Genomic DNA, 144,179 nt, shown 5'->3' on the forward strand with positions numbered 1-144,179 from the left:
CACGGTTGATTTACATGTAACATAACATAAAAATGTCCACGGCTGATAAATGTTGGGTTGGGCTGTTGGTATCCCACGATGGGTCTTATAAGACATGGTAGAATCAGCCGAAGCTTCTTCAATAAGCACTTACATTATGCAATTATGTAGATACAGTCAAACCTGCAAACATAGGTCATACAAGGGAGAGACGAGATTCGTTTACACCACAACTATACATAGATGTATTTCAACATTGTCTCTCTGACCATGCTATGCACGGCATGGAGCTGTAGCAGATGGTTATTTACATCATATTAAGGTGTTTTGGAGCTCACATGTGACTGTATATACATAATTAACTTAGGGTCTAATAGCTGTTGAATTTTTAATCAGATACCTGGCTTTTAATTGGAAAAAAAAACATGTTGAAATATTAGCTATGTAATAATAGTTCTGAACTTAAAATAGACATGTGGAATATGTACAATTAGAGATTTATAATGGTTAACCTGCAGGATGCCTGTGAGATGTAGCATCGGTTAACTGTTGTACTAACAACAAATTTAAAAACATCAACAAAACACATTTAAAAGAAAAAGAAAATAATCATCATGTAATATTGCAGTACCCCATAAAACAAAATATACCTGATATTCCATAGCTTGAGATAATTAAAGATGCTTGTATGTAAAGATTTCTTGTAAGTAAGATGTATGTGGACAGTTGGCTCCGCATTGAAGTTGAAAAGTTTTTATTTTATAAGTTGGTAGTCTGGTAGTCTTTGTTTTAAGGTGGTCTTTATAACAGGGTTACTGTTGACTTAATATTAAACAGTGCTACAGTGAGATGTCTGTTATTGCAGGTCTAAGGGTAAAATACTTATTACTACATTCTAGTGTACACTGTTCAGATTTTCAGAGAATTTTAAGAAAATTTAAATGCACCAAAATCCAATTACATTCAACCTTGAATGTTAATATATGCCCATCTAAAATCCTCTTAAAATGTAAACCATTATGCAAAACTTTAATTATAGAGGTAAAGAGATTATAGAAGGTAATATATGTGAACTGACAGTATTACTTGAAAATATTCAGTCGCAGGGGAAATAACCTGTCAGGTTGTGTTAATTTATGGAAGCTTAACCTGGAATAAAAAAAAAGAATTCTGAGCCAGCTCAGCAGAATTTTCAAATGCATTTTATAATGATCAATATAATACCATCCAATGATCTGTAAAATACAAAACTTACTTGAAGCCAAGATGTAACAGTGCTGTTACAGTGGTATTTTTCTGAGAAATTCTCTAAAATTTACAAGAACACATGTTGTTTGATATAATGCTTGTAGAACTGCCATTTTATGTGTTTTATATGTTCTCTAGATCGGAATTAAATATTGAAAAAGGATTTCTTAAAAACATTGTCCCATAACTTGACAATAAGATATATTGATGAGATTTCTCATAAAGTTTTTTCAACATATCAAATGGAAGTTTGAGACAGCTTTTATAATATATGTCTGGCTCTTGTCCTATAATAATGGGTCAGTATGTCATAAATTTAGCCGTGTCACAACAAAACCAACATAATGGGTTTGCGACCAGCATGGATCCAGACCAGCCCGCGCATCCGCGCAGTCTGATCAGGATCCATGCTGTTCGCTTACAGACCCTAAAACAAGTAGAGAAACTGATAGCGAACAGCATGGATCCTGATCAGACTGTGCGGATGCACAGGCTGGTCTGGATCCATGCTGGTCGCAAACCCACTATGTTGGTTTTGTCATGACACGGCTCAATTGGTTTTTAACATATTATAAGAGTTTGTTAGAGAGAGAAAATGTTTCAAGAAGATTTTACTAATCATTTTAGATTCAATTTTATATCTTTAAAGTATTACAAATTTTAATGCTCCCTGAATGTCTTTATTGCACAATATTCGCATACATCTGTCCTTGGCCTTCTTCTATTATACTTATTTTCCTTTGCTTATAGCAAGAGTGAGTCTGACCAGCCTCTTATTTTCAATTTTCATCTTAACATCTCCAAAATAGAAGCCAGATATAAAAATCTGGATAAAGTGTGATCCCTGGAAAGCATAAATCACAACAAAATTACATGAAAATTGCAGGGTTGGTTTTAAAGTCTTTATATTATCTTGGGTACAATTTGTTTGTTAGGACTTAATTTTGTGGTTGACCTGATCCATAAAATCAGCAAGAATTAATCCCTCATGAATAATTATGATTTCAAAGTATTGCCTTTTGAGCAAATGTTGCATGCATAAATTTATTGCAAACATCAAAAACCTTAAAACAAAAGCATAAAATTTTGTTCCTGGAAAATTTTATATTTGTTTATGCACAGATTTTAAGTGTGTTAAATAAGGAAAACTATGTTACAACTCTTCTGAGAATCGACCAAGATTATGGAAACAACATGTTACCATTTTTAGCCAGGTTGCACATGTGCTGGGTTATAGTATGGTGAATGATGGGCGGCGTGCAGGTGGTTGGCGCGGGGCGGGTGGGCGGGGGAAAAACTTTTTCGTAACAGTTTTCTCAGCAACTACTTATCACAGCCTCTTTATATTTAGCATACAACATTGTCACAATGTTAAACCATTTGAAATTTAAATCTTGTAAACAGTAGGCAGCAGAAATATAGTTTAATAAACTTCAACAGTAAAAACTTGGCAAGCATATTGCGTTAACATAAGATAACGTTGTAAACAAATATTATGACTGATAAATTATTTGTTTACAAAATATTGAACAATTTAATAGGAATATGCTTTTCCTTTTTAGGGCAAATTTCTAAAATGATGAACGCATTTTTGGCAAATTTACATTAGGGATGTAATTCCAGTATGGAATCCATTAAGGGAAAATCATTTTCAGTCATAAAATGCAAAGAAGCGAGCTGTGAGTCAGTTTTCATGCAGACTTTTATTGTGATCAATAGTAATGTTATGAAATGCAGGGAAAGAAACTATAAAAGAAGATAATATTAGCTGACTTTTGGGACAGTAAAATTGATTTCCATTTGTTCATTTGGTAATATAGGAGTGGGAAGCACAAAAGATCAGACAGGAAAATACATCCTGGTGAAGGTTTTGCAGCTTGACATACATAGGGTACTGATAATGAAAGTGTGGAATGGAAAGGGGCTCTGTAGCAAAGAAAAAATGGGTTAACAGTCCAAGATACATTTTATAAGGATTGCTCAGCAGTACAGGTTGGCAAGACTTGGGCTGGCTCTTAAAGAGATACTTGGTCAAATGAATGACAAAAATATTAAATTGATCTTGATGATTTACTCAAAGACTTGCTAAAATGAAATTTTAAAAGTCTTGGCATGAATTTTTGTATAAATACAGTATACTATATATTTTGGGCTGGAATAGGAAGGCTATAATACAAATGTAGGTTGAGGATAATAGGGCAATTTTGGTGTCAAACTCACAGTGAAGATATAGGGTCCATGATAGGAAGTGCAGTGTATTTTTAGAGAATGTAAGGTCCATGATAGTAAGGGTCTTTGATTATTATAGTATGATAGAAAGATATTTTTACATGTATTTAGATATTACTGACACTTAATCAGATATTCAGTAAGGATAGCCAAAAAAGGTCACAAGCAAGATTATTGAAGGTTAGCAAGTTTTAGCATGCTAAGTTTTATAACTTTATATTGCATTTTGACAAAATTTTGCCCCATTCTAAGTATCTAAAGTTACATTTATCATAATATCTCTGAAACAAGATCCATTGCTTTGAAACTTAAAAGGAGTATGGAGGTCAGAAGGCAAAGTTCTACAACTCTTTATTAAGTTTTGACAAAACTTATACCCCTTTAAACTTGTTTAAATTGTTATGGAAATTAAGATTGGTACTTGAATATCTGAAACCACAACAGATTTTTACTTGGAAATTAAGATATACTACCAGAGTTAGAAATAAGTTTATTAGAACTGTTTAATTGCTTTTTGAAATTGGTTTTTTATATGCCCAAACATACAGTAATAATTATTGATCTGTCTGTCTTGTCTGTCCTCACAACGCAATAGGGATAAGAGGGGCCTATCTGACATAGACTTAAATGGCATAGAACATTTCACCAAAGTATGTCTCAGATCAGTGCAATCATTGTTAAACTTTCCCTTGAGGTTGATTCATAAAAAGCAGACACAAAAAATGGGTGAATAATTTAGTGTTGAGCACTTTGTAAAATTATCAGTTTTTTGTTTTAATTTCATGTGCAAAACATAATCAGTTGATGTATATTATTTTCTGCCATAAGGAACATCTGTCTATTGAATAATTTGTATCAGATATTCCAGTGGGAAATTACTGAAAAGCCACTGTCTTAATTATGGAATCTTTCATTTAAATTATTGTGTTTTTGAGTAAAGAACTTCTAATTGGATCAGGCAATTAGTTGTTTAATTCCTTTTAAAGTACTCTAGTGCTTTTGGCACTAGACTTCCACCAGTCGTGCTCTAGAGGCAACATAGCACACCTGTGTAGTCACACCTTGTGATATATTATCTCCTTAATTTCAGCATTGTGATCTCTAAATTTGAGCAGCTGTGCATTGCCATATTTTCTGTCACAATATCTATCATATCTTTTTTTCAAAAAATGCAAACTATTGAAATTCATTTCACCATTATGAATGAACTTGTAAATCTATACACTAAGTAGTAAGGGATGGAATGGGATTAATTTCCATGAAAACTATTTTATTAGGTAAACCATGGAAAATATGGTAGAATATGCAAGAAAAAATGTATGGCATGTGTTGCAGTTCTGAACAGCATACACATGGCAGAAATTATCATTCAACACTTATAACACTAGTATTTGTTTTATTTTTCAGGTGGAAAGAATGTAGGAATAAATCCAAAGATTAACAACATGGTAATTGGGTATGAGGCTGCTAAATATGATCTGATAATGATCTCAGATAGTGGAATCAAAAGTAAGAACTATTCTCCAAAAAACTACTTTCGATACTTTCTATAGTAAGAAATGTTATTTCATCACCTAAGTGCAGTAACTGGTTAACTCCTTACTTGATTTAATAGAAGTTAACCTGTTACTGCTCTTAGGTGAGGATTTATATCATTATATCACATTTAACAATACTATATTAAATCATATGAAATTATTATGTTTCTGAAAAACAGCTTATCTGTCATTCTGAAGTGTCATTTCCCAATTAATTTTCAGTCCTGTAATACATTAGTATGACCTCCAGGGATGTAATGGATTAATGTGTACTTTACTGATAATTTTATATCTTCATTTGTTAATGTCGGCTTACTTTTTCTTTTCCATTAATTCTTGTCATAACTTTAAGTTTGTTTTTTTTTCTGAAAGAATGACTATTTTTTTCTGATAGCTTCCGTGGCGAAGTGGTTAAGGTCGTTGACTTCAAACTACTTGCCCTTCACAGCTAGGGGTTTAAATCCTGACAAGGAAGCTACACAGCTAAATTATGGAACGTCAGTGGTTCTACTCGCCATATGACCTGTACTGTGTCATGTGATGTAAAACCCAATCAAACAAACAAACAAATTTTCTGATATCATTTTGTTTGTAAATCGTTTATTTTATGATACAGTGACATATCTTTCAGCACACATAACACCATGTGAAATATTATTAATGAATCCTGAATTTGCTAGAAAATTCAAATAACTATCAGTCTCTTTCAGAAAGTTAATGAATCATATGTTGTGTTACTCTAATAACCTGTTGTAGAAATTATACTCTTGTAGTTGTAAGTTGATAATTATAATTAAACCTCATACTTCTTACATTAGATGCAGTGTAACATTATTCTTTGTTGCATTTTTTAGAACAGTTCAACATTTACAATATAGAGTGGAAATATAAAATAAATTCTGTTTAAAGCAGCAGAATAGTAATCTCTTAACTGTTGATGACATTTCAAGACCATTATAATTAACAAAGTGACATTTTCAGTAATTGTGAGATACAAGGTTTGTTTCTTATTTTTGTATACTGTATAAGTAATAAAGATAGCGATGAGGAAATATTGGCGAATTTCACAAATTGACAAAAATGGCTAAACTTTCCTTTAGCATAAAATTATCAACCAGCCTGTTTTCAGTTTTCACGCTACTCTGAAATCGGCGATTTGCTAATATTTCCGCATGCGAAATGTCAGGAATTTTATGAATTCACTAATTTTTCGACACGCATAAATATTCATTTATACAGTAGCATACATACAAATAATGCAAACTTTCTCAATGTTGATCTTCATAAGGACATTTTATATTATGAACAGCTCTTGAACATTTTTGTAACAATTATCACTATTTAAATTGAGGAATATTATAATTTATCAAGCACTTTAAATCACCTGCCTGTAATTTTGAAAGAATTTTCTGAATTATCTTACCAAAAAAACAAAATAGAAATTATCAGTCACAATTTTATGAAGCCTCTAAGACCTAGTATACCAGATTATTTATAATTAGATAAACATGCTTATTCTGTGAAGACTTATTTCGTTACATCATTATTATTATAGTCCCCATTTATTTGGCAAACTTCATCTTAAGTACTTACCAAATGGGTATAGTAGACAATTAAACAATTCAGACTAGATTTCGAATGGTTATTAGATGCAAACACAAATTAACCAGAAGAACGAAGGGGAAAAATGCTAGACCATTTTACCATTCTTGCCATTTAGATTTGCAGGAAAAGCCCTGATGTCTGGTTTTATAAATAGAAAAATCAATGACATAATATTCCTGCATGAAGAAGTTTAAGACAGAAATCCCCCATTATTTTGTTCTATCATAGTGCACAGATGTCTCTACAGACAGCAGAACAAATGAGGAATACAAAGCTTGCTTTAAAAAAATCCTGCCTGGTGACATTCCTTTTGAAATCGAAGTCGAGGAAAATGACAAGTCTTTGAATAATTGGTGAAGAAGATTTTGTTCTTCACAAGAAAGGCAGTGAAAATAAACAAGAGCCTTGTAAATGATCACACAGAATTTTGAAAAGTCCTTTCAAATCTCAAGAAGTAGAAGGCTTTCAAATTCTTGAAAGAGTGTAATGATTGTTTGATTGAAGTAGTTAGTTCACATATTTGTTAGAAAAAAAAAAGAATTTTGAAAATGAATATTTCAAAAAGAGGTTTAAAAGGTAAAAATGAATTGAAATAATTGTGTGAAGTTGCTATTTTTACACGACTGACTTAAAGTGGTGTGTGCAGATTCTTGTCGTGGTTTTGGTACTAAAGTAGACTTGAGAAATCTTGTTTAATTACTACTGGCTTGTACTAACCGCTCTATTTAAACAGTCTTATATAAGTAATTCAGTGATCCCAAATACTCCAGAATACTAGAGGGAACACTTTTATATATACTAGTGGGAACAACCTGAAATATACCATATCTTTACATGTCAATTTGTCAAACCACTTATGTAGTTTAGAATTTCTTTTTTCTTCTGTGCAATGTGTTCTCATGTGAATATTTAAAGGTCTATACTATAGTTACATGGCAGAATGAAAACTGTATATAATAGAATTTCTTCAAACTTTGCACATAAAAAAAAACATTTAATCTATGCATGATTTTTAAACATGATAAAGAAACATTTTATCAAATGAAGAAAAGCAATTTGGTATTTGAGTTATCTTCCCTAGAATTTTTAGATTTATTTTTGTTCTTTAGGTCATTTCAATGGCAGATAAGTTTGTCAAATCTTATTTTGATTATTGTTTGATGTTTTGCAAATAATCTTCTTTGTTTGTAATGAGTAATTGGTGTTTTTAAAGTAACGAGTCTGAACATACTTTAGAAATTGGCATACAAGTTTGAAAAATCACTCTCAAGTAATCTGCAGGAATGCTGTAACAAAGGTCACATTAAATCATAAATCATAAAATATTTGTACGTTTATTTTAGTTAACATACATGACATTAAAAATAAAGGAATTTTCAATAGATTAGTCATCTGTGAAAGGTACAGAAGTAAAGAAATAAAACCATAAGAAATTATGCAAAAGCATGATATATTTTAGACTTTTAGCCAATTTTGAAGCTATGTTTAGATTACAAAATATGTTAATAAAATGTCAATGAAGATATTTATAGTTTTATACAGTGTTGATGTGAGGCTGATTCATACTTGTAATTTCACCAGATTCTAGTAACATAAACACACACAATATGTCAGTAATCTGAATCTAGCTACTTCACTCAAGTGTGCATGTTTATGTGTGAAATACATTGTATATTCACTAAATGAATGTGAGGTAAAACTGTACCAGTATCTATAGTAATATGATAAAAAATTCAACCAAAAAATGATAAAATTAACATTATAAGATATTTTTTATTTTTTTATTTTACAGTGAGAGAAGACACATTGATAGACATGGCAATGCACATGACAAGTAAAGTGGGACTGGTTCATCAAATGCCATATATTTGCAACAGGAAGGGCTTTGCATCTAATTTAGAAAAGGTTTGTTTGTTTCTAATTTACAATCTGACCTTGTTAGGTGGTACTGACAAGGTTACATCAGCAGTTCACGTCAGGGCAGTTGTTTCTCCCATACACAACCAGGTCTTCCATACAAAGACAATTCGTCCGTGGGGTGGTTAGGGTCATTTACTTCAAACCACTTGCTCTGCACTGCTGTGGGTTCGTATACCAACAGGGACTTTGGATTCTTTCACATGAGTTAGCTATCCAGCTAGCTTTCGTAATGTCTGTGTTTCGACTCGGGTGTCCGGTCGTGCTTGAAAAAATGCAGGGAAGGCTGCCTGAGGTCTTCCTTAACCAGTAAAACTCTAAAGTCACCGTATGATCTATACTGTGTTGGTGCAAAATAAAACCTAACCAAAAAAACCTGCAAGAATGTGCAGGTTAGCCTGACTGTATACTGGTGGATTAGGTCTGTTACTATGGCAGAAGGTTAAAATAAGATATATTTAGTTAGTAATGGCCCTTCAGCATCTCATGGTTCCTGATTGTTTTACGTTTTAGATCTAAAATCTGTAAATAAAGGACAAGGTCATTTTTAAATTTCCTATAGCAATGTTTCCTTACAATGTGCAGCTGCACTAGAAATATAATGCTTTCAAATACATATGCACTGTCTGTGGTTGAAATAATCTATTTTCAACACAGCTGTTACCACAGTTAAACTGTTAAAGTATTCTAAATTTGTAACCAGTCTTGAATTATTTGCCTCGTCTAAGGAATGGCCTGGTTTCTTGGCAATCAGTTTGAGAATTTACATTAAATCTTGATTATGCACATAAACGATTATTTTTAGTCTACAGAAAGTCTAGAAATGCTTGTGGGATAAATATTCAAATAGTTATTCAGACATAGTTATTCAGACATTTGTATTCTAATGCTATTCTTTACAAGTCTTGAAAAAACTTTATTTCTTTTCATTTGTATGACAAGTTGAAATGGCCTGTGTCCTAAGTATGAAAATAATTAAAATGAACTTTGACATAGTTAAAAGAAATCATCTATGAATTATGACTTTCAAATTCTTTTAGGACTGATTCTTAATCTTAGACAGTGATGTGTTTATTTTATCCTCTTATTTTGTGAAAGATAGTTAAATCTTGTCTTAATAAAGAAAGTCATATCTTAAATTTTTTACTAAATTCATCAATAGTATATCACTTAATGAATCTTAGATGGGGTTAAATGAAATTATAATTGGGCATATAATGTGTAATCCAAATAAAGATCACTAACAATAATGTAAAATAAAATAGCATCAAAAATAACTAATGGAACTAATTTTCTTTTTTGCTTATGGAAATGATATTAGTTTATTTGTATTTAATGAGATATGGAAAATGTCATCGCCTTTCTTTAATATACCTGATTATCTCCATTAGGGAGAAATAGGTTTATTAAGGACCTCAGACTTGTAAGTCATTGACACAGCACATGTTTTTACAAATGACCTTTTGGCTGTTAGCAATATAGATAATGACATTAGCATTTCATGATTTTCTCAAATGATTTAAGTTGTTTCATGATTTTCTCAATGATTTAAGTTAGTATTTGTGTAGAATCAAGGCTCAGACAATACAATGTGAGTGTCTGTATATGGCTACAAGAGTACAAAACAATGCCAAACTTTGCTGTATATTTAAGGCAATGACAGAATTGCACCTCTTTATTATAAGCTGATTTGATCATTTGTTTGTAATTAGTGATTTAGACTTGTATATTCCAAATGAATAGGATCATAACATAAAGTAACTTATTGTATATTTCAGGTTTATTTTGGAACTCAACATGCCAAGATTTATTTCCTTGCTGATATATTACAAATAAACTGTGCTACAGGGATGTCTGTTTTAATGCGTAAATCCGTCCTAGAAGAGGCTGGTGGCCTGAGGGAATTTGGTCAATATTTGGCTGAGGATTTTTTCATGGCACAAGCTTTTCTTGACAGGTATAAAGATAAAAAAAGCACATAACTACATCAGCATGAGACTATTTTAAATGAAATTTAACTTGTGATGACTTTCCATAATGCCACCGGTATAAAGTTGATCCAGCCTGCACATCCCGGCACATATATCATACTACATACTGGTTGCTTCTTACTTTTAGAATTTTACCACTTAGCTTGCTATCACATTTGATTCTACCCATGTGCTGTCTGATCATGGTCTGCATTATTTGGTATTCAGTCAGTACATATTTTGAAATTTTCTTTAAAGATGTTGAATAATTTTGTCCAGATTGAAAGATAAGGATAGGGTTAGGAATTTATAAATGGGTACAATAGGTTGGGTGAATTATGCTTTCAGTCTTTCTATTGTGAAAATTTAAGGTTATTTATAATCCTTTGTAAAATGCTGTCAGAAATTTATATAAGTTTTCAAGTTATAATTTTATACTGTATGAAAAGCCATGATGCAGCCATTCAGTCAAATACCTTTCCATATATAGAACATCTATGTAATGTAATTAAGGTGTCTAAAATCAAATATTGGATGCAGCTTACAGTGTAAACATGCCTTTTAATTAATTATAAAACTCCCATAAGTATATTGATGAATGTATTGAAGTAATAATTTATATATCTCATAGGAGAGAAACTATGTCAGGGAATTGTTTTCATTCTCTCTTGTATTTACCTAATTATATCAGCTTTTTGATGTTTCTCAACTTTCTGTTATATAAACTATGATTAACAGAAAATTTGAAGTTGTGATAGTTTTGCCTTACATCTGACTTGGTCATGCGAGCAATTGAAATGCATTTCCATTTAATAAATTTATTTCTAAATAAAAACAGACAAAAATATCTTATTAAAAGATTTTAGTTAATTGTCATTTTGTACAATTTTCCAGCTATATGTATTTTTTTGTGAGATAAAATGTACTTTCATAAAAAATTTAAATACTTGTACATTATATGTAATGTATAATACATGTATAGTTCACATGACTATATCAATCTTTATTAAACATTTTGAATGCCAGAAATGTTAGTTACTTGCCTATACTACCAGTGTAGAGGTCAAGTCAGTGTGTTCTACTCAAAGTTTCTACAGTCTGACAACAGCCTGTAATGTTGTCTCCTTCACAACCAGGCAAGGAAAAAAACGACCCAAGACTGTCTCCGTATCTATATAGTTTGACCCGATTCTCCACTTCTAACTGCTCTTGAAATATTTTCTTCTCTAAATTTTAAGAATTGCATAGTGTTAGATAAGTATTTGGTTAATAAGTTATGTTTTTATTTTGTTGTAGGGGTTGGCGTGTTAAGTGTTGCTCACAGTTGGCCCTGCAAAATTCAGGCACTTACTCCATCTCTCATCATACCAGGCGCATGTGCAGGTAACTGCTTTAAAATGTCAATGTCAAATACTGTATAAAACATATCATTAAGTTACATATTAGTTTATAGCAATAGGAAAATGTTAATTATGAATACACAAATTTGTCAGTGTAATTTTAAATGGAACTGAAAATTACTTAGTTATACATACATGTATTACATTGAGGTTGTTTTTTTTATAATAACAAAAAAGCCATTTATATACCTTTCATATTTTGCATGAAAGGACTTAAATTTTCACTCTCTGATCTGTTATGTATATATTTACCAATGTTATAAAACAAACTATTGCAGTGCCTGTCTTATACCCTTTCATGTTATTCGGAATTGGATATTTTACAATTACTGGATAATATATTGGTTGTGCTGATGTTTTATTTTTGACATTACAGTGAGTCGTGTTATTTCAGACATAAGGAATCCCATGTCCTGAAATAGGATTCATTACTTCTGTCTGTCTCTCTATATTTATGGCTTCCTATGGGATTTAACTTTTCCATTTATATGTTCATAATAAGAGACTGAAAAATTATGTGAAACTTTTTTCTTAATTTGAGATAAATTTTGGTATTTTCTAGTATTCACATATGATAAATAAAGCAAGAACAAAAAAAACAGCAACAGGGATTGTGTCATATTGTTCTTTCAGTCCAGACATTAGATTTTGGATATGATTTTACTAAATGTTCTGAAATTAATTCATTTTTGTTCTAGATATTCTGAAGACCAACAGGAATCTCTTTCTATGCACAGAAAATGAAAATATGCAAATTGTTTGTTGATCATAATTTAACTCTCTCTTTAATTTGAACCACATTTTTGATATTATCACTCTGACATTCCAGATGGATGAAATTGAGGAATGCGATGGTACCAACAACAGTTTTGTTTGAACCTCTCTCACTGTGTTTTGTGGTAGGCTTGCTTGCCTCCTGGGGCGCCACCTATATCTTTGATGTCAGTCCTCTCACATTCATGCTTGTACATACATTATTCTGGTTTTTATTAGATTACACCAGGTTAAAACAGCTAGAAGTAAGTATAGCTTTATTGTAAATTTATTCCTTATTGAATGCTCCTGTAGATTTGGTCGAAATAACAATTTGATACTCCTTTTAGAATTATCATCAATTTCAGAAAAATATAAAAGGGGAGAAAACTGCTTCATACTATTTTTATTCCAACATACAAAATTTGTATCCCCTTAATGCCACTTGACTTATGTAACTACATTTTATGATATATTTTGTTTACACAATTGAAATATGATCAAAATGTAATTGTTCTTTTTTCAGAACGCAAGTGTGCCATTCCCGAAGTTTGACTTTGTAGTGTGTTGGTTTATGAATGAGATAGGATATATGCTCCTTTTAATACAATCCCACCTAGAACCAACTATCACCTGGAGGGGACGGAAATTCAAGCTCAAATGGGGCGGTGTCGTTGAAGAAATCTACACCAAACAAACAGTGTGATCATCTTGTAATCATTGAAACTTTAGACATATACCACAGCATTCCAAGAGGAATCATTCATCAAATGTCATCATTTCTTATCATATAACAGTACCCTGTATGACTCTAGTTCAGCTCGGACAGATATATCATTAAGTTGAATACTATTTCAGAGACTTTTAACTATACATTAAGTTTCTGTTTGTGTCATAAAGTTTCAGCATGTTCCTTGTGATGCAAACTTAAACTTATTTTCCTTGAATGTGTATGGATATAGATAAACTTTATAGCAAAATTACTAGGATAAAGACACTTGGAAGGAAAATATTATTTTTAATAACAATATTATATTATTTTCAAGGTATCTTCTCTGTGTTTTAGAACATTACATTGAAAAAATAATTTTTGGTTTTAGCTACATATATACATATATTTGTTTTATATTATTTCTCAGAATCTCATTTCTTGGCCAGTTGATTTTTATTGTAATATATATATGACCTTGTGAGTAGGTCCATGTTATTTATACATATATCTAGGGTCATACAGGGTTGTTAGTCATCTTACAGATGTGACCAGTATTTGGTTGTTTTATTCTGTGATTATTTGAAGATTTGTTCATCTTATTATGTAAATATTAGAATGCTAACAGAACACTTTTAGTCAGTATTTTACAAATGCCCCACTATAGAACATTTTAATGTAGCTTTTTATCTAAAAGATCATTGTTTTAATATAAACAGATACAATTTTATTTTATATATATCTAGAAATATTTCTAAGTTAGCTTGTCCTTATTTTTGCCAAACAATAAAAAAAATCTGCACTTAGTAACATTTTTAGCTGCACTTTTCAAAGATAAAGCATTGTTATGATCCACTTGATGACATTAGTAAACCTGTCTTGTTAACTCTTTTGGTACTTAACCTTTATAGTAAAGTTTTCTTGTATAGTCATCAATGCTGCAAGCCTCCAGATGAGACAAAATATTTCAAGAAAATCAGACTTGAGAAAAATGTATTATAACTTTAGTAAAAGTAAAAAAGATTCAAGATTAAAGTAATATTTTACATGTTATTTGTTATTAAAGGGACTCCACTGAGGTTTAAAAGCCTAAAAACATAACATTTGAATTTCTTACATAAATGAGCTGTGGCACTTTAAACAAAAATATATGCAAAGATAATTCAGAAATATACTTTAAAATAAAATGAAAATCGTATTTTGATGCTTTTCCTAGCCCGATTTGAGTGAAAAGCGTTAAAACGCTTTTTATTTTGAGTCTTTTTTTCACAATTTGAATAATTATTTTGGAAAAACTAAGTGTGCGAATAATCTGAAATTTTGTGCAAAGATTAGTTGTCTTAACCTACATCAAATAGTACATTTGTCTTAACCTACATCAAATAGTACATTTATCTGGAAAAAATATTGTCAGTCCTATCATGTCAAAAAACCTCAGTGGAGTCCCTTTAATGAACGATTTTGAAGTATTTATCACCATATTTCTACTGCATGACTAAAGCAGAGGGTGCTGCTCCTCAGAGATATTAGGAAGCAATTTTAATGTGTTCTTGTTTTTATTATTTTCATCATGTTGCATTTTCTCATATTTCTACTCAAGTTCAAATATACTCCAGATTATTGATGAAAATTTCACATGTTAAACCTAGTCTGATACTAGTGTAGGAAAAAAGATATTTGTTTTATGTATATATACAAGATATTGTAATCTAGTCTATTATGTGCAAAAAGTAGTTTGATATTTGATAAACAGTATTCTTATTGACAACTATTTGTTAATGTTTGTTTGAAATTTGTCTCAATAGAATCAAAGTATTTATATCATAATTATGTTTATCACTGACAGGCAGAAATGTTGTTATGTAACATGTCTACTGTTAGGAGGAAAATATTTTCAATGTTCTCTCCTTTTTTTAGACTTCAAAAAAAAACAAACAACAACAAAAACCATGAATATTATTAATGAATATTAATATTTAGAAAATTTATTAGTCAAAAAACAAAGAAACTTGGGGGAAAATTCAACATATATTTGTAATGTTCCTATCCTACCTATATCTTATTTTATTTTTGGTTGTTTGACATTTCTGTAAATGGAAATTTATATAGATTTAACTCACTACAGTGTTGGAGTACTGTCTCCAGACGTTTGCAGAAATCATGATCACAGTGTAGAAAAAATATTGCTTTTCGCGCAGATTTTTACGTTTTTCATTCATTGTCGTATATAAATCAGTGTGAACAGATGAAAACTGAGAGATTTTAATATTTAGTCATTCAAGCACCTTGTCCAGTATATACAGGAATACGGCATTAAGTGTGGTGTTCCAACACTTCTTTTAAGTCTCACTCTATTTATATTGCTTATTTGAACAATATTTCACGATACTTCTTTAGTAGAACATATTTTTCTGATGATTTTATTAACATTTATTCTCTTCTGTTCTTAATAAGTATTTTAATGGCTTCATTTTGCCGTGCTTTGAAATTTTGTGTCTCTTGTAATCAAAATCATTTCTTGTTATAAGCTTCTTTTGCCAGTTTGTTGTCTTTAAAACACTGATGTTTGGGACAAAGAAGCAAACCAAAAGTTCATTGTAAGATATATGGTGTATTTCTGTTACCTGGACAAGGGAAGTTTTTTTTGACAATGAGCTTGGTAAAATCTGGACAATTTTCTATGACAATCATTAATAAAAAAAGTTTGGCAAATCTATCAAATGACAACTTTTGAATGATGATAATTCAGCACGAAAATCTGAAAATTTCCTGTCTGTTCATATTTCAAAGCAGAAATTATTTGGAAAATTCTTCTGCTGTCGTCCAAAGTTCAAAGACAAAAGGTCAATATCTTGAAATGATGGAGGACAGAAGTGATCAATTCTTCATATAATCATAGAATTAGCACCTTATAATCACCACCATGATAAAATGTCTCTAAACTTGAGATTTCCATCTTCCATTAAATTAGAAAAAAAATCAGAGCTAGGTTGGATTTGCTTTGACCTTGACCTGCCCCCACAGCTGTGCATGACTAACCTATTGCATAGGTTACGATTTCAGCTGAAGGTTTAGAGGACAAATGCTTATTGCCTCTTTGATTTTTTTGGTCATATTTCTTTTCATCATTTTATTATACACATGCTTGATAACAATGCAAATTGAACTTGTTTTATATTGTTGTTTACTGAAAGTGGAGTATATAAAGCTATGGAGACTATTTATGAAGCAATAAGAGGTTGAAGTATAAGAGAACAATCTGTCACCATGATAAATAAATGAATTAAAGTAAATTATTAAATATTGATGGTAATAGGTCTGGCCAGTATCTGCAGTAATGTGTTTATAAAAGTCCCTTGTATTTGATGTTGTTGTTGTTGTTCAGAGAAAGTTTGTTTCATGTTCATTGAATTAAAACAGTGTTGAATAAAAATCAAATGTAAAGACATCGTATCGGCAATATTTATGATAACCTTTGTTATACTATATAACTCTGTTATGTCATATTGATGTAGTTACTGTAAGAGTTGTTATTCTTGCCATAAAACTATTTATACATACTCAAAAGTAATATTTAAATTTTTAGATCCCATTTGTTTATGTAAACCACGATTAAAAGCATAGAGATTATTATTCATCTTTTAGATAACACACTGTTGTATTGTTTAAATGAGTTAAAAGTGTTTGGTTAAATGTATTATTATTATTATACAGTGTATATATGTTGTGTCTACTTAGTTATTATTTGAATTACTCATGACTGTAAATTGTTTTCCATATTCTTAAAAGACAAACAACATCTGAATTCAAAATTTATAACAGGAAGTTTATTTACTTCAGACATTATTTATACTTACTTAAGCTTTGAGTTTTTTTCATCTGACATTTCTCTATAATTGAGGATAAATTTTTCCAATTAACCTCATTTCCTTCTAATAAAAGGAAGAAAAATTAATTTATTTTCTTTAGAGCATATGATATGGTGACAGGTTAAGAGTTCACTCACATGTTGATGATTGATGTACCATTAGGTAGATAATATGAAGAAGTTGATTTTTCTTGTTTAAATTTTATACAGCATTTTTTATTTTGCTTAAAGAATCTCACTTAGCATAGCATTGGGTCAATTTTAATGTCTTTATTGTTATGTATCAATTATTTCTTCTGATAATATTTTATACCGATGCCTTGTGCAATGTAGATTTTTTTTTAAGAATAGTGCAAAAAGTATAGTTTTTAGCTATGTTTTATTATTATTATTGTTTTTTTTGGAAGGTGCTATTTACTTTTTGCCTGAATTTTATTATGTTAATTAGCATGCCAGGTATGTTTTCAACAGAGGAAGTTGCAACAAGAATTAAAAACAGTGCCATGAATGAATTTTATGATTACTTACTTTATGATGTTTAATCTTAATCAAATTGTAGCTCACTCGTAATTTTGATCATTTCTGTAAGATTTTATATTTTAATGTTTCACAATATTTCTTGAAATATATCAAGGATTATGAAATATGATAAAAATGTTCATCAAGTTTAGATGTAAGTAAGTGATACAGTTTATAAATGATGATTTGATATTCAGATTTTCTTGGTACGTATCTAGGCAACATTATGTTTAATGTACAAATATACAATATAGAAGGCACATTTATTTGAAAATCATAGTTACTTCCCCTGTATATTGTTCACACCTTTATATAATGTATTTAGGACAGTCAGACTTGTAGTTTTAATTGCATTGATTTAAAAGCATGGAATGGTCAAGGGTAGATTGCCGAGTTATGACGCTTTTTTTGCCGTCCTTTTTTTAAATCTATGGTTATTTTTCAGCATTTATTTTGTCACTGTTTGCATGTAAAGTTCTGCGACTCTTTAGACCTTACTTGCATGTTGTAAGCTTTATGAAAAAAAAATCATGTTTAAAGGTTTAAAAATAAATTATACACATTTCATTAAAATGAAGACTGGTGAAGTTATGATATTATTAATGTTATCAAAGTTAAAGCAAAACATGTTTCTCTTATTTATTTATTTTTTCCACCCTTTTTATTGAAAAATTGATATTTTTTCACGCAAGAAATCCATAAAAATCTACTACCATAGAACAGTAAAGGAATTGTAAAATTATAAAGCTGAACCAGTAACCTTTGACCTTGTGTGTATGTCACCCAGCATACACTGCATGATATGCATTTTGATTATTTGTAATGCAGGCCAAGTAAAGTTATATTTGTTTTCTCTGAGCAAGGAATAGAAAGATTTTTAATAGAACCATGACATGTACATGTAGCAACAAATGCAAAATGAATTAGATACTTTATGTTAACTATTTTGTCAAGAAAAAAATAAGATAATTAATAATTATGATCAATTTGGTTACATTGTGTAACTTTTGTGTGTTTGTGGTTTTTTGTTTGTTTTGTTTTTAATCATTCTATTTTTGCAAAAGGAAACACTGCATGTTTTTATTTGGCCTGGAAATACAGTGTTGTTTTTTTCTGATAAGTTTCATGACTGTATTTTGTCTTATTTCTCTTTTTTTATTATTTCATTATGTTTTATTATAGAAAATGTATTACATACATACATTTAGTGAAACTTCCTCCTGCCTTACTTTCACAATTTTCTACTTTTTAAAAAGATTATTTCTTGTATTCATATTACTTTTATCGCATTTTGATTACCCATAGATCAAACATTATATTTAATTAACAGCATTTTATTTGGCCTTTTTTTTCAAGTAATTTTCCATGTACATTTTTTTTTGTATTTGCTATTTCATGTAATAATGTTTAACCATCTTAAGATATAAGTGCATGCATAATTTGATTAGTAAACACACATTTTTGCTTTTGATTTTAAAGAATTGTATATCATAAGTTTTGTAAAGTGCAAGATAAATGATGTCACAGAAGTTTTAATTATTTGTATAGACTATAATAATTTCAACATAATAAATGTTAAGGTCAGAATTGAAAAAAAAAGAGTTTTAATTGCTTATTGTGCACAAAAATTAAATGGAAAAATAAAATGCTTTATATAAACAACAAGTGTGTGGTGAATTATTAATGAAGTTGTTGCTGAAAATGAAATAACAGTAGCAAATTATGTATATGTATAGCGATCCACTGGCTTAGCTCTAAAGGGACATGAATTTGTAATCAAGGGGTTGGTAGTTAGATCCTCGGGTGAGGCGAAATTTCTCTGACCGTCTCAGACATTGAATCTGATTGTCATTCAATTTTTAATAAAAAACTGGTAAGTTATCAAGGAATACCAATATGGTGGACCAACCACTGAGATATGACCAAAAGATGTGTTAAATAACAAGACATGTTTACCAGTGTCGTTAACGTTTTAACTTTTACTCTGTCTAAGTAAAGGAATGGACTGGTCATGCTTTAATTTTTATGCCCCTGGGCATGTAGTAATATAACCGTTTGTTAGTACAAGGTAAACATAAAACAGCAATTTGGATTTTTCTTAGTTCTACATGTACCAATCGCTTCATAATTTACATCCTTACTAATCAATACAAAGTACATGATCTGGGCAAGTAACATTACTATGGCTTCCGTTTTTTTCTTCAAGTTATTGCCTTTTTCAGCACTTAGAAATGGATATGGCTAACCTAAACTGGAAAGATGGATATATCTTAAGTTCAATCTATTCTAATGGCTTCATAATTTCCACACTTACCTATCAATACAAAGTACATGATATTGCCAAGTTATATAACTGTGCCATCCATTATTCCCTGTTATTTTCCTTTTTATCACTATGAAAATAGGATGCCTTGTGTGGTTAACCTATTTCGGCACGTTTGATTTATCCTAAATTTCTCCTAATTACTTTATTTATTTGATGATATCTTCCATATTTGGTAGTGGATACCTCTTACCTCTAATGATCCTCTTACTTTTTGTTGAGTAAAGGTTTAAGGTCAAGGTCATTGATTAAACATTTTTGCTCATACAACATATATTTTTAAATTGATATCTTTCATGTATAATACGGCCATGCCTTGGGAGGTCCTCCCCCTTTGGGTTCACCAAGGGTCATTTGGATCAAGGTCACCAATGTCAAAAATAGATTTTTATACTTTTACAGGTGTAACTTTATTCTTTTGACTGATGTCTTATAATTTGGCAGGAACATAGAATTGAGAAATCTCCTTCCTTTGGATTGAGTTAGGAGTCACTTGGGTCAAGGTCGCCAGTGCTAACAATAATTTTACACTTTTGCCCAGAAAGCTTTTATTTATGGACAGATGTCTTTCATATTTAGCAGGGAGATAGCTTGCATTGTCTTCTTCCTTTTGATTGAGGATAAAGATCAGGGATGCTAAAAGTAGATTTCTCACATTTGATTATACAGCCTTTATTTAGAATGATGTTTTTCATATTTGGAAGGAACATACCTTGGATGGTTCAATGTTGGGAATCACAAGGTCAATGTCACTTGTGCTGACAATAGATTCTTTCACACTTTTTGTGCCACCACTATTTAGATTTTTATGCCCTTGCCTGTCCGTCCGTTCATTCTCATGTTTTGTCACATGTAGCTCAGCTACAAAATTTACAGGAATGTTGTTCAGCACATGGGGTTTCATTTGTGGATTAATTCAGTTTTGTCATTTAAATGCCTTTGATTCATGAAACTTCACAGGAAAACTGGTCACCATGTGGCGTTGTGCACCTGGGGGGTTGCTTGAGAATTTTTTCAGTATTTGTAGACTTATTGCCCTTGACTTGGTAAACATTTGCAGTTTTCAACTTTTGTCACGCATAGCCAAATAAGGATTTGATAGTAAGTCGGAAATCTTTACAGAAATGTTTGTTAGCATACTCGTATATGGTTGTGCACCAGGGTGTTTGCTTGTATATTGATTCAGAATTTGTAAATTGACTTCGTAAAAAGCATTCAAAAATGTTGTGTCATGTGTACTTCAATGAAAAAAATATGAGCATAGTGTACCTCAAATGTAGCAATGTCTTCATTATTTGCGCACAAGCTAGAAAGACCTGAGTAAAACAAGTACAACGATAACTTGTTATTAATTTGCAAGCATTTATTCAAAAGATATAGGAAAACTAGTGATACATAACATACATGTACAATGCTATAGATATGCTGTTGTTAAAAAACTGAGTTTGTGAACTGGACAAAAGAAATGTACATTTAAGTAGACATTAATCATTTGAAAATAACAGAAACAATGATTTCTATTTTTTATTTGTTTGGGTCGTCAGACCAAACAAATAATGGTAGCGAAATTTCAGACTCTAATGCTGTTAATTTCAAATGCCGAAAGTAGTCCGCTTTTTTGAAGCGGTTACTTCCCTTTATATGTAACACTTAGGCCGAAACATTTAGGGGAGATCACTACGATATGGCCACATGACAGGCGGATTAATTTTCAAGCAAAATAATTCCCGAATGGTCGAAGATTTCTAATATTGTTTTATTCTTTATAGATATACATGCTTATAGTAAGCGCTATGATTATTTACACAAGTGTTAAACAATAGTTAGCGTCGTTACAAACCCTAACTTAGAATAATATGGTTTTCTTCAGGCCATTAACAATAAATTCACCGTGGCCGAGGGGTTAGCGCGCTCGCTTACGAAGCGAGAGGGCTGGAGTTCAAATCTCAGTTCAGGCAACTCATTTTTTTCTCAAATTGTTTAAGTCAAATAAACATTGGATTGAATATCAGTGTTGCAACAAGTCTTATAGCCAATCTACTACAATTAAAACGCTGGAAAGCATTGGTGGCACTATACAAAAACAAATTGTGTTATAATCTCACAACCTTCACCTTTCTGACATTCTGAGACCCAAACAAATTCAGCGCCTTCTGTGCTTTGATTAAAGTTGTATGAGAAATCAGCCCAATGAAAATAAAACAAGGTCACAAATGACACATTAGTTCTTCAACAATTGATGATTCAAGTTATTCGTGCCCTTTCATGTACAACTCTTTTATAATAGTGCTGATTAGATTTGTGTGGTTAGAGAAATTGTAATCCACATTGCTTTGGGTATCTGCTTCGGTGATGACAATCTGTCAAGATCAATATCAGGTAGGAGACAACCGTGTCCAAATATCTTAATAAACTCATCATTTATATATCATTTCTTATTTTTCTTTATAAACCCATACTGTCATAATATTTTTATAGATCCCGTGTTCCAATATTATATGAAGAAAAATATATAGAATCATTATATACTCACAGCCCCTAAAAAACCCTGATTTTTCCTTTGTTGGAGTTGATACAAATAAACTATCAAATAAAGACAAGGAATGTGTGAAGAGATTTTAAGTGAACATAAATGTTAAGTTGCCTGCACTTCCCGGTAATATATCATAATAAATAACAAATCACCTGACTCTGGTGATCTAATAACATGTTTTTTTTTAAACATTTATTGGAACAACATAACATGTCTTCGATATATCTACAGATAAAGCAAACTATCAGTATATCTATTAAGGAACCTTGCTTAGGAAAAGCTATGATGGTCATTTTGTCAGCAAATAACAGCGTAATTAACATAATGAAAACAACATCATCAAATGACAACCAGCAAAATCCTCTACAAAGAGAAGAATAAAATTAGAGAAATAATCTTCTACTTGGGTAATATTTCAGTGTAATGAAAAGAATGAGACTAATTTACTTTAACAAAACTCACACTGCTAGATCGGATATATTTACAACATAAACTTAACTTGAAAACCGACAATGACAATGTATTTCAGATTTCTAACTTTTAGTATATTTTATTCCATAATTTTTTACAACATTTATTTTCGGTTGAGAAAAGAAACTTTGTTCGTCGTCATTTCTTGAATTCACAGAGAGTCACACCTGATATCATGGCACTCCTAATCAATCCAGATTGCCAAAAAACAAACAAAAAGGAAAACAACAAGAAAACAACTGCGATCTTCATGTCTTTAAAGAACATATAATGACGGATAAGAACTTACAAACAATAAAAATAATGTAGAATAGACCTATCCATCATTTTTACATAGTTAGAAATTGTTGAGTAGACATTTCCTATCATGCATAACACATTCATATATTGTATTTGCATTATGTATTTGACTCCATCTACATCTGATTATAATGCCAATCTAAATAATGATGTTAATCTCTCTCATACCATTGTAACCTGTATAATCAAAAAGTGGCAGATATTCCTGGTGTCGTCCTGGTGTTAAAAAACTGTTTTCGATTTTTTCAATTAAGTAATAATTAACACAGATAGACAATTGAAATTAATAAAATGGCTTCTTGAAGCGATTTTAAACCACCATCTGATTTAAATTTCTCAGGGAACAATAATTAACCAGGCGAATTTAAAAGGTGGCAACAAAAGTTTCATTACTATCTTGTTGCAAGTGATGACTGTAGCATGTATATTAAACTACATGTCGTTAGATCAAAACGTGTTGTTTTGTTAAGTTCACAGACATCACGGGATTCGTACATAACCGTATTAACGAAATCATATCTTGAATTTACAAAGAGTTCCTAATGGGTGAGCACATCCAAAATCGTGCCACATCTTATTAAAAATTGCCAAGCAATTTTCAGTACCACCATTCGGTTGGTCCGGTCCCCAGCTGTTAGTCCAGTTACCAACTTGTGTACCATCCAGCCAACGCCAATCCCCTTCATTATCTAAATCATTCCCTCCTATCCACATCCCTGTCAAAATAAAGTTGGAAATGAAACAATATGTACATTAATGACCAAAAATTTTCGTGTTATAATCATACAAAAAATAATAGGAAGCAAATCAAGATATTTAAGGACAGAATTGTTTCATCATGATTCTTATGGTATTGCACTTATTTGATTATCTTGTTTCAATTACCAGGCAGTCATCTACACGTTGTTGCTGTTGCTAATTTTCTAAATCGTATAGGTCATATTGTTTCTTATCGATTACTCCGGCAGTTCTTTTATTTGGAAAATGAGGGGACGAGAATCTTGGCGTTCAGTAGGTACACACTAAAAGAGGCTAAAACATTATAATTATGTAAGACTACAGTTAGTTGTTGATGTTCTTGTTTTATTCTAGTGCGGCGTATAAAAGATCGTGCTTGCACTTTTTATTCCATCTTTTTTTAAATATCATCATTTTTGTCGAAGATACACTGAAATGCTTTGAATCATAATGTACATGTATATGCATTGATGCCTTTATCGAATTTTATCTTTTTAAAAGTTTGCTATGCTAATATGTTTATATAATTTTCACTCATCATTTAAAATTTGACATTGTTCTTAAATACAAACAAATCAAATTATTAGTTTTTAAATGATTACGCATCATATGAAATAGATTTAAGTTCCTAACAAATGTTGTCCAACTCAATCTTAAAATTATTTAGAATACAATTCACTAGTAAATCTATGAAGTAAAACACTTTTCTTGCGGAAAATTCTCCTCTTTTGTTCTGGATGGAGAGTAGTATGTATTGCTCAAAATGATAAGCTTTTGAACATACATGTAGTGGTATCGTTGTTTATACCTAAAAATATCTTTACTCTTTAGGTTAACTGGATACTTACAGTAGACATTAAGAACATTTTTTGCAATGAACAAATGTTCTTCCTGCGTTTTAATATCTGCCAGAAACGCTCCATTTTCAACACAGTATCTCTACATGTAAAAGAAAGGTGTATTATTGATACTTCAATCAACATTTTAACAAATGAAACATTCTATAAAAGTTAAACCCGATCAAGACAAATTACTAAAACGAAAGATATTGAACGATTGTGTATACACATGATCATTTAAATGCCTACATTGGAAATCATATCTATTAACTAACACATAATAATCAAATTTATATGTTATTTATTTATGCAAACAAATCACATATAAATTTCCTTTTGTCAAAAAGAACCTGTTTGTAATCAACGATAAATTAAATAACAAATGAATAACATGAATTACAAAATGCAAATTAACAACAACTTTAACCCTTTAAGAAATACAAAAACTTTATTTTTTATGCTAAAATGCTCTTTTTTCATTTTGTGAAGATGAAAAGTGGTCTCTGTTTAACTTGAGGCAATATGTTTTTTAAAACATCATTCAAAGTCAAAACATGTACTGAATCATGACATGGCAACCATCTTAATATTACCAATAAATCGTTTAGATAAAAGGTTATATAAAATAATACTAGCGTAAAATAATTCCATTCTTTAGTCCTAAAATAAAAAAAAAACAACAAAAGTTTATTGCATGTCAGTCAGTGTCTGAACAGAAAGGTGAACATAATCAATTGATATAACACCACCTTTCCATCATCCCAATTCCGCTGAGTTTGGTCCACAAAATAACACGAGTTTCCATGGCAAATCCATTCATCTGTAATATGAAGTTATAGCAAATTTCTATATTATGTGCTTGATCTTCATACGTGTCAAACTTTCATGAAAAAATCTAAGTAATCAAGGAGAGGATGAAGAACAACACGTCAGGAACACCAGAGTGGGTTTCATGAAAAATGATAAATGATTTCATAGAGAAAGTTTTAATGCAAACCAATAGACATTCTATTGTAAAATAGTTTGAGACTTTTTACAAAATTTACCACGCCCTGGTTATCTATTTGTTTTTTGTTATTGTACAGGAGATATTCGAATTATAGATATAATATAGATTATTTATATGAAAATAATTTCCTTTATTTAGCTTGAGAAATAAATTGTTTCCTTCCGTTACATTGTAACGTTCGCTTATTTTAAATCAGGTCCCCCGTTATAAGTTAGGCGCAGTATAATAGTATAATTTCATAGATGGTGGTTTAACGCGTTGCACGAAAATTCCCGTTGCAACATTTCCCAGTACAAACATTCTCAGTTAGGCTAGCTATTAGTCGACACGACATTATCTAAAACGTGAGAGATTTAAATTGACAGCTAAAATAGATTTAAGATATCCAGCAATGCACGAGTAGAGGCGTAAGGAGAGCTATGGTTCGTAGAGGAGCGCCGAGTCAGGGCAGAGTTGTGAATCAGGGGGTCCTACAAATGAAGACCTGTTACAAGGGGGCGCAAACGAAATCGCAGATGAATAGCGGAATGGCGCAGTAATGTCGGAACACTGGAAGCACGTGGCTTGAGCAGACCAGAGTCTGTGAAACGTCGAGATGGCAGCAGATTCTTGCCAAGATAATGCTGTTAGTCAGTTCGAATTTGGCCTTGCCAGAAGCAATTATAGACGTGCCCAGTACCCGTCTTTTTCTTTGGAATCTTCGATCAAAGAGGCGGGCAACTTTCTTTCAAATGGGATCACAACTAATAACCTCCTTAACCTATCAAACACGCCATACAGGTCGGTCTCGAAAAGTTTAGACACCTGTATAATCTTAACGTCAAATGTCAATCCCAAATCAGCAGTAATATATATACGACTTATTGCTTTGAAAAAGGGAATGTGCGCCCAAAACAATTACGGACTTATATAGCGGGGCCCGCTGAATTTATTTTCATTAACTAAGCGCGGCTATTTAATGACATTTTCAAATAATATCTTCATAAACTTTAGTAGGGTTGCCATAGAACCGCTTACATTTTGATGCAGGGCTCCACTTACACTGCCTAACTTATGCTTGTATTGTGAGAGGCCTGTCATCAAGTATTTGCGTTTAATAGTTATGAATCTAAATTTTACTTTCATTTGTTTACATTGGACCACTACTTCGGTCCTATTAGGGTTAGCGAGCCTTAGTCGCTTCATATAAACAGGTCAAGAATACTGTACCACTCAGAAATTGCGGACGCCGTTATATTCATCCAATTCAGTATGTTATTGCATCTCTCTTAGATAATTTAAATACATCAATCAAAGAGGCGAAAGTTTTACATTACGTTAAAAAATACAAAGGAAACTTTGGTGCGATTTGCCAAGTGCGTTGCATTATTGACTATGATTACATAAGCCTCAAATCATAAAGTTTTTCTTTTTGCCATCCGGACGGTGCTGCCTTGTAATCAAAAACACAATTTTGCGTCATTTTTTAAAAAATGTGTTCCAGGGCGTGCCAAACTATCAAATACGTTTCAAATCACATAGCTTTTAGGACTTGGCAGAGCTTCGGACTTAGCAGCCAAGGCTATTCGGGCAGAGGTGATAATAAATTAGGTTAGATGGACCTTCTGTTATAAATTTGTATATCCGGCATAGTTTGTTTTCGCATAACAAGTCAGTCTGTAACATAATAGATGTTTTGTACATGCCTGTTCACTATATCATTCATTTTCATATTTTGTAGACGTCGGTGGCCCGGTGACTAATACCTATTGGCAGGAGTCCGTAGCCGTGACAGCAGCAAAGCCCAACCTAAGAATTACAGGCAATGACTATGCATGGTGGGGTGTAAAGGTCTAAAATGGCAGATTTTAGGCATTCAATACAAACACAAGTCCTACTTTCATTTCACCACTTCGATCATCACTCATACATTTAGGTGGTAATGAATTTAACATCTATTTCTCTAATCAAACTAAAAAAAGGTTATTGAATCAGACATTACTTACCTCCGTGATGCTTTTCCACAGTACGACACTTATTTGGCATGTTGACATATTACCAAGGAGGGTCTGGAGAGGGCTCTTACTTTGAAACCAATTGAATCAAAGCGGAAAAGGGTTAATCGGTCAGGGCAGACAAATTGTTAAACTGTCCGGGGAAAAGTGATACTATCTCCCCTGACATTGACACGGAAAACAAATTTTTTCCGTGATGACGGGGTTACATTTAAATGCCGTTGGCTTGGAATGTTTTACCTTTTTCCATTTAAAGGAATCAATTATTAAAAACACTGTAATACTCGCTATAATTTGGGGATAAATTAAAATTTATTGTGGCGTAAAATTATATCGATTGAAGGATGATCAGGCGTACAGTTCTTTAAATAGCAGTTGTTGAGGTTATTTTGGCACAGTAATTAGTACCTCTTTCGCACATTCACAAAGTCTAACTGCGTGTTCATAGTTTTTCTTCTCTTCACGTTGGTAGTGGTTTCCATTACGTTACCGTGGGGAGCTGAGATCTATGATCATGTAGTTGGATAGACTCTAGAGGTAATGCGTTGGTGTGTAGCTATTTGCTGGCTTGAGTTGCTCAAAGCCATTGCGTTGCATTAGTTTTATTTAGCTTGGGTTTGCTTCAAATCTTTTGCATTGCATTTTTGTGTTTATAAAGTTTTGGTATTGCAACTTGCTGATAACGCCTGATCACCTTCGATTGATATAACTTCTTGTGGTAGGAGCATCTAAGCTCTTAACCTACCCATAAGTGAGCGGCCAATACACGCCAGCCTTATATAAATACTTAATGATCAATTATTTGATATATCATGTCATGTGAATTTTATATAAGCAGATGCGTCGTAAAATAAAAACTGAGAATGTTGTATGTTCTTTATTATTTTATTTTGAATAGTCTTAAATAATTACACTCTAAAAATATGAACATGATTTGTAATATTAATAGTTGTCCTATTGTATCTATAATTTTAGAGTTGTTCATTAAAACGTAGATATAAAATGTCTTTTAAAAGTAATTCTAAGCCTTAAAATTTCAAAAAGTTCTACTAAAGTTCTGTTACATACCTTTAAGACACTTGAAATCGGTGATACTCCATGTTCCTGAGCTTTGACATGTCACTATACCTGTGTTGTTAAACATGTTTTTGTAGCCTTCTTGACATTTGTATTCAGCCTTGTCCCCGATAAAGAACATGTTTCCGTGTATAGTTGCAAACTCCTTTTCCCTAGGCGGACCACATCCTATTGTAAAGTAATAAAAGAGCTGCAACCTTATCTAAAGTATAAAGACACTCGTTACCGCCGTAAGATCCTTATATTCGTATACTTAAAATAAAAATTCAAACACTACATGCATTTAACTTAAAAATCACAATGAAGAAAGCAATCATGGCAGATCTGTATCTTGCATAATACTGTAAGAAAAAAGTTCCCAATGCTGATGTCAATAATATGGCAACAGTAATGACGACATATGAAACAATATCTGTTCCAGAAATTTTATATTGTGTTACATTAACCAAATTAATTAGATTCTACTACGGAAGCCCATAAGTGCCATTTTGTCTTAGAACTTTTGTCTTATGACTAATGACTTATGTATTATGACTTTTGTCTTATGTATTATGACTTGACAAAAAAGGCGGCAAAAAGGCTCGTAGTTTCATCACATGCGCCCATTTGGCTGACGGAGGTAAATCTGATAGTGAAACAGAAGAACAATTTGGTAAGTGTTGAAATGTAAACAGTTATAGGCTTCCTTATACAAGCTTATTTCTCAATGTATTATTGTTTGTTTATAGCGAACACTATTTATGCTATTTATTTATAGCACATACTTGCTCCGATTCATGTATCAGCTAAAACTACAAAGATTTCATCAATAGTACAAAATTTAGACATATTTAACAGGCTTAAACGTATTCCTGCTGTTAGTGCAAAGCACTCCTCACAGTGTTATCTCACACATATCTGTTCATTAACCTGTGCAATCACTTGAACAATATGTTTTGACTTTCTTTGAGTTGAAATAGTAAGGAAAATAAATGAAAAATATCCAAGATTAATCAATAAGTGATTTTACTGCTTTGAGGTTTGCAAACATCATGATTTACTATGGCCACCTGTTTTTTTATGTTAGCACGCATAATGCTTGTCATAAGAATCAATTTCAAAGATAGATAAACTTCATTCATGAGTGTAAAAGCGGAATAAGGTTCATTTCCCTAAAAAAGCATGGATTATGATACACTTGACGGCTTAATAAAGGACTGGTCCCACTTGGCAGAAACAGCGTCATTAAAGCCAGTTAGCATATTATAACACGTTAAATGTGTGGTAAGGTGATGTGTATTTTTGAGAAACAGCAATAACATTAAAGAATATTTATAGGTGCTGATCATATTTTACTCAATGATTTTTTACAGCACATAAAATTTCAAAAATATCTATAATTCATCATTTAAATTTCGTAGAGTTTTTTTATCTTTAATTCAGTTTGGTATATTTTGTTCTGTACTATGGTCTGTATAGAAACTATGCGAACAACAGGGAAAAAATAAATCACCTTTTATCTACATCTTTTCAAGTTGCTGGCTAATTTAACGTTGTAAGGTGAGATATAAATGATGCAATGTTGACCCGGTATGAACTGATAAGTCACAAACACTCGGAATAAATCTAGTCATGTGTAACATAGTTTATTCAGGAGACCACTTAAATGATTCAAGGAATTATTACTGATAATTTATCAGAATAAAATAACAATATCTATTTCAAAATCATATCGAAGTAAAACATCTTTTCTGTGTCATTAGGCTTAATAAGCACATATTGATAACACAACGATTTATATTGAGACATGTATAAATGTTATAATGTAGACTTATAGATAATGCTACACTTTAATTTAAAACTTTGCCTTTATGAGTGTTTTTTTAAAGCACGTTACAATAACAAAATTCAATTAAAAAAAAACTGACCAGGAGGGTTTATTTGTTCTCTAGAACTGAATTGGATAACAAAAAGCGAGGAATGTTCAGTTTTTGATTTTGAGAAAGAAACATAACATTTTGAAGTAGATTTATGGAAGATATAACATAAAGTACCTTTGTAAATATTTACAAAAAGGAAAGGTTTGGGAGAAAGAAAAGTGTATTGGAAACCCTTGCATTTCCCGCCACTGTGAGATAATCTTCACTATGACACTCAGTGACTCTAGTGAAACGGCTATTAAATCACCGTGGCTATCTCACTTACTGGAGAATTTGAATTTTGCTAGCCAAACAACAAAGCGATGATATATGTGTGAAAATGTTATTCCATAAAGATATATAAAAATATCTATGTCCAATTTCAAAATATTGTTTTGTTAATAAAAGGAATTCAACTTCCAAAGCTCTTCACTGGCATGTGTATCACTGAAAAAGAAAAAATGGAAACAAAGTGATCCCCGTGAAGCATTATCACAACAAAATTACGCGAAAATTGCAGACTCATCTTGATTTGAATCTGTACATGTCAGGGATAATGTAATAAGTGCAACATCCCTCACGCCCCCTTGCACCGTCTTGAGCGGGCTACTCAATTATCCACACTTAATACTGCTGGCATCAATGATCACGAAGGGCCAGAAAGTATACCAACACTGACTACATTTTAGAACCAGTCTGCTCTATTTATAGTTTTACTTTTCACCTCGATTCTAATTGCAAAGTTTGTCTCATATATCAGGTTCTTTTTTTTTAGAACACATTCCGTCAAACAGTGACTTAGTAAGGTTTTATGAATGTGTCCATCCACATTAATACAACTGATGGTTACTCTTGCCTCTGTTGAACATGGTCAGGATGTTGTCCCAAATATTTCTCGGACGAGTCCTAAATATTTTTGGACCATTTTCATTTCGTCGAGAAAAAGTAGTTTACAGTGCTCTAAATTCTTAACTCTCTAGATAATTTTACGTTTTCACCCGCAAATTTTTGAAGATTTGCCAGGAAATTGTTTTGATTGTTTTCTAGTTTATTCCACTTAATTGGTCATTCTTTCTGATTTATGAATGAATATTATTTGTTAGATTAAGTAACAAGATTCTATGCAAGACAGACACATTTTGATACATTTGTGAAACTTTGATTCTGCAATATTTCTGTATAAAATATACATATATTTCTCCCTACAGGAAAATGTGAGAAAGAAGAACGAATTAAGGCAGCTATGTTAAAAAATATGTGAGAAGGGCAAAAATAAGAAGAAGAAAACGCTTATGATGGAAAATGCCAATAAGGTAAAAGATACATTCAGTCTGTTACGTTACTCTTTTACAATTGGAATAATACAATACTTTTAGAAATGATGTTTTATGATTTATAAGTTACAATCCCTAGATACTGAATAATGGAGTGTTACCAAATAAATTTGGGTTTGTAGTTGCTGCGGCTTCTCCTAAGAAGTGTTGAAGACTATGTTCCAATACTTAACTTGTAACAATAATATCATTTATTATAGAAAAACAGTCTTCATTATGTACATCTATATCTGAGTTCATGTATTTATATATAATATTAAGGATTTGAAAACTCTTTAACTTTGTAAAGCAGGCATACTTCAAACATTTCATAAAAGTCTCATTAAATATTATGAAAAGAAAAATATTTGTTATGAACAATAGTAATAGATCTACTTACAGATCCGTCGGTAAATAAGCAAAGGTTGGTTAAATTGCAAATATAGCCCTTTCGTTTACGCGTTAGGAGGAATCCTATATGTGATTGCATACTGCGTCAATACTCAGTGATTTATCCCAACATTGTAAATTATACTTAATTCTTGAATCTTCTTTACTTTTCTTTAAAATCTTAGCATATTTATCTTAAGATTTGAGTGTGTTTTTTTAAAAATATTTCGACTCATCTGGAGGCATGCATCTTTAATGCTTAAAGTCATCTACTATGATTACTTTTGCTGCATGTACAACTTTGTTCTTTGTCAGTTTACGTGCCATATAATCCTTATTAATATAAAAATCAAGTTAAGTGATAATGTGATTTGATTCAATTGCAAAATTAATTCAGCATAAACTTATTCAAATAATAAATAAATAAGAAGTTTCACACCTATTGTCTTTTTTTGCGTTTATTGACGCTGCCTTAACTTGTTGATTTTGTTTATCATATTTTGTGGAGGAAAATGAAATATGAGAGTACCTGAATCAGTTGTATTTTGATATCACTATATTATACATGCAATGATATGTAATTAATATGAAAAATAAGACAGCTTGTAGTATGTAATCATTCAAAATATTTACTTTTTTCCTCTCCAAATTTGAATGTTTTATGCAATGAAACTTTACTATAAATGTACATTAATATGTGAAAATACAAAGAGTACAATAAATGCATAATTAATAATCTGATATGAGGAATCTATGGTGAAAACAAGGATTTTTTTTATTAATTTAAAATTTATGACATTTTGAAGCAAATTCTTTGTTGTTTTTTTTCTTTAACGATGATCAATAGGTGGAAATGTAAAATCACTTAAAGAATGCTCTGATACATGAAAATGGTTCTACCAAATCGATAAAATTTCTTGAAAAATGACCAAATAACAAATGTTTGACTTTTCATTCTTCTATTTTTTCTAAAGCATTTTTGCAATGTTTGACACTACATAATATAAAAATAAACACTGTAAATAACCTACATGCCAAAAATCTCTTTTATTCTATTAACAATAAAATAATTCGAAGCACTAAGATTCAATTGTAGAAACAGTTGAACATTTATGATTATTTTGCGCACAGACAGAACCGACATGCAAATAGCAGTCCAGTTTAGTATCGCAAGTAAAAATATCACCAAGGATATAGGGTAATAGATGAGCCAAGCTGCGAGACTTCTTACATGTCTGTATAATTCAAATGATGCATACTTTCTTTAACCCGTAATACACAATACATAAGCCGTATTACATATGTCATGATACAAAATACAAAAGTCAAAATACATAAGACATAATACAAAGTCAAAATACATAAGACATATACAAAAGTCAAAATACATAAGACATGAATACAAAAGTCAAAATACATAAGACATAATACAAAAGTCAAAATACATAAGACATTAATACAAAAGTCAAAAATACATAAGGACATAATACAAAAGTCAAAATACATAAGACATAATTCAAAAGTCAAAAATCTGGTCTTTGTTATACATTGACAGAATTGTTCATCTCTATAAATGTTTTTATTTGAAAGGCTGGTCGAGTGCAATCAAAAAATGAATGAAGTCAAGAAGTCAAATCAAATTAAGAGCATGCAGGTGTCTAGTGTGTCCATCCCGTCTGTTTGATGTGTGATGTTGTGTCTCCATGCTACACAACAAACTGTTTAACATGCTACAAAGTTAGCTGAAAAAATTTACAGAAACAATACAATTGCTTAATTTGCAATAATCAGGTAACACAGTCGATCATGATCACTGGTTGCTCGCGACTGTATTTAAAGACACAGGGTATCATTTCTTTTTTGTGATTTTCACCTGAAACATGTTCAAAGTGTTCATAAGTATTCTCAATATTGGACATTAAATGAGTTGGTAAATACTAGATCACTTGGCTTAAAATTTTAGTCTGTGTAACTGTGTTTGATTTTGTCAAAACCTAGATTAATTTAACGAATCAATGAATACGACCAATTGCTCTAAAATAATCTACTTTTTGAAAGAAATAAACAGCAAGTTTTTATGTGTTAGTGACACATATTTTTGGGCGCTTTATTAAATGAACGTATACATTTAAGTTTTCTATGAGATTCAGTTGATGATGGTCTTAAAGATTCATTCAAATTTCTATAATATCCCTTGGTGTTATTTTCAATAAATATTCTAGATAGCTTTTATTTTCTTCTTTCAGAAACAGGATACGGTACTGGTAGACATGCCATATATAAGTGCACCTTGGATGGCTTTCATGAAACTACGTGGGAAGTTTAAGGACAAGTTACCGCATAGGAGAGGAGGCGGTACAAGGAATATATACGAATTTAAACAGAAGAAGAGCAAACTGTTCAGACAGTTTATAAATTATGCAACTAGCATTTTCTTTCCAGATGGAAAAAAATGATATGGGAAAGTTATCAGATATGGTAGTGAACATGCTCTACATTTAACGGAGAAGTAATCTCAAAATTTGTTCCATGCCAAATTGGGGGAAGAATGTAATTTGGCAAAACAGTACTTGAAAAGTCTATCGACGTGTTTACCTGCGTCAGTACTTTTTATAACTTTTGAGAACATCTAAAAAACAGGAGATTGACTAGGTAGAGAGCCAGTTAGACAGCATGTAGATGATAAAAGCATTCCGGTCATTCCCTTTAACAATTACCTTGATAGTACACGATGAACCAAATACCTGGTGAAATATGTGTAAAGTACACTAAACTTTGCAACTCATCATACACAGCAGAATGTTCACAAAAAATCTGTCAAACCATTGATGACTGCTTTCTTGACACAATTGTAAGTTGATCCTGACAGAGAAAGAGATGGGTATAATCCACTGGAAATAGTTTCAAAGTGACAGGCATAACAGTCAACAAGATCTCTATTTTGAGCCAAGCAGATCCGAGTTCTAACCACTTTGAATATCCAACAGCTACATCAAATGCAAAAGGAATAATTCATACACCTGACCAGATTGTGGGTTTTGAGAAGCAAGAAGAAAACAAGGAAATCATACTTGGAGTACTTTATAAAGAACATAATTCTGGTGCATATTTTTTCAGGTGGTATATAAAACAACGAACTCTTTGCAAGTGGACCTGACCTTTGCTTAATCCCCGTTAACTGATCCTGGTGAATACTTGGTGAAGGTATCAGATGAAGATACACTTTATGAATGTGCAGCTGTAAGGGTGGACTCTCTAGCTTTGCTGGCAGAAAAAAACAAAACTTTCAACAAACACTTGTCATGCAACTCAGGAGATTTTTACTGACCGAGTAAGACTTCAGTCCCTGGATGACAGTACAGTTGATACTGCTTATGTAACTTAACCATCAATGGAGGACAGTAGAGTTGATAATGTTACTGTTACTGAACCATCAATGGAGGAGAGTACAGTTACTTCTGTTACTGAACCATCAATGGAGGACAAAACAGTTGACACTGTTACTGAACCATCAATGGAGGACAGTACAGTTGACAGTGTTACTGAACCATCAATGGAGGACAAAACAGTTGATATTGTTACTGTTACTGAACGATCAACTCTCCTAGTTATGATTCCATTACAGACAATGAAGGTAATAAAAAGTCATGTCATGAATGAGAATGTGAGTGAACAGACAAACTGTGACTATTTCAAAGAAACGTTCAAGTACAGCCAAGTATAATCCTATACACGCGCTTAATTTCTCAACAGATGTAAATGTGCCAGAAATTCCTTATGATAGTTTTATGTATGGGACCTAAAATTGGGGAAGGCTCTTTTTGGAACAGCTACATTTGGCACATTATCTTTTTACTCCAGTTGCAATAAAAACTGTAAAAATAAAGGCGAATTAAAAACTAGTCCAGAAAGCTCTTGAACGAGAAGTAAAAGTTTCTCAGCAGAGTAAGGCATCCACACATTATACTGTTTATGGGGTATTCGGTATATAATAATGCATTACACATTGTGTCTGAGTACATAAAAGGATCAAATTTAGATGAGATGACCTACTGTTTGGTGATCGATGCCAACAAATCCCCCTTCTAAAAAAGTGCCACATTGCTGAAAAGATATCCCAGGCTGTTGCTTACTTGCACAACAGTTCTCCTATTATATTACATCGAGATTTAAAGCTAGAGAACATCATTGTATCAGAATCTTTAGAAGTAGTGAAATTATGTGACTTGGGGATTTCAAAATTGTTAACAATAAATAGTTCTGCTACCACACCTATGCACCAGGGTATGCAACCAGGTACCCTTATACTTTCAAGCACCAGAAATTTTGCTTGAAAAATAGACCTGCATCAACAAAATCTGATGTTTGGGAATGGCAGGCACTCTTGCAGAATTATTCAGTGAATGTCCAATGTGGGGATTACAAGAGGAAGAATGAAGAAGAAAATGAAAGATCAGCTGTTGAAACAATTAAAGAATTATGAGTCAAAAAGAAGTCCCACATGCCATTAAAAAACTTGTACAAATGGACTGTATTTGTAGAAGAATAGTAGACATTGTAACCAAGGGCTGAACTATGATCCCGATAGCAGACCAGTAGCGACTTGAATTCCCAACAGAGTTTAGTAAATAAACTAAGATATGAACGGGCTCTTTGTAGCAAATAAGTAAAAGTGATATAATGGAACTGAAAATTAATTGGTTTGCTATACTATTGAGAGTGATTCGTCAACAAGTTGTAATATACATTAAATAAAACTTTTTATTTTTTTCCCCTCCCCGGGGAACCCCGGAAAGTTATTTGGGCCGGACGGGTTTATTCTATACCCGAGGGACAATCAAAAAAAACACCGCTGGTTGGGGTGGCAGGGGTTTTTTTTTTTTTTTCCCAGGGGGGGGTTTTCCGGTTTGGGGGTTTTTTTTATTTGGTTGGTTTATGCTGGTTGGTTGGTCTCGGTCGGTCGTCAAGCCGGTCCGTTGTTCATTTCCTTGTCGCGAGCATAACCTGAAGATCATGGTCTGTAACTTCCTTATAACCCTTCATACAATGGTACATAGCGAATTAAAGGAAACGTGCAGTACTCGAAGACATCCTAAACTCCATTTAGTCATTAATTACAGAGCGTTATAGTCCCTATTGTTTCTTGTCTTGTCTGGAGCATAACTTGAAAACTATTCTGGTGAAGTTCAATTACAATTTCATACAATCGTCAAGCACAATAAGAGGAAGTGCAGTACACAAGAATCATAACTCCATTTTGACAAATTACAGAGCTTTTTAGCTTTTGCCCTTTGATATCTTTCCTTGTCCGGAGCATAACTTTAAAAGCACGGGTTCGAATTCAATACAATTTCATACAATGCCCTTTGTTACTTTTTGTCCATGTTACTTCATTGTCTGTAATGGAATCATAACTTGAAAACTATGGTTTGGAATTCAATACAACTCTATACAATGGTCAAGCACAATGAAAGGAAGTGCAGTGTATCACAATAAACCATAAGCTACATCTTTCAGTATTTGTAGAGTTATTGCCCTTTTCCTTTTTTCCTTGTTAAACGATGCATAACTTTAAAATTAAATGTTTAGAATTTAATATGCAACTTCATACATGTTTAAAAGCGCAGATTGAGATGAAGTGCAAGCGCTCAAGAAGCGTAACTCTTGCTGAACTTATGTACAGGGTAATTCAAAAAAAAATATCCTTTTATCAATGTTAACCACATTGACTGGAACTGGCAACAACAAAGTAACCGCCGAACTATCTTTGTAATTGCCCACAACCCATAACCTCGAATTTTCAATTCTTTTAAAAGTTATTCTGCCATTACTAATACTCTCATCATTTTCCGGAAAGCAGGTGTCTTGCCCGGGCTATTAATCACATTTTAGTGATAGTTCTTGTTTTGCTATTAGGCTGTTTTCAAAACTATAATTATTTCTGGTTCTTTGATATAAGTATTTTCAATTCGTTTAAATTTAAGTAAAACTTATGACTGATTTCAAAATATTTAAGTTTAAGTTTATGCCGAAAAAAAGTTGGTTTTAAGTTAACACTTGTTTATTGTTTTACTTAAAGACTTAAATAATTGTCAATATATTTCGTTAAAACCATTTAATTTTGTTTATCAGATTATATTTCATATAAGCGAGCTCTTTTCCTTAAAACAATATTTTTTGAAAGTGTCAGTCTTTAAACCTAAGCAAGGAAATAAAACAAATGGACATAGTTTAAGATAAAATGAAAATGATTCGTGTTAGTAACAAATATTCATGTTTAGATATCCACCAGTGCGAAGTTTCAAGGGTTGTTTGAATAAGAAAAACATATAAAAGGGAAACAGAATAGATATGAGTTTATGTAATTTTAATTTACATAACTACTTCTTATGTTGTGTATGAATTTTAAATCATATAATAGACAATTATATACATTTATATAATATATAACAATATAACAATATTATAGGACATATATCCTGTAAAATCTGCATGTTTGGAAGTTACATTGTGGGCATCTCAGGACAACATTTTGGGAACAAGCATGTAACTAGTTTAGCCCCCTTGTATCAGATAGCTATCAGATCAAATAGCCTCGTGTTTCATTCTTCTTTGTATTACTTTAATGTCCTTGAATTGACCTCAAATAAGTAAAAGATTCTGGTTCAAAGGCACATAACTCAAAAGTGAGATCGCAGAATTTACCAATACACTACGCAAAAGCAATTCAAAGTTAACATCTGATACTATCTGATAGCATTTGGTTTTGTTTCTTTTTCAAAATTGAATTTATTGCATGACTTAATTATTGTAAGATATAACAAATTGCTTTACTTTATGATTTTTACATACTCCTTTATTTAACTCCATATAAAAACCCATTTTGCGGAGGAACAAGCTTACACAACATTACGTTTCGTACTACAATCCATTTCTTTTAAACAAGGGGAAAGGGGAGCGGTAGCCTCTTGGTTAATGTGTCTGCCCCTAAACCTTAGGACTATGGGTTCGAGTCCTACTCGAGCCATCTCCATGTTTCTTCATATGTCACCAGTACTGGTTGGTTCAAGGGTTTTGATTTAAAAAAAACCTTTGCAAGAACTTGTTCCGCAAACGATCTAAATGAATTATATTAAATATCTGATACTTGAAGAGAATTTATTCAGGGCACATATGAGAAAAATTATTCCATGGCTTCATCAATAAGTTCCAGTAGTTCCCTGTTTAGTTCTAGAGCATCTTGTACATCCATGGGAATGCGGATGTCAGGCTTTAGTTATTTTACCAAATCTTGAAATTCTTTAATGCATGTTGTCCTACGTAAGCCGTACATTTCGCAACAAGCATCAACATCATTTTGATCTACAATCTTTCCATAATTGTGTTCGCCAAACAATTCCGGAACGAAGTACATTAAATCGGGTTTTCCATTTGGTACCTCAGAATTTCTCTGTTTACGTATGGAATGTAAGTTCCAATTAACCGCTATTCTGTCAAGTTCGGCCTGAATCAAGTGCATAAAAGAGAATTTCAAGCATTCAACATGTAAAGGATTTAATTCATCATACTCTTGATTGTCTTTAAAATCTTTGAAAAAGGAAATCCACCATTGAATTCCTTGGCGTCTCATAGTTCCCCACCAGGCCTCTATTCGTTGATTTGAAACGCTTTTTCCGTATATAAAACTTCTAAGTCCCGATATACTATCTGTATCATTGTACCGGAAGAACGGTTGGAGCAAAGACAGAGTTGAATTTTCTGTTCCCTTATCACAACGAAGAATTCGGGGAACAACCCGAAGCGTCTTCAGCGCTTCAAGATAATACATAGCGATGACTGCAGGGTTGTTGTTACTTTGTGACACTTCTAGCCAAAATATCCTCCTACTGTAACCATCAATAGCACCGTGTATACAAAAGCCATATGGTTTCAGTTTATCGTAACCGTCTACGTGCCATACATAATTTGGCCCCTTTATTCTGTACTTGCGTCTTTTAATTCTGTGGGCTTTCCGAAAATTAATTCCGTCAGGGTCAATAGTTTTCATAAATGAAAGAACTTTATTTCTAGGAACTCTTAATTTATGTTCATTTGTCAAGCGTTTCCAAATCGAACGATAACCAATGCACTGACCACTTGTCTCAATTTCCTTGGAAATATAATCAAGAACAATGTGATCTGGTGTGTATCCAGTTTCGACGTCGTAAGTTGTTACATTTAAGTACTCTATTAAGCTGTCGCAACGATATTTTAATGTTATTTATAACAAACAACAAAAGAATAATTTCCGGATATGAAAACCCACAGTAAAAATAGTGTTTCACTAATTCAAGCCGTGTACTTCCTGCTGTCGATGTGTCTGGTATGTTTTCGTTAAAGTTAAGCCGTATTTTGAAACGGGGCATGTCTGATGACCTCTCCAATAAAACATTGACTTTTTTAAAAGGGACACCACTGCGGTATTTTTGACGTAAAGGGACTGAAAATATTTTTTTCAAGATTTTTGTATAACTAGATGTATGCCTAACTCCGTTTTATTGACCTAAAAATGAAAACCGTTACAATGCCACTCACTCAAATCGGCCAAAAATGCATAAAAACGATTTAATCAATTTAATACCGTGTATATTTATATATCGTCTATTGCTTGGTTTCAAATTAAAATTTACCAGTTGATTTAAGAAAGAATTACAAAATTATTATTTTAGGCTATTAAACCTCAGCGGTGTTCCTTTAACAACCAATAACTTCCATAGCAATGATTGTTGCATTTTAATTTGGTTGAGTTTAAATAATTATGTCACAGTGTACAGCTCATCATTGCCACTTTCTCAAAGATAAAGATCATTGTGGAAACTTCTTTGTCTCAACTTGCTTTGAATACGTTAAACAACTCGTGTACAATGTCATGTCGTTTAACACTCTCTAGACTAACCTTCTCAAGAATAGCTTTTAAAAAAAATCAGGGCTTATTACTTTGAATTACTTACTTATATTCTTATTACAGTCGTCGATTACATATAACTTGGGTTTGTCTTTTTATAACAATACTTTAATTTTATTACGTTTATTTGAACCAAAATTCATATTAGAATCACACCATTTTGACAAACACTATCCTCTTAAACAACATACACTTAATCGCTTTGGAAATATATGCAAACTTTGAATCAGACATCGAGGCTAACAATTGTTCCAACGTCAAAATTTTATATAAAAAACACAATAATGTTACAAAATCTACTCCGCTGTTGTTACTATAGCTTAGATTCTCTATCATTATCAAAATTAAAATCCCTCCCATGATAACATACACAAATAATAGTTCTTGAGCAATATGCTAACGTTGTTTATTGATACACATATATCTATAATCTAAAATATCTTCTTAAACCTATAGTTTTTTTTCAGTCATGGTTTACAAAGATTAGCCTTTTATATTTATGACGACAAGTGTTGACTGAGTTACCATACCAGAATAAAAAAAAACTGATTTCTCAAATAGTTATGATGGTAATCGACGATTTTGTTACCTAAACACAATAACTGCAGGCCTATTGTCCAGAGTTACCACACCAAAAAACAGGTGCATAGCTAAAACTATAAAACTAACTAGGATTATAACAACAGAAAAGAGAGCTTCTAAGTTATGTGCTTCCATAATCAAGAATTTGCTACCTATAGTTACTATATTGCTGGTAATGAATAAGATTTATTCCCCTTATCTTAATGTATTTTGGTTCTTACAGACTAAAGCTCTGTCAAATTTCGCATCTTGCTGGTTGGTAAGGATTTATTATAATAAACAGAAAAAGAGAAAAACGGAATCTCATTAAATGTCCAAAACCTCGAAATTGAAAATGTTGCAGGCTCGGTTTGATTGAGCCTGTTCATAGACGGATATGCCGTCTACTTCCAATAGAAGCGGCTTAAGCAGGATTCAACATATAGACATGAAAATGGTGAAATTTTGAGTTTAGAAACTTCCGCAGATGTGGTTCATACAGCGGTAATCAAGGAAACTTCAATATGACATGGAGTGCAATTCCATGAAAAGCTGTGTATGGTCCCCAAATAAAAGACTGTGTGTGCCATAAACGAGAAAACAATGGGCGAAACTAATTAAATAGAGTTTTAAAAGGGGATCATGGGTTATAAACCTACATGTCAAAGACAGAGCCTCAAAAAGAAGACAAATTAAAACAAAATACAACAGCAACAACAACAAGAAAAACAGGAGATATTTATACATGTACAGTATTCAAGAAGGAATTCTGGAACCACCTAAGTATAGTAGTAATCAACTGCTAGAAATAAAAAGACCACTAACATGTACATATAACATAACAATAATGTCGTGCTGAACGATCTTCAAGGATCCAAAATATCTTTGATTTTATGTATGGGACAACTTATATGGCCTCATACGGCAAAAGAAACACTGATGTGGCAATTAAATAGTGAAAAACGGATTCCTGAACAACGCCCAAGACAACAAAATTGAAAATGTTGAAGGCTCGGTTTGATTGGACCTGTTCATGGACGGTTATGCAAGATACACAGTAAACCAGTTGAATTTTACCCAACCAATTTCTATAAAACCTTTTTTCCAATAACGGCGCATTTTATGTAATCAGCGTTGTGTAATTTAACTGTTAATATAATCATATTTTCCATACTTGACTATCTCACTATTTCTCATTAATTGAAACTGTTCGTGGGAGGCAGTTAATAAAAATAATAAAACCTACAGATGCAGAACTAAATGATTTCAAATAATATTATATGGAGTGAGTATCAATGTGAAAACATCTATAGGTATACTTATTGACCGATCATCCAAAAAATATTTTCCTAATAGGAACGATAATAAAATCATTCAGCTTTTTCTCAAAGTCACTTGGTTTTAATGGAAACACTATAACTTTGATTGAACTGTCACCTGTGACAGCTTCCTTTATGGTTATTTATTTTGCCACGACTTTACAGAAATTCGATAAAAAATTGTTAATGTAATTTAACCTTATCTAAATTATGCTCACCATCCTCCAGTCCTTTTTCTTTCCAAGAACATATCCCTTTTTCTTCTCTATTTTTTCATCGGGATGGAAAGTTGACTCATCTGAAATATTTTTTTCGACTCCAATTAGAGAGCACATGTTCGCATTAACTTTGAAATTAATATATTCGCACATTGCCTTTGTCTTACAACTTTCTATACAATGGTCAAGTCCCTTCATTAAAATAGTTTCAAAAATGTAAATATTTTTTGGATACTCAGTGTCTATCTTTATCCATCTTGAGAAATGTGTCTTGTTCGCAAAACACATGTTTGTAACTAAGAAACCTAATAGCAATACATTTCTGTAAAAATGAATCATTTTTTTTAAATATCATTCCTACGAAAATGTACTGTCCTGTTCAAGAGCAAAACAAAAATGAGTTACAACAAAAGTTTAAATTTTGTGATGTATCCTTTGATAACGTAAATGCATTATGATAGATTCCGTTGACGACGACGAAACTGCATATCATTCTTACATTTGCTTGCATAAATAAAATAATGCTTTATGGAGTTCTGTCTAATCGATATGATGTAATGATACATTCATTAATATATAATAAGTTTATACAAACTGACTTTAATACATTGTTTTAAACAAAACGTCATTGATATTAGCGTATCGATCAATTATGTCTTAGTAATATAAAAAGTTTTGAATTGACATGTCAGAGAAGTCATTTTTCCGACTTCTTGCCGCTGCTTCCCCTGAACTATCACGCAAAAGATTTAGTCATATGTACAAACGCCGGGCTGATCCTACTCACAATGAACTCTTTATTTGTACAACAATAAAGTTTTGAAAACAAATTACAAATAGTAAATAGAAAGATAGCTAAATATATGTTCGGTCAACGGAATCAGATCTTTAAAGCATGATTCAAATAAGCCGTATCTTATCATAAATAGATTCAAAACAAGAGAACAACATCCAGAAATATCCATTTAACCTATTATTGTAAAATGTTGAATCTTTTCACAAAACAGTTGAAAAGACCGACACAGGAAATTGCCGTCTGTTACACAAAAAGGGGAATATCAATTTGAGTGATTCCAGTTTGGGTTGTTCAGGACTAAAGCATTTTTTATGAAAATGTTGTAGAAGTTTTCCTGTCAGTTCTACATACTAGTACTTTAGATCTAAGCTCTAGGCATTGTTGTTTTCCATAAGAAGATTAAAATGTATAGTTTATATGAATTGATGTCTTTAAAAAAGTGACACCGAGGGCGGGGCAAATCGTAGCTTAATATCTATGCTTTTAGGAGAAAAGCATAGTGGTGGACTTCTTCGGTTCGAAGTATTTACAGAAGGGAATGTAAAGATCTGGAAAAAGACAGAAGAAATAATGTCTGAAATAATCTGAATTTGAGTTCATCTTTCATCTTCCAATTCAATGGGTAGACTATAACAAGTTTGAGACTTCAGACGATAATATTTGGTATTTGACTGAAACAGACAAAGTCCTTGAAAAGGACATCTGTTTTAGAATCGATACAAGGTTAGCTTTTAAAAAAGCTAGTAGCGACTCGCTTCGTAATTTTTTTCCAGGGGTGCGTTTAAATGTAAAAATGACAGTTCTGTTAACTGAAGAGACTTCAGCGAACATCAAAATAAAAGTGACATAAAGTTATGGAAGCCAGTTCTCTCAGTTTAACAAAGAGGAATATGAGTATATATGAAGATGCATGTTAACAGATAGAATGAAGTCCCTATGTCTATGCACATTTACTGTATGGCCTGTTGACCTTGACCAAATAAATGTTAGATAGGTAGAATTCATAAAGATGTTTCTTTTTACGAAGTTAAGTTGTAATATGTTATTTAGTATTGGAATGAGTGACAGACACAAGTCCTAAAGTAAACACAAGTTGTCAATCAATTCAGCCAGAAAAGCCGGGATCCTATTAAAAATATAGGGATCCCGGAAATTGACCAGTCTAAGATGTTTTTCAGATAAGCCGGGATCCTATTAAAACATATAGGGATACCGGGAATTGACCAGTTCAAGAATATAGTTTTCAGAAAAGCCGGGATCGTATTGAAATATAAAGAGATCCCAGGAATTGGCCAGTTCAAGAATATAGTTTTCAGAAAAGCTGGGATCGCATTAAAACATAAAGGGATCCCGGGATTTGACCAATTCAAGAATGTAGTCTTTGATTTTTCCAATTAATTAGGCATATAATTATAAGTATTGGGATTTCCCCATTTTAAGTTTGTTAATAAATAGCTCTAAATATATTTATATCATAAGTTTAATTAATTTAACGTTCATTACATACAATAAAAAAAACTTAACGTTTAATGTCCTTTCATTACGACAATAATCAACACAAATATAGTTTATTAGTTTTACCTCTATATCTTGTACGATCCCGGATCCCGGCCAGTCCGGGCGTCCCGGATCCCGGCCAGTAAATATATACACTAAAAACCGGAAAGGATAAAATGACCGGAAAAAAAGGAAAAAGAAAAAAATGCACAGAACCAGATGTACACTTATGTTAATTAACCAAACGAAAACTTACTACAGAGGAACAGGTGAGGTCGCTAAATCAAAAGTCAGTGTAAATATGATTTATTGAAAAGAATTCATGAAAACAAACATTTTAATCATCATTATATCTTTGCGCTCAAAATAATACTTGCTGCTTTTTAAAAATGGCGTGAAAATTGAAGGTTTTTGACGCTATGTAAGATTAAATTTGATTGGCTAAATAATTTTGGATCCTAGCCTTGATAGATAAATTTTGTAGAAAGCTGGAAGCCAAGCTTCGATAAAATTTTTGGATGGATTCGGAGTTTTAGGTTGTTTTTCAGTAAAATCCTAACGTAATACCGGCATAAATAATCAAGGCAGCTCTTGGGTTTCTATAGCAAACTATCGATCTATATCGTCTAATAACATATACTTTAAAGATTAATTATTCAATTCAAAATCAATTCACAAACAATAAACAGTAATTTCATACATGATAACACATGATATATTCAATATGCATTGTACTTGTTCCAATACTCATTTATTCTTTCCGGGAATTTATTAATCACTTTGTTATTATTTCAGATAGAACTTTGTGCCACAAAAAATGACACACTATACGTACGTTGGCTGATATTTCTAAGTTTGCATACTAGGTACAAATAAATCCATATTTATAAAGATAAATATATTGCAATTATGGTTTTGATTTTTAATTTGAATAATTATGAATTATAAGATTAAATGAATGAATTAGAAAATTTGGTCCGAAGATAACTATTCCAGATAAACCACTGAAAAACAAATTAATGCACATAGTGACAAATGAAACCTATGTTATATAGGTAGTTAAGTAATTGTTATCAACCCGAAACGCTTTGATCACAGTCTCAAAGCGTTTTTATATTATAAATTCACTAATTTAAAAAAAACAAAACAAAAAAACAAAACAAAAAAAACCAAAAAAAAAAACGCATACATTTATATAACCTTAGGGAATGTTAATAACCTATAATTTGTTAAAAGTTGTAGTCTATAAAAATGGTAATTATTTAGGCATTGAAGTACTTTGAACATTAAAGAAATATTCTTGCTACAAAAGGCCGTTTTTTAAAAAAAACAACAACCACAACAGGGGCAAAACAAAATTACAGCATTTTCCAATTCATTATTTACTAACAGCTCTTGTGATAGTTTGTGTATAGTGTTCTGAACAATTACTTTGTTCATGTTCAGCAATAAATAGTGTCAATAGATTATGAATTATAAAATACAAAGAGGAATTCTATAATTTAAACTACAGACATTACATGCGATCTGTTCAAATTCTCTTTCGGGGAAAATATATATTACAGTTTGAAACACTACACGCTGACATTTATGCTAACTATAAAGACATCATTTTAATTATTTACGATAATTAACATTATGACGACTCATATTCATTTTATTTGTTCTAGCCTTTACTTTTCGGCATTTTTCTAGTTGGGTGGTTCCAATATTCCCACTTGAATAATGTTGAATCACCCTTAGGACATGTTGCCTTTTTAAAATTTGTCATTTGACATTTTATCTGTGACATGCAGGCTTCATTACCTCTGACCCTCTTTCAATTCTTTAGTGATTCATATTTTCTCTATACTATAGGATTTTTTTACAATTAATACCACATCATCAGGGAACAACAAATGTCTTGAAGGGGTTCACTTCAGTGTTGTTATAATCATCTGTTTTTTTTTGTAACTTTTTCTAGATAGTTATACATCACAACAGCAAGTGTCAAGAGCTGTGTGGCAGCCGTAAAAATTTGCTCCGTCCTTCACTTCAGTGTTTTAATATTTTTCTGGTTCTTCGGGATCATTGAGTCTATAGTACCTTTAAGTGTTGAGAATTGAGAAACACTCAAGCCGGTGCTATTGGGCGTGAGGGATGTTGGCAAGCCGAGTCTGCAAATTTCATATCATTTTGCTGTTTTAATGCCCTCGAGGGATGACTTTAAGGATCTCTTTTTCAGATATTTATACCAGAAATAGCATTCTGTTGCAAATAAAGTTCTAGATCTTCAGAAAGTTAGGAAAATCTAACTTTGGTAAATATGCTATCCTTTACGTATTCCAATCGAAATATAAAAAAAATCACAGTAATTACCACGGAACATTACACAAGATTTAACAGAGCTATAATTTTCTTATAATTCTTAATAATTTACCGTTCAAACCAGCATAATAATTCAAAACCAAAGTGCAATCATGACCTTGTTATAATTTAGTCCTCAAAGGCTTTCAGTCAGAGGAAAATTTACCCCGGAGAACATAGTTTTTAAATTTTGCTTTTTGTTTTTAAAATAGCGCCAAAAATCACGTGGCTAACTCTTTTTTTAATTTCCAAGTTCATTGCTTTGTTGCCATTTAAAAAGAACGACGCTTACCTAGCTTTAAGTTGAAATAATTTCAATCAATCAGTCTCTGAGTGTGACATATTTAACAGTATAAATGCATTTTTGTACAACTGCTTTGCTTTCCTACAGTCTAAATCAATGAAAGAAGTGAATACATATTATGTTCAGTAGAATTAAAACAAGGTTATCTGACAAGCCCGATTCTTTTCTCTCCCTATATAGATAAATTTCAACATATTTTAGATGATAGTGGCATAAGAAGAATTTAATTACACCCATCTGAGACACAACTTTTATCATTAATATTAGCAGATGATATTGCTCTCCTTTCTGTTACAGTTTCTGGCTTACAAAAGCAGTTAGATATTTTGTCAACTTTTTGTAATACATTTAAACTTAAAGAAGTTTAACATTTAGTATCTCTTTGAACCACAATGATGATAAAGAAACTCCAAGAAAATTTGATGATTTACAGTCATTCTCAGTTAAATATATATAGTACATTTTTTGTATATGCTTAAACATTGTGCACATGCTATAATTTTGTGTAAATTGTTTCTTTGTATATATGTTTTTGCATGGGCCGAAGCCCTTAAAGCGAACTTAAGTATTTGTATTATTGTATTGTGTTGTAAAAATCAAACTTTTTACAAGATTCATCAATTTCAGATATCAACTCTTGGAAATGTACAGGCATGTTTAAAAAAAAGAGGATCTGTCGCTTCCCTCACATCACTCGCGCGAATAAATTCACCGTATTATTTACACTGTTTACATTATTTACATCACATTTTATTAATATATCATTTAAAACAGGCAATTTTGCTATTTTTCAGAATGATATAATTTTTTTTCATTATCGCTCCATTTGATATACTCATAATTAGATACTTTGGATCCATTTGCGTTAACTGTCAAAAATTAAAGCAACGTGGTCGCTGAATTCATGAAAATTACAAACATGAAAATTGTTTATCGTTTCGAAATCAATTTCACACAATAATGAATATCTATTAAGTTTGGACCATTGTAATTAATTAAAACATGTTTAAACAGCTTTCCTAAGCGACAGTTTGTTATTCTAAGAGAGGTCGTTTTAGACATACATGTATTACCATATGAGTTACCCCGCTTGTCCATTAGAAATCTTGGCACTGGTGTATCGACGAATCGACGACGAAGGCTGAATTCTCAAAATAAAAAAAAACCCGCGCATCTTAAGGGAGAATTACCTTTTTAAAAACATTTTTTTGCTTCGCATCTGGAGATATACCTATGAAAACTTTTTTTCGCTCCCGCATCTGGGGGTAGTACACCTGTTTACTTTTTTTTTCAAGGCATGCTACCCGATATTTATTTAAAATATTTGAAATGCGAGTCTTGTATTCTGTTGAAACGGAAATATCTTTACAACGCTGATCAAGTCTTGGAGTGATTCTATTTTGCGGAAAATTTAGATTCACGGAGGCCGTGTTGATTGCGTTTTGACAACGTGCCAACAAATTGTTACCACAACATATGTATCCATCCAATATCTTTATCCAACAGTCATCGTAAAAGAAAACCGAATTGGGATAAAAATAAAACAGATAAGAACAAAATTTTATTTTCAGACATTTGCATAATCTTAACTTAAACATAGGAAAATAAAATAAAATAAATAAAAGTATTACACAGAGTTATTTTTACGATTAAAGGTTCTTGCATATATTTATGATAACTTTATAAAAACATTTTTTTCTTGAGAGTAGATCAAAGATTTTCTAACATTATAAAACTATGAAAGAAAGAACAAATGCACAGATAAAGAGATATTAACTCGCTATGTCAAATGCATTGCGACAATAAACAATGTCACTGTTCACAAGGTGTATTACAATGTATTATATTGATTTACAAAAAGTAAGATCCATGTTTACAGTGAAACTCAATTTTAGCACATCTGCCGGAACCACTATATCCGAGGTTTCTTGTAACAGATATAACCAAGTGGTTTATGACCAGCTTATAAAAAAGCGACCAAAATTGTAATTCGATACACATAACTAGAGGCAATTATTAACAATATACCGTAATTACTGTTAAATACCATGTTAAACAAAGCATTTTCTATTACCAATGGTGACATGTCAAAATGTCAGCCGATAAAATCGAAATTAGAAAATATTATCATCAACCAAGCTTAATTGTTAGTTTGTAAATATAACTAAAGTCTCTTTAAAATTGTTGAAAATAACCTCCACATAGCATAATCTAAAAACGGACTGAAAATAATAAGACTTTAACACGATTTACCACAATAGTTAACCTTTTTATACATATCTGTAATAATTATTAAACTCTTTACGTTTAAATTCTAAGTTTTATATTTCAATCGTCTTGTATTTTTGAATGAAATCGCATTAGCTAACAAAATTGGTGGTTTAATAAATGTTACATTAGTTTTTTTTCGATGCCAAATTGAGTTGAATAGTTATATATTTCAAAAGATTGTGATTGATGCATAATTGATAAAGAAAATTGTTGATAATACAATATATTTACTGTCTTAATTATACAAAGACTCTTTTAAATAATTGTGCGTTACCGATTGATTAATTTTATTATTAATTTAAAGAAATTACTTTTGATCACGTGGATTATAGTTTTCCCCCTTGCAAAATATATAAAATTAGACATTATTATGAAAAAAAATATCAAATTATTTTGGTTAAACTATTCACTGACCATTTACACTTTGATTGGCATAATTGAACAAACATGTCAACCCCCGACTAAGTTCATGCCGTAACAGAACTCTACAATATTTACAAACAATAATAATAATGTATGATAGATTTTTTTCTCTCAGTTTTAGACATAATATTTACATAATTAAACAATGGCTGAATAGAAATGTTCTATTATTGCATAATGCAATCATATGTTGAATTTACAAAGACTTTTAAATTGCAAATCACATTTGGCATCATGCCACATATAATCAGTCCAAACTGCCAAACAATCTTCACCCCTTCCTCCCGGTTGGTTCGGTGCCCAGCTGTTAGTCCAGTAACCAACTTGTGTACCATCCAACCAACGCCAGTCCCCCTCATTATCTAAATCATTCCCTCCTATCCACATCAATGGTGCTAAGTTAAAATAAAATTGGGAATACAACAATATGTACTAATGACCAATGATTTTTGTGTTATAATCATCCAAAAAATAATTGGATCAAAATATTTCAGGACAGAATTGTTTCATCATGATTCTTATGGTGTTGCACTTATTTGAGTATCTTGTTTCAATTACCAGGCACAGGCGTTCGACACATTTGCCATGCCAATAATTGTCAAATAATCATAAAATAATCACCCCTTGATCATCAAGACCAAAATAACTATCCAGCATCCGTTTACTATATAAAGTATATGTTATATATAGTAAATAGGTGTTGGATAGTAATTTTGTTCTTGATGATCAAGGGGTGATTATTTTATGATAATTTGGCCATTATTGGCATGGAAAAGGTGCCGAACACCTGTGTTACCGGGTAGTCATCTACACGTTGTTCTTGTTCCTAATTTTCTAATTATTCATTCGCCTCTATTTTCTTCTTATCGATTACTCCGGTGAGAATCTTGGCGTTCAATAGGTACACGCAATAAGAGGCTGAAAACATTATATTTAAAACTACAGTTAGTTGTTGCTGTTCTTAGTTTATTCTATAGCGCATGAAAGATGGTGCTTGCACTTTTAATTATTTCTTTTGTTTTTAGATATCAATTTTTTTGTCGAAGATACACTGAAATGCTTTGAATAATAATGAATATATGCATTGATGCCTTCATCAAGTTTTATCTTTTAGAAAGTTTACTATTTTAATATGTTTATATAATTTTCACTCATAAACTAAAATTTGATATTGTTATTAGAATAAAAAAATCAAATTATTACTTTTTTAAATGATGGACAAAGACTTATTCCCATGATAGACTTCTATACATATAAAATAGATGTAAGCACCTAACAAATTGTGTCCAGCTCTATCTTAAAATTGTTTAGAATCCAATCCACTAGTACATCTATGAAGTATGATACCAAACACTTTTCTTGTGGAAAATTCTCCTTTTTTGTTCTGTTTGGAATGTAGTAAGTTTTGTTTAAATTTATAAGCTTTTTAAAATTGGTATTGTTGAAAGAAATATCTTTAATATTTAGGTACACTATATACTTACTGTGGACATTAAGAAAATTCTCTCTAATGAACACATTTTCTTCCTGCGTTTTAATATCTGCCAGAAACGCTCCATTTTCAACACAGTATCTCTACATGTAAATAAAATGTGAATTATTCATATTTCAATTAACATGTTAACAAATGAAACATTCTATATAAGTTAAACTCCAATCGAAACAAATCACTGAAATGAACGACATTGAACGATTGTGTATACACATGATCAGTAAAATGCCTACATTGAAAATCATATATATTAACTAACACATTATAATCAAATTTATATGTTATTTATGCAAACAAATCACATAGAAATTTCCTTTTGTCAAAAAAGAACCTGTTTGTAATCAACGATAAATTAAATGACAAACCAATAACATGTATACGAACATTACAAAATGCAAATTTACAACTGTTACAACTTTAACCCTTTAAGAAATACAAAAACTTTACTTTTTATATTAAAATGCTCTTTTTTCATTTTGAGAAGATGACAAGTGATCTCTGTTTTACTTGAGGCAATATGTTCTTCAAAACATCATTCAAAGTCAAAAAATGTACTTAATCATTGAATGGCAACCATCTTTACGGTTAGATAAAAGGGTATATCTAATGGTATTATCGTAAATAATTCCATTCGTATCCTAAAATAAAAACAAAACAAAATGTTTATTGTATATCAGTCAGTGTCTAAACAGAAAGGTGAACATAATAATTATATAAATATAACACCACCTTTTTCCCTATCCCATTTTTGCAAGTTTGGGAACAAAAAAGCACGAGTTTCCATGGCAAATCCATTCATCTGTAACAAGAAGTTAAAGCAAATTTCTATATTATGTTCAAATTGTCAACATTTGCAACAACAAAAAATAAGAACAACAACAACAACAACAACAACAACAACAGAATACATGTACTAGATCTTCATACGTCTCATACTTTCATTGAAAATGATAATGATTACAGACGTAAAGTTTTAATCAGGCATTTTATTGTAAAAAAGTTTGAGACTATTTACAAAATTCACCACGCCCTGGTTATCTGCTTGGTTCAGCCGGCCAATACTGCTTTTGTTATTGTACAGGAAATATTCGATTTATAGATATAATTACATTCTAAGTTTATAGAATTCATTTAATTTTTCATATACATATTGTGTATTGAACATAAAATCAACTATTAACATGACTCGCATTATTAAGAGTTGTCCACGTGATACATGTATCTATATTGAGGTTAGCATAGTATTTATCAAAACGTAGGTATATCTTTTAAAAGTTTATCTAAGCCTTAAAACTTTATAAAGTTCTACAATGTTCGGTGACACACCTTTAACACACTTGAAATCGGTAATACTCCATGTTCCAGAGCTTTGACATGTCACAATTCCTGTGTTGTTAAACATGTTCTTGTAATCTTCTTGACATTTGTATTCAGCCTTGTCCCCGATGAAGAACATGTTCCCTAGTATAGTTGCATACTCTTTTTCCCTAGGCGGACCACATCCTATTGTAAAGTAATAAAAGCTAAAGTATAAAGACCCTCGTTACCCCGTAAGATCCTTATATTCGTATCCTTAAAATAAAAATTCAAACCCTACATGCATTTAACTTAACAAATCAGAATGACGAAAGCAATCATGACAGATCTGTATCTTGCATAATACTGTAAGAAAAAAGTTCCCAATGCTGATGTCAATAGTATGGCAACAGTAATGACGACATATGAATCAATATCCGTTCCAGAAATTTTATATTGTGTTAAATTTACCAAATTAATTAGATTCTAGTAATTTGTTGACATATTAAACTCTTAAAATATCGTTCAGATGGTTTGATATCTAAGTGCTTGTGCCATCACCTTTGTGATCAAATTGCTACTGACTGTGAAGTTTGGTAAATATCCTGCGTTACGTCTAATGTATCAGTTGCTCACCTATCCAGTCGCACTGTCTAGCGCTCATGGTCAATACTATGTGTACAATTTATTTTTAACTGTTTGAACGGTTTTTCGTTCATCTCTTAAGCACTCTATGAAAATTACTTTTTAAGTGTCTTGTATTTTTCCTTGATGTATCTATTGTATAAGATATTTTAAAGAAACTGAAAATGAAAGTGATCCTTAAACTATTGGATTAAAATTACACAAAGTATAATAATTTATGACCAATTCAATGGCAGAAATGCTAATTCATGGGCGTATAAAATTAAATTTTTGTCAGATTATTTAAGTGGTGTTAGTTTGAATTTCTATCCAAGCCAAAAGTATATTTTTACTGTAATGGCGTTTTCAAGCTAAGAAAACTTAATCAGCATTATATTAAGTTGGAAAGCGCCAATTAAGAATGTACCAACACTTGATTATTTCAAACAGTTTAAATCTACCCTTTGCTAAACAAAATATCAGATGCTCTCATAAATGATGTCACAATCATAAAGTTTAGAAACAGAAGTGGGTCGTAATACATGTATTGATAGAAACAATGAAATATATAAAATATGTTCCAGGCAATTTGTTTAATCTGAATACGAGGGGTGTTCAAAAATAAATGCAACTGGGTCAGTTTTCAGAAGCGCTTAACAAACATGCAGTGCCAAAGTAATTATCTCATTCCCTCAAAATACTCACTACCATGAGCTATACAAAGTTTTTAATCCAATATTTAAATATGTTTTTAAATCGTTTCGAGGTTTACTGTTCAGACACTGGAAAATAGCCAAAACAGAGTGTTTTTTTCGCGTTAAGCAATGTATTTTTGAGCCTCGGGAATAGGAAATGGTCAAAAGGGGTAAAATATCTGGTGAATAAGGAGGGTGAGGAAGCTCATCAACCTTTTCCAGTTGCAGATATTTTCGTACATTGGCCGCTGTGCCTGACGAAGCATTGTCATGCAACAACCTGACACCACGGAGACCAGTTGCCGGTCAACGGTTTTTGAAAATTTCTTTAATTGATGAGGGACACTGCCTTTGTAAAATTTGACATTTACTCTTTTGTACGACACTTTGAATAGCAGGACCTTGATTGCTAAGGACAATTATATACATGACCTTTTTGACGCTCATGGTTCGTTGTTATAGGTATTTATATATATTTATACACATGCCTTTAGATGTGTTGATCTATTGTACGTAAATGGTCGAAATCATTTGAGATGCCGATTTGTAAATATATGAATGACAAGAATAAAACATGTTTTTTTATGTTCTATCAGTGGTCACAAGACTTGGTTGCTGCCGTTAACTGACTTATATTTATTTAAATTACCTGAATTTTGACATTTCTGGTCTACATTGCATTCTCCAGAATGATTACATGATTTACACACCTCATACTCGTCCTGAAATTAAATTGTTGAACCAAATCTAATCATATCTAATTATAGCTATTGATATTATAATTTCACATATAAAGTATCAATGACAACAATGTTTAAACAAGTATTTGTAAGTAAAAAGTCACAGAGGACAAAACTATTCTAATTGAAAGAACATAAATATTCAAGACGTAACGCATGTATATTTGGAGACTGGGGTAATAAATAAAACCAATAAGGTTTATCTTCTGTTTGCAACACAAGAACTTAAAATTATTGTGAATGGCGAAAAATAAACCAGTGAGGTAAAAGTTCAATAACCAAGACATCTATCTTCAACAAAACATTTGTGTTTTACATAGTACTGGTTAGCTTGTATTATTTATAAGTGATTTTGCTACCTTAAAAATGATTTTATTACTGGTAAATGAATTAGATTAAGCCACTTTATAAATCTCAATATATTTCGATTCTTACATACTATTTTGCATATTGCTTTTAAAATACATGTACTTTCAAACCAGTTTATATCTGTCTTGCCTATTTCGATTTACAACGACGCCTTTTAAGTTCATGTAATTGGCATCGCGTAACTTCAAGTGATATCATAACCATCCAAGAGTTAATGTAAAATCAAAACATACATAGCACAATGTCACTTTAATTGTTAATGTAAATATATTTTTTCTGTATATTATTTTTTATATTCGTCTTCCTCACAGTTACACATTAATTGAAACTTTCTTGGGGCAGTCAAAAAATAATGACACCTGCAGTGCAGAACTTGGTGAGTTTTAATAATATTAATTGAGTGGACATCTGCGGTTATATCTATTGACCGATTATACAAAAAATATTTCCCTAATACATGTAATAGGAACGATAAATGTTTTTGTGAGTTAATACAATAGTTCAGCATTTTATCGGAGTTACTTAACTTTATTAAACTACCATCATTTTGATCGAACTGTCACGATTTTATAGAAATTCGGTAAGAAGTTACTACTGTAATTTAAAGGAACTTACTAAAGAACAAAAGCCCAACGACATAAAATTTGAATCTCTTGACAGATCGGCTGCGGCACTAAAAACAGAAACATATTCAAAAGATGATTACGAATTTATATAGTCAAAAATAAATTGAAAATTGAATTACTGGTATGTTCATTGCCCGATTTGAGTTACAGAACGCATTTCATATTTTTGTCATTTTTCACAAAAAGAATACATGTTCTGGAAGAATTGAGTGTACGGAAATTTTGAAATTTTACATAAAAACTGTTGATTTAGAAATTCATCAAATAGAATATTGATTTCAAAAAATATTTCCAGAGAGAGAGCACATGTCCACATTAACTTTGAAATTAATGTATTCGCACATTGCCTTTCTCTTACAACTTTCTATACAATAGTCAAGTCTCTTCAGTAAAATAATTTCAAAAATGTAAATATTTTTTGGATATTCAGTGTCTATCTTTATTCATCTTGAGAAATGTGTCTTGTTCGCAAAACACATGTTCGTAACTAAGAAACCTAATAACAATACATTTCTGTAAAAATGAATTATTCTTTTGAATAGCATTGCTTCGGATATGTAGTGTCTGTTCATGAGCAAAACAAAAATGAGTTACAACCAAAGTTGATATTTTGTTATGCATCCTTTGACAACGTAAATACATTATGATGGATTCCGCGGACGACGAATAAACTGCATATCATGTTAACAAATGCTTGCATAAATAAAAAACTGCCTTTTGGAGTTCTGTCTAATCGATATGATGTAATGATACATTCATTTATATATCATAAGTTTATATAAACTGACTTTAACGCATTGTTTGAAGTATAACAATAACGTCATTGATTTTAGCGTATCGTTCTTCTTGTCAGTGCTACATACTTAAGATATTAGTTCTAGGCATTGTAGTTTTTCACAAGAAGATTAAATGTATAAGTCTATATGAACTGATGTCTTTAAAAAAAGTGACACCGAGGGCATGGCAAATCGTAGCTTAATATCTATGCTTTTAGGAGATAGTTGTGGACTTCTTCGATTCGAAGTATTTACAGAAGGGAATGTAAAGATCTGGAAGTAGACAGAAGAAATCATGTTAATATATCTGAATATGAGTTCATCTGTGAGTGTCAAAGGTTACTTTCAATTCAGTGGCAAGAATATAACAGGTTTGAGACTACAGACGATAATATTTGGTACTGGACTGAAATAGACAAAGTCCTTGTTCAAAAAGTACATCTGTTTTAGAATCGATATAAATAAACAAGGCAGCTCTTGGTTTCTATAGCAAACTATCGATCTATATCGTCTAAAACAAATAGATTAATTATTAAAATCAAAATTAATTTACAAACAATAAACAATAATTTCATACATGATAACACCTGATCTATTGAATTGTATGACTTTGTTCCAATACTCATTTATTCTTTCACATTGTTATTATTTTAGATAGAACTTTGTGCTTTTACATTATAGCTACAAAAGATGACACACTATACGTACGTTGGCTGATATTTCTAAGTTTGCATACTAGATACAAAACAATCTATATTCATAAAAATAAATATATTGCAATTATGGTTTTGATTTTTAATTCAAATGAATAATTATGAATAAAAAAGATTAAATAAACAAATTAGAAAATTTGGTCCGGAGATTACTATTCCAGATAACCACTGAAAAACAAATTTTTAAGACACTGCGAAAAATGAAATATGTGTTATATAGGTAGGTTTGTAATTGGTATCAATCCGAAGCAATTGGATCACAGTGTCAAAGCATTTCTATAAAAGAAATTCACCAATATCAATAAAAACTGACACAGCACATACGTGTATATAACCTTAGGGAATGTTGATAACCTATAATTTGTTAAAGTTCTAGTCTATAAAAATTGTAATAATTTAAGCATTGAAGCACTTTGAACATTAAAGAAATATTCTTGCTACGAAAGCCTATATAAAACAAGACCAACAAAATAACAGCCATTTTCTAATTCATTATTTACTAACAGCTCTTGGATAGTTTGTGTATAGTGTTCAAAACAATTACTTTGTTCATGTTCAGAAATAAATAGTGTCATGAATGAATTATAAAATACAAAGTGGAATTCTACAATCAAAACTATAAAATATTGCATGAGATATGTTCAAATTCTCTCTAGGGGAATATATATATATAAAACAGCTTGAAACAGTGTACGCTGACATTCATGCCAACTAGAAAGACATCATTTTAATTATTTACGATAACTAACATTATGACTCATATTCATTTTGAAATTATAATATCTTTAGCAAGAGAAAAAGAGAAAATAGTCGAGAAAAATCGACGAAAACCATCCCAGAATCTGACAAATTTCGTACAAAACATTATTTTTATCTTTCCATTCTTCCAATTCATACTAGCTCTCCATTATTTTTTTCAAATATTAATCTATTTAAAACAACAATAACACTATTTCGATTTACGCTTAAAAAGTTTAACCATACCTCCAAAAAAACCGTGTTTTCAAATCGACTTCGTACATTTGCAAACCAGTTAATATACCCCATATTTATATCAGACATACATGAATTAACAATTAAAATTATGATAATAATACTTGAAGTTATTATCTTAAACAACAATTTTAAAATTGTGACATATCTGTTTTAGGATTTTAAACATTTACAATGTTGACATCTGACAGTACTGTCCGTGAACAGGGCCTGCAACATTTACTATTTTGTCGTTTTGGACTTCCTTTATGGATTCTTTTTTTTCTCTATTTCATTGCCACATTAGCGTTGTTTATGCCTTGTGGAGGCCATAAAAAGTCGCCCAGTACATTCAATCAGAGATGTAATATCAAGATAGTTCAGCACGACATATTTGTTGTCTTTGTGATACTTCTAGCTTTTACTTTTCGGCATTTTTTTAGTTGGGTGGTTCCAATAGTCTTACTTGAATAATGTTGAACCACCCTTAGGATATGCTGCCTTTTTTAATTTGTCTTTTGACTTTTTACCTGTGACATGAAGGCTTCCTAACCTCTCATCCTCTTTCAATCCTGTAGTGATTCATATTTTCTCTATATTATAGAATTTTTACCAATTAATATCACATCATCAGGGAACAAAAGTACAATGAGGCAAATGTATTGAAGGGTTTCACTTCTATGTTGTTATATTCATATGGTCCTTCGGATAACTTTTTACAGATAGTTAAACATCACAACAGCAAGTGTCAAGAGCTATGTGACAGCCGTAAATATTTGCTCCGCCTTTCACTTCAGTGTTTTGATATTTTTCTGGTCCTTCGGTAAAATTGAGTCTAGTACTTTTAAGTGTTGAGAATTGAGTAACGCTAAAGCTGGTGCTATGGGGCGTGAGGGATGTTGCACCTTTTCATTAACCCTCTCATGTACTGACTCAATCAAACCGATTCTGCAAAAGTTCATGTTTGCTGTTTCTAATGCTTCCGAGGGATAACTTTAAGGATTTCTTTTCAGATATTTATACCAGAAATAAAATTATGTTACAAAAAAAATTCTGTATCTTCAGAGAAAAATAGGAAAACCTTACTTTGGTAAATATTCTCTCCTTTACGTAATCCAATCGAAATATAATAAAAAAAATCAGAATATTTACCACAGGCCATTACACAAGATTTAACAGAGTTGTAAATCTTCTTATTATTCTTAATAATTTACTGTTCAATAATAATTTATAACCAAAATGCATTTCTGTATAGAATCAAAACAACGTTATACATCAATAAATGCACAATGCAATCTTTTATTCTAGTTCAATTTTTTTTTCAATTATGGAATGTTATTTAGAGCATCCGTAGTCGAAATGCCTTTTTGAAACCAAATTGCGTATCAGAAGTTATATTATTTTCAATACACCATTTAGTTTTTCTTTGCTTCGAAATGCTAGAAAACAATTTTCCAAGATGACTCCCGTACTTCTCTTCAGTGTTGTTATATATCTTGTCCTTCGGGATCATTGATGCCAGCACTATTAAGTGTTGAGCATTGAGTACAGCTCAATCCGGTGCTAGGGGGCGTGAGGGATGTTGCACGTATTCATTTTCCCTCATGTACAGTCTCAATGAAACCGAGTCTGCAATTCTCTTGTAATTTTGTTGTGATTAATGCTTCCGAGGGATCACTTTGTTTCCAGATTTCAATAAAGTAATCGTACATTTTTACACAGGGTTAAAATCATTACAATCATGATCTTGTTAAAATTTTGTCCTCTAAGGCTTTCAGTCAGAGGAAAATTGAACCCGCAGAACATAGTTTTAGAATTTTGCTTTTTGTCTATAAAATAGCGCCAAAATCACGAGACTAACTTCCAAATTCATTGGTTTGTTGCCATTTAAAAGAACGACGCATTTTTTAATAACAATATATTTTTACCTAGCTTGAACAAATTTCAATAAATCAGTCTCTGTGTGTGACATATTTATTTAACAGTATAAATGCATTTTTATACAACTGCTTTGCTTTCCAACCGTCTAAATCAATGAAAGAAGTGATTATGTATTAAGTTCAGTAGGATTAAAACAAGGTTATCTGGCCAACTGGATTCTTTTCTCTTTCTAGATAGATGAATAACAACATATTTTAGATGATAGTGACATAAGAGGAATTCAGTTACACCCATCTGAGACACAACTTTTATCATTAATGTTTGCACATGATATTGCTCTCCTTTCTGATACAGTTTCTGGCTAACAAAAGCAGTTAGATATTTTGTCAACTTTTTTCAAATACATATAAACTTAAAGAAGTTAAACATTTAATTATTAATATCTCTTTGATACACAATGATGATTAAGAAATTTCCAGAAAAAATTGATGTTTTACAGTCATTTTCAGTTAAATATATACATGTATATCATATTACATGCTATAATTTTGTGTAAATTGTTTTTTTGTATATATGTTTTTGCATGGGCCGGAACCCTTAAAGCGAAACAAAGTAGTTGTATTATTGTCTTGTATTGTAAAAATTAAAATTTTAACAAGATTCATCAATTTCAGATATCAAATCATGGAAATGTACAGCCATGTTTTAAAAAAAAGAGGATCTGTCGCTTACCTCGCAACACTCGGGTGAATATATTCACCGTATTATTTACACTGTTTACATTATTTACATTACATTTCATTAACATATCATTTAAAACAGGCAATTTTGCTATTATTACAGAACGATATAATTCTTTACCATTATCGCTCCATTTGATATACTCATAATTAGATACTTTGGATCCATTTGCGCCAACTGTCAAAATTTAAAGCAGCAGGTTCGCTGAATTCATTAAAATTACAGACATGAAAATTGTGTATCATTTTAAAATCTTTTTCCACACAATAATAAATTCTCTATTAAGCTAGCACCCTTGTTATTAATTATAACATGCAAAAACACATTTCCCAAAGCATCCGCTAAGCGACAGTTTGCTATTCTAAGGGAAGTAGCTATGCCCATGTCTATAAATGTACATGTATTACCATATGAGTTACTCCGCTTGTCCATTGAAATCTTAGCAATGGTGTATCGACGAATCGACGACGAAGGACGAATTCTCAAAAAAAAAAAAAAAAAAAAAAAAAAAATGCCCCCGCATCTTGAGTAAGAATGACCTGTTTTAAAACATTTTGTGCTCCCGCATCTGAATGGAGATATACCTGTTTAAAACATTTTTTTGCTTCCGCATCTGAAGGGAGATAATATACATGTTTAAAACTTTTTTGCCCCGCATCTGGATGGAGATATACCTGTTTAAAACATTTTTGCTTCCGCATCTGGAGGAAGATATACATGTTTAAAACTTTTTTTTGCCCCGCATCTGCATGGAGATATACCTGTTTAAAACATTTTTCTCTGCTCCTGTATCGATTTAAAACAATTTTTGCTTCCGCATCTGGATGGAGATATACCTGTTTAAAACATTTTTGCTTCCGCATCTGGAGGAAGATATACATGTTTAAAACTTTTTTTGCCCCGCATCTGCATGGAGATATACCTGTTTAAAACATTTTTCTCTGCTCCTGTATCGATTTAAAACAATTTTTGCTTCCGCATCTGGAGGGAGATATACCTGCTTAAAACATTTTTTGCTCCCGCATCTGGAGTGAGATAAACCTGTTAATAACTTTTTTTTGCTCCCGCATCTGGAGGGAGATATACCTATTTAATACAATTTTGCTTCCGCATCTGGAGGGAGATATACCTGTTTTAAACATTTTACGCTCGCATCTGGAGGGAAATATACCTGTTTTAAACTATTTTTGCTTCCGCATCTGGGGTTTTAAACATTTTATGCTCCCGCATCTGAACGGAAGATATACCTGTTTAAAACAATTTTTGCTTCTTCATCTGGAGGGAGATATACCTGTTTAAAACATTTTTGCTTCCGCATCTGGAGGGAGTTACACCTGTTAAAAACTATTTTTGCCCCGCATCTGGAGGGAGTTACACCTGTTTAAAACTTTTTTTCAAATGCATGCTTCTCGATATTTATTCAAAATATTTAAAATGCGAGTCTTGTAGTTTGTTTATGTAATTTAAGCGGAAATATCTTTTACTGGTCTGTAGATGAATCGTGTATGCATGACCTTTACTTTAACAGCCATTTACTGAACAACTCTTTCTGCTATTCTTTTAGCTGCCGGCTTCTGATTATAAATCAGTTGACGTAACGGTGAATAACTATTGGTTTTAGATATCTTATTTTCAGACTTATAACGGAAAACATTCCATAGCTCGATTGCATGTTTTTGTTTAAATATTTGTTAATCTATCGCACTTTCAACTAAGGATCGGTCATGTATGATTCTTAATATAGAATGCTGATCAAGTCTTGGAGAGATTTCATTTTGCGGAAGATTTAGATTTGGGGTTGGTGCGGGGGGGGGGGGGTGTTGATTACGTTTTAACAACGTTCCTCACGAACACTTTAAATAAATTGTGATCACAAAATATGTATCCATACAATATTTTTATCCAACAGTCATCGTAAAAGAAATCCGAATAGGGATAGAAACAAAACAGATTACGACCAAAATTTTATTTTCAGACATACGCTTAATCTTACTTTAAACATTGGAAAAGAAAACACAATAAATAAAAGTATTACGCAGAGTTATTTTTACAATAAAGATTCCAGCATATATTTAATAATTTAAAAAAACAAAACAACACAAGTTATGTTTTCTCTTGAAAGTAGATCATAGATTCTCTAACATTATATAACTATGAAAGAAAGAACAAAAGCACAAATAAAGAGATATATAACCTCTATATCAAATGCAGACTGAAAATAATTGGACTTTGACACGATTGAACACAAAAATGAACCTTTTTATACATATCTGTCAAAATCATAAGCGCTATACGTTGAAATTTAAACCAGTCTATTTTATGTAGTTAACGTGACTTTTTTCAATGCCAATTAAGCTTAATTGGTAATATATTTCAAATGATGGTGATTGACCAATAATTGATTATAATAAAAGACCGTCTAACTCTTTTTAAGAATTAAGGGTTACCAATTTATTCTTAACGAAATTAAAAGAAATTTCCTTTGGTCACACTTATCATAGTTTTTCTTTTCACTCGTAAAATATAGAAATTAAACACAATAATGGTAAATGTCAAATTATTTTAGTCTTAACTGTTCACTGCCTCTTTACACTTTGATGGATATAATGTCATTTTAATAATGGAACACACATGTCAACAACAGACTCAGTTTATGTCTTAACAGATCTCATAATGACAGATAGAAACTTACAGACAATAATAATAATAATGTATGATAGATTTGGCCATAACATTCACACAATTAAACAAAAGTTGAGTAGAAATTTCCTTTTACTGCATAATGCAATCATATGTTGAATTCTTACAAAGCGCAATCATATGTTAAATTTACAAAGACTTTTATGTCGCCAATAACAATTAGCATCATGCCACATGTTATCACTCCATAATAACAAACAATTTTCTAAAAAAAACCCTCCCGGCTCCCCCTGTCCCCAGCCAGTCCAGTCACCAAACTGCGTGCCATCCAGCCAACGCCAATTCCTTTCATTCTGTAAATCATTTCCTCCTATCCACATCTCTGACGCTAAGTTAAAATTAAATAGGAAATAAAACAATATGAACATGAATGACCAATGATTTTTATGTTTTAAAATCATCCAAAAGATATTTGGATCAAAATTATTCAGGACAGAATCGTTTCATTATGATTCTTATGGTTTGTGACTTATTGTCACACTTATTTGATTATCTTGTTTTAATTACCAAGCAGCCATCTACAGGTTATTGTTGTTTATATATTTTTACATTTGCTCATCATTCCCTTTCATCTACATCGATGGCGCTAAGTTAAAATAAAATAGTAACTAAGGATATCACTCAAGATGAATCAATCCCCTATCCGCCATCTAAACTATTTGTTAAATTAGTGGTTTGAAGCCAAATTTGAACCGACCGATATTTACACATCACAATAGCAGGTGTCAAGTGCTAGGTGGCATCCGTAAAAAGTTGCCCCGCACTTCTCTCCAGTGTTGTTATAATTTTCTGGTTCTACGGCATTATTGGGTACAGCACTTTTTATTGTTGAGAATTGAGTATCGCTCAAGCCGGTACTAGGGAATGTGAGGGATGTTGCACTTTTTCATTTTCCTCAGGTTAAGACTCGATCAAACCGAGTCTGCAATTTTCATGTAAGTTTGCTGTTTTTAGTTATTCCGACGGATCACTTTTTTTCCTGATATTAATATTTCATGATGTTCTGTCCTGAATTATCTTGTTTTCAATTATTTTTAGATGATTTGACACATAAATTATTGGTCATTAATTTACCAATAACAATAACAAAATATTACCTTGTTAAAAGAAATGTTCAAACATCTGTGAAGCATCATTTTTGTAAAAAAAGGGAGATAACTAAGTAAAAACATGTTCTGAAGCCGAATTTAAATGAAAAGATATTTAAATATTACAAACTACCTAACAGAGTTATCAAACTTAAAAACACAAATTGCATTGGTATTTGAAGTTCAAGTAAATATCTCTACCGGTCCTTGAGATTGGAGGGACACATAATAAAGTTTAAGTCAGTAGAAGCAATTAAAAAAGTCTACCCCAATGGAAATTTGTATCCAAGTAAGAGGACAGTTCATTCATAAACAACGACGAAGCTATAGGTGAATTTGGTATTATTTCGGGATACTTTCTTAATTAAAAGAGATGCACAATTATATGAAACTTGGCACAGACACAGATGCATTGTAATTTACTTTGTTATGTCATGTTTGGCCTAGTATTAATAATTTTCTTATGATAATAACAAAGTTACCGCCAATCATAGCAAAAATTAGTGATAATTCAATAATAACACCTTCAAGGTCAAGGTCATTTAAGAGTCAATGTCAAAAATAGTCTGACCTTTATAAAGGTATAGTCCCTAAGGAAATTGTATCTAAAACTTAGACAATCCAGTCATAAATATATATAATTTATAGCCAGTTTAAGCAAAAAATCAGAAAAATTAAATAATTTGACTTTAATGGTCAAGGTCATTAAAGAGATCAGGTCAAGGTCAGTCCGGTGAACTTTAAGAAACCTTTCCTTTCCAAGGATCGTTGTGTCAAAGTATGAAGACCAGTCAGTTTTGGGATATTTTATAATTTAAAATGGGGCATAATTATGTCAAACTATCAGCGTTATGAAACTTGACGTAGACAGTTTCATTGCGATATTGCAGTGATATGAAAACCTATACCAATTTCTAAGATGTGACGAGACGGGACAAAGTGATTCCTATATAGCCCCTGACCCCTAAAAACTATGTTTGGTAATAACATTACATCAATATGTAAATTCATGACCATTAATTTGTTCGATATAATCATCAAAAAAGTGTATCTATATCAATACGGAATCTGTTGTCTTACACAGATGTACTGTTTTGCGAAATCATTTCTTTTGTGCAGGATTGGAAGAAGTTAATAGGTGGACATGTATCAATAGGTATTAGCAAGAAGGAGGCTTAAAGAATGAAATACTCGTCTTATACTTGTGTGTATTTCTCAGAGTTAAAATTTTGAACATCAGGTATTGCTCGTATCTAAACGAAACAGTTTTAATATTTAGGTTAACTGGATACTTACTGTAGACATTAAGAACATTCTCTATAATGAACAAATTTTCTTGCTGCGATTTAATGTCTGCCAGAAACCCTCCAGTTTCATTACAGTGGATCTATATGCAAATGAAATGTATATTATTAATATTTCAATCAACATTTTAATAAATGAAACATTCTATGTTAGTTAAACGTTCAAAACAAATTACTAAAATGAAAGATATAGAACGATTGTATAAATAAATGACTATCAATAAAATCAAGTTAAAAGTTCCTTTTGACCAAAAAAACAACAACAAATGTTCAACGTTATTTTTACATAATGATCGATTTAAGTAAATGACCAATCAATTATACGTACAAAAACATTTAAAAAACCAAAGCCGGTTGAACTCGGTGATGCTCCCCGAATAGGTATTGATTGGACACAGATAAGTAGTTTTGTGTAAATATCTCTTGTAGTCTCAAAATAATGTCCCAGACAAAGTTAAAGTAAAAAATGTAAAAAGGGCAATTACTCCAAAACATGGTAAGGCAGGGTTACAGTTCTTATGCATTGTACATCTACCGAATGAGATTTACCTACTAAGTTTCTTGTTGATACATCTTATAGCTACAGAGCTATGTCCAGAGTTAAAGCAGCTGACCTCCAAAAGATAGTAGAAAAACTGCTGCTGTCTTGCTAATATTTCAAAATCCCCCCTCAAAAACATTATATAGTTGAAAGAAATCGAAATGATACTTCAAAGTGTTCATATTTTACCATTATTGCTCTAAGAACAAACAGTTCGCCTTTCCACCAACGGGAAAAACCTTCTTTTATTATACCACGATATTCTTTCACCCGGTTTTTTTCTATTATCAAGCGATCGTACAGGACAATATCGCGACCTGTGCTCCGGAACGCACGGAATCCGGAATTTTATCAAACATATAGGGATACGAATAACTGCTTTGTTTTTATAATTTTATTAATTCAAGGCACTGAAATTATAATTGATTAATTATTTCATATATATGATGACCAATTTATCGATTTAACCTTTAGCTTGAAATGAGATAGGGGCCTACTTAATGACGAAAATTGATAAACGATCCCGGGCATACCGGATACCGGGATTTTTCCGGATCACTGTTGTGACACGTGACCGCGTTAAATGAATTATCTTCTCCTATTTATATTGGCTACTGCGTTAGTAACGTAGTAGATTATGGAAAAGAAAACCCGATATATTAACGCTTTTGTCAACATTCTTTCTTGAATTAAGGTGTCAGTAATGATGGATTTATACAATAAACCTAACTAGATCAGTATTTACCATTTACTTGAAATTTTATTTCATTTTTTTTCATTTTACCATCTGGAGGTCAGTGGCTTTAAGGTTCAATGTGTAAAAATGGAAAAGTGTAATAACTCAAAAAATAGATAAGGCAGAATTACAGTTCTTATGTACTGCACATTTATTTAATGAGATTTATCTACCTACAATGTTTCTTGTTGATACCTCTTGTAGTTTCAGTAGTTTCAGAGTCATCTCCCGGACAAGGTTCATGAAAAAGGGCGATATCAAAAATAAGACAAGGCAGAGTAACGGTTCTTATGCACTGCACTTTTACTTAATGAGATCTATCTACCTACAAAGTTTCTTGTTAATATCTCTTGTATTTTCAAAGGTTAAGTCCAGGACAAATTGACGGACGGATGGGCGACGACTTTATGCTCTCGCTTCAGGATCGAAAAAGGAAAAAAGAAAACGCAAATCAACAACAATAACAGCGTCATCCATTTTAAAAATTCATTTTTACAACTTGAGGCAATATTTCTTTTTATATGCTGGGACTTAAAACATTGTCATTTAAAGCCCCAAATTATACTTAATCATTAAGTGGCAAATATTTTAATAAAAAATGGTAAAGTAAAATGGTAAATATAGTATCTAATAGTGCTAAAATTAAATGACAAGAAGGTGATTTTGTCATAAAAAAATATCTTCCCCGATTGGACTCTAAGTATGGAACAGCGCTATGCAAATCCTGCAAGCATTTTGACCTGTGAAAATCAGACACAATTTTGCTATTTTTAGCTCTGGCGGTCATTTTGTGTAGCGAACGTGCATGTGATATACAAAACTAGGATTGGCACTGTTCCATACTTCGAAGTTTCGTCGATACCCGTCAGCAGTTTAACCTGTGGAAGCCTGACAAGATTTTTCTTTCCTTTTAATTTTTTCAAACTCAGGCAAAAATTTTGTACAGCCAAGCGGAACGTGCAGGCGACATGCAAAACAAGGGTTGGTATTGATTACTCCTGTGAATTGCCAACATATTGAGCTGTAAAAATTTGACAATGTTTTTCTATTTTTAGCACTGCCACCCCCTTTGGTACAGCGAAGAGGAACGTGCATTCGATATGCACAACAAGGGATGGTACTAATCATTCCATTGAAGCTTCATCAAAATCCCGCAAGAAGTTTGACCATAAAATATCTTTATATTTTTAGCTCTGGTGGCCTTTTTTTGGGCAAAGCGAATAAAAAAAACAACAACAAACAAACTTTCTTGCATTACGAAAAGCGAACTGACATAGACATACTTACACTCCTGGTAAACAACAGAGTTACTTCTTTCGGAGGTAAATGTATACGATGAATTATTCTATCTATTATTCCTAGCTAGTACATGTATTAACAGAGGTATACTGTTGTCTTATATATTTTTGTAAACTCAGCATGGAATTTTGAAAATCGAAGAATGTTATACCATGTAGATTTGAATGTAAATTTGATGAAGAAATGTTTTAACTGAAGTTATGGCGATGTTTTCCGTATTAAATGTTGTATTGGACTTTTTTAACATGAGATAATTGCAATTGCCTAATATTTTATATATCCAAGAATGCAATTAAAATCTAACAAAATATATATGACAAACTGTTCTATTGTGAGAGAGGTAGTCATGTCGCTTGCTAAGGAGATTACTCTGAGTGATAGGTTAATATAATAATTTCATATACACAACTTTTCTTCCGCCACACTTATGTGATTTTAACAGCTTATTACTTGATGAATCCATCGATAAAATAAATGTATTCGGCATTCACATGGTAGTACATGTAATTAACAAAATGGAAATACAGGTGATTTCAACAGTTTATGTGTTATGATATTATAAAGGCGGAGATAAAATTGATATGTTTAGGAAGCCTCCGGTGCCAGTGATCTATAGGATGTTAGCTCAACGTGTAAGGAAAGTTAAGGAAAGTGGTCGTTTGACTGCTGTGTGTGTGTGTGCGTGTGCGCGCGCGTGTGTGTGTGATATGTATATATGTGTTTATCTTTGTGTGTAAGTATATGTATGTTGTTCCACGAACACATTTTATACTTTTTATTCCATGTTATAAATGTAAATGATTTGTATTTTATTTACTAATGTTAATTGTTTTTAGATATTGTACAACGCCATTGAATATGTTTTGTATGTAGTTTTTGTACAAGATTCAATTTACATCATACACGAGGTGTATATGATATGTATCATGTTACAATTTCAGAATGAGTTAAACATTACAAATGTGAATAGTCTTGCTTCTCAATAAGCAGGAAATTTCATATTTCAAAAATGCACAAACAATTTTCAAACAAGAAATTTTTTCACATTTATTAGTAAACATGCGAGATTGAACCGTCATATAGGATATTTCTGTAAAATAACCTATAGCCCATTACGAAAGAGATAGCTCCTTGGTGATATTAGTTCCTCCTTCACGACTGAAAGTCTTTTGAATAAATATCACTAGTTCCTTTTAAAAGATAAGCTTTGTTTCTGATTAAATTTTTTGTTACATTCAAGACATTATATCTATTTGAAACACATTCGTTTTTAATCTGGTTTGCTGTTTAAATGAATTAATGAGGCAATAGCATTCTTTTAAAATTAATATTAATCAAATTAACATGGTATAGCATTCTTCGATTTTTGATGCAGAGTTTACAAAATAAAACATACAATAAGGCAACACTATACCTATAATGACACTTAAATTCGGCGACATGCACTAGCTCGGAAGTAGGTACCGATATGCGCCCGGAAGAGGCATCTCTTATGTTGATCAGGCGTGTTGTTAACAGACAGTAAATATATTAATATAATGTCACCTTCCCCTCATACCAGCTCCGCTGAGTTTGGTCCACAAAATAACACGAGTTGCCATGGCAAATCCATTCATCTTTTAAAAGAAGTAATAGAAAATGTCTTAAGTGAATAAGTTAATTTATTAAATATCAAAACAAATATTAACATTGGTAAGATTAACAAAAGTAAACAGTATACCAGAACAGCCTCCGGAATAAGTTTGCAAATCCGGAATTTTCGCAAACTCAACTACCCTATTTAATATAGTTTCAATACAAAAAGTTAAATCAAGCAATTTGGATAAAAATAGACAATTATTGGCCGTTTATACAAAGATAGCGCAATAATTAAACGTTGGGTGAGCGTTCAAAGTGTGGCCTCCCATGGGGTTTTTCAATTCTCCTACGGAGTTTTACCTGTCCCACTGTGACTTCAGTGGCGTTAAAACCCCATCTCTTAAAGTGGGAGAATAAAACCGTTGGAGGTAAAACAATTTTTTTCTAAATATTTTTACATGTGTTGAATATATAATACTTATAATAAATTTATAAGTATTCGAGGAATATGTTTAAAGAATTTTGCATTTCTCCCATTGGCTGAACTAACCCATTTAATAAATGGGCGGAATCTCCCAAAATTTAAATGGTGCGGAAAACTCCAAAAATTAAAAAGGTTACATGGCGGCATTCCCATTGGCTGAACTAACCCATTTAGTAAATGAGAGAAATCTCCCAATATTAAAATGGTGCGGAAAACTCCAAAAATTAAAAAGGTTACATGGCGGCTTTCAATCTTTTCTGGTGGAAGACATCGGATGCCCTTCCGAGCATTATTTCAGGCGTATGCGGACAACTGCTTAACAATTCCCTCTCAAATGAAACTATTTCACTGAGAACACGGGAAGGGACATCTTAGTAAGTTCTAACATCAAAATTACAAACATTATATATTTATTTGTTCTCCTCAAACCCCAAAACTCGATGCCTTCTTCAATACAACACGGGTATTTATGTGCATAGACAATAGTTATGTCTTAAACGATATGAAACCGTTTCATTTCAAATAATGAGCGTCTACTGAATGCCGATATTGAACGTATATCTTACATTTTAATAAAAAGCTATTACAAATGTAAACGTTTGTGCTTATCTACAAATGTTTACATTTCATTTTAATTTTTCAAAGACTTAAAATAAATGTAGCTAAATTAATAAGTGTAAAAACCAATTACCTGATATTTATATATTTATTCATAACATCCCCCCCCAAAGTGAGTTGTAAATGACGATCATTTATCAAAGGGGAGTAACAATGCATGGTCATTTATTTGCAATACACCATTTCTGTAACCTTATCTCGTTCATGAAAAAAAGTATTTAAATGGACGATAAAACCATCTGACAGAGCTAAGAATTCAGGGTACCCTGCGTTATTTCCAAAACATGTTACATCAAAAACATGCTTGAATTGAGTAAAATCAGTAAAGTTGTATATGACTTCGATTAAAAAAGAAAAATGATAAATGAATAAAGCGGGAATTTGCCACCTTCACATTCGTTAAGAAAATTAGGTTTCGTCACAGTCTTAATTCACGTATGTCTCCGTTGAGCAATCTATTATATCTTACATTATTTATTTGTTACTTGCAATGTTTTAGAATTAACCATGTCCGGTTTAAATGAAAATATGTAGACATTGATTATTCTTATAATCATAAAAATATATTTATCTTATCAACATTAAGGTTTAAAATTGTTCACTTTTTAGGATAGAAGATGTATGATCGGCCGGATAGTTCAGTCGTTAGAGCTGCTAAATGACAGTACATGACTGCACATTCTTGTTTTGGCGTCCGGGTCGGGGCGTGACTGTATCATGTGTTTTATTGTCAGAATTGATTCACATCGCTCTTTAACCACGAGAATTTCGAGGACTAATTTCAAAATACCACAGTAGAGAAGAAAAGATGAGTAAGCGACAGGATTTTTTTATTTGGTGTGTGTTTAAATAATCCCTCTTTAAGGACATATAGGAAGGACACTTGGTAAATAATAAGCAATATGGTTCCAATGCTAGACTCAGTTTAATCAAAGAACGCATTATTGACAATTCAATTGTATCACTTTTTTTTAAAATCAGCCCTTATATGAACTGCAACTACACTACGTTCGTATCCGTGTATTACGAGCGAAGCAAAAATGAAAAGGTCAACGGTTATTAAATAGTTCATTTCGCCTGTAAAATATTTTTGTATCGGCAAAATAGAAGAAATAAAGGAGTATTCTTACTATAACAAAACAAAATGCATTTAAAAGCGATAACTTTTCTCAAACACTGCAAAAAAGTAATAAAACAAGAACCGGTTGAACCGGAATAGGTTTTCGGACACAGAAAAGTATACCTCATTTAGTGTCAGACACTTATGTCAGACATAAAATGCGAAGTGTAAAAAAATAACAAAGGGCTATGACTCCAAAATTAAGCAAGGCAGAGTTAAGGTTCTTTTGCACTGCACTTCTGTTCAATGAGATCTATTTACCTACAAAAGTTCATGTTGAAACCTCTCAAAGTGGTCAAAGGGCAATAACTCTAAACTTAGGCAAGACAGAGTTATGGTTCTTTTGCACTGAACTTCTTTCTAATGAGATCTCATTACTTACAAAGTTTCATGTTGAAACCTCTTACAGTTTTATAGTTATGTCCTGGACGAAATTCAAAGTATAAAAATGAGGAATGTTGAACATTCATGATTTTAGTGTTAATAGATGTATAGTAAGTCGCAATAATTTTCGTGTGATTAATTGTCCGTGATTTTTGCTGTTGTTTAGTAATTAAACTATTCTATAGTATCGCTAAAAAGTCGTCTGCTAACTACGACATCAAATGGAGAAGGTGAGATATTATTACTTTCTTTCATTAAAAGGCATAACGATATCATAAAGATTAATAAATGCATTCAAAGATATATCTGTCCGTTTGCCCGTATTCGTTGATGTATAGATAAAAATGCGCGAGTCGAATAAAAGCAGTATTTATTCATGTCCTTCAATTATTATACAAAACGTTATTTAGAATTTAGACTATTTCTATGAAATATTCACTTTACTGTAGGGATGAATGTATACTTCATGATACAAATGCATTTAAGGTGTCTTTACCGTTTATAAAATCTACAAGTGCATGTATGCTTCAGAAAATTCGGACAAAAACAAATAAAATTGGTGTTTTTATAATGTTTAATTATTAAGAGTAGCCCTATTTGCTAGGTTATCTATATGAAACATAGAAAATATGTAGGGACACATGTATACTTTACGATAAATAAATGTATTCATAGATATATCTGTGACTATATTCGTGAGAGTGAACATAATACATGACTTACTCGATTAAATGAAATGTTCAATTCTTACACAGGACGTTAGTCACTAAAATATATCTAAGATAGATAGATAGAGACGAATATAAACTTAAAGATAAATTTAAGACACATCAGGCCGGTTGTCAGTCATAATAAATACAAGTACATGTATATCTAAGAAAAGTCTGACAATACAAATAAAGTTGGTTTTGCTGTATTCATTAAGATATCTTTATCAAAACAAAATTAAACCATATGGCATATCTTAAGATAAACTTAAACCGTCCGTTTATCAGTGATGGTACCGTCGTCTGCTAGTTCAAACACTGTTTATCGGTATATAACCTGATTGTACAACTAATGTAAACTGTCAATTCTATTGTATTCCTTAAAAAATATAAATTGTCTGATTTGTTTATTATGTCTCTTTTCATTATTATTATTATTATTATTATTATTACTATTATTATTATTATTTTTATTTATTATTATTATTTTTATTCTCGTGATGCTTGATTTGTCTGCTGCTTTTGATACAATTGATCACGGAACGCTCCTTCGCCGCCTTGAACGACACTTTGGAATTGCAGGCAAGCCACTCGCATGGGTGAAGTCATACCTGACCGACCGATACCAGACTGTATGCATAAACAACAAACTATCACAGCCAGTCCACATGGAGTACAGTGTACCTCAAGGGTCTGTCCTTGGACCCAAGAGCTATGTGATGTATACGAAACCTGTCGGAGAAATCTGCCGTAAACATGAGCTAAACAACCATTTCTTCGCAGATGACTCACAACTCTATCTATCCTTCAAACCAGTGACTAGTATTTCAATTCAAGAGAATATAAACCGTATTGAAAGATGTCTTGATGATATTGTAAGTTGGATGAATGCCAACATGCTGAAGCTAAACGGCGACAAAACAAAGTTGATCATCTTCTCATCTGAACATAACGCACAACCTGTTTCAGATGTTACAGTAACAGTGCTTCCAGACAGCCGCAGCGAAATTATGGAATGCGTTACCACCTGGCATTAGAGACTGTAATACCTTGCCAAGTTTTAAGAGAGCTCTCAAAACACATTATTTCATAAAGTTCTATGGACGTTAGTTTCATAAAAAAACAGACATGTACTACTTTTGCTATATTATCAGTGTAAATTGTGTGTTTGATTTTATGTCTTACATTATAATTGGTTTCTTTTTAACTTTTGTTTGTTACTTTTTTTAACAATCTTATTTCGTTCAAATCTTTTATAGGATTTTTTTTTATTGAGCCTTGATTTTAAACTAAATGTGTCTGTATTTCTTACCATCCTTTACTGGTTTTAGATTATCATTATTGTTTAATAGGTTTACTTAATTAATATTGTACCTTATGTCTTATATATATATATATGATTATGTTTTATCAGATTTATGTAAAGCACTCTTGAACATTTATTACTTATGAAAAGAGTGCTATAGAAATGTGGTATATAATAATAATAATAATAATAATATTATTATTATTATTACTATGCGCAGGTAAAGTAAAATCGGTATGAATAAAAAACACAGATATTTGTTTTATAATGCGTTGCTTTTGTATATTAATTTCTATATGTAGAAATTTATTGACTTTTTGTGTAATAAACTAACTTACTCGGTCCGTCAATATGCCAGTTATATGGTAACTTTATTAATGTACTGATTAAATAGCTTTAAATTTACATAAAATTAAACTAGACAGGAAGCTTGTCTTGGGTAAATGGTGGAATTCGCAGGCATCTTAGCGTGAAACTGATAACGATCGCTGATTGGCTTATCTCTGTGGCCCCTGTCAGCTTGATTGACAGGCGGCGTAATGTCAATTATCAATGACTGCATGTTTGATACAAAATAACTACTTGTATGGTTTTATGCAACGCATGCCTTACGGCACACTTTTTCATCACTTATTACTTAATCGCTAGTATCTTAAAAATATGTATGACACCGATTAGATTACCATTTTGAACATATTACCGTTTTATCTTACAAATATTGTTTATTTTTTGTTTGTTTTGAAAAATTTTCACTACTAATTTTTCAACCGGCGATGATAACAATAGAAAAATGAAACAATTTCCATTATTGGAATTGCTTGGTTTTTTCCATTATATGAATAACATTTAAAATTTGTTTTTTCCATAAGGTTATTATTACAACTAAAAGAAGTGATCAACATCTTGTTTTTTTTTCGGAAAAAAAACCTTACCGCGGTATATATATGTAATGAAATCATATAAGTTATATACTTCAAATCCAGGAGAGACTTGCCATTTATCTTGTGAACCTATTTGCCTGTCAAAATAGACTGGACGAGACAGAAAATACAGAGAGGAGACCGGCGAAGAGTACATCCCAGCATTTTGGAATTTTTCTAATTTAAATGGATTTTGTTGATAAAATCGTTACATATGATACTTTCCTGTATTCATTCCCGTCATATTCCAAGATAAAAAGCCAATGCCTGTTTTGTTATAATTTTTATTATCATTATCATCATAATTATTATTATTATTGATTATTATTGATGATTATTATTATAATTTCTTCTTCTTATTATTATTATTACTATTATATTATTATTTTTATTAAAATTATCATAAATATTTATATTATTATTATTATTACTTTTTATTATTATTTTTAAGATGATGATGATGATGATGATTATTATTATTATTTTTTATTATTATTACTATTATTATTGTTATTTTTATTATCATTATTAATAATTTTTTATTTTTATTATAATAATAATTTTTGTTATTATTATTATTATTATTATTGTTATCATTATTATTTTTATTTTTGCTATTATTTTTATGATTATTATTTTATTATTATTATTTTTATTATAATAATTATATCATTATTAGTTTTATTTTTGTCATTATATTTTTATGATTATTATTTTATGATTATTATTTTTATATCATTATTGTTATTATTATTATTACTATTAAAATTTTTATTTATTATTATTTTTATTATTAATTTATTATTATTATTAATATTATTATTATTTTTATTATTTATCTATTATCTGTTATTATTATTATAATTATTATTATTATTATTATCATTATTATTATTTTTATTATTATTTTTATTATTATAATTATAGTTGCGTATTCCCTGCCATTTTATTTGTTTTTTGGATTTTATTTTATCCGTATATTTTGTATTATAGGTTATAAGCGTCACATCTAATAGATAGAACACTCTCCCATTTGCATAGAATGGGAATTATCTCCTATTATAAGAAATTGGATTTTCTCCCATGTATCAACATGGGACTTTCCCCCCATAATCAGAATTTGAGATTCCACCCATGGGTTGATTTTCCCCGCAACTAAAATGGGAGGATTTTTAAACATTACTTTTTATGTTTTTATTTACACAATAAAGTATTTGAAGACAACAATAATAATTTTCTTGCATAAAAGTTAATTCTTAATTTTTTCTAAATCTCTCATTATTTTTATCTCCCATTTCTATAGAATGGGAGGTAAAACCCCATATGGGATAGCAAAACCACAGTGGGAGAATGATTAAACCCCATGGGTGACTCAACTTTGATTGTCTCCCCAGCACTCATTGTTAGGGGTATGTGAAATTTAAAGACCAGTTTTTGTTTAACTTTATACCCATTGTTAACTGAACTCTTCATTTATTCTCTAAGTACTTAAGAATTGGTAGCTGAGTTTGCGAAAATCCCGGATTTGCAAACTTATTCCGGAAGCTATTCCAGATTTTTATTTGTCGAATTCTTTTATGAAAAAAAATAGAGAAAAAGATAAATAAGACGATTACATAAGCTAAGTTTTAATGAGGCGAACCGATATTCATTTTTCTGATAGGGAAAGCTTACAACATAAAATATTGATTTAAGATACAGATAAAAAATGCCTTAGGCTTAAAATTTCATACACAATGTAACGGTAAACAAACCTTTAACACACTTGAAATTGGTGATACTCCATGTTCCAGAGCTTTGACATGTCACTATACCTGTGTTGTTAAACATGTTTTTGTAACCTTTTTGGCATTTGTATTCAGCCTTGTCCCCGATGAAGAACATGTTTCCGTGTATAGTTGCATTCTCCTTTTCCCTAGGCGGACCACATCCTATTGTAAAGTAATAAAAGAGTTGCAACCTTATCTAAAGTATAAAGAGTCTAGTTACCGTCGAAAACAGTTACCCTCGATATGGATATTCAGGTCTGTAACGGAAGGCAGTGTAAGATCTTTATATTCGCACCATTGATAAAAATTTAAACATGCGTTTTAGCAGATCTGTATCTTGCATAATGATCTACGAAAAATATATTCCCAATTCAAATGTTAATAATGACGACATCTGACACACAATATGAAACAATATCCGTTCCAAAGATGTGATTTTGTGTTACATCTATCAAATTAAAAATCTCTTATATTCTAGTAATTTGTCGGCATAATAAACACTTAAAAATTTCATTCAACAACAACAACAACAACAACAACACATCTTTTATTCACTCAAACATGCATATAACATGTAAGATGAGGATAATGTCAAAATGTTTGAGGCATTTATACAAACTGAGATCAGAATATGAATATTTAACAATATAAACATATCTATTACATATTATTTAATTATATGCATATTTTGCCTTAGAAACAATTTTTTTAACTTCTTTAGAAAACATTTAAATATTGCTTAAACAGGATGTAATATATTTGTTACTAGCAGAAAGAAGCTATAAATGTGATATAATTTGTCATAAAAGTTGTAAAATGTAAATAAAGTAGTATTTTAACTTCCATACAAAATACTAATTCACTATACTTGTATTTATTTCTAAAAAGCAACAGTTGAAATGAAAGATGATTCATGTAATAAGCCAGTGATTAATCTTTTAATACTATAAAAGTACAGCAAAATCTTAGTCTTATGAGAAATTAAAATAAAAGTATAATATAGGACCTTTGCTGTATAGTAAGAAAGTGGCAAGTGAATACCAGTAAAACAAAAATATATCTCAGAGCATTACAAAATCACAACTGACTTTAAAATGAAAACATAAATATTTTATTACATTCTTACATTTCTTATAATTATCATTAAGAATTTACATAGTTTATAAAATGCAGGTGAATCTTTTATTGTAAAAAGTTGTTCTAATTTATACATATTAGGACGTCTATAAAAATAAGGTTTTATAAATTGTCTTCTTTCATTAGAAAATCTATTACATTCAAAAAGATAATGAAACTCATCACCGATTATATTTCTACAAAATTACACATTATATGTATATTTGACCAATTTCCAGTTTCAACTGGTAATCTATGGTTTCTTGTTCTGAATTTGACATAATTAAAAATCATTGCATTTTGGGAGTACGAAAGATAAGGTTCAATTTCAAAAGACTTTTTAAATTTTTTGTAAAAAGAACTATTGCTCGATTCATTTATCTTCGTACTATTCATTTAAGAAAAGATCTTTAACCTTTTGTTTTACTGTTTATTTTAACCATTTGGTACCGGGAAAATTATGATAAATCCAAACATTGTTGATACTGCATTTTATTAGTATTGATTTTTAATTATAAATCCACGGATAATTACGTTCAAAATCATTATCATTAATATCTATTGTATTTCTTAGCATATGATGCTATACAAAGTATGATAATTTATTTGGAATTAAACCATTTTCGTTCTGAAGGAGACGCGCCCAAAATGAAACTATTCTTTCCCCAATATCTACAGACAATGGCATGCATCCCGTTTTACCGTATATGAAATAAAGTTAAGGATGTGTTTTTAAAATTTGAGTTGTACGCGTTCAATTACGTCAAGATTACCGTATCCCCAGATTTCAGAAACATAAAGTAATATTGGTTTAAAAGTTTTGTTAAAAAATTCAATTGGTAAATTTAATCTATTTGAATTTCTTATCAGGCTGTACATCGATTTTGCGGCTTGTTCTGCAATATGTGTCTTCGTTTTAGCGAAAGAACCACTTCTATTAAAAAATATGCCGAGGTATTCATATTCATTTACTATTTTGATTGGTTCATTTTTATAAGTGAAATGATAATTTCTTTGTCTCCCTTTTGAAAATACAACTATCTTTGTTTTAGAAATATTGACTGTAAGTTTCCAAATATCGCAATATCTTTCATATGTATATAGTGCTTCTTTTAAGTCATTTGCTGTCTCAGCCATAATAACAGTGTCATCTGCATATAACAGAATAAAGATTTGTAAAAAATTTAAAGCTCGATTATTTTTCTGATCATTATGAAGCAAAATTCCACGAGTATTACTATTATTTTGAAAGAAATCTTTAAGATCATTCAAATACATCGAAAAGAGTAAGGGAGATAAATTTTCCTCTTAGCGGGCACCTATATTACATGAGAAAAAGTTAGATAATTGAGAATTTACCTTCACACATGATTTAATTCCTTTGTACATATTTTGTATAACCTGCAGACATTTTCCTTGTATATTAGCATTAATTAATTTTTCCCATAGACCGTTTCTCCACACAGTATCAAATGCCCGTGTTAAATCAATAAATGAGCAAAATAGTTTAATATTAATATTGAATAATACGGTGTTAAATGAATATATTATCTGAGGTTGAGAAACCTTTTCTAAATCCTGCTTGTGTGTTATTAACAATATCATTTGACTCTACATAATCAGTGATTCTTTTATTTAATATGCTTGTGAAAACTTTGCCTAGGCTACTTAATAATGTAATTGGTCTATAATTTTCTGGTTTTGCAGGATCACCCTTGTTTTTATAGATTGGATTAATGATTCCAACTGCCCAGTGTTCTGGGATTAGACCCGTATCAAGCACTACGTTGAATAATTTGACATAAACATGTTTCATCAAAGAGAGAGAGGCCTTAGTCTGTTCGTTTACTATGTTATCATAACCACTCGCTTTGTTATTTTTAAGATTATTAACTGCTTTAACGACTTCATTGATATCAATGGGCATAATAAGAAAGTTATTATTATTATCATCATTATTGCTATTATTATTATTATTACTATAATTATTATTATTATTATTGCTATTATTGTTATTATAATTATTATTATTATTATTATTATTATTATTATTGGCACCACCATTGCTTTCATCTTTACTATAGTTTACTCCTTTGAAATAATTAAATAAATCTGTTATATTTGCTTCAGTTTTATTTTCCCTTTTGCCTTTGAGAATTTTCCAGTATTTTCTAGTCATTGCCTTTTATTAGTCCCCTACCGGTTTACCGGAGGGGACTTTAGGTTTACCCTCCGTCCGTCTGTCCGTCCGTCTGTCCGTCTGTCTGTCAGTCCGTCAGTCCGTCCGTCCACAAAACTGGATCCCGCGATAACCTGAAAAGTACTGAAAATATTTTTATGAAACTTGGTATATAGATAGATGGCAGTATGGAGATTATGCACGTCTTTTTCTTTTCTTCCTATGTTGAAAATTCTGGTTGCTATGGCAACAAATAGGCTGAAAATATGGCAAATTTTACACATAAACTGGATCCAGTGATAAAGCAAAAAGTACTGGAAATATTTTTATGAAACTTGACATATGGGTAGATGGCAGTCTTGAGATTATGCACGTCATTTTCTTTTCTTCCTATGTTGAGAATTCTGGTTGCTATGGCAACAAATAGGCTGAAATTATGGCAAATTTTACACATAAACTGGATCCAGTGATAAAGCAAAAAGTACTGGAAATATTTTTATGAAACTTGACATAATTATGGGTAGATGGCAGTCTTGAGATTATGCACGTCTTTTTCTTTTCTTCCTATGTTGAGAATTCTGGTTGCTATGGCAACACATAGACTGAAAATATGGCAATTTTTACAGATAAACTAAATCCAGTGATAACTCAAAAAGTACTGGAAATATTTTTATGAAACTTGACATATGGGTAGATAGCAGTCTTGAGATTATGCATGTCTTATCTGTTCTTCCTATTTTGAAAAAATATCAGTTGCCTTGGCAACAAATAGGCTTAAAACATGGCAAATATAACAATATTTGTGATTAGTCAAAAAGAGCTGAAAATTTTTATGAAATTGCATCTTTAATTCAAGAGTTATCTCCTCTTTAAGAATTTTGCTTTTAAAATGTTATATTTTGGTAACAGGGATGTTTCAAATATTAACTTTAGAGTGTCCTTCAGTCTGTCTGTTTGTCTGTTCATAAAAACTGTTTCCTGTGATCACTTTTAAAGAACTTTTCCAACAAGTTTACTTAAAATAGAGAAAATTGAAACATTAGTGAATGGCCAATGGCCCTTCAGAATGTTGATGGGGTTCTAACCGGTAGGGGACTTATGGATTGCTTGCAATACTATGATAATTGCTTGTTTTCCTTAACTTGTAAACATTTGAATATTTGTTTTTGTCATGGAATCTCTTCATTGTAATTTCATTTGCTTTTCTTCTAAGATTTTCTTTTGTTTCATTGTTTTTTCGAAGTTTATATAAGATATTAGCAGTATGAAAATTTCTTCGTGCTTTCTTACATTTGGGTCCGAACCATGAGGGATTAGATTTATTGCTTTGTGTATCATTTGTATTATTATAATTTAATTTATAGCCAAACGCTGTACGTGATGTATCGATGAGAGTTGATATTTCGTTAACTAACATATTTAGATCATTTTGACTGATGTCATCAATTAATATTATGTTATCAAGACTGCTGTTTAACATTTGTATTTTATTTTGATCAATGATATTGATAAAGTTATCAGCCCTTTTTTGATCCCAAAGCTTCACAGTTGGAGACTCGTCGCACTGTAGTTTGATTAGATTATTTAGCTTAAATGACAATTCCAGTTCAACCGAACTATGGGCGTCTGAAAATAAGGGGCAAAAATCACATACCTGTAGGGATGTGACATACTTGAATATTTTCGAGTTACAAATAAATCGTTGATGATATCATCTAAATGCTGACTTTCGAAAAGTTCGGTATCAAGCGTTATATAATCTTTTAGACTTTTAGTTCGAGAATTGAAATCTCCAAACAAGCATATTGAATCATAACTTCTAGAGAATACGTTTAGTTCTTCTTGAATTTCTATATAAGACTCATCTACAGCATATAAGACTCATCTACAGCATAAATAGAATCATATGGTGGTATATAGACCACTGCGCATAATATGTCTGTTTCTAGTTTACATAATTCTTTCGATATGGTAAACCATAGTGCCAATTTACTTTCTGATTCTTTCAGATGGTTTGATATTTAAATGCTGAGCACTCGTGATCGAATCGCTGCTGTGATTTTTGGTAAATATCCTGTTTTAAGTCTAATATATTATCTGCATATACCTAGCAACCATTAGTTGTGCACCTATCGAGTCGCAGTGTCTAGCACTTTTGGTCAATAATATGTATACGTTTTATTTCTAACTGTTTTAACGTTCATCTCTTAATAGCTCTATGGAAATTAAGATTCTTTTAAAGTTTTGTAAAAGGTATTATGTATTTTTCCGTGACGAATCCATTATAAAATATGACTTTTAAGAAACTGAAAATGAAAGAGATTCTTAAAATATTAGATTAAAATTACAAAAAGTACAATATTTTATCTGAGCAATTCAATGGCAGAAATGTTAATTCATGGGCGTAAACAATTAAATCTTTGTCAGATTGTTTAAGTGATGTAAGTTTGAATTTCTATCTATATTTTTACTGTAATGGAGTTTTCAAGCAACGAAAACTTAATCAGTATTATATTTATTTTGAAATGTTTAATTCATAATGTACCAATGATTGATTGATTACTTTTCAGTTTAAAACTATCTACGAAAGCCTAATAGTGTCAAATGAAATAAAAAATAAAAATGCAAAGGCGTTATAACGCGAATAAAGGCATTATTACGCAAATCAAAAGGCGTAAGAACGCGAATAAAGGCGTAGCAACGCGAATCAAAAGGCGTAAGAACGCGAATAAAGGCGTAGCAAAGCGAATTAAAAGGCGTAATAACGCGAACAAAGGCGTAGCAACGCGAATAAAGGCGTTATAACGCGAATCAAAAGGCGTAGTAACGCCTTTATTCGCGTTATAACGCGAATCAAAAGGCGTAGTAACGCGAATAAAGGCGTTATAACGCGAATAAAAAGGCGTAATAACGCGAATAAAGGCGTAATAACGCGAATCAAAAGGCGTAGTAACGCGAATAAAGGCGTAGTAACGCGAACCAAAAGGCGTAATAACGCAAATTAAAACACATTATAATGCCAATTTAATACCATATTTATACTAATCAAATTCGCGAGAAAGGAAGACCAATATTGATCTGAATTTATTGCTCAAGATATAAACTCGTATACAATAATACAATATACATTTACAATAACTTTCATTCTATTTGCACAGTAATTATGCAAACTATTTGTCATAAACTAATAAAGACTCTTTAATATTTGCCAATATAAGATGACTTGGTGACTTATAGGTTATAAAGTATTACCTCCTTCAAATAACAATCCTCCTACGAAGTTTGAATATTGTGGGCCAAATGGAACTTACGTTATGCTCCCGAAACCAAATTGCTTACGGACGGACGGACAGACAGACAGACGGACGGACGCACGTACGGACGCCAGGGGGTATAACATAATATGCCCGAAATTCTTTCGGGCATATAATAAAACGTACATCTAGATCAATTCATTTAAATCAACATTGTTCTTCCTTCCACTGTTTGGAATTTATATGGTATTAAATTAGCGTTATAACGCCTTTTGTTTTGCGTTATTACGCCTTTTGATTCGCGTTATAACGCATTTATTCGCGTTAGTACGCCTTTTGATTCGCGTAATTACGCCTATTGTTTCGCGTTATTACGCGAATAAAGGCGTTATAACGCTTTTCAATTCGCGTTATTACGCCTTTTGGTTCGCGTTACTACGCCTTTGTTCGCGTTATAACGCCTTTATTCGCGTTGCTACGCCTTTTTTTGCGTAATTACGCCTTTTGATTCGCGTAATTACGCCTTTTGATTCGCGTTATTACGCCTTTTGATTCGCGTTATAACGCCTTTATTCGCGTTGCTACGCCTTTTTTCGCGTAATTACGCCTTTTGATTTGCGTAATAACGCCTTTATTCGCGTTGTTACGCCTTTTTTCGCGTTGCTACGCCTTTCGATTCGCGTTGCTACGCCTTTTGGTTCGCGTTACTACGCCTTTATTCGCGTTATAACGCCTTTGTTTCGCGTTATAACGCCTTTATTCGCGTTGCTACGCCTTTTTTCGCGTAATTACGCCTTTTGATTCGCGTAATTACGCCTTTTGATTCGCGTTATTACGCCTTTTGATTCGCGTTATTACGCCTTTTGATTCGCGTTATTACGCCTTTTGATTCGCGTTATAACGCCTTTATTCGCGTTGCTACGCCTTTTTTCGCGTTGCTACGCCTTTCGATTCGCGTTGCTACGCCTTTTGGTTCGCGTTACTACGCCTTTATTCGCGTTATAACGCCTTTGTTTCGCGTTATAACGCCTTTATTCGCGTTGCTACGCCTTTTTTCGCGTAATTACGCCTTTTGATTCGCGTAATTACGCCTTTTGATTCGCGTTATTACGCCTTTTGATTCGCGTTACTACGCCTTTATTCGCGTTAATACGCCTTTTGATTCGCGTTATAACGCCTTTATTCGCGTTGCTACGCCTTTTTTCGCGTAATTACGCCTTTTGATTCGCGTAATTACGCCTTTTGATTCGCGTTACTACGCCTTTATTCGCGTTATAACGCCTTTGCATTTTTATTTTTTATTTCATTTGACACTATTAGGCTTTCGTAACTATCTTTTGCTAAACAAAATATCAGATGCTTCAATAGATAATGTCACAATCATAAAGCTTAGAAACAGAAGTAGGTCGTAATACTGACATTGATAGAAATATTCAAATATATAAAATATGTTCCAGACAATTTTTTTATCTGAATATATGTTCCTACTCCGTTATTAAAGGTATTTAGATCTACATAATTATATTTATGCACATACCTTTATATGTGTTGACCACATTATTTAAACATATTGTAAATGGTCGAAATCATTTGAAATGCCGATTTGCAAATATATGAATGGAATGAATAAAATATGTATTTTATGTTCTATCAGTGGTCACAAAACTTAGTTGCTGCCGTTAACTGACTTATATTTATCTAAATTACCTGAGTTTTGACATTTCTGGTCTACATTGCATTCTCCAGAATGATTACATAATTTACACACCTCATACTCGTCCTGAAATTATATTGTTGTACCAAATATAATTATATCTTAATAATTGCTATTGATATTATCTCATATGTATAAACATGTAGCATCAATGACAACAACAATGTTAAAAGGATTTCTAAGTGAACAAATCTTTACTAGAATGGAAAGAAAATGTACACACAATGAACGAACTAAACATATACAGCAAGCAAACAATTCAATTGAAAATAGAGGTTATATAACAAATACGGTTTATATTTCTTTTGTTTGCAACACAAGAATTTAATATTAGATCTGACGAAATAATGATTTGAAATAAACCAGTGAGGTAATATTTCAATAAACAAGGCATCTGTCTCTCAACAAAGTATTAGTACTCGTTAGTTTGTATCAATAGACATACTCAGGAATTAAGAATATTTGGGGTTTGTCTAGCTAATAACGTAGGTACAAACAAACTTTAACAGCAACAGCTTCGAAAATAAGCAAGAACAGATTAACTTATCTATTGTGACGGGTAGTGCACTAGCTATAGGAAAATCCACTTTGCCGAATTCCGGATAACGACTATTATAAGTGATTTTTGCTACCTTTAATTTAGTTTAAACATATTTTATTCCTTTCAATTTTTTACAATATGTACAATGCAAATATATAGAAAGAAAAATATATAAATACATTTTGAAAGAAAAAGGGTTGGACCACAAGTTCAAATAACATTAGTAAATCGGTCCGTCCCTAGTACGAATATAAAAAAGTATTGATACTATAGATTACATTGAAATGGCATTGAGAAATATAACAAAGTACATGTATTTTAGGAACAAGAAATGTTAGATCATTTGCTGAGAGAGAGAGAGAGAGCTACCTTTAATGACTTTATTGCTGGTAAATGAATAAGATTAAGTCACTTTATAAATCTTAATATATTTCGATTCTTACAGACTCTTTTTGCATATTGCTTGTTGATAAAAGTTTTTAAAATACATTCAAACCAGTTTATATCTGTCTTGCCAATTTCGATTTACAACGACATGTACATGTAATTGGCATCGCGTAATTTCAAGTGATATCATAACCATTCAAGAGTTAATGTAAAATCAAAACATACATAGCACAATGTCACTTTAATTGTTAATGTAAATATATTTTTTTAAATATAATTTTTGTATTCGTCTTCCTCACTGTTACAGGGGCAGTCAAAAAATAATGAAACCTGCAGTGCATAACTCGGTGATTTTAATAATATTAATTAAGTGGACATTTCTGGGTATATTTATTGACCCATTATACAAAAATTATTTCCCTTACAGGAACGATAAATGAGCCGCGCCATGACAAAACCAACATAATGGGTTTGCGACCAGCATGGATCCAGACCAGTCTGCGCATCCACGCAGTCTGATCAGGATACATGCTGTTCGCTAACCAACCCTATTACAAGTAGAGAAACTGGTAGCGAACAGCATGTATCCTGATCAGACTGCGCGGAGGCGCAGGCTGGTCTGGATCCATGCTGGTCGCAAACCCACTATGTTGGTTTTGTTGTGACACGGCTCAAATGTTTTAGTGAGTTAATAAAATAGTTCAGCATTTTATCGGAGTTACTTAACTTTATTAAACTACTATCATTTTGATCAAACTGTCACGATTTTACAGAAATTCGGTAAGAAGTTACTACTGTTATTTAAAGGAACTTACTAAAGAACGAAAGCCTAACAACATAAAATTTGAATAAAAGATCGGCTGCGGCACTTAAAACAGAAAGATATTTAAAAGATGATTAAGAATTTATATAGTCAGAAATAAATTGAAAATTCAATTACTGTTATGTTCATTGCACGATTTGAGTGAAAAAACGTTACAGAACGCTTTTCATATTTTTGTCATTTTTCACAATTAGAATACATATTCTGGAAGAAATGAGTGTACGAATTATTTGAAATTTTACATAAAAAATTGTTTATTTAGAAATTCATCAACTAGAATATTGATCTCAAAAATTATTTCCATTCCCCTCATATCAAAGATACCTTAGTGGAGTCCCTTTTAATCTCATTTTAATTATGCTTAAACCTCACCAAATTCCAGTCCTTTTTCTTTCCAAGAACGTGTCCCTTTTTCTTCTCTATCTTTTCATCGGGATCATCTGAAACATTTTTTTCAACTCCAATAAGAGAGCACATGTTCGCATTAACTTCGAAATTAATGTATTCGCACATTGCCTTTGTCTTACAACTTTCTATACAATGGTCAAGTCCCTTCATTAAAATAGTTTCAAAAATGTAAATATTTTTTGGATACTCAGTGTCTATCTTTATCCATCTTGAGAAATGTGTCTTGTTCGCAAAACACATGTTTGTAACTAAGAAACCTAAAAGCAATACATTTCTGTAAAAATGATTTATTGTTTTAAATTTCATTGCTACGGAAATGTAGTGTCCTCTTCATGAGCAAAACAAAAAATGAGTTACAACAAAAGTTTATATTTTGTTATGTATCCTTTGACAACGTAAATACATTATGATGGATTTCGCGGACGACGAATAAACTGCATATCATGTTAACATTTGTTTTGCATATATAAATAATGCATTTTGGAGTTCTGTCTAATCGATATGATGTAATGATACATTCATTAATATATAATAAGTTTATATAAACTGCATTGTTGGAAATAAAACAATAACGTCATTGATTTTAGCGTATCGATCAACTATCTCTTAGTAATATAGAAAGCTTTGAATTGTCATGTCAGAGAAGTCATTTTTCCGACTTCTTGCCGCTGCTTCCCCTGAATTATCAGGTAAAAGATTCAGTAATATTGTAGTAACGCCGGGCTGATCCGACTCATAATGAACTCTTTATTAGTACGACAATAAGGATTTGAAAACAAATTACAAATAGTAAATAGAAAGATAGCTAAATATATGTTCGATCAACGGAATCAGATCTTTAAAGCATGATTCAAATAAGCCGTATCTTATAATAAATAGATTCAAAACAAGAGGACAACATCCAGAAATATCTATTTTACCTATTATTGTAAAATGTTGAAAATTTTCACAAAACAGTTGAAAAGACCGACACAGGAAATTGCCGTCTGTTACACAAAAAGGGGAATTTTAATTTGAGTGATTCCAGTTTGGGTTGTTCATGACTAAAGCATTTTTTATGAAAATTTTGTAGAAGTTTTCCTGTCAGTTCTACATACTAGTACTTAAGATCTAAGCTCTAGGCATTATAGTTTTCCATAAGAAGATTAAAATGTATAGTTTATATGAACTGATGTCTATAAAAAAGTGACACCGAGGGCGGGGCAAATCGTAGCTCAATATCTATGCTTTAAGGAGAAAAGCATAGTGGTGGACTTCTTCGATTCAAAGTATTTACAGAAGGGAATGTAATGTAAAGATCTGGAAGAAGACAGAAGAAATAATGTTATATCTGAATTTGAGTTCATCTGTCAGCTTCCAATTCAATGGGTAGACTATAACAGGTTTGAGACTTCAGACGATAATATTTGGTATTTGACTGAAATAGACAAAGTCCTTGAAAAGGACATCTGTTTTAGAATCGATATAAATAAACAAGGCAGCTCTTGATTTCTATAGCAAACTATCGATCTATATCGTCTTGTAACATATACTTTAAAGATTAATTATTAAAATTAAAATCAATTCACAAACAATAAACAATAATTTCATACATGATAACACATGATCTATTCAATATGCATTGTACTTGTTCCAATACTCATTTATTCTTTCCGGGAATTTATTTATCACTTTGTTATTATTTCAGATAGAACTTTGTGCTTTTACATTATAGCCACAAAAGATGACACACTTTACGTACGTTGGCTGATATTTCTAAGTTTGCATACTAGGTACAAATAAATCTATATGCATAAAAATAAATATTTTGCAATTATGGTTTTGATTTTTAATTTAAATGAATGATTATGAATAAAAAAGATTAAATAAATAAATTAGAAAATTTGGTCCGAAGATTTCTATTCCAGATAAACCACCGAAAAACAAATTAATACACATAATCTTAAGACACTGCGAAAAATGAAATGTATGTTATATAGGTAGGTTTGTAATTGGTATCAATCCGAAGCGCTTTGATCACAGTCTCAAAGCGTTTTTATATTGGAAATTCATTCATTTCAATAAAAACTGACACAGCACATACATGTATATAACCTTAGGGAATGTTGATAACCTATAATTTGTTAAAGTTCTAGTCTATAAAATGGTGATTATTTAGGCATTGAAGCACTTTGAACATTAAAGAACTATTCTTGCTACAAAAAGCCTATAAAAAACAACAACAAAATTACAGCCATTTTCTAATTCATTATTTACCAACAGCTCTTGGATAGTTTGTGTATAGTGTTCTGAACAATTACTTTGTTCATGTTCAGCAATAAATATTGTCAATAGATTATGAATTATAAAATACAAAGAGGAATTCTACAATTAAAACTACAAAACATCGCATGAGATATGATCAAATTCTCTCTAGGGAAAATATATATTACCGTTTGAAACAGTGTACGCTGACATTCATGCCAGCTAGAAAGATATCATTTTAATTATTTACGTATATAATTAACATTATGACGACTCATATAATAGCGGATAGACTTTCAGAATTTATACACATGTTCAAACCAGGACCAGGATGCATTTGATGATACCCATTACATTCAATCAAAAACAAACAAACTTCTATTGAAAACAATTTGAATGATCCATTATATAAGCAAAGCGTATATGTTTAAACATATGGAGGGCGTTCGTTGCCAAAATTCCAGACATGTAAAGTGTTCCTTTTTAAAATGACTTTTGAAAATGCAATCTTGTATGCCTACTATTTTTTATTGAACCCGTGCATAGCACATAATATGCCTCTTGATTCAATTTAAATTGAAGGTTCCCGACTTTATATTACAAGTTTACATATAGATCGTAACAACTGACCTAACATCTAAAACGACAACAAATTTATAAGTTCATATCTTCCATTGCATGCAATACATATGCATGTTTGCACACTTATAGATCTGAAATATACAAATGAAATGTAAATCTTAAATACAGAAAATAGAGTTTAAGAAAACATGTTACCAGCTGTAGAACTACAACAGTACGTTAACACAGTAACATGTTTAAAATGACAAAAGTAGATTCACAAAGTTAAACGATTTTAAGTCAAGCATAACGCCCCGCCCCTCTCGGAGTATTTACGAACTTCTATTGCGGACAGGTATAAAACGGCGCCTCTCCCATATTTCTAAATAAAATTGAAGGACAACATACCGCATTTTTCATAACATATATTTGTTATATTTGTTACAAAAGTTTTGTCACTAGCAACATCACTTGACAATTGATGATTTTACCATTTATGATGAAGATCTATAACTTATGCATTAACTTATTATTTAACATTGTGTTTTCCTGAGAAACAGCGGCGATTTGGAAATTTTTAGGGGAAACAATGACCAACTTCAAGGGAGTAATTTTATTGATAATCTAAAAATCATCCAATATTTTTATTGGTATCATTGAAAAATGTATTGGCACAAATTTCATTGTCAACAAAAACTATGCAAGTATTTGCAAAAATAGGATTTTAAAGCGGCCACCGAGATTTCCTTTCCGAAATCAAGAAAATACTTATCCGTAGCACAATGTACAATCTTTAATAGGGTATTTTCAGTATAAATAAAAAAATTTTGCACTTGTTCATTATCCCTCATGTACAGACTCAATCAAACCGAGTCTGAAATTCTTATGTAATTTTGTTGTGATTAATGATTCCGATGGATCACTTTGTTTCCAGATTTGTATACAGCAGGTGTCAAGTGCCGCGTGGCAGCTGTGAAAAGTTGCCCCGTACTTCACTTCATTGTTGTTATATTTTTCTGGTCCTTCGAGATCATTGATGCCAGCGCTATTAAGTGTTGATAATTGAGAACCGCTCAAGCCGGTGCTAGGGGGCGTGAGGGATGTTGTACTTGTTCATTATCCCTCATGTGCAGACTCAGTCAAACCGAGTCTGCAATTCTTATGTAATTTTGTTGTGATTAATGCTTCCGAGGGTCACTGTGTTTCCAGATATTTGATATACTTGTTCAAAGCTTATGGTCTTAACTTCATTCAATATTCATTTTCTTTTTTGAATAAAGTATCTAAAGGAAGCGACGTGATTTTCTTGGCGAATATATGAGTGTGGTTTTAAGAGAGAAAAAATAAACAACGATAAGTTTGAAACAAAATTTTTAATAATTCTACGTAATAAATTTTCATTTTTAAGGCATCACTAGAAAGTTCATGAAGGATTCTTTTACTTGTGTCTAAAATTATCAAAATTGACCAAGAAATAAAAAAAGTAAGTAGAGGGCGCCATGTTTCTCTTACTGAATTTCAGAGTGTGTTTTGTTTTTTTACTTGCATATTCCGTTTTTCATGGAATGGTACTTACGTGTCACATCGAAGGTTCCATGATAATCACCATATTAACACATCTGCGGATGTTTCAAAATTCAAAATTGTACCAGTTAATGTTAAATGTTGAATTTTGCTTAAGCCGGTGCTAGGGGACGTGGACGGTACTTTGCACTTTCCATTACCGTCCATGAACAGGCTTAATCAAACCGAGCCTGCAACATTCTCAATTTTGTCGTTTTGAGCGTTCTTTAGGGATTCTTATTTTCTCTATTTTACAGAAAGTAACAAGATATACTTTTAAACAAAAAGTTAATTCATTTTGATTTTATTCATTTTTATTTTTAGGCATTATATATTCATATATTCATATATCATAAATCGTATGAAGCACACTTTTATTTCAATCCAAAATTATCAAAATTGATTACGAAATAAAAAAAGTTTGGAAAGAACGCCGCGTTTTTTGTTTTTTTTACAAATTTGAGGGTATTATTTTCAGAGGAAAAATGATAAATTTTGAAACAAAAATTTCAATACATCTATTTAATTCATTTTTATTTCTGAGGCACTCATAGAAAGCTTATGGAGTAATCTTTCATTTGATACCAAAAACATTTGACCTTTTATAGAAATAAAAAAAGTTAGAATGGACGCCGTGTTTTCCTTCACTTTATTGAGAAATAGGAGAGAGGCGACGGGAATTATACCTGTCCGTACATTTCCGTAATAACTCAGAGAGGGGCGGGGCGTCATGCATGACTTAAAATCGTTTAACTTTGTGAATCTACTTTTGTCATTTTAAACATGTTACTGTGTAAACGTACTGTTGTAGTTCTACGACTGGAAACACGTTTTATCTGTATTCGAGTTTTACATTTCATTTGTATTTTTCAGGTACAGATAGATATCTACAAGTGTGCAAACATGCCTATGTATTATATGCAATGGAAGATACGAACTTGTAATTTTGTTGTTGTTCTCCATGTTAGGTCAGTTGTTAAGATTTACATGTAAACTTGTTATTTAAAAGCGGGTGCCTTCAATTAAAATATTGGATTAAGAGGCATATCATTTGCTGTGCATGAATACAATCAAAAATGCTAGACCTACACGTTCGCATTTTCAAAAGTAGTTTTCAAAAGGAACACATTACATGTCTGGAATTTTGGCAACGATCGCCCTCCATATAAACATTGTGCACATGCTATAATTTTGTGTAAATTGTTTCTTTGTAGATATATTTCTTTTGCATGGAGCGAACTGAAGTATTTGTATCACTGTATTGTAAAAATCAGACTTTTTACAAGATTCATCAATTTCAGATATCAAATCCTGAAAATGTACAGCTATGTTTTAAAAAAGAGGATCTTTCGCTTCCCTCACAACGTGAATATATTCACCGTATTATTTGTTTACATTATTTACATCACATTTTATTAAATTATCATTTAAAACAGTCAATTTTGCTATTATTCCAGAATGATATAATTCTTTATCATTATCGCTCCATTTGATATACTCATAATTAAATACTTTGGATCCATTTGCGTTAACTGTCAAAATTTAAAGCAACATGGTCGCTGAATTCATTAAAATTACAAACATGAAAATTGTTTATCTTTTCAAAATCTTTTCACACAATAATAAATATCTATTAAGTTTGGACCATTGTTATTAATTAAAACATGTTTAAACATCTTTCATAAGCGACAGTTTGTTATGCTATGGAAATACATGTATTACCATATGAGTTACTCCGCTTGTCCATTGGAAATCTTGGCATTGGTGTATCGACGAATCGACGACAAAGGCTGAATTCTCAAAATAAAAAAAATCCCTCGCATCTTGAGGGAGAATTACCTTTTTAAAAACATTTTTTTTGCTTCGCATCTGGAGGGAGATATACCTTTGAAAACTTTTTTCCGCTCCCGCATCTTGGGATAGATACACCTACTTTTTTTCAATACATGCTACCCGATATTTATTCAAAATATTTGAAATGCGAGTCTTGTATTATGTTGAAAGGGAAATATTTTTTATTGGTCTATGGGTGACCTTTGTATGCTTTGCCTTTATTTCAACAGTCATTTATTGAACAACTCGTTCAAGCTACATAGTGTCAAGCTTTCTTAATATACAATGCTGATCAAGTCTTAAAGTGATTCCATTTTCGGAAAATTTAGATTCACGGAGGCCGTGTTGATTACGTTTTAACAACGTGCCAATAAATTGTTACCACAACATATGTATCCATCCAATATCTTTATCCAACAGTCATCGTAAAAGAAAACCGAATTGGGATAAAACAAAACAGATAAGAACAAAATTTTATTTTCAGACATTTGCATAATCTTAACTTAAACATAAGAAAATAAAATAAAATAAATAAAAGTATTACCCAGAGTTATTTTTACGATTAAACGTTCTTGCATATATTTATAATAAACTTTATAAAAACATTTTTTTTCATGAAAGTAGATCACAGATTCTCTAACATTATAAAACTATGAAAGAAAGAACAAATGCACAGATAAAGAGATATTCACTCGCTATGTCAAATGCATTGCGACAATAAACAATGTCACTGTTCAAAAGGTGTATTACAAAGTATTATATTGATTTACAAAAAGTAAGATCCATGTTTACAGTGAAACTCGATTTTAGCAAACCTGCCGGGACCACTATATCCGAGGTTTCTTATAACAGGTTTATGACCAGCTTATAAAAAAGCGACCAAAATGTTTAAACATTTTACATGTAGAATATGTGGATCATATAATTCTTTTAACAAATAATAAGTTTTTTATGTACAAATAGCTTAACAGTACTTTGAGATATGTATCATCGTATTTTTAATCTTACAATTTTAGAATTATATATACGTATATGCAATGAGGATATATTACTTCTAATTCGATACACATAACTAGAGGCAATTATTAACAGTATACCGTAATTACTGTTAAATACCATGTTGAACAAAGCATTTTGTATTACCAATGGTGACATGTGAAATCGTCAGCCGATAAAATAATAATCTAAAAACGGACTGAAAATATTAAGACTTTGACACGATTTACCACAATAGTTAACCTTTTTATACATATCTGTAATAATTATAAAACTCTTAATGTTAAAATTATAAGTTTTACATTTCAATCTTTTAATATGTATTTTTGAATGAATTCGCATTAGCTAACAAAATTTGTGGTTTAATAAATGTTACTTTAGTTTATTTTTCGATGCCAAATTGAGTTGAATAGTTATATATTTCAAAAGATTGTGATTGATGCATAATTGATAAAGAAAATTGTTGATAATACAATATATTTACTGTCTTAATTAAACAAAGACTCTTTTAAAGAATTGAGCTTTACCGATTGATTAATTTTATTATTTACCTTTGATCACGTGGATTATAGTTTACCCCCTTGCACAATATATAAAATTGGACATTATTATGACAAAATATCAAATTAATGTTAGTTTTAACTATTCACTGACCATTTACACTTTGATTGGCATAATTGAACAAACGTGTGAACCCCCGACTAAGTTCATGCCGTAACAAAACTCTACAATACTTACAAACAACAACAAGAAAAGCATTGATGCAAAGCATCAAAGGCGACAAGGCGACACCAAAACATTGATCAAGATTTGCACCTAAATACTTAACAATAGATGTATACTTTATCTTTATATCAGTACCATAACATATGACATGGAGGCCAAGTTTAAAGAATAGACTCTGTCTTGCCAAGATGCAAAGACAATTTATAGTTAGTTAACCAATCACTAATAAGACTCATGCCATAAGAGAGATTTTTTCAGTTTTATTTGACAAGATACAATGAAACCTGAGTCATCAGCATATAATTAAAAGCTTGTTGTCATGTCATTGTTATATATTAGACATAAAAGAGGACCTAAATTAATCTCAGGGGGGATACCATAGGTACTCTGAGCAGTATAAGTAAAATGAGAACCAGCCACATCCAACAGCTACTGTCTATCAGAGATTCTATCAGAGATAAATAAATACGGTATTACGTACATCCTATTAACATATCGGCTTAAATTTTCTACCTTTCATTTTTACTAAAGTTTATTTTATTAACAATTTATATATAAACACGTAGAAAATAATAATTATTTCACATAGTGATTAGAAGATCCTGTATCAGAATACCTGTAGGTATGTACTAACTGAACAAACTAGAAAAATCCAGTCTAAGGTGTATATAAAGCCAGTTAAAAAAATCTATCAATATTCACTTCTCAGGGCCTCTATGCTTTTGATGACCTTACAACCGGTAAATTTTATACAACAAAAATAGTAAGTAATACCTAAAATAGAACAAATAATTTAGTAAACATGAGTTACTTCCCCTTAAAATAGAGAAAACCTGACACGCAAAAGAACACCTCAACAGCAAAATTATGAAATGTTGCTGGCTAAGTTTTATTAAGCCATGCAACGTAATGGTAAAGTATTCATAAAAAATTAGATGGCCATGTGACAGCAGTAAATGCAGAAAATCGGATAGCTTTCCACATCCGGATACTGGTACACTTTGTAAAACAATCATTATGTGCAATTTATAATACTGCACGTTTGTAACGTCATTTTTCATTTGGATAATCGTGATCGCCAATAATATGATAGATTTTTTTCTCTCAGTTTTATATATTATATTCACATAATTAAACAATGGCTGAATAGAAATTTTCTATTATTGCATAATGCAATCATATGTTGAATTTACAAAGACTTTTTAATTGATAATCATAACATCTTGCATCATGCCACATATTATCAGTCCAAATTGCCAAACAATCTGCATTTCCATTTGGTTGGTTCGGTCCCCAATTGTTATACAAGGGACCAACTTGTGTACCATCCTGCCAACGCCAATCTCGTTTATCATCTAAATTCCCTCCTATCCACATCCTTGGCGCTAAATCAAAATAAAATTGGAAATACATGTACACCAATTTGTAAATTAATGACCAATGACTTTTGTGACATAATCATCCAAGTTTTTTTAAAAGCAAATCAAGATAATTCAAAACAGAATCATCAGCTATTAAAATTAAATACACAGTTGCGCTGTAATATTGCATTTAAGTTCAAGTTACCGTATATCTAGTAACAGCAAAATGTCTTATCATCCAATCGATTGCGGTGATCAAGTGTGAGGACGATTCATTAAAAAATAAAGAAGTTGAAATTTCAACAATTACACCTTCAAGGTTAAGGCCATTTGAGAGTCAATGTTAAAGTTAATTTGACCTTTATAACAGTCAGGTCGTTAAGGATGTTTTGTCTAAAATTGATGACAATCCACTTATAAATAGCAAATTTATTGCCAGTTATAGTTAAATAAAGATCAGTAGAATTCTATAATTTGACCTTAATGGTCAAGGTTGTTTATGACATTAAGTCAAGGTCAGTCTGGGCAACTTAAAAGGGTATTGCAAAGAATTGTTGTATCAAAATATGAAGACGATTGATTAATTTACAATAATGCTATATCCACTTGGGTACAATTTTTAGATATTTAAAGTTTAAAGACCGCATAACTAATTGTACTTATCATTTATGAAACTTGACATAGACAGTTACATAGTGATATTGCACTTAATTGTCTAGTTTCAAGTTAATACTTTTTACCAATATATAAGATATGACGAGACGAGACAAAGTGATTACTATAAAGTGCCCATTCAAAAGTGTTAGGTGGTGTGTATAATAACATTATCTGTAAATGACCATTGATTTCTATGAGTTCAAATATGAATGCAACTTGGCCAATATGTGGCTTTTAACCACGTTTTGCACAAAATATGTACATGTATCGCATAGATGGTTGGATAAGCTCTCAATTGATACATGTTTAAATCATTACAGTCCATTATTGACTATAGTTCGATTAACGCTTTCTACTTGTGAATATTAAAGCTACAATTGTTAGGAAAATACGGTCCTATAACAAAAATACGGTCCTATAACAAGAACTGCTGTATTATTGGTATACATGCGAAAGCCATAATATTATTCAATGAAATATGTCGGGTTTTATAGAAACAATGAACTTTCGTTTTCATCTGTCACACGGTGGTGTAATAAATTTAAAAGTGGTGTGGATTCAGTTAAAAATGCAACTCATGCATGCCGTTCTGCAACTTAGCCAAAAATGGTTGAAAAAGGATTTGATGCTACTGATGCAAGATTTACAACTAAGCATATAGCTAAATGTGTATTATCTTTGTAGGAGCCGCTCATACAATTCTTAAAAGTGATATAAATATGAGAAGGATCAGTGCCAGATGAATACCCATCTCCGTACAAAATTGTTTTTTTGCATTGTTTTACTTTTATGAGCCCAACCGTAGATACATAACAAAATATGGGCAATCGAAGGAAGTCAAAGACCTTGCATAGCAAAGCGCACCATGAGCGTTAAAAAGGTCATGTTTGAAATTTTCTTTTCCAACTAAGGTCCTGCAATTCAAATTGCTATACCAAAGGGTAAATATGTAAATGCCAAGTTTTACAAAGGCAAAGTCATTCATAAATTAAAGAAATATTTCTAAAACCGTCAACCAGTAACCGGCCCCGTGGAGTCGTGGAGGTTGTTGTTGCATGACAATGCTTCGTCACACAAAGAGGCCACTGTAGGAGAATATCTGAAACAGGAAAAAGTTGCCGAGTTCCCCCACCCTCCTTATTCGCCAGATATTTCCCCTTGTGACTTTTTCCTATTTTCGAGGCTAAAAACATCTTGCTGGAAGAAAATATCAAGAGTTTGGCTATGTTTCAGTGTCTGAACAGTATACCTTGAAAAGATTATGAAAATGGGTCAAAGTCAGAAAAGGCCGGGTTGCATTTGTATACCAAATATCATGATGCTGTGATGTTTCGAAAACAAAATTTACCACTGACCATTAATGTCGAAAATTTAACTAAGTCGGTATACAGGAAGTGGATGGGCAACAGACCTAAATTAAAATCCCAAGGTATGGAACTACATGTCAATGCTGTATGCCAGGTGTAGGTGCTAAGAAAATTGTTACGATAATTTCCTACCATTGACCAATAATGTCGAAAATTTAACTAAGTCGATAAGCAGGAAGTGGATAAGGGACAGACTTGAAATCGAATCCCAAAGTATGGGATCACTTGCCAATACTGTATGCCAAATATCAAGAGGCTGTGATAAGTATTTGCTAAGAAAACTGTAACGAAAATTTCCTACCATTGTCCATTAATGTCGAAAATTTAACTTAGTCGATAAACAGAAAGTGGATGAGTGACACACCTGAAATCAAATCCCACAGTATGGGACCACGTGTTAATGCTGTATGCCAAATATCAAGATGCTGTTATAAGTACTTGATGAGAAAATTGTTACGAAAATTTCCTAACATTGACCATTAATGTCGAAAATTTAAGTAAGTCGATTAACAGGAACTAAATAAGCTACAGACCTGAAATCGAATCCCACGGCATGGGACCCTGTGTCAATGCTGTATGCAAAATATCAAAAGGCTGTTATTAGAAGTTGCTGAGAAAACTGTTACCATTGACCATACTTTTGAAAATTTAACTAAGTCGATAAACAGGAAGTGGGTAAGTGATACGGTCACCAGTCAATGCTGTATGCCAAATATCAAGAGGCTGTGATAAGTAGTTGCTAAGAAAACTGTTACAAAAATTTCTTATCTTTGGCCATTAATGTCTAAAATTTAACTACGTCGATTAACAGGTGGGTGAGTGACAAATCTGAAATCGAATCCCACAGTATGGGACCTTGTGTCAAATCTGTTTGGTAAATATCAATGCTAGAGGCTGTGATAAGAAGTTGCAGAGAAAACTGTATCGAAAGTTTTTTACCGACCGACCGCCTGCCGCCCGCCCGCCCACTGCCCATCATTCACCATACTATAATCCGGGTTTGCACATTGCAACCCGGTCAAAATGTATTTAAAAATTGGGCTAAAAGACTAACATTTTAAAATGGTGGTGAATATTTTGAAGGATTGAGATAATAAATTTGCACTGTTTGTTAAGCATTTCTGAAAATTGACCCAGATGCATTCATATTTGAACATCCCTTGTAATTATCTAAAATAGATTGGAAGGAAATAGTTGTTCGTTTTTTTGTTACTTTTAAGACAAATTTTGGCATTAAACGTAAAAACATCGGCGCTGAAAGAGTAAATGATTTGTTTTTCTTGTCCGTAATGCGGTGAAAGAAAAATCGACAATTTAAAGACCTCAATGTACATATTTAGATTCGTAAAAACTAACAACTAACTGTATGTACATGTATATGAATTAATTGTCTTACACAGTTGTACTGCTTTTGTTCAAGAAGAGGAGTATTTGAATACATGTATCAATAGGCATTCGCACGGAGGCTTAAATTATCAAAAACTCGCCTTAAACTCGTGTGTATTTCAAAAAAAGTTAAGATTTAGAATATCAGGTATTGCTCGTAGTTAACTGAATACTTACGGTAGATATTAAGAACAGTCTGTGTAATGAACAAATTTTCTTGTTGAGTTTTAATATCTGTGAGAAACCCACCATTTTCAACACAATATCTCTACATGTAAAAAGAATTGTGTATTATTCATAATTCAATCAACATTTTAGCAAATGAAAGATTCTATATAAGTTAAACGATAAAAAATAAAATGAAAGATATAGGACGATTGTCGAAATAAATGCCTATCAATACGAGTATAACCCAAATAAATAATTCATTTTGACAAAAATGTATCTGTTCAACAATTGGTCAAAATGAGCGTTTTTCTTCATAATGAATGACATTCAATTAATTATACAAACAAAAACAGAAAAAAGAAACACGAGCCGGTTTAATCGGGTGATGCTCTCCGAATCGGATTTAGGCACAGTGAATGCTTTCTTTATGATATGTCATATAGTTTCAGAGTTATGTCCAAGACAATGTCCAAAGTGTGAAAATGAAAAGGGCAATTTCTTCAAATTTTAACAAGGCAGAAACACTGTTTTTATGTTCTGCACTACTATTTAATGAGATCTATCCACTTACTAAAATTCTTGTTGGTACCTCTTGTAATTTTAGAGGTGAGTCCCGGATAAAGATCAAAGTGTAAAAATGGAAAAGGGCTATAACTTTTAAAGTAAGCAAGGCAAAGTTACGGTTCTTATGCAATGTCCTTTAATTCATGAGATCGTTTTATACACAGGCACTAGACACAATTATTTTACCCATATACGCTCATAATACTATTTATAAAGAATAAAGGCCCCTAACGAGAGAAAACTATCATGCAAAACAAACAAAAACTGTTCTGTAAAAATACACCAGATCACTATTTTGTCTTTGTGGTCGTCTCTAGGGGTAATTTATCCTATCATAAACACTTTTTACTTCATCGAAATCCCTCAAAATGCTCCAAAATACGAGCAAGTTTCCAAATTTTACTGAAATGTCATTGCATGTCGTTTCCGACGTCCAAGCGATGCGAGTAAACAAAGGTGAATTCTGGTCAATTTCTACAAAATCAACGAATAACTGTTAAAATTTTCATATACTTTCTTTAAAACAACTTGTTTACAGTCAAACTGCAAAGTCTTTACTTCTCAACTGCCCGATGATAACGCCAACAAGCTAAAATAATAAAAATCATTGACAGCTCCGTACCAGAAAGTATCCATTTCCTACTTTACCGCGCTGAATATAACGTCAAGTAACGATTGGTTAAGCGGGAAATCCGAGTTCTTCCGATTTCGCGCTAACCAATCGTTACATGACGTTATGTACACTGCAATTTTACTTAATTAGATCAATCTACCTTAAAAGTGTCTTGTTGATACATTTTGTAGTTTCATAGTTATGTCTCTTATGTCTCGGACAAAATGTGGACAGGCGGACATACAGACAAACAATTAGAAACTATATGAACATACCAAGAAAAAAGAATAAAAAAATACATTAACTTTATTATTAAACGTGTATCCGTTAACTCGAGGCAAATTTTTCTTCCATATCTCCAGGGACTAAAATACCTGATATAACATTCAAAGTTCAAAATCATAATATCATAATGAGGGTTGGTACTGATATTTGTTGTGAAGCTTCGTGGCATTCCAGCCAGAAGTTTGACATTAAAAGCCGGATAATTATTTACATTTTTAGCGCTGGTGGTATAGCGAAACCTTCAAGTACAATGAACAATACAGGTTGGTATAAATTACTCCCGGGAAGTTTCATCCCGCCAGCAGTTTGACCTGTAAAGTCGAACTTACAATAGCGAAAAAGAAGAACATACGTGCTAACATTTTAATACTTAGATGGCTTTTAATGCTCTCCCTATATTTTTTTAAGCCACAAAAGGAAAACATAGTCACGAAAGAGCTTATGGAATAGATGACATTGAAGAAAAAGTACAGTTATCTATTGTTCTTGCAGCCACCTAGGTATCCAAATGTATGCACGGACAGACAGGCGGACGGTGAAGGCAAGATTAATAAATTAATTATATCAATACATAATTATAAACAAGTATTAATTCAATGATAATGAATTTTAGTAACTTCTGTAACACATGTACGCTAAATTTCAAACTTCACTTCTAAAATTAAAAGAAACCCCAACACTTCCTTTCATTTCGAAAGGTGGACTGACAAAGCATACTTACACGTCTTGAAAAAATAACAGTTACCTCTTCGGAGGAACATGTATACGATTAATCGTTTCATCTCGTATTCCGAGCTAGTGTATGTCGCCGAATTTTAACAAAGGTACAGTGTTGTCTTATACATGTATATTTTTGTAAACTCTGCATTCAAAGACTGCTATACCATGTAAGTTGATAAAGTTATATTTGAAGTAAAATGTTTCTCGAATTTAGCGTTGCATTGGACTGTTTTATCATGGGATAATTGCTTTTGCCTCAAATTTTATATAGTTAAAATCTAACGAAATATATGATAGACTGCTTGTCGTGAAAGAGGTAGTCATGTCGCAAAGGAGATAACTCTTAGTGATAGGTTTGAAAAATCTTATATTTTTATATTATTTTCATATTGAATAATTTTATATGTTAAACTTTTCTTCTTACACGCGCAAGAGCTATTTACCGCTTATTACTTTAAATAAATTCGCCATACACGTGGTGGTAATTAACAAAATGGACATACAGATGATTTCAACATTGTATGTGCTAAAAGAGGGATTATGATAATATCATCAAGGCTTCAGAATTAACTTAAGTTATAATATATATCGATATACAAATGTGAACAGTCTTACGTCTTAATAAATAGTATAAAACTTCATATTTTTTAAATGCGCAGACGATGTTCAAGCACGTGTTCTAAACATCAGTAAGCCTGCGAGAGTGTACTAAAGGATATATTAACCTATAGCCCATACCGACAGAGATATTTCCTTGGCGACATGACTTCCTCCTCTAGGACTGAACTGTCTCGCAAATTAAATGTCAAAAGTGCCTTAAAAATTTAAGCTTTGCTTCTTTGCATTCAAGACGAAAGCTGTCCCTGAAAAACATTCATTTTTTAATCTGGTTTGCCGTTTAAATGAATTAATGAGGCACTAGCGTTATTTTATGCGATGAAAAAATCAATTTCGACGCTAGATTCGCATAATGGGAAACGCTGGTATAACTTTATAAAAACATAAAATAATCAACTCTACGTTCACTTGAAATTTAGTCAAATAAACATTGTAAAGCATTCTTTTTTTATATTTGAAGCATAATTTACGAAAGAAAGCAGCATATAATAAAGCAACACTATGTTGACACTAAAGTTCGATGGCATGCACTGGCTTGTAAGTAGGTAGCGATAGAGTCCAAAAGGGCACCCTTGTCGTAAACACAAAGTCAATACATTAATATAATGTCACCTTTCCACCATCCCAGCTCCGCTGTGTTTGGTCCACGAAATAACACGAGTTGCCATGGCAAATCCATTCATCTGTTACAAATAGTTATAGCAAAAGTCTTGCATTAAATAAGTTAATTTATTTTTATTAAATAATTGATTATAAGAGGTAAGTTTTATGAACCACATATGTAGCTGCAATATTTATTTTTCTGATAGAGAAAGCTTTGTAGGAGCACATTTGTCTCGGAGCACATTTGTCTTACGTAAGACCGATGCGGTCGCATTTGTCCCACATGAGACAAATGGGAACTCAAATGTTAACCCCAAAAAACTCATCTGTGTGACAAATGTGCTCCGATCAAAATTTTTAAGGGACACGAAAGCACATTTGCCTCATGTGTTTTTAAGGGACATAAAATCACATTTGTCTCATGTCATTTTTTATGAATTATTTGTCACACATTTCCCCACGTCAGAAATTCTTTTTTTGAATCGAGGTTGGCCGTTTTACCTCATGTCAAGCGTAATAATCAATAGGTTTGCTTAGGCTTTCTTTATGAAATCCTAAAGTGAACTATTAATTATAATATCTCTAACACAAAAAATTGGCTTAACCTTAAGGCGTAGACTGAAACATCCTACACCCCGTTCACGATGGTGCAATGGTGACAGCACGATGGTACGTTGATGAAAACGCGATTGTGCGATGGTGAAAACACAATGGTACGAACTTGAAACAACGATTGTTCGATGGTGAAATAACGAAGGCTCGATGATGAAAACGTAATGGTACTATGGTGAAAGACGATGTACCGATGGTGAAAATACGATTGAACGATATGATGAAACTGCGATGGAAAGATGATGAAAACGCGATATTATTTTCTCTATCGTGTCAACGCATCATCGTAATTTCACCTTCGTGCCATCGTGTTTTAAACATCGTACCATCGTACCATCTCATTTTCGCCTTTGTGCCATTGTGCACAGCTGTTCAGGGAGACAAATTGTTACTTATGTCCAAACGGAACATCGTAATCGGTTGATACTGAAGGGTACAATATCGTAACTTGTTTCGCATCTCGCCGAATTCTGGCGTCTCGCTTCGCATCTCGTTCGTCGGTGCGAGACAAGAAATATGTTCCAGGTCATATACCGCTAAGTAGTATTCCCTTTATTGTCTACATAAAATCACTTTAAGGCCCATTATGACTGAGAAATGCTTTTATTTGTATTCCTCAAAATTAAAGCTTTTTATTTTTGGTATACTTTTATAGCTCTAAAAAGATACTCATTGGCTAAATACCTGAAGCATTTTTTCACCTGCTGCTTTTTTGCAGTTTGTACAGTTGAAGTGATTAAGAATTTTGTATTGAAGTCAAAATACTACTTTGTTTACATTTTGCTACTTTTATGACGCATTATTTCACATTTATCGCGGATTCCTTTGGGTTACAAGCATGTAACTTCCTCAGAAATCATTATTTGAATATTAATAAATTCATACTTGCCCTATCTAAAGAAGTAATATTTATTCATGTCTGAAATCTCGTGATACGGGATACTTCGAAATTGCGAGAGCGCGTGTTGCAATATCGTACCTCGCTTCGTGTCTCATCTGAGTGATCGTCTCGTCCGATTCTGAGTGGCCCGATATTCCATAATTATGGCATTAGCCGGATTATTTTAGGAACTCATGCGTGTTGTAAGTGCTTTTTCAATGGCGGATCTGAAAGCCGCAATTCTTTGAAATTGACGCTTTTTATACATATATTTCTAATGAAAATAAAACGTGTGAAATGGTCTTCTTATTTTCTTCCATAGATCATTTAAGGGCCTCAGTGGCCGAGTGATTTCAAAAAACCACTTGCCCCTAACCGCTGTATGTTCGGTACATACACGGGGCGTGGAACTATTCATGCGAGGATCCCGGTCTCCTTTATGCCACCTTAATTACTAGCTTGTTTTTGCTAAGAATATTTCTAGTGCCATAAATCATCTATAAAACTTTAAGCATTGAAAATTAACGTATCACAATTAATAACGATAAGAATAGACTTGCTGCATTTGTGTTTAGGTTCTGGTTGCTGCACTTGTAGAAATTTTCATTGTGACATGCAAAACAAGGATACTCTTTAATTTAATATATGACTCCTATGCAGAGGCAGCAAGTTTTTGACTGACCGGAAGTGACCTAAAAACGGTGTTATAAATACAGAAAACACAGAACAAGGGCTAGTAGCCGGTATACAGATGGGCATGATTATTACCTTTTAAGAATTTAATGGAAAAAATGTGAGACAAATGTGCGTCGAACACATCTGTCTCATTTCCAATTTGTCGCAAATAAGAATGTTTACGAACACATCGGTCACACTTCATGAGACAAATGTGCTCCGAGACACATGTGCTCCTACAAAGCTTACCATAAAGTTTTAATATAGAATATAGATTTAGATGTCTTATGATTAAAATTTCATACACAATGAATCGTTAACAAACCTTTAACACACTTGAAATCGGTGATACTCCATGTTCCTGAGCTTTGACATGTCACTATACCAGTGTTGTTAAACATGTTTTTGCAGCCTTCTTGACATTTGTATTCAGCCTTGTCCCCGATAAAGAACATGTTTCCGTGTATAGTTGCAAACTTCTTTTCCCTAGGCGGACCGCATCCTTTTGTCAAAAATTGTCAGATTAAAAGTGTTAAATGTAACCTGTTTATTGCTTTATCAAAAGCATATAAACATTAAAGATTCAAACCTAACATTTTTACTTAAATAAACAATGAAGAAAAAAAACATGATGTACCTGTATCTTTCACGGTATTCAATACCCAAAATAGTTCGCAATTTTGACGTCAATAATATGACATCAGAAATGATGCCACTTTATATGAAACAAGAGTGATTCAAGAGCACGTTATCCTATATAATGTTACATTTTTCAATTTACCAACTCTTTAGAGTATTGTTGTTCATCGTTATATTGGTCATTTTTATAGGTTAGAGCTATCGCCCTCGCTTCTGCCACTAAAGCTGGCTATACCCTGTTTGTTTTCCTTAACACTAAGCTACCTTAATCTACCTGGAAACGTTTGGTATCACTAGTTCCTACTGGCTTTTTTTGAGGTATGATCGATAAAAAAATGTTAAATGTAAATGTATACCAGTTTTAATGTTTTTTGTTATACATCTTTCATTATATCTATGGGAATAAAGTATTATCGTTAAGTTTAGTTTTTAAGTAAAAGGTATTATGTAATTGTACATGATATATATATCTAACTGTTTTGTCAATGGTCACAATATGCGGCTGTGTGTTCAACAAACTAACATTTATTCACATTTACCTGAACTTTGACAATTCTGGTATTTGTTCGTATCATGTTCCCCTGCTTGGCATTCTCCAGAGTGTCCACATGATCTACACACGTCGTACTCACCCTGAAATTAAATTGTGTTCTTGTAACATCTTATCATATTTAAATTATCATTGTTATCTGAAAAATCAGCATCAAAAACATTTTGGAAATAAAGTAATAAAACAAATAAGATTAACATGTCTTTTGTTTGTAACACATTTATTTAACATTTGACATAGGTCAAGCGAAACAATAATTTTTTTGTGAATTACGAGAAATTAACCACTGAAGCGACGATTCCTCCATTGCTATAGATTTATTTAAAAGTTAAAAAGGTCTATAGCAAAGGCGTCTGCCTCTCAACTAATGAATCCTGTGCATTTATAAAGTCACATAACAAAGAAATGATTAATTCGTTTTTAGTATAGGACATTTTATTCATATCTATTAGCAAGCACTTAAATAATGTACACCGCTAATTATTGCCACTATATCATTGTATAAATATTTGTGGCAGTATCTTTGTCTCGACCATGTTTTCAAGAAAAGGGCGATGGAAAATGAAAACGAATTAATTGTAATAAATGAGTACGTAACAAAACTAATTGGGATATCCAACTCCAGAAGCAATAACGCTGTGGCTACAGGATACAAGAAATAAATCCAGTAATTAGCTTGAAGATTTGGTGAAATATGTTGCTTCTGAAATAAGTTGTTCTAGATTAAAATGCTGACATATAAAATTTAGTTTGCGGGCCATTTGTGGATAAGAATCATTGAAATTAAAGTCACCTGTGAAAATTACATCAGATAATACACAGATATCCCAGTATCAAGTATATATCTATCTTGTCCAGGAGGCTTTGAATATTACACTGTAATATTGAAAGGCATCTATTGTTCCCAATCAATTCTGATATTGTTCTAGATCCCGAAGAAAATGAAGATGAACTAGTGGTTGACGAATCCGGACCAGGGTTGAGATGGACGTCGCCAGCTCTCAGAATGAGGCAAAATACCCAAAGGACACAACGGCGAATGAAAGAGCAATCATAAGAAATTTGGTGAAAGTGGAATTACGAGTAGAGTTGGATCCTGGTAACATATGTTTTGTGGATACATAATATTGTGTTTCGCTTGGATCATCTGATGAGCTAGCACCGAGAACAATATATGTAATTATTACATTAGACATAACGGGCAGTAGTACCATGATATAAGGAACATTGAATATTTCCATGGGCTAGCGTAATGTTGAGTGATCGTGGGTGAAAATAATATGTTTTTCATTATGTTATTGCTGAGAGGAACTCTAAAAAGAGGTTTGCCATGATCGCGCATAAACATAGACTAGCACCTATCATCTTAATGCAAGTAGAACTATTCCGGAGGAATGGCTAGAAATTTGGTTTGTAAGTATGAGATAGTTTAGAGAATGGAGAACAAAAATAGAAAAGGAAATACATTTTCAACCTGGGCTGATGAAACAATAATGTTAAATCTAAAATATGATATAACTGATAATTACTTACGTTAAATTAAAGGTATATGTAATTGCTTTTTGTTTTATGTATACACAAAAAATTGAATAGATTGGTTCGATTTAATCATACTGTCAATTAACTCTTTAAAAAGAAACATCAAGAAGCCATACTGCACAAAAAATAGCAATTTGTTACATGTAATGAAGTAGTAAAAGTTAGTAGAAAACACTAAGTAGAAGTAATAGCGAGTAGACATTTTTATCAAGTTTTTTGTTTGTTTGTTTGTTAATCATATACCACATACTGAAGCGGAAGAATTTAACGCTTCTCATAATTTTGATGATGTAAATTTTAATTTTGGTTGTTTAGATAGAAATATTACATTTGAAGAAGTTTGTAAAGCAATTTCGTTACTGAAATGTAGAAAATCTCCCGGCGAAGATAATCTTCTAAACGAATATTTTATCGAAGGTTGTGATATTTTAGCTGGACATATTACTGAATTATTTAATAAATTTTTTTTAACTCCGGTGTATTTCCGAACGCTTGGACAAAAGGTATAATAATTCCGTTGCATAAAAAGGGAGATAAATGTGATGTTAAGAATTATCGAGGCATTACTTTATTCAGTAATTTTGGAAAAGTATTTACATGTATTTTAAACCAGCGAATAAGTGCCTGGTGCGAGGAAAATGACGTCATATCTGACACCCAATTTGGTTTCAACTACTGATGCTGTTTTAATTTTACACTCTCTCATACAAATATTTATTAATGACAATAACAGATTATATTGCAGTTTTATTGATTTAAAACGTTGCTTTGATTCAATTTACAGAAATGCTCTTTGGTGGAAGCTTTACAAAAGTGGGTTGAATGGGAAAATGTTACGTATCATACAAAACATGTAACAGTCAGTAAAATCGAGTGTTAAGTCTTGTAATAGTTATTCTGATTATTTTGATATTTCGATAGGTCTAAGACAAGGGGAGATAATTTCGCCAGTTATGTTTTCTTTATTTGTAGAAGATTTGGAACTGTTTTTACAAGATAGAATAGATTGTGGAGTAAATTTTCAAGATATTTGTTTAATATTATTGCTCTTTGCAGATGACATGGTCATCTTAGGTCTTACTCCACAAGACTTACAAAACTCTTTAAACAAACTTTATGAATATTGTAATAAATGGGGCCTTGAGGTTAATGTTCCAAAAACAAAGATAGTTGTGTTCAGAAAAAGAGGCCGATTGAAAAATGGCGAACTTTGGTTTTATGCAAATGAAGAAGTAGAAGTTGTAAACGATTTCAACTATTTAGGTATTACATTAAATTACACTGGGAATTTTACCTTAAATACACAAACATTGTATGGAAAGGGATTAAAGGCAATGAATGCTCTTGTTTCAAATTTAAAAAGATACAATACTAAACCAAAATTAGCCTTACAATTATTTGATGCTTTTGTTTCATCTATTATTACATACGGTTGTGAAATATGGGGCTTCACTAAATCAAAGCAACTAGAAACATTACATTAAAAATTTTGTAAAACATTACTTGGTGTGCGCCGCTCTTCTTGCAATGTAGCTATTTATGGGGAAGGTACCCTCTATATATTAATAGATATATACGTATTGTTAAATATTGCTATAAAATATGTAACAGCGAAAATTTGATAATAAAAACTATCGTTGACAGTTCCATTGCTGATGCCGAAATAAATAGGCCAAATTAGTTTTATAATGTTAAGTGTATAATAGCCAGATATGGATTTTTAGAGATATGGTACAAATTTCGTAATATCAATATTGCTAATTTCATTTCAACATTTAAGCAGAGACTGATTGATGAATTTGTGCAGGATTGTAAAGGAGTTATGGAGAGAAGTAGTTCTCTATTAGTTTATAAAAATATTAAAGATTCGTTTGCTTTTGAACCATATTTAGATAAAATTACTTCAAGAAACCTTAGGACAGCTTTTACAAAAATACGTATTTCAGCCCATAGTATCCGTATCCAAACTGGAAGGTTCGCAAATAATCAAATAGATAGAGATCAACGTTATTGTCAAATCTGTAACTTAAACGTAATCGAAGATGAATACCATTTTGTTTTTGTTTGTCCACAATACAATGTAACTCGTCAAAAATATATAAAGAAATTTTACAGACAAAAACCAAGTATGTTTAAATTTGTAAACCTTTTAAATAGTCAAAATTATTTAGAATTACTTACGTTTAGCAAATATATTTTTGAGGCTTTTAATATTAGAAATCAAATTCTTTCAAATGTGCCAATATAACTTCTTGAAGTATGGTAATTCATTTACAATAATATTATATGCACATTTTAAGGATTCCCTTTTTGAACTGTTTAGGTATTATATTATAGTTCCTATTTTCCATTTTAAGTATCTGTTGAATTCACACATTATCACATAATGCAAGTACATGTGTTTTTTTTCTTTGTTCTTTAACATGCAATTACATGTTGCTTTTTTGATTTTCGTTATATAATGTATGCATGTTGTTTCTTAAGAAAATATTAGTTCATCCATTATTGTGTTATATATAATAATTTCATTCACTTTTCATCCTATATGTATGGTTCAATATTATATTATATGTATTATTCATTGTTAAACACTAGAAACTGTACAGTTTATGTGTAATAAAATATGTTCTGTTCTGTTCTTATCGCCGTCACCACAAAACTGTACAGTAATTACAAACAATTATATTGTTTGCTTGCAAACAAATATAATGCGCAACAATAGAAAGGTGTGCACCTTTTGATTAGTGTGAAATGACACGTGAAAAATATATCCCGGTAGTATCTTTAATTTAATACCGTAAATCAGATGACAATTAAAGTTTTCGACGATTATTTAGCAGTGATGGCGGGGTTTTATTGCAATTTACCGTATCACCAAAAGAAACATTGTCATTATAAAGCATATTGTTTGTAGTCTCTAAAAACTCAATTCTTCGCAGCCCGGGCAAAAGTACAAAAATTCAAGATGGCCGCCAATATGGCCGCCATAAATTACAAAATACCATATAATGTTTGTTTCTTGATTTTTTACATACGGATTTGGTACAAAGTAGTTTCAATTGCACAATATCAGATAAAATATGGCTGATTTATGATTCAATCAAGTAAAAATAACAATTATATGGCAAACATTAAAATTATCACTATCAATTTACCAAAAAAGTTGTAAAAAATAGCATTTTTTGACAATATGATAACTTTCGTTTTTCCGTATTTACACAATATAAACGAAAATGCATTTAAAATGTGTGTACTTTATCAATTTAACATAGATATACAAGTTAAGCATAAACAAATTATTTTCTGGGCATTTATGCCGTAAGAGTAGATTTTTAAAAGTGGGTGGGGTAATATTACCGAAAAAGAAATTTAAATTACAATGTTCCCATAACTTGCCTTTACTTTATAATTTCTGTTTAATGTATAGGAATTTGTGTTTTAATTGTATGTTCTTTATCATTTGAACATGTTTTGATAAGTTAAGCATAAAAATTCATTACCTGACGCATTTATAACAGAAAAGTACAGCTTCAAAAGTGGGTGGGGTAAAATAACCCCCAATAAAGCGCGTTAAAAATTAATAAGCTCCTAAAACTTGCCCTTATTTTACAATTTAAGTGCAATAATCATGTATTAATTGAATTTTGTGGTAAGATATATAAATATGTATTACATTTAAGAAGAAAAGAAACATCATGTCATATTATAGCAACCTTTAAGATTATCACAATTAACCAAAAATTTAATAGGTAAAAAAAACACAGTTTTTGCATTTTGTTGCCTTTTAGTATATCTTTTTGACACAAAGTAGAAGAATTGTGCTACAGTTGTTTTAGTTGATTATAGCTGTAATAGATTGGCATGAAAATCAATAAAAGAGAATGTATCACAGAGGGGAAAAATGGGTCCGACATAACACTTTAAAAATTAAAGAGCTAACCGAACATGCTTTTACTTTTTAATGTTTAATAGTCATGTTTTGCCATTTTCTGACAATTAATATCAATAAATTATGTTAACGATGTTCCTAGCATAGTAATATTTTGGTAAAACACTTATATTGCAGATATTTTTGTGAAATCTACGAAATTCTTACTGAATATTTTTGAATAAAAAAGTTTGGAAAGATGCACTCCCTATTGTTGGTCAAGTTAATATGGTCCTTACTAAAAAAAACGCCAGCTATAATGACGTTATGTATTTACACTGTGTTTATCTATATTGTATGGAGTGAAAACTTATCAAATCTTGTATGTGTGTACTCAAAAAGATGTTTTTTATGGTAAAAAAGAGGCTGTATAGCAAATACAATTATTTTCAAATTCCAGTAGATAAATTCTGTAATCAATTAAGAAAAAAACATCATTTAAATGTTTTATTTATCATAATTAATTCACACAAAAATGTATAAAAACAACATACTAGTATGTTGGTAACTTTTGTTTCATCTTTGTAACATAAAATAGATGTAACTGTGTTTTAATTGAAATTGTCGCGAGGCATGAGTCTCAGAAAAGAAGCACTAAAACGTGTGGGGGATAAAATTGAACTTAGACCTGAAGACATCACGATGCTTTTACAACATAATCTTATGGACAGAAACAGTTTTTATTACGTTCTTTCTACAAAAAAAATGTAATTTCATTAATTTTGATACATATTTATAACACCTGTAATTGATTATGTTTTCCTTAAAGGCCTATTATGCCCCAGAAAAGCTTCCTTTCTCTAAAGCTTTTTTAATTTTGGTATAGTTTTATGTTATCGGCATATCTTTACTCACTGGCCAATCACTTGAACTATTTTATCTGTTACGTTTTGGCAATACGTATAGTTTTTGTGTCGCCTTGAAAAGGTGACATATAGTGGTTACTTTTGTCGGCGGCGTCGGCGGCGTCTGTGTCGTTGTCGGCGTCGTTGTCGGCGTAGTCGTCGGCGTCCCCTAAAGCTTGTTGTGAATAAGTAGTTTGTATGGAAGGAAGTTAAAAGTACTACTTTGCTTACATTTTGCTACATTTACTACAAAGTGTTTTAGATTTATTGCTATTTTATTCAGGTAACAAGCATATTACATTCTCTTAAACCGTTATTTAATTTATTTGTTTTTTAAGGCATAATGTGCCTTTGATAAAGGTAAGAAATTTTGCATCATAATTACAATTAAGAAAGAGTGCATTAAAAACATCAAAATTCTGGAAACAATATGATCCCTCGGAAGCATTAATCACAGCAAATTAACATAAGAATTGCATACTCGGTTTGATTGAGTCTGTACATGAGGGATAATGAATAAGTGCAACATCCCTCACGCCCCCTAGCACCGGCTTGAGCGGTACTCAATTCTCAACACTTTATAGTGTTGGCATCAATGATCCCGAAGACCAGGAAATATAACAACACTGAAGAAAAGTACGGGGCAACTTTTTACGGCTGCCACACGGCACATAACACCTGCTGTTGTGAAGTACAAAATTCTGGAAACAAAGTGATCCCTTGGAAGCATTAATCACAACAAAATAACATAAGAATTGCAGACTCGCTTTGATTGAGTCTGTACATGAGGGATAATGAATAAGTGCAACATCAAAAGACACACTTATATATTAATCAAGAACATGATGTCTGTGAAATGCATTTTGTGAGAGTGTAGTTGTGAAATATGATATAAACACATCATCATTTTTTAATTTGACAAAGGTAAGAAGAATTGTCATTTATAAAATTAGCAATCATTTATGAATAAGTTTAGCAAACGTTGTGAATGCTACTGCACACAAAACATCCAAATAGTTAAAACATGTTTAAGCTATCAATACTTGTCATAGAAATACATACATCTTGAAATTATGCACTAATACATTCTGTACAAAAGTCGATTTAAAAGCAACAATTTTCACACAAAGCAACCGACCATAATTTAGTTGTAATTTACATTTATAAGTACATAGTCGCTGTTTCCTTCAGATCCATTAGCTATGTTATGTGTTGTCTCACTATTTAGCAGAAATAATATTTTAAATGTCAGTATTTTGTGAGTGCTTCAAAATCACAGAGCACTGACGGTGTAGATGGCAAAAATGATGCATCAGCTCCTGACAGTTTGATCAATCTAGGATGTTATATTTTTGATCCTAGAAAATCTTTCAGCACAATAACATTGCTGTGTTGCATAGTTTTAGTTTTTTTCTTTTTGACTTTTTTCCCCGTTGGGTGGTTCTAGTATTCCTTCGTGAATACTGAATATCACCCTCAAGGATGTGCTGCCTGATGGCTTTTATCTGATATTAAGACTTCATAACACTATTTTAAAAAGTTCAATTATCTAGTTCAACATAATTTTCATATTTAGGCTACACGCATTATTTTTTACTTGGGTCCATGTACTGTTTTTGATGGAGTGGCGCAATTGTTACATTGAAGATCCCTTGATTACCGTCTTATGAACTTGTCTACGGATGTTTAAAATTTTAAGTTTCACTTTTATAATTTCACTACATTTTTGTTTAAATACTGAATTTTGCTTGGAGGACGTTGTTAGAAGCTTGCATATATCACTGCTGTCCAAAAATAGGCATAAAAGAAACGAGCGTAAGTGTGCCATTTTGTGTATTCTTAAAGCTTTCCGTTTTTCATTCTATTTGCTTGAACGATTTCGAGCATATTTATTCTAAACAATGCTAGTCTGGCATAAGTTACAGGTGTGAATAGGGAAAAAACACAGTCCCTGAAGAATTTCCAATAAACAGTAAAATTGAAAATGTTGCAGACTTGGTTTATTGAGCCTGTTCATGGATGGTACTTTATAGTGCAAACTACCGTCCACAACCCCAAGCACCTCCTCAAGGATAATTCAACCTTTAGCATGAAATAGTAAAATTTGAATTTTGAAACATTCGCAGATGTGTTAATACGGAGGTCATCATGGAAAGCTCAAATTGACTTTTTTCAGCCAGTACATTAAAAGTGGCGTATGGTCCCCTAATTATCAGGATGTGTTAATGAGAAAACAATGGGCGAAACATAAATTTGGTGTTCTATAACAAATGTTTTGGTCTTATTTCGGCTTTCGATCCACCTAACCGGATTTCCTTGATAATTAAGTAGCAAATTTCTGAGCAAGTGACCCCTGTTTACCTCACATGATATTTGAATAAGCGATGAGAGATTTATTTTCAAAAAGAAATTTACTTTGTCGGAGGATGAAGCAAGTGACTTCTTCATTTCTTATTGCTCTCTCATTGAGCTAGGCAGGCATACTACAGATGGACATAGTGACTGACCTAATTATATGGCATTTATTAACCTTCTTTTGTTGTTGTTATCATGCCTTAAATCTATCTATGAAAACTATGCTTGCATATTACCTGCATAGCAAGAAACCTAAGCTCTCAGATTATATTGTATACATTTGGAAACATTGTCATAATTATAGTAAAGTTTACATCTTGAGGTCGATTATCCATTTAATAAGCAGCATTTTTACGCATAATATTTCCAAAATCTATCAAAGATTTACAAATTTATGTACAAATTATGACAATTGACAATTATGACCTTAACCTTTGAGCCAGAGACTTGATTATTTCCTTTTCGACCTTAAAATGCAACACATCTGTGCAACTCAGAATTGTTGACCAGACAAGAGTATCAACGCATGAAATGAAAAATTAAGAGGTGACTGAGCAACACATCTTGTTTTGGCGTGATACACATCAGATCAATGTAAAACAAATTATGCATAATGGTAAAAAAATTATTCCATGAATGGCAATGTCGTTGGAAAGACAACGCCATCTATTAATCATATTATGAATATGGAAGTACAAGTGTGACTTGATTTTTGAATGTCACACATTAAAATAATGTCAAAAAACATTTTTATTAATTTATTTCAAAAATCAATCCAGGAATGACATAATTATTGACTTGACATGACCATCAGTGCACAATTTATGTATGCAAAATATGCAAAGGTATGGACCACACTCAAAGTAAGGAATATGGAAGAAGGGATGGCACTGTACAAATAATAATTCCTCTCAATTTTTTGTAGGAGAGGGGCATAAAATGCTGCTTTTATTTTAAGTATTGAAATTGACTGTTTTCTTTTGTGCAGAAATTGTGTTTAAATTTAATTGATATGTCCATTAAGGCTTAAATACCTTTTGCTATCCACTATTGCAATTTTCTATGACTGTGATTTTATTCAGTATGATATTTGCACAACATTCATTAATAAATGTTCCTTTTACCAATGTCAATAACCATTTCTCTTTTCTTTCATGTTTAAGATAATAAAATAGTCAAAGTTAAAATGATACTGATGATGTGTCAACCAAAACTATTTTACAAATTTTGCTGAAAAAACATTATAAAAAAATCTTTTCAAAAAAGTATTTATCTATACAATATTTTTGTTTTCAAAACATATAAAAGCCATCACATAATTGTTGGACATCTATTATAGAACAAAAGAAGCAAATTCATTATATTTAATGGATGAGGTGTTATTTTTCCCCACCGAGTTTTAAAATTCTAAGATATATGATAAGGTAACTACTTTTAATGACTTGTCAAACTATAATCAACTGATAAAAGACAGACAACTATGACATAATTTCATTCTACGATATATCTTAAGGCAACAAAATAAAAAAATGTGTTTCGGTACCATTTTTTTGTGATAATTTTAAATTGCGATGACATGATGTTTCTTTCTTCTTTAATGTAATACAATCTTTACATTTCTTATCACAAAATTCATTTACATGATAAATAAACTAAAATTGTAAAGTAAAGGCAAGTTTTAGAAGCTTAATTATTTTGAACTTTTTTCTTCTTTTTTTTCCCTCTTTCTTTCTCGGTTATTTTACCCCACCCACTTTTGAAGCTGTACTCATCTGTGATAAATAACCAGGTAATGATTTTTTATGCTTAACTTATAAAGAAATGTTCAAATGATAAATACCATACAATTAAAACACAATTTCCTATACATTAAACTGAAATTATAATGTAAATGCATGTTTTGGGAACATTGTAATTTTGAATATTTTTTTCGGTAATTTTACCACACACACTTTTGAAGCTATACTCTTACATCATAAATACTCAGATAATGATTTGTTTATGCTTAACTTGTCTAGCTATGTTAAATTGATAAAGTACACACAATTTCAATGCGATTCCATTTATATTGTTTTAATACGGAAAAACGAAAGTCATCATATTGACAAAAAATGCCATTTTTAACCATTTTTTAGGTAAATTGATAGTGATTGAATCATAAAGTAGGCATATTTTACCTGATATTGTGCAATTAAAACTACATTGTACAAAATCCGTATGTAAAAAATCATGAAACAAAAATTATATGGTATTTTGTAATTTTTGGCGGCCATATTGGCGGCCATCTTGAATTTTCATATTTTTGCCCGGGCTGCGTAACTTAAGAAATGGGTTTTTAGAAACTACAAACAATATACTTTATTATGGCAATGTTTCTTTTGGTGATACGGTAAATTGCAATAAAACCCCGCCATCTCTTGGACTAGTTGAAATGGTTTGAATGATTTAGTGATAAACAAACATTTAGCGTATCGGCAAACACTATATATGCTGTTTAAATATCTTCATTCTTATGTTAGCTTAACAATAAGAACATCCTTACAAACAAACACAGAATACATACTTAGCAGACAGCAGTTTTATTCAACTTGATAACCCGCTAACCGTTATCATCCGTTAGTCGTTATTACTTTAGATGAAACAGGTCATAATGCAGTACACATATAGTACCAGGTTAAAAAACTAAAACATGGACAAATATTCTGCGGTTTTTATTTCTGCGGTGCTGAAACTGACCGCAGAAAACGCAGAAATAAAGTCACCGCAGAAAAAAACACTTATACGGTAGTAGGAAGTAGTTACACTTAACACTGTAGTAGATAATAGCATGTAATATTCTATTGTAGTAATAGTAGCATGAATTCACTTGAAATACTAATAGTAGGAAGTAGTTACACTTAATACTGTAGCAAATAATAGCATGTAGTCTGTTTTTGTAGTAATAATAGCATGAATTCACTTAAAATACTAATAGTAGGAAGTAGCAGTACAATTGATACTGTATTAAATAAAAGCATGTAATGATAGTAGCATGAATTCACTTAAAATGATAGTATAGGAAGTAGTTACACTTGACACTGTATTAAATAATAGCACGTAATCTTCAATTTTAGTAATAGTATCATGATCATGAATTTACTTAAAATACTAATAGTAATATACGAAGTATTTACACTTTATACTGTATTAAATAATAGCATGTAATCTTCTTTTGTAGTAAAAAAAGCATGAATTTACTAATAATAAGAAGCAGTTACTTGAAACTGAAGTAAATAATAACATGTAATCACATTCATATGTAATTGTAATTTCAAGTAGTCATATTGTAGTAATATTAGCAAGTAGACACTTTAATTGTAGAAAAATTAGCAAATGGTTACATAAGACTATATTAATAATAACAAGCAGTCACTTGGAATTGTAAGGTTATAGAAAGCAGTCTTACTTTAAGTTTCAAGTTTTTATTTTCAACTAGGTCATATGGGCATCAGTTTTGAAAAAAGCAAAATAAAGCTTGAGACAAAAAAAATTGCATGATTAATATAAAAAATAAGACTAGAGATACTTATGAATGACCAACAGAGATGAGAGACTAGAATGAGACATAATGCAACCGCACAATGAAAATTCCCGACCAAAAACGCAAATGAAGTGATGCAGCGTCATGGTGTAACCACAACATGGGGCCCATGAAGCCCCACATTGTAACCACACCATGCCCGTTCAATTAGTTCCATTAAAATTATATAGGAAGTGTCACAATGCCATTACAAATGTCATGAGACCTTAAAGATGAAAAAATAGCTAAACTAAATAATGAAAATCAAGACAATACTTGGCAAAAGATGATACACACTAGAAGGTGATAAACATTATTTCACAATAGACAATATTCTTTGTGTATGCAGTTCTATCAGTTATTTTGAAATAATTGCTGTCAATTAAACATGTTACCTCTTCGTAAATTAATGGGCAAGTACTTTCTACGATAAATGTTAAAATAAGGACACTGAAAAATATAATGAAACTCATCACCTAATAAAGAATTATTTGGACAGAGATGGCAATATCTTAAATTATGATCCAAATTTATGTAACGACCCTTTTCAATAGGGAGTTTATGATCACTACATCTAAACATACAAAACGATAAGGCTAGATTTCTTGGTAAGAGTTTAAAATAGTGTTCTATCTCAAATGAGGATTTAAAAATTCTTTAAGTGATACATTTGCTGGAATGAAACACCTGTTCATGTCACATTTGAACATATTGGTCTTTGGTTCTAGATTTGACAATATTTTTAAAATAAGAAAGTGATAACACAGATTGGTTAATCCAGTATTCAGCAATGATTTTTTTTTAACATAAGCTATCCATGGGGAGTGATATACATTTTGACGGTCCAATTCGTTTGTACAAAATATTACATACTTTATCAGGTTTCGAATTAATGATTTTGCAGCAAAAAATTAGGACTCTACATTTTATGACACAATCAATTGGAAGAGTACCAAGCTCCCCAAATACTATAACACTAGGAGTGGACTTTTTGACATTCATTATGAGTTTAAGATATTTCAACTGAAACTGATTTACAATATCAATGTTACCTACACCCCACACTTCTACACCATATAACAAAATAGAAGTGACCATAGAGTCAAAAAGTTGTAATTGTAAATCTATATCAAATATGATAAACAAGATCAACAAGGAAAGATGGCGTTCAATGAACACAAGACAAAGAGTTCTGGATTTTTTAAGTACAGCAAACATAGCTTTTTTCTAGCTTTTTCACAAAGGTATTTAGTTTAAGTTTTATTGAACTTATTATTAAAATTAAACTTTACACCTACGTAGCTAAAATCCTCAACAAAATCAAGTGTGGCATTGTTAAAGTAAAAAGAAGGTGTATTTCTACATTTCACTTTTAAAAAAATTACTACTTTAGTTTTGGCTGTATTTACTTGAAGTTTCCATAGCTCGCAATTAGTAGACATAGCATCTAGTGCTAATTGAAAATCATTTGCAGATTCTGCAAAAATTACAGTATCATCAGCACAAAGCAGTAAAAACAATTTAAAGTAAACCTCTACTATATCATCACTTAGTTCATTTTTAATAGACTGTGAAAGTAAATCTAAACCATTATATGTATTTGAGATATGTTCTACAAGATCATTCAGGAAGTCAGAAAAATAATAGGTGATAGGTTTTCATCTCGACGGACACCTGTTGCATTTGTAAAGTATGTTGATAAACCCTGAGTGCTTTTTACACATGATTTAGCTTTGTCGTAAATACAATAAATTACTCGTAGCATTTTACTATCTACATTGTGCTTTAAAAGTTTCATCCATAAAAAAAGTTATTTTAACAGAATCGAAGGCTTTTTTTATTATCCACAAATGCACAATATAATTTCGTATGCTTACTTAGATAAAAGTCAACTGACAGTTTCAAAGTAAATATATGATCTACATTTCCATAATCTTTACGAAAATCAGCCATCTCACATAATAATCCCGAATTTTTTAGAAAAGTATTAAGTCTGTTATTTAGAATACTTGTGAATAATTTTCCTAAACAACTTAAAAAAGTGATTCCTCTGTAGTTGTCTGGGTTATTTACATCACCCTTTTTTATAAATAGGAAAAATAACTCCTTTGCACCAGACTTCTGGGACACATGCTGATTCAATAATGATACTTAACAATTTATTTAAAACAGGCAGCATTATATCTTTAGAGTACTTGATATACTCATTCAATATATTGTCATGTAAAGAACAAGCTTTATTATAACTTAAGCCATTAATAGCATTCAATATTTCACTGTTAGTTATAGGGAAGTTCAATTCAAAATTATAATCTGAAATATTGATTATGTCAAAATCAACATTCTCTCCCTCATTATTTTCAATCAATTTACTGAAATAATCATAAAACGCCTCTGCACTAATATTCGACATAATTTTATTTCTTTTTCCCCAGTTTGGTTTCATATATTGTAAAAATGAATTAATATATTGATAATTCGGTTTCATATCAGGACATCTGGTTCCATATATGGCTATTCTGGTACCATATATTGAAAAATTGGTATAATATAATGTAATATAATGTAATAACCAACACATATATTGCTACTTTGGTTCCATACATTGATAAATAGGTTTCATATATTGTAAAAATGAATTAATATATTGATAATTCGGTTTCATGTAAGGACATCTGGTTCCATACATGGCTACTTTGTTACCATCTATTGAAGAATTGGAATCATATATTGAGAAAATCAACGTATATATTGCTAACTCGGTTTCATACACTGACGGCATGGTTTCATATATTGTAACTGTGGATTAATATAATGGATTCCGGTTAAATAAGAAAGTGTTTTCAATTCATATATAGTCGAAGTGAACTTATATATTATCCAAATAGTTACATAAATTGAAAAAGAACAATATCAGACAGCATTGGCTTTCCATACCCGCGCCGCATTTTATGTGATAAACTTAAATGTAACTCAACCAGATACAGTTGTCAATAATTATTTACATACTGCGAATGCACATACGGTTACGGAATACCGATCTGGGATAATGCATAATAAAACCTTATTGGAGTCTTCTTAATAAATATTCCGGCGATAAGAAAGACATAGCTTAAAACATATCTAACCAAGTATATTATGCGCAATTTGAAAAAAAATACAGTAGCTAATGAGATGATATTGAACTGGCTCTATTTCCTTTTACAACCAGTTATTGAACTAAGATATTAATATCGCAGAAACTAAGTAAACAATTAAAAACAAAATGAATAATTTAAATATGTTGACAACAATGTATTTTTGTCTTTCATTTGTCAATTTAGTTAACATTGTGTTAGATTCTGGCACCCCCTCGAAATATGGAGTCGGTATATAATATAACCATCGAAATATAACCATCGAAAACTAAAAGTGATAACGATGGCCGTATTTATTATAGGGGAATTACTATTTTAAGTTGTTTGGAAAACTCTTCACAAGCTTATTGAGCACTAGATACTATTTTGTCGGAGGTCATATGTTAAATGAGGAGCAAGCTTATTTTCGTAAAATTTGGCGATATCTTCACATTGCAATTATTATTGACTGCTAGATCAAACATGTATTTCTTAATAAGAAAAATGAATAAATAAAATAAACACACGCACACGAGAAAAAAAAACACATCAACAACAACTAACAACTATATTTTGCGTTTGTTGATTAAGGGAAAGCGTTTGACTGTGGCAAAAACACAAAAGTTGGTCGCTCATAATTTTTTAAGATTGTATACGATATGTATCAAAAGGCTAAATCCTTTGTAAAATTATCTGTATAAAAGTGATTAAAGACAGCAAACTTACATGAAAATTGCAGATTGATATCGGTTTGATTGTCTGATAACATAATATCAAACTTTTTAACTACTGATGCTGAAGTCCGTCAAGGTGAAAATCTTTCACTTATATTGTTCTCAGTTTCTTAAATGATTTGTCCTAATTAATATAAACAATATTTGAAGTGATTGCCTCGTTTTCTAAATCTGCAAACTACCATGTTGAAATGATTTTAACCTAATGCTGTATCTACTGCTTTATGCAGATGATACAATTTTATTGAAAGAGAGTCTGTCTGGCTGCATCAAAGTGCAATGTCAAAGTTTTACAATTGTTGGATTCAATGATTGCTCTATCTTAAAGAGATGTGAAGTGCTATATTGACATGATGATTAAATTCCATTAAAGAACTATACATTCATTTTCGTTCTTAAACAAACTACACCCCCTTAAAGTATGATTTATGGTGCATTAGGTCTTAACCTTTTTGTTTACATATTTTATCTCATCTGTTTTACAACCAAACTTCGGCCCTGTGTACTATGTATGGGAAAATAGAAAAGTAACAAGGTTGTAGATTGAAAAAGGGCAAATTTATTTATTTGCCTAGAAAGTTTAAACTAGTAAATATAAATTTGCCATGAAAGTTTAAACAAGTAAATATAACTACAAACAAGTAAATATAACTACATATAACATATTTTTCCATATCTGGGCGACGAAAACCGCCCTTTAAACAAGTAAATATAAGTACTTATAACATAATTGTCTGTATCTCAAGATTTTGTAGAAGGTTGTAGATTGAAAAAGGGCAAATTTATTTATTTGCCTAGAAAGTTTAAACTAGTAAATATAAATTTGCCATGAAAGTTTAAACAAGTAAATATAACTACAAACAAGTAAATATAACTACATATAACATATTTTTCCATATCTGGGCGACGAAAACCGCCACAAAAGACCAGGAAACCTGGTCTGCCGCCCACAGTGGTTGAAACGTTTGTCATTTAAAAACGATAAAACTTGTGAAATAGTATACAATACTGCTGTTACACTAATTCAACTGCCCATGGATGGACTCTGTCAGGAACACTCTGGACAAAATGGGTCTTTCTGTGTATTAGATAAAACTCTCTTCTAATTGTTTAGTTTTTAGAACTAAAATGATAAAGAAAAACCTATTATGGTAACCTAACTGTGTTCAAATTGGAAAAAAATATGAACTGTAAAAGTCCAGGCTTTCAGCAATAGCAAAGACAATATATGTATCCATTAATCAGAAACACAATACACACTTATCTTTTCAGAATATACCAAAATTTAAACAAAAATTCTCATTCTAGTGCAATATGAAACAGCAAAAGAAAAATTAGAAATGTGTCCATAGGACACGGGGGCCCCCACACTCCACCGATTTGTCAATCTTATGTCTCTAGGTCAATTTTTTTTGGCTACATTTGCTCAAGTTGAAAACTAAATATCTTTTATTAAGTAAAGGGCAAATACTACAAATACTCAATAAATCCACAAGAAAATCCCAAGGTGCATAAGTACACATGCTGACCAACATTCTTGTAAACTTTCAGGCCTACAGGTCAAATACTTTTTGACTTACGTGCAACATAAGTTAAAAATTGGATTTTTTTACTAAGTCAAGGGCAACAACTCTTAAAATACTAAAAATATCCACTTAAAAATACCCAGGTGCACAACTGCACATGCTGAGCAACATTCCTGTAAGGTTTCATGACTGTAGGTCAAATAGTTTTTGAGTTACCTGCGACACAAGTTGAAAATTGCAAATGTTTACTAAGTCAAGGGCAATACTTCTTAAAATACTTAATATAATATATCCACATGAAAATACCCAGGTGCACAACTAACTGCATAAAATTGATAAAAGTGACCTTTACCGAAGGGGCCAGAAATAACCCACGCGAGGTCTCATTATGAGCTTGCTATATACCAAATTGATAACAAAATCTCGTTTTCAACTGTAGTTATTAACCGAACACCATTCTCTTCAGTAACCTTGACCGTAGCCTCAGGGGGCAAAAAGCATTCCCAAGCGAAGACTCAACATGAGCTTGCCTTATACTAAGTTTGGTTACATTTGTTAATTCCTATTTGAAATTCAAATTTGTCTGAAACATTGCTAAAATCTCACCAAATCCCAGTCGGTCTTTTTTCCAAGAATATATCCTTCTCTCTTCTCTATTTTGTTATCAGGATCGAAACTTGCATCTGAAATATTTTCCTCGACACCAATCAGAGAGCACACCTTTCCATTAACTTTGAAAATGACGTATTCACACATTGACTTAGCCTTACATATGTCTATACAATCGTCAATTCCCATCATTAAAATTGTTTCAAAAATGTAAATATTCTTTGGATACTCGGTGTCTATCTTTATCCATCTTGAGAAATGTGTCTTGTTCGCATGACACATGTTCGTAACTAAGAAACAAATAAGAAAAATACATCTGGAAAAAATCATTCCCCCTTTGAATCCCATTCCTACAGATATGCAGGGTTCTACTCATACATATAATCAACAATAAATTCTCGTAAATGATAAAATTGCATTTCTTCCATGACATGAATCCGGTAAAGTGTTAGAAAACATTGAACTTGTCGATTAAACAGCAATTATTATGCTTGAATTCCCGTCCTTGCTTGAATAACAAATTCTTTCATTAACAGACTTGTTTCCTTTTATTTCATTAATATTGCGTGTGTGTTAAGATAAGCAGATAGGCTGTTCTGATTAGCCAGAATGTGGTTCCGGGTGAACAGGCTAGCTAGAGATAATATACTCAAATGTTTGCAAAAAGATCACCGGTCCATTTAATTTCAAAAGTTTATGTTGTTTATAAGCTAGATCTCCGCGACTGCTTCGGCTATCAAGAATACTACTAAACAACGAAATTTTGAAGACAAGGCTCGTCTTTTCATGCTGGTTCTTATGTGCACTCAACAGAACCCGCTACGATGGCATATTCTCAGGAGGTCTCACCATATGTCCGCCGGGAATGCTGCAGGGAATACTGCAGGGAATACTCTGGTATATTACCGACGGTTGGCCGAAAATGAAATACAAATTTTCATTTTTTATCTCAAATTTTGTAATTTGCAGTGACTCCTGCATGTGACCCCCACAGGCTTAATTCTTCAGAACCTGATATGGTATCATGCTATAGGATCTAAGACACTGCACTGTATTTTTAACAAATCACAATCATGTAAATCAATTTGCATTACTTCATGTTTGAAGAATCGGACGAAATAAATAGCTATTTTAATAATCTAATTTATGATAGGAAAGAGGGTAACAGCGGGAGGAGGGAAGCGTGCAATAATGACAATTTGTTGTCTGCGAATAACATTATCTTATTATCTTTCATATTTTGGTACTGCGTGCCTAATTTGATTATGCTGATGGTCAACCAGCTGGTAGAAGCTAAAGGCAGGGAAATAGTTGTTTTTACATTTTAATAATATCAAACATTTCGGTACCATGACATAAATAAGTGTTGCAAAACTCGAAAAAATATAATTTAAAGTACATGTACATTATTTCTCTTTGAAATTAACACGTGCACTATGACCGTTGTATGTATATATATATAGAATGTATAATTTATCTAGATTTTTAAAATTCCTTATTAGATATTCTAAAAATTTAATACAATTTGTAAAGTACTGAAATTTATGCATGTGAAAAAATCCAATCACACTAGACAGCAATCTCCTCGCAGTATTCTCCCCTTCATTCTTGGGCTGATTTAAGGGGACAGGGGGCATATTTGAATGGTGGCCTCGGTCAAATTTTTAATAACTCAGACATGGTGTTTTGAATTTCCTGGAAACTTCTGATATTTCTCTATCATTGTAATTCTTTCTTGTTTGTGTGTAGGTAATGAGAAGTATTTTGGGTTTTTACCCGAAACTAAGCATTTTGGTAGCTTTGTATGAATTTCTGACTCTCCGAATGGAGGTGAAAAAGTTAAAAATATATTTCCCTTTTCTTACTATCAGTAGAACAACAAGACGCATTATATTTTCTACAAAACTTATATTTCTGACATTTGTCACTTTTTCTTTTTATCTTTTTTTCTATCCTATAGAGTTCAGTTTGTTAGGGTTATTTAGACTGTATATACTCAGTTAATGTCTGTATTGCTGTCGTTTTCACAATATTGTTAATTGTTACCTACTTAAATATCCAAATGGGTAATTGCCTAAATACGTATCGGGTGGCAATCGGATTATTTAATTGTGTGGCAATAAGTCCAGAACGTAACTCTGATTTTTATCGTGAGAAATTCGTAATGTTTTTTTTTTTTTGCGCAAGATTATTTAGGTTGATATTTCGCTCGTTACAACTTGTGCTAAATCGGGTCTGCTTACTCTTTTATACGAGAATGTATCATTTAAATAACAGTAAAAGAGCCTACTTAAAGACCATCCGCGACACAAATAGTTCGTTATGCGAAACCAAATTCAGTTCAAATTTTATGTTTTTAAAGATAATGTTCCTTGGAGATGTAGAAATGAATCCTGGCCCTGAAAGTGTGATACAAATACAAACCTGTATTTCCATATTTCACCAAAATATACGAAACATTCGCAACAAAAATGAATTTCATTTCTGATAATTGGCTAGACTACGATATTTAATGCTTCACAGAAACTCACTGAAGTAATAATGTCACTGACTCTTCAATTTCTCTACAGGGATATAGTAATTTGTATAGAAAAGACGGTAATTCATATTCTGCCGGAATGCTTACATATGTATGTGATAAATCTATCTCAAAAAGACTAAACGATCTCGAAACGTTTTTTTGAAGAGTCTGAAATAAGAGTGCAGTTATTCCGCTCAACTCACAGTTTCCATCCTTTGAGTGTAAAGACCCTTTTGTTAAGAAAATAATCTCTTTCTGATGAGAATAACTCATCTATTTTTTATAAGGTACAAATATTTATTAACTTATCGTGTAGATTTGAAACTATACTACTTGTCACGTTCAATTGATATCCCTACATACTGAACTCTATCCCCCCTTTTTTTCTTTTCTTTTTATTCAATGTTTTCTTCTTCTTTCTCCTTGTGCATTTTTCCCTAATTGCTCTACTACCATACCATTTGAAACTGTCTTATTCCATATATCAGGGAAGAACCGTTTGCTGATGTTGTAAAAACTCGTGGTTCAACCCTTTTGCTACTTTTGTATTTATATTATGATAATATTATGTTATAAATGTGTAAAAAAGAGCAATAAAATGTGTTTAAATCAAAAAGTTAAAAATCAAGCTTTGACAGTTGGCGCCAAACAAGTAAGAGATTTCGGATAAATTTTGTAAAAAATCTAAACGTACGTATGACAGACACTTTATTGGTCACTTTTGAAAATGCCATAGCTTGCACTGCGTGTTAGTGATATTCTTTAAAAGAATTGGGCGGATTCTGAAGTATGCTGCACCTTCATGAACTTTGCCCATATATTGGTATATTTTTAGGTGTCATTTTGGCTGGGTGGGGGGGGGGGGGGAATATAAATTTGCTGTCAGTCATTTATTAAGGAGCAATGCATGCACACTATAATAATTATTTTCTTCAATGTATGCATATATCAACGAATAATGCTATGCAACTGGTTATCTGCCTGTGAAACAGACTTTGACATATTTGGAATTGTGTTTCTGGTCACACTGAAATACAAAATTGTTCATTTTTAGGTCCCCTGCCCAAAAGCGATAAAGAGTTAAATTGGCTGTGTAAATAAATTGAATAGCCGAAATGTGAAATTCTTAGTTGTTCTGATTACAAAATTTGAAATCAGTTAAACAGATAAATGATCATAAGGTTATTAAAAGTACTCAGTGTTTTAAAGGAAGACATAGCAGCAAGAAAATCACCTATAATGTCTCAACAAAGTAATACAGAAGACGAAAAATAAGACGGTTTAGTCCAATGGTGATTCAGGACTGCCTATCATAGAGTTTCCCACTTGGTCCGTCGACAAATTAGATCAAAAGTTGGAACCGTAGTGTTCAATTGTAAATAGGTTGAATTCTAACCTTGAGATTTTTAGAAAACAGAACAGAAATGAGCTGCGTCATGACAATCATCATGGCACACAAAAAGACTTAATTTGAAAACATGCTTCCTTTGTGGAAGTCTCGATGGGTATGTCGGACTCCAACCCATCTATTGGAAATCATTGACTTTTGTAAAACAGTTCCCTCTCCAACAAACAAATTATCTTGCCTTTCTCGCCGAAGTAGCTCGCATGGGCCCAGGCTTGGCCAAGTTCTGCTTGTGAAATCACTTTTATGACCCATGTTCTTCTAACCGGCTATCGCCTCGGTCAGTATGTCATCTGCCGATGAATATCACATGATATTCAATGGCTCACTAGTCAATAATTGTATAGTGTGTTTCTTTTCTATCCAGTAGATCTATAATAAGCATTCAACGTCTTGGTTTTATTTGGACATATTTTCTATTTAAATCAGCTAGTTTTATGTAAAATATCTCTTTAAATGGTGAAATGCAAACGTTTCCGGTTTTGAAGTACGTTCTTGCAATGATTTGTTTTAATTGTTGCTTTCATCATGCCATTGATAATTTCACAATATTTTTACATATACCAGCAAATGGCATGTTAAAATTTCTAATTTAATAATGTTATATCTATGCAGATATGATTAATTCATTCACATAAATTCATTGGCAAAACTGTCAATGTTATTATAGACGTTGACACGGCTTGTTTGCAGCAAGTAACATTGTATAGTAAAGATATGGCAGGCAAATATTAACCGATAATTACACGACTAATGATCGTGATTATCCCGAGAAATTTCTCCTTATTTTTTAGAAAAGAATTTTATGTAAAATTGTCTGGTAAGATATGTTTGTAAATGACAAATTTTATGTCATTTTTATCGTAAGTTAATATTCTTATTACGGGTTGATAATTTACTAATACACTTTTTCAAGAAATCCGAAAGGTAGGCCTATGGCATTTCTATGGTCGGGAAGTTCAATATTCTACAAATCGTCGTTCGCTTCGTCAGGGAGAAAAGTTCTCCCGGGCTTAATATAATTTTCTTTTTGTAACAGCTTAGACCATTTGAAGCCTAAATCAATCCGACACGGAACTACATTTTCCGTTTTTCGAAAAAATACAACTTAAATGAATATCAAGTCATCAAGACAAAAACATTAACAATACTTACAATTAGGCGTTTAAATCGGCCTTCCGCTCTATCTCGGAAATGCCGTTCGCTCGTTTTACCGTACACCACAATTTTGAAGTGGAGCGACAGTTTGCCGGGCGTGTGTAAAGTTTGGATGAAATTGCACTAGTAGTTTATGAGGAGTAGTCCGGACACGTTTTGTGACGGACGGACAGACGGACGGACAGACGGACGGACAGACGACGGAGAAGTGATCCCTATATGTCGCCACTACTCCGTAGAGGCGACACAAAAAACGGATTTAACAACTATATTTTAAGTCTTAAAGTTTTGTTTTAAAGTGACATTATGCCCATCCAAGGTTATAAATGAGTGAACAGATGAAAGTCAAAATAAGTTTCAATTTTGCCATAAATCCTTTTATTATAAAAAATTATTTCACATTAACAATAAACAACGCATGGATCCAAATGATGTTTTTGTAAATAACCATTATAATGTTCCTGTAACGTTCAGTTCATAAAAAGAGTGGGGCAGTCTTTTTCATATTTCAGGCAGATTTAAATTTTATCCTAAACTTTTTCCAATATGAACTGTTGGTCAATCACCATTTTATCCAGTCAATAATTTGAAATATTTAGTCAGTTTAGCTCAACTTGAGTATGAAAAAATTAGCATAATGTCATAATGTTTCAAGTAGGTCAAATAAATTCCGTACAGATAAAGGAACGGCTTTATCATTGTTATCGTCACAGTTTTCGACCTCGGCTGACGGTCAGGTTATAAAACGCTGAGTACTGTCAGGCTGAAATTAGCGTAAGTTGAGAAATACAATTTATTGATTAGGAAATTTTGTTTAAAACTTAAATACAGATTTATATTAGATCGTTTACAAAAATGATGATTCGCCATTTGCTTTAAAGGGAGACTATAAGAGTATGGAACGCCTTTTCTGTCATGTTTTATAGTTACACATGTAGTCATGTTTTATAATATAGTTACACTTTTTTTCAGAGAAAAACGTAGGGAAAATGTCACGGACAAATTGTGTTTTACAGATATATAGAAAGACGCGTGGTTATAGTGTCAGACTTCTACAACGGAGAGAGTGGTGTAATGCTGGAGAACATAAAAATGAATTTTCAACGTCTTTGAAAAGAAATATCTCAGTGCAAAATAATGATACAACTCACGACTACATTATTGTAGGGGCGGGGTCAGCAGGATGTGTTCTTGCGAACAGGCTGACAGAAAATGAACCATGTAATGTACTACTCATGGAGGCAGGCCCTAAAGACAGTTCTTGGAAAATATGGATGCCCGCCGCATTAATGTACAACCTTTGTGATGACAAATATAACTGGTATTACCACACAGAGCCCGAACCCTCAATGAATAATCGTGTGCAATACTGGCCTCGGGGGCGGGTACTAGGCGGATCGTCTTCACTCAATGCTATGGTGTACATACGTGGGCATGCATATGATTACGATCGCTGGGAGAAGGAAGGGGCGAGTAACTGGTCATATGCAGATTGCCTGCCTTATTTTAAGAAATCGCAGACGCACGAACTGGGTGAGAATGAATATCGCGGAGGGACTGGGCCACTTCATGTTTCTCGCGGGATTACAAATAACCCTTTACATTATGCCTTTATTGAGGCCGGGAAGCAAGCTGGTTACCAATTTACTGAAGATATGAATGGTTATCAACAAGAAGGTGTTGGATGGATGGATATGACGATTTATAAAGGTATGCGATGGAGTGCAGCTGCTGCTTATCTCCATCCAATCAGAAACAAGAGAAAAAATCTTGAAACGAAAGTGAACGTATTAGCTACAAAAGTGTTAATTGAGAAGGGGAGAGCTGTTGGAGTTGAGTACGAGGAGAATGGTGAGTTGAAGAAAGTGTTTGCTAATAAGGAAGTTGTTCTTTGTGGTGGTTCTATAAATACGCCTCAGTTATTGATGCTATCAGGAGTAGGCAACGCTGACGACTTGGCTAAGTTGGACATTCCCGTTGTTGCAAACATTCCAGGAGTTGGTGAAAATTTGCAAGATCATTTAGATTTGTGTATTCAGTATAGATGTACCAAACCAGTCACTCTGTATAGCGCTCAGTGGAAGTTTCCGCACAATATGATTAAAATTGGCTTACAATGGTTCCTTTTCCGGAAAGGATGGGGTGCAACAACTCATTTTGAAAGTGGAGGATTTATCTGTAGTAAAGCAGGTGTGGAACATCCAGATTTGCAGATACATTTTCTTCCGTTTGCATCTACTGACCATGGCAGGAGTAATGCTGATTGCCACTCTTTTATGATCCATATCGGTGGGATGAGACCTACAAGCAAAGGGTATCTAAAACTAAGATCCAGAGATCCTAGGGACCATCCAAAGATAGTGGCAAATTATCTAACAACTGAAAAAGACATGCAAGAAATGAGAGATGGAGTAAAACTCGCGCGAGAAATTATTCACCAAAAAGCTTTTGACGAATTCAGAGGAGAGGAGATGCAGCCAGGTGCTCAGGTTCAGACACCTAGTCAAATAGATGAGTTTATTCGTAATGTTGCTGACAGTAACTATCACCCAGCATGCACGTGTAAAATGGGTCAACCGGATGACAAAATGGCTGTTGTCGACCCAGACACTAAAGTGATTGGTATTGAAAATTTACGAGTTGTGGATGCTTCAATTATGCCGAGTATGATTAGTGGAAACCTTAATGGACCCACGATGATGGTAGCGGAAAAGGCTGCCGACATAATCAGAGGATTGCAGCCACTACCACGGTCCAATGCTCCAGTGTACAAGCGTACAAATATTGATAGTCAAAGATAGTGTCTGCTTTTTATTCAATTTTTCATTAAGCTGTATGGTTTCCTTTTCGTATTGGATAATAGGTGTAAGTGTAATGCAAACTATTATGCAATAAAAAGCCTATTTACTTGTTTAGCCCCTTTTTTGTTTGAAGCTTTCATTTTTAAATGTCTTGAAGCCGATACATTGCAATCTCAGGTGCTCAATGCAATTTGTTAAGGATGTGATTTTTATGAAAAATTTCACTACTCGTAAATTGTTTTTACTAAAAAGTGTTTTGGTCTTCATAAAGTTGCGTGATATTGTTTGATTTGTTTGATTCGGTGTTTCTTTTATTAAATACTATTTGACTTAAAACAAGACTTATTAATAATAATTTTTGAAAACAAATTCATGCAAATAAACCTGTATAGAAATAAAAGTGACATGTTTGCAGCATACGTTATAAGAAATCAAACGACATATATAAGTGATAGCGCCAAACATACAATTGGGTCACACAATAAATTACTCATAATTGATACGAATAAACAAAAATATATTTCAAGTTAAATATATGAAAAGTTTTCTTACTTTATAATCAAACTGAACGCTGTACACGACTGCGTTTTAACCACATTACAAATGTGATGGATATTGTTGCTTTTGTGTGTGAGGTGGGGGTTATATTTATGTCACACCGGACGTACATGTATTAAAGATATGTGACATCATTCCAGTTTTATTGTTGGAGATATATTTCATATGTCTATCCTTTACCAGGCTACAGCGGACACATTGTTTAGAACCACCGATCTTTCGTAGTCTATCTTGATAGCTTCCTCACATGAAAGAATGTAAAATCCCTGACAGGATTTGAATCCATGATTGTAACGCTGAGAGCCAATAGATCGAAGTCACCTTCCTTAACCACTATAATAAAACTACAAGTTGAGAAGTTGAAATATAATCAAAGTGGTGTATAATAATATAATGCAGGGACATCCATCTGCGTTTATTAACAAGGGACATCAAGCTGCGTTTATAATAGATGATGAGTTTTAACATGCTCGCGAATCGTTTAATTGCGGTTAGATCAGTTGTGCGCTATTTCTGATAGGATTTGCACTAAGGATGGTTCATCGTTTCATTCCTGCAATCAATAATTGATTATTATGAATTAGTGCCAAATATATATCATGAAAAATAATTTCTATAAAGGTTATAGAAAAAAATGTATGTTTATATTACAATATAAATATATTTGCTTGTCATAAAACGTATAAAGATCTTTATTTTGAATTACATGAGGTATAAAGTATCAAATATTTATATAATTATCCTAAAATCACAAAAAAGGTGGATAAAAAATAGTGATAAAATTAAGCTTCAGTCCAGCTAGCATGCCTCCATGCAGATGAGCGAAAATATTTCAATAAATCAAACTTGATAAATAAAAGTACTAAGATTTTAGGAAAAGTAGATTGATTCAAGATTCAAGTAATAATTTACATGTTATGAGCGATTAAATCATAATGAATTTTTCACTTTGTGTAACCACGGATTTAAAATCTATGTAATGTACATTTAAATCCGTGGTGTAACTATATATGCACATGCATGTATATTTCTACTGCGTTACTGCATAATTATTTTGCACATTTTGACCTTTTTTGGGATTTTTTTGTGATTAACGTTGTTTGTAAGTGCCACTGATAATGTGTAAATTGCTTTCTATAGTTTACTTTACAATATTATACATTTAATTTCATTTTTAAAGTGTTCATGAAAATAAATATAATTAAGCATTAATCTGGAGTCGTGCTGCTTTAAAGTCCTAAACCTGTAGACCCGCATCTTCATAGCTTTAATTGCAAAATATTACATAATCATTTGTGGTAAGAAATCATACCCCATATGTATTAATTGTTCAAGGAACATATTGTACTGTATTGAAAACTCAATATAAACATTCTATTCTAAGATTTATTAACAAGAGTATTCACAGAGATGTTGCTACATTGCATGTGTAATCTAATCTGTCTATCAAAGAGGGCTCAGAGAGAGAGTTCTCAGAGTGTGCATATTTAATCAAGTAGGCGGAGCTAATCTCTAAATACTAACAACACTACACATATATTCATATTGCAGATAAATAATTACAAATAAACAATGATAAACACTTAGAAAAAAAATTTAATCGTTCTACCTTAGTAATTTTCACAAATAGAGTAAATTTTCAAGTACACCGTTTAAAAAGTGTGGGAATCTAGCTGCATTAGTCGCCAATTATTGAACAATAATATGTTCAAGAAACCTTTTAGAATTAAATCTCAAACTTCTATGAAAGGATCAGATAGGTTTGCTTTATATGTTTGTGAAAAGATTATCAGAAATAATCTAATAGTCGGTTTACAAGAATATCTTTTAGTGTACCATATTTCGGATAGTTTTCTCTTTAGTATCCACTTGCATGTTTGTGTCCATTTTACTGTAGTTTGTTCTTACATTAACATTCAATTAAGTTTCTTCCGCTTCCTTCTTGATATGAGCACTGATTCATGTACTGTTCATTAACATCTTCTATAAAATTTACAGGTTTTTGACAGTGGTCAATAATCATAATGATAATAATTTTGAAAGTGAATTATGTAGGCAGGGTCTTTCTTATAGAATTTCTTTTCATTGGTGTCATTTGTCTTTCTAACCAGTGTTTTTTATATCAACTGTAACACTTCAAAAATTATTCCTTACCTCAAAAGTTTCGAGCTGTTTCGAGAGGTCTATATATGTATATAAAGATATGTATATAGACCGATTATGTAAAATATTTGATTATGTGACAAGCGCCTGTGGCACAGGGCATCTGCAGAAGACTTGATTCTGATGGCATAGAACAAAATAATCGGATGGCAGAGAACAAAATAATGTCCTGACTGAAACTGAGGGGAGTTTAATTAAAAAGTTAAAAAGTACATATTTCTAGATTATTTTTCAATAAATTCTTATGTTGATATAAGCAAAAATGGCTACATTTAAGTAGCTTTTTAATATATTTATTTCTTAACTAAGTGATTTTCTAAGCAGGTGATAGTTAATTCTTAATAACATGCTATACCTATATACATGTAAATTATTTACGTTATTTATAGAATATTGGAAAATTGTAATGTTATCATATAAGGCCATTTCATGCTATAAATGATAAATCCTATTTGCCAAGTAATGCTTAAAATAGATTTGTGGATTGAAGACCTTGACAATTTATAAAATTCTTGTGTATAATATACGTTTATACGTTAAAAAAAATTCTATTTTTTTAAAATACAATAATTGTTATTTTTGATCTGGCAATAGGTATATTTATTAAATAAAATGGTCTATATTTTAAATAAAGTTACTTGTTTATTTTGAAACTGGTAATTATATATTCATAAAACTTGTGAGTGAAATATGGATGAAATAAACACTTACTTTTATTTTCAAATCTTTTCTAAAATAGAAATCTTATTTGATTCATTATCATATGATATTTGTGTGTATTCATGTATCACTTTTAATGTCATCATACTGTAAAGAATTCCAATTTCTCTATCTACAAAAAAACCTGTCCAGTAAGTATTTAGTTCTGCTGGCTGGTTAACATCTATCCCTCGCCTTTATCGGGAGGGAGTTTTACTTTCAGTGGGATGGTTTAGACTCACTGGGTAAAATATGGTATACAATATCCCTGTGAGGTTGCCAGTAGTAATTTCTATTACTGCTATGATAGAGAAATATTGACTTATTACTTAAAACATTATTTTTTTGTCTAATATTTACTCTAAGTTTCATATTACATTTTATGTTACCATGATCACATGATGTTATAATTGTTTTATTTATCTATTTGCATAACAAAGTCTAAATAAAACATATTTTCTGTTCTATATAATTTACAGAAAAATTCAGTTTTGTTAAATTGTTTATGAATAAAACATTTGTTTCTGTTTTTCATTTGTTTACTTGTGAATACCACAACAAGTGAAAATTGTTTGTTTTATACATCTCTAAGAGAATGAATCACACGTTTATGAGAAAATCTTTGATATCCTCTAATTTATAATTTTCATTCATTGAATGTGTTATTCATTTTAGAAATAACAATGAAAAAGAATGTTTCAATTTTTGATATAATTAGATGAAACATAAACATATTATGCATCTTCTACAAAAAGTTTTTTCTTCCAATAAGTAAATTTTACTTGTTTATTGGCAAAATGTATTTCTTTCTTTATATACAAGCACATTTTTTTTTATATTTTTGAGGTCATTATGTTATTTAGAAGTGTTTCTCTGGGTCCATGTACATATTGTATTTACTTTACTTAAGTGCAGCTATGTATATTGTAGATATAGTGTTGAATATATTATTGTAAATATTAGTTATGAGTAGTCTTAATATTTTCTCTTACAATTGTCGAGGTTTACACGATAGTATCAAGAGAAAAGATGTTTTAGATTTATTTCAGTCAAAAAAGCTGATGTTCTCTGCCTACAGGAAACACATTTTATAAAAGAAAATTGAAAAGAAATTTTTATTCTGAATGGAATGGTTTTATGTTTTTACAGCCATGGTAGGTCTAATGCCAAAGGTGTGGCTATTTTATGCAGAAAAGGTTTAGATATAAAAATTAATTCTGTTAAAAACTGATGATTCAGGAAATTTCATAATTTTACAAATAATGCTTGATTGTCTATAAACTTCACATTAATTAATATTTATGCCGCCAAACATAGACAGTCTAGTTTCTTTAAAAACATTTTTTTGATACTTTAGATTCTTTTATGATAATGACTCTCTAATTATTTGTGGAGATTACAACCTTGTTCAAAATCCTGACTTAGATTATTATAACTATATAATCAAAAAACAATAATGTAAAGGCAAGAAATTTTTTAATAAGTATTATTGAAGAAAAAGACCTCATGATCCTTTAGAGAACTGCATGGTAATATGAAAAAAAATATACATGGAGACGAACCAACCCTATACAACAAGGTAGACTAGATTTTTTTTCTTATATCAAATAGTTTATATCAGTATGTACGAAATGTGATATTGACATTAGTTATAAATCTGACCATTCAATAATATATTTAGATTTTTGTTTTAGTTCTGTAAGTCATGGAAAAGGTTTATGGAAATTTAATAATGCTCTGTTATATGACATTGAATTCCTTGATATTATAAATAAAAAATAGATGAAGTAAAATTACAATATTGTTACCAGTATACAATATAGACTATGTTTTAGATCCAAAAAACAAAGATGTAAATTTTTGTTATATAATGATGAACTTTTTTTAGAAACTCTTTTGATGGAAATAAGAGGTAAAACTATATCTTACAGGCTCTTATAAGGTCAAAGAAAGAAATACTTATGAAAAAAAGTTAATTGAAGAAATTAATCTTATAGAGCAAAACCTGACAATTGAAAATAAAGACAAACTTTTACACTTACAGAATGAATTGACTGAATTAAGAAAATAGAAAAAATAAGAGGTGCTATGATAAGGTCAAGGTCACAATGGATTGAATCTGGAGAAAAGCCTACTAGTTATTTTTTTAAACTTAGAAAAAACACATTGTTCAGATAAAATTATTCCTTTTCTAGAACTTGATGATGGATCCTTTATATATGATCAAAAAGATATTCTTACAAAGACATGTAGTTATTATGAAAATTTATATAAAAATTTTGATATAACTGAAGAATCTAAGATTGATATGGAATTAGAAAATTGTAATGTTACCAAGTTGTCTCAAAATGAAGCATTGAATCTTGAAGGTCTTACTTTCATATGATGAAGTTTCTTTTACATTAAAAAACATGAAAAATGATAAAAGCCCAGGTTGTGACGGATTTACAGCAAATTTTTTTAAAATATTTTGGAATAGAATTGGACATTTTGTTGTAAAAGCTATAAACTTTGCTTATACTGTTAATTCTTTTTCTAGAAATCAAAAGCTAGGAACAATAACATGCATTCCAAAAGAAAAAAAAACCAAAACAATTTTTAAAAAATTGGAGACCAATAACTTTATTAAATGTAGTTTATAAATTAGGTTCAGGTTCCATAGCAAATAGACTTAAACTTGTTTTAGATATTCTAGTTTCAAAGGATCAGACAGGATTTGTTAAAAATAGATACATTGGTGAGAACACTCGATTATTGTATGATATTATGAAATATACTGAGGATAATGATATACCAGGTTTAGTAATGATGATAGATTTTGAAAAAGCATTTGATACATTATCATTTACATTTATAGAGAAATGTCTAGAACTTTTTCAATTTGGTCCTATGTTTAAAAAATGGATATCTTTATTTTTATATAATACTGAAACTTGTGTTATTTTAAATGGATATTTATCAAAGTTTTTCAAAGTTAAACGAGGTTGTAGACAAGGCGATCCTATTTCACCTTATATCTTCATTTTATGTGCAGAGATTTTAGCAATAAAAATAAGACAATGTAAAGATGTTAAAGGTATAAATATAGATGGGGAAGAATATAAAATTACACAATTTGCTGATGATACTTCACTTTTGCTAGATGGATCAGAAAAATTCCCTTAATACTGTTTTAAAGTTATTAAACACGTTTTCAGAAATTTCAGGATTGAAAGTAAATTTTGATAAAACTAAAGTTATTTGGATAGGCTCTCTTAAATACAGTACAAGATCTATTAAGACAAAATGGAAACTGACATGGGTGATACACAGTTTAAATTGTTAGGTTTGATATTTGATGTTGATTTAGAAAAAATGATAGAGTTAAATTTTAATGAAAAACTTCAAAAAAGTTAAAAAATAGTATAGGATACTGGAAAAAAAGAATGTTAACACCTATAGGAAAAAATTACTGTTGTTAAGTCATTACTCCTTCCTTTATTCACTCATTGCTTTACAAGTTTACCAACACCTAATTCAGCATTTTTTGAAAAACACTTAATGACTTATTTTATAAATTTATATGGGAAGGTAAAGCAAAGATAAAGCAATCAGTAGTTATTAAAACATATCAGGAAGGTGGTCTAAATATGATTGATATTGATAGTTATATACATTCTGTAAAGATAAAATGGTTTAAAAGATATGTTAGTAATAGTAATAGTAAATGTTATAAGCTAGTGATGGCTTTATTCAATATTGATAAAGTGTTTAGCACAGGTAAATTGTTTTGTAAAATTGACAATTGATAAAATTAAAAATGCTTTTTGGATAGATGTTTTAAAAGCTTATATGATTTTTACAGATAAACTTTGTATAGACAGTTTAGAACAAGTGTTACAAATGCCATTTGTTTTACAATCATAACTTGTTTAGCAGGAAATAGATACTTTTATATCAAAATTTTTTATGAAAAAGGAATCAGATTTGTTAATGATATTATTAATCCCCAAGGCGATTTTGTAGATTTAACTTACTTAGAGCAGGTGACACAAAAACAAGTAAATTTTTTACAATATCATAGTTTGAAAAAAGCAATATTATTATATACACAAAAGCTTAACATTTCTATTTGTAAAGATTTTATTAATGTTCAATACCCTATTATGAGTTGTTATATAAAACCTATTTTAATTACACAAAATATCAAAAAGAAATATGTTTATGATTTCTAGTTAAAAATCATCAAGATGTACCAACATGTCAAGAAAAATGGAACTCATTTTTTACAAATTTTGATATAAATTGGAATTTAATATATAGTTATGTATTTAAATGTACCAAAGATTCCTATATTCAGTGGTTTCAGACAAGAATAATTCATAGAACTTTAGCAACAAACTCACTTTTATTCAAAATGAAAATTGTCAATAGTAAAATGTGTACTTTTTTGCAATTGCCAAGAGGAAACTCTGTTGCATTTATTTTGGGAATGTCCAAAAATTCAATTGTTATTTCAATATCTGAAAGACAAGATAGATAATTTGGATGATAATTTTAATTGTAAATCATTTATTTTAGGTTCTGAAGTTAATGATTTTAAATATGATATTTTTGTTTTTAGAATTGAAAAGATATATTTATTTGTCAAAGAGAAAAATCGTGTTACCTACAATACCTGGTTTTAGAAATAGTCTTAAATTGGCGTGGAATATTTACAAAATACAAATTTGACCAAACATGTAAATGAAGGATGGCAAATTGTAAGAACTTTAATAAACTTAATAGGCTACACTAAATCAATTTACCCCAAAACCAATATTCTTTGTTTGTTTTGAAGCTGTTACATAATACATTATCATACATAATTGTTATACATATTATATGAAAATTGATTGAATGTTTGAATATAATGTATATTATAATTATATAAAAAATATTATTATAGATGATGATTTAAATATTATGTATATATCATGTAAGGTATCAGAGGGATGACCCCGACCCTCTCATACCTATTACGGGGTAAATAAACGGGGTTACCCAGTTGGGGCCTCAAAAAAAAAAAAAAAAAAAAAAAAAAAAAAAAAAAAAAAAAAAAAAAAAAAGATATGTATATAGACCGATTATGTAAAATATTTGATTATGTGACAAGCGCCTGTGGCACAGGGCATCTGCAGAAGACTTGATTCTGATGGCATAGAACAAAATAATCGGATGGCAGAGAACAAAATAATGTCCTGACTGAAACTGAGGGGAGTTGGCCCTAAAAATAGATATTACAAGAACTTTTGATTATTGGAAAACATCTAAAAAATCTCAAAACACAGACAAACAATAAAAACATACCCTGTAACACATTGTTAGATACATACGGCTGAACCTTTAATATTTAATAGCTGTGGAATTTTTAGCCGATACCCAGCCGATAAGAGATGTGTCAAAGACAGCTTTTTTATTGGTTATTTCATGATTTGTGTCAGATTAAAAGCAATCAAAATGCCCATTCTATATGACATTCGGTATTACAGACAAAATTGCAGCAATCAAAATTCAGCTGTGAAAAGTTCAATATTAAAAATGTAAATGATTTCCAGAAAAAAAAGCATAGAAAATTTACTGTTACTGATAGTTTAACCTTTCTATGCCATTGAAGAATATAAATTTTGTTAAGTGCTATGTTTCAAGAGAAAATATGATTATGAACCCATTTTTAGAAGAAAAAGTTTAAGTACATGTAAATTATGAACGCTGTGTCATTGATGTTGCTAAGTGCATAAAACTTCAATGTAGCTCCATTCTCAAACACTTGAAAAGGTATCAGCACAAAGCTTTGAATACTTGATTCATGGTAAGACAATGG

At 31.5% G+C, this 144,179-nt stretch overlaps 4 protein-coding genes and 1 pseudogene across 5 annotated transcripts; 2 read left to right on the top strand and 3 right to left on the bottom strand.

Moving 5' to 3' along the window:
• Positions 1–23,047: 23,047 nt before the first annotated feature.
• LOC132714184 (macrophage mannose receptor 1-like) lies at positions 23,048–89,577 on the bottom strand. 2 transcript variants are annotated; one of them, XM_060696973.1, is made up of 6 exons: positions 89,165–89,577; positions 56,056–56,128; positions 29,011–29,187; positions 25,689–25,759; positions 24,949–25,039; positions 23,048–24,078 (listed from the first exon to the last, which is right to left on the bottom strand). In XM_060696973.1, the coding sequence occupies exons 1-6, from the start codon at positions 89,504–89,506 to the stop codon at positions 23,876–23,878; spliced, it is 957 nt and encodes a 318-aa protein (XP_060552956.1). In that variant the 5' UTR covers positions 89,507–89,577; the 3' UTR covers positions 23,048–23,875. The 2 variants fall into 2 exon arrangements, with proteins under 2 accessions (XP_060552956.1, XP_060552955.1); XM_060696972.1 differs by lacking the exons at positions 23,048–24,078; positions 24,949–25,039; positions 25,689–25,759; positions 29,011–29,187; positions 56,056–56,128 and adding exons at positions 64,210–65,252; positions 67,309–67,399; positions 71,438–71,508; positions 78,764–78,940; positions 87,035–87,107.
• Positions 89,578–95,860: 6,283 nt separating this feature from the next.
• Positions 95,861–108,224, bottom strand: LOC132714185 (type-2 ice-structuring protein-like). Its single transcript, XM_060696974.1, has 4 exons — positions 107,958–108,224; positions 105,475–105,545; positions 102,072–102,162; positions 95,861–98,508 (listed from the first exon to the last, which is right to left on the bottom strand). The coding sequence occupies exons 1-4, from the start codon at positions 108,085–108,087 to the stop codon at positions 98,300–98,302; spliced, it is 501 nt and encodes a 166-aa protein (XP_060552957.1). The 5' UTR covers positions 108,088–108,224; the 3' UTR covers positions 95,861–98,299.
• A 572-nt stretch (positions 108,225–108,796) lies between these two features.
• On the bottom strand, positions 108,797–127,397 carry LOC132714177 (uncharacterized). The gene is made up of 2 exons (XM_060696958.1): positions 127,030–127,397; positions 108,797–108,904 (listed from the first exon to the last, which is right to left on the bottom strand). Exons 1-2 carry the CDS (start codon positions 127,378–127,380, stop codon positions 108,797–108,799), a joined length of 459 nt encoding a protein of 152 aa, XP_060552941.1. The 5' UTR covers positions 127,381–127,397.
• Positions 127,398–132,777: 5,380 nt separating this feature from the next.
• Positions 132,778–135,366, top strand: LOC132714186 (choline dehydrogenase, mitochondrial-like). The gene is made up of 2 exons (XM_060696975.1): positions 132,778–132,890; positions 133,089–135,366. The coding sequence occupies exon 2, from the start codon at positions 133,106–133,108 to the stop codon at positions 134,915–134,917; it is 1,812 nt and encodes a 603-aa protein (XP_060552958.1). The 5' UTR covers positions 132,778–132,890; positions 133,089–133,105; the 3' UTR covers positions 134,918–135,366.
• Positions 135,367–137,098: 1,732 nt separating this feature from the next.
• The window catches only part of LOC132714178 (eukaryotic translation initiation factor 2D-like), a 37,054-nt pseudogene continuing 29,973 nt past the window's right edge, over positions 137,099–144,179 (top strand).

The sequence above is a fragment of the Ruditapes philippinarum genome, unplaced genomic scaffold (genome assembly GCF_026571515.1).
Source record: "Ruditapes philippinarum isolate M1 unplaced genomic scaffold, ASM2657151v2 ctg474_1_1_1_1, whole genome shotgun sequence".
Classification (NCBI taxonomy): domain Eukaryota; kingdom Metazoa; phylum Mollusca; class Bivalvia; order Venerida; family Veneridae; genus Ruditapes; species Ruditapes philippinarum.

Bases quoted from the DNA above. Each gene is read 5' to 3' on its own strand.
- LOC132714177 (XM_060696958.1), bottom strand. From the start codon at position 127,380: ATGGGATTCAAAGGGGGAATGATTTTTTCCAGATGTATTTTTCTTATT. The intron at 108,905-127,029 runs GTGAGATTTTAG...ATTTAATTTCAG, and splicing joins AAAAGACCGACTGGGATTTG to GGTGAGTACGACGTGTGTAG.
- LOC132714186 (XM_060696975.1), top strand. From the start codon at position 133,106: ATGTCACGGACAAATTGTGTTTTACAGATATATAGAAAGACGCGTGGT.
- LOC132714184 (XM_060696972.1), bottom strand. From the start codon at position 89,506: ATGAAATTTAAAACAATAAATCATTTTTACAGAAATGTATTGCTTTTA. The intron at 87,108-89,164 runs GTGAGGTTTAAG...ATATAATTTCAG, and splicing joins AGAAAAAGGACTGGAATTTG to GACGAGTATGAGGTGTGTAA. The intron at 78,941-87,034 runs GTAATTTAGATA...ACTTTACAATAG, and splicing joins CCAGAAATGTCAAAACTCAG to GATGTGGTCCGCCTAGGGAA.
- LOC132714185 (XM_060696974.1), bottom strand. From the start codon at position 108,087: ATGTTCTTTATCGGGGACAAGGCTGAATACAAATGTCAAGAAGGCTGC. The intron at 102,163-105,474 runs GTGACATTATAT...TTTTACATGTAG, and splicing joins GGAGCTGGGATGGTGGAAAG to AGATATTGTGTTGAAAATGG. The intron at 98,509-102,071 runs GTAAGTATTCAG...ATTTTGATTTAG, and splicing joins GACTGTTCTTAATATCTACC to CGCCAAGGATGTGGATAGGA.